Here is a 144179-nt window from a genome sequence, read left to right as displayed (position 1 = left end):
TTGTGTTGATGGAAATACAATTTGTTACAACTCGATTATGGTTACATGTGAGTTAGGTTAAAACAAAGTCTACGTATTGCTAAGGGGAATAAAACAATGGAGCAGAATGATGGAACAATGGAAGAGCAACAGACATTGATAGGATTACATAATAATAGCGTTCGGGTATAACCTTATTAGCTGTAGATTAAGGTGTAAGTGTGTTAAGATTACGGGGGATGAGAGTACAGATGGGAAAGTATAGATGCATTACTGACATCGTGAGTGGACTTCATGTGTTTTGATCCTTTCGATAGATTTTTTCGAAAAGATAAGTCTTCAATAATTTGCGGAAGTCGGTCAGCTCGTAGGTCGCCTTCAGGTTACGTGGCAGTTTATTCCAGAATTGAGTGCTCATATAGGAAAAGGTGGATGCGTGCAGCACTTTGTATTTTATGCCTTTGCAATTGGGGAAGTGGAGGTTGAGGAAAGTTCGGGATGATCTTTTAGCGTTTCTGGGTGGTAGGTCTATCAAGTCAGACATGTAGGCTGGGGCTTCACCATGAATGATTTTGTGGACTAGTGTGCATACTTTGAAAGTGATGCATTCCTTGAGTGGGAGCCAGTGTAGCTACATCAACAAACAAGCTGGCTCAGGTTCCATCAACCTCTGTGAAGAAACTCCCAAGATATGGGGCCTGGCATTTGCCATGAAAACTACACTGCAGCCTGCAGGCCTCCTATCTGCCTGGTGATTCCTATCTTACTGCAGACTTCCTGAGCTATGAACTGTCTTTTGACTCAGTCACACATGGCCTTTTCCGGAAATGGGGCTTCCTTGGAGTAGATCTGTTCATCACCTGGGAAAAAAAGGAGCATCACATGTTTTGTTCTCCACACCCCACTCACCATAGGCTGTTGCATGATGCTTTCTCATCAAGTGGACCCATGGACTTTTTTATGTGATCCCTCCTTTTCCACTTAACTTAAAGTTTCAAAATTTGAGAGGGCTATGCCTTTGTTGTTGTAATTGCTCTGGCTGCCGGCACAACCACGCATTATATTCAAGCTATGTTCAATAGTTTTCTTGATTATGCACAGTTGTTCCCCTAGCTATATGGCTTCACTTATCAGTTAGAAACTCAAGTCATGGGGTCACGTGATGGTAGCGACCTGAGAGGACGTCTTTGGCTCGGCTCCCCTCTCCCCTGCTGATTTAATCTGCTATTATAACATTTTCAAGCCTAATTTCATTTGGGAATGAGAGAAACATTACTACTGCATGCTGGGAAAACCGAACGGACCCTTTTGGTGAGAGAAAGCAACTGGTTTCCTGGAGTATGCAGGCTAAAGCTGCGCGAACGAGGTGTGAAAAAGATGCACTTACTCCCAAAAAAGATGGCGGCGACTGCTTCTCCAGCAGAATTACAGCTGGCCCTCTCTGACGACACTGTCCAGGTGTCCATGAGGAACTTATCCCAATTACTCAACGACAAAATTGGCAAAATTACACTCTAGCATGAAGGAGCTAAAAGATTCTGTGGCTGGCCATGCGGTGAGAATTCAGCATGTGGAAGTCTCCGCCCAGGAGGATTGGGCAGAATCGATGCTGGGAAGACTAAGCACATTGGAAGTACAAATGCACATCCTGACTGACAGAGTAGAAGATCAAGAAAATAGGGGCAGAAGGAAAAACTTGTGAATCATCTGCGTTCCGGAAGATGTATCTGATTCAGCTCTTATGGACCTTGCTGAAAGATGGCTGCCGCAGGCTTTGGGATTTCACTCTGAGACAGGCCCAGTGCAAGTGGAGTGTATACATCGGATTGGAGCTAAGTGTCACAACTGTCAGGAATAGTGAGCCCTTGGACCAAAGCCGGAGCTTTGGCAGACAAATCACCTAGGCTGGCAAAGGCAGAAACCAGAACAGACTGGACTAAGATAAACTAACAGACTCAACAAGGCAGGACAGAGGTAACTAAACACAATGGACAACACAAGAACCAGATCCAGATGAGGCAAGGAAAAGAAGGCAAAAGGCCAGAACTGGAACTCAGACATGACAAGGCAAGACTTGGAACTGGATTAAAACTGGGACTGGGATCCAGAAATGCAAGACAAGGCAAAACATGGAAGTAGATTAAAACTGGGTCCAGAAAAGGACAAGGCAAGGACTGGATCTGGACAGGACTAGACTGAAAGAGACAAGACAAAGCACAACTAGACAGGCAAGACAGGGTAGGAGCTAGGCAACAAGAATAACAGAAGCAAGACAATAAACAAGGCAGGAACAGGATTCAGGATTCTCAAACAGGCTTAGCTGGAACAGGACTCAGGATTCTCAAACAGGGTTCAGGATTCTCAAACAGGCTTAGCTAGAACAGGGTTCAGGATTCTCAAACAGGATTTAGGATTGTCAAACAGGCTTGACTGGAACAGGATTCAGGATTGTCAAACCAGGGGCGTAGCCATGGGTAGGCCTGGGCCCACCCACTTTGGGCTCAGGCCCACCCAGCAACGGTGCACACTGCAGGACTTCTTTCCCTCGGGCCCGCCCTCCCCTTTGGGCAGCACCGCAGTCTACATCAAAGCTGCACGGTACTGGGTCCGTCCTGCCACTACGCTGCTGCTCCGCTCCGTTGTCATCATCTTTGGCAGAGTTGTTAGTTCTTCTGCTGCTTATCTGCAGCGGATCCACACATTGCCAGGGCTGTCTGCTGCTGCGACTGCTTCCTCTGCACTGGCCCCGCCTCTTAGAGGCGGGGCCAGCGCAGAGGAAGCAGTCGCAGCAGCAGACAACACGCGGATTCGCTACAGATAAGCAGGCAGAAGAACTAACAACTCTGCTGTGCAGCGGAGCGGAGTGGAGGAAGAACATCTGCTACGTGGCGTCCCATTGATCTCGCTGCTCCCGCCGCTCCGCACCTCGCGACTCGCACCGCCCGCCTCTCACCTCTCCGTTGCTCCAGCCAGCGGCGCGAACCAGGAAGCACAGGAGTCAGATGCTGCAGGCCCCGCAGTCACACGACCACGCGGTGCCCAGATCAGCCTCAGTCGAGACCGAAGGAGGAGTCAAGGTCCGACAGCGATCCGAGGCCCAGACCCTCCCAGACCTCCGGGGTGGAGAAAGCCGACGGCAGGAGTAGGACCAAGGGAAAGAAATGCTGCAGCCAGCGTGTCAGTGAGAGGTGGCTGGGGAAAGGGAGGGAAACAAAACTGCAGCATGCTGGTGGGCGGGTGGTTTTGTGTGTGTGTCTGGGGGTGGGGGTGGGAAAAGACAGGAGCACTGTTGGGATGAGGATGAGGGAGTGAAACAGGGTACAGCTAGGTGGGGGAGGGACTGAGAGATGCTGCAAGGGGAAAGAGAGGGAGAATTGTTGGATATGGGTGGGATGGGGAGAGGGAGGGAAAGGGCATGAGAGAAAAAAACGTGTTGGACATGGCAGTGGAAGGGAGGGAGAGATGAGAGGGGAAATGTTGAACATGGCATTGAGGTGAGGGAAAGAAGGATGGAGAGATGGTGGTGGGTGTGGGAGTGGGGTAGAGAGATGTTAAAGCAGGGGCTCAAGGCAGGGAGAGGGAGAAAAGTTGGACATGAAGGTGGAGAAGAGGAGAGGAAAGGAGAGATGCACAAGTGGGGGAGGGGAGAAAGAGGGAAGATGGATCCAGGGAGAGAAGATAGACAATGGATGGTAGGGAAGAGAAAGGGGAAAATGCTGTACAATGGGGGAGGGGAGAGAGATGGGACAGGAAGATGCTGGTGGTGGGAGGTAAAAGGGATAGGGAAATATCAGGCTACAAGGGTGAGGAGGGTAGAAAGAGGGAACAGATGCTGGACTGGAAGGGTGGAGGGAGGGAGACACTGGGAATGGGGAAGAGGCCCAGGGAGTGGAGATGGCAAGGAAAAAATGAGAGAATAGTGATCACAGGGGGTAGAAATATGGTAATGGCGCGTAGATGGAAGGGAATGGGAGAGCTAGTGGGTGAAAGGAGATGGAAATGTGATAGATATCTGAAAAGTAAAAAGACGGAAAAGATTTAGAAAGAGGATGAAATTTGTGTGTAAAGAGGCAGGAAAGAGCAAAAATGGAAGGATCAATATTTCAGAGGTAGGTGTAGTGAGGAAATGAAACAACAGGAGAAAAAAGACAAATGGTCAACCGCTTGAAGAATTAGCAGAAGACAGACAGGAAAGCGGGAAAGAGAAATTGGAACCAACACAATGGAAAATAAAATGTCTAGACAATAAAGGTAGGAAAATCATTTTACTTTGAATGTTTCAAATGGAATATGTTAACTTTGGGAAATGTGCATAGCGGATGTCTTTTTATTGTGTTAAGTAGAAAAGGAAATGTGCTTTTGTTTTGTTTTGGGGTTTTTTTTTCTCCAGTGTTGCAGTACATGCTGAGGTTCCCAGTTCAATTTTGTCTATATATTTTTATTTCTAATTTGTGAGGGTCTGTCAGTGTGACATTAACTGCAGATGAGGAGATTGGAGAGGAGAGGGAATTGGGGGAGGGGCTTTATTTTCTGCCCTGGTCACCAGCATGGCTAACGGCAGCCCTGACCCTTGCTGTAGCTAGTGGGGATTCCCAAGCCCTACTAGCTGGGGTCTCTTCTGAAGCTGGCCAGAGATGCCTTCCTCTACTGAGCTTGGCAGATGGGGGCAGCATCCTGGAGCCACTGACAACTAAGCATGTATGGGGGTACTGGCATCAGTGGCTCGAGGAGTTGCTGCTGCCTACTGGCTTGGTGGAGAGGAGTTCTGGCCATCTTTACTGGAGGCCTTCAGCTGACAGAGATTGGGGATCCTCATCTGCTAAAGTATTTATATTTTGAATTGGGAAGTGCTGGGGGAGAGAGAAAATTTTGTGCCCACCCACTCTGTGCTCAGGCCCACCCAAAATTGGCTGTCTGGCTACGCCACTGTGTCAAACAGGATTCAGGATTGTCGAACAGGCTTGGCTGGTACAGGATTCAGGATTGTCAAACAGGATTGGCTGGAACCGGATTCTGGAACGGACTTGGCTGGACTGGAACAGGATTCTGAAACTGGCTTGGCTTGGCTTGACTGGAACAGGATTCTGGAACGGACTTGGCTTGGCTGGAACCGGATTCTGGAACGGACTTGGCTTGACTGGAACAGGATTCTGAAACTGGCTTGGCTTGACAGGGAACAGGAACAGAACTAGCTCTAACACAGAGCAGGGACAGAACCTGGCTCAAACACACAACAGGAACAGAACTTGGCAGAAACAGAGCTCAAGAGCCAGGAAGCAAACATAGCAGGTAAAAGATTAAGCAGACTAAGGGAAGACAAACAAAGAAGCAATGTGCTTACCAGCATCCACAGCTGGAAAGGGAGAGGCCAGGCAGATTGAGAGGCAGCAGACCCAGCTCCATAGCAGTGAGGTAATTAGGGGCAATGCTGGCTCTACAGACTCTCAGAATTAACAGACAAGAACTACACACACAGGAAACAGAACAGGGGAAACAGGAACATAGCTTGGCTAAACACAGAGCTTGGCTTAAACACAGAGCTTTTTTTTTTTTTTTTTCAATCATTTATTTAAAATTTTTCATTTTACAAGGGTCACTTGCAAACAGTAATACAGAGATGACTGCACATTAATACAAGATAAGAAGCAGGGCCGTGCCAATGCGGTAAGCAGGGTAAGCAAGGCAGGGGGGCGCTTGCAAAATCTTTTACTTGAAGTTGCAATCGCCACCGGAAGTGAAAGCAACACAGCAGTATTCACTGAGGCAGGCTCTTCAAGTTATTTGAGAGAATGCAACCAAATTGCTATATATGCTGTGGTTTGGGGCTAACTCCTCACTCAGGGTGAGCTTCAGAGCTTGAACAGCATTCAAATTAAAGAGAACCTTAAATTTTAAAAGTGCTAAAAATAAGTTTTAAAAGTATTTGTATTAAATCTAATTGCAGAATTCAGGTGCTGGTAGTCTGTACTTGGTTGTCATATGCTCACATTTGTTTAAATCATATGCAAATTAGTCCGTTTTTGGGAGGTTCTCATTTGCATATTTATGAATAAAAAATGATGGAAGTGTTTACAGCCTTAATGTTAGGGCATGGCTCTGATCAAAAGTGTGAAGTTTGGTCCAAAAACGAAGGGTTTATCTAGTGTTTTTCACTAAAAACTCCCATTACAGTGTCTGTATGTTAATCTGCATTCAAATAGAGCTCTCTGATTGGATGATCAGCTTCTGTTAGAAATCTGCCAGGAAGGGAACAGAGTGAGATGGCAACTGACCGTCGGTTTGGCCAAGAGAGACATGCAGCTGTGAGTTCCTGTGTGTGTTGACTGAAATTATAAAAGACTGCCAGATTATGTGGTAAATGAGAAAATATGAATGAAAAGAGGTGGGTGGAGATTGAAGTTTGAGGTTTCTCTAGTGAAAAAGGATCTGAATATTTCAGTATTACTTGAAGTTTATGAAGAATAGAAAAGGGTGAATTTCAGTTTAAGAGTGTTTAAATCCTATAAGCTATATAAAGGCTAGGTAGATTTAAGTGACTAAGCAAGGAAACCTTAATATTTGATCTGAAATAAATATTTGATCTGAGATAGTTGATCAGAGACAAATGTTTGATCTGAATTATATCCTTTGGTGCAAAGGAGATTAGAAAAAGAATCTTTGGAAACTAAGAGGACTTTGCTCACATTTTGAATTAGCATTCCTGTTTTGAGTTGGAAATCTTTGAAGTGTTATGAAAATACATTTTGCTTTAATGAAATTGCTAAACTTTAGAGTCAGAGACTTATCAATGAGGGATACATACAGTGCTATTTTTTCCTGAGGTCCGGCTTACTTGCCTGCTTCCTTCTGTTCCTGCTCTGCTAGATGGAGGGGGGGCGCCAACTGATAGTCTGCAGGGGGGCACCAGAGACCCTAGGCACGGCCCTGATAAGAAGAAAACAATCTCAACTAGATATATGGATTATTTACAATCTTTCTCTTTCTTAGACCACAAAGTATGGAGTGAGTGATCTGGGCCCGATTTACTCGCTAGGAGGCGGCTGGGAGGCATCTGTCTGTCCCTGCTTTACGCTGCTTACCCCGGTCCTGCTAGCCTGTTACCTGTGGATTCCCCTGTGGATTTATTTTCAACCTTCTCATATATCAGCTGTCCCTCTCATCTTCACTAGCTGGATTACAATCTTCTTCCATCTCATCTCCTGCTACCCCCTGGCATAATCATGTTCTCGTCCTCCACAATTCAAATTCTCTACCTGTCAGCCCTGTTGCACTCTGCCCTTACTGCTACTGAACCCTCCTACGCTCACATTCCTATAATCTCTGGACACAGGAGGCTCTCATCCCGCATGCCACCTCGCAACTCGTCTCAAGTTGATCTACTATCTGCCTCAGTCGCCTCTGAGTCCCATCCTCGCATGCAATATCATCACACTCTGGTTCCCCTTGTGCATGCGAATCAAGTGCAATTCCAATCTTTTCATGTGGGCTATATAAATGCGAGATTCGTAGTGAGTAATCCCGAACTGATATCTGACTGGATCTCCTCTGATGCTCTCGACATGTTGTTCATCACAGAAACCTGGATTAGAACACCTAAAGACCCCATCGTGCTAGATCTCTGCCCGGCAGGCTACAAGATCATCCACTAGGACAGAGTAGACAAGCGAGGGGGCGGGTTGGCGCTCATTTACCGCTCCTACCTCATAGTAGATGCAAGTTCGGTTTTGATCTCCTCGTCGCTGAAAGTTGCTGCTGTCAAGGTTCACCACTCCTCCCTTCATGGCCAGCTGGCCTGTGTGCTGTATTACAGGCCTCCGGTTACCTGGTCAAGCAGTCAATCTGCGCTTCTGGATTTCATCTCCAATACCTGCATGAACAACTCAAACATACTTTTTTTGGGTGATCTCAACCTCCATTTGGATAATCCCACCTCTCCGGAAGTATCCCAGTTCCTGGATTTTCTCCACCTTTGTGACCTTGAATGCCCTATCTCTGGTCCAACTCACCGTAAGGGTCATTCACTTGACCTCCTCTCATTTAAATTTTTAGATGATCAGAACTTTTCTCTTCATGATATTGGCTGGCTGGAAACGGCTTGGTCGGATCACTTTAAGCTGCAGTTCACCCTGCGTTGGCAAACCTCTGGTCTCCTCCGGCCTCGTCAGACTCACCAATATTACACCAGAGGTGTCATCGACCCCAGCTTGTTCTGGAGGTCTCTCTATAGTCACGGCTTGGATCTGCAACCATCCTCGCCCACCTACCTCTCTGACTGGGACCACACTTGCAATGCTGTGCTGGATACAATTGCACCCCTGCATCTCAAATCCTCGTACATTCGTAGATTATCACCCTGGTTCTCAACAGATATGAGAGCTTTGAAATGTGAGGTACGACGTATGGAAAGAACTTGGCGTAAATGCAAATCTGATCTGGCTCGGGAGGCCTGGAAAAGTAGTCACCGCAAGTATAAATACGCCATCCGATTCGCAAAGCGCACCTACTTTTCATCTAAGATGCAGGCGGTTGGCCGGGACATCCGACAGATATATCAGCTGCTAAACACCTTTCTAGATACTCGCAAGCTAGAACGCTCCAGTGTTGATCCTCCTTCAGCTACACAACTTGGATCTTACTTCAAGGAGAAAATTCTTACCCTGCGGTCTTCAACCGTCAGCTGCCTCTCTGATGTGGACGACTTCCTGGTATCCTTGGCCGTGCCTTCGGGTGCTTGCCCTGCTGACCGCATTTGGATCAAATTCAATCGCCTATTGCCCGACAAGGTGGCTGCTGCTTTACGTAAATTCACAAATAAAAGCTGTAGATTAGATGTTTGTCCGACCCATCTCCTAAAAGTCACACCAAAATGTTACATCGAAGATCTGACTTGTTACCTCAACTATATGTTAAGCGCAGGATTTTTCCCGCCAGGTCATGGTAACATCCTTCTCACTCCCATCCCAAAGAATTTAAAGATCAAGCCAGATGTCATCTCTAACTATCGCCCAGTGGCTTCGATACCTCTAGTTATCAAGCTGATGGAGAGTCTGGTCAATGTTCAGCTCAACGAATTTCTGACTAATTTTGATATCCTCCACCATTCGCAATCAGGTTTTCGAGTTCATTACAGCACGGAGACTGTCCTGGTCACCCTCTTATCTAACTTTCGACGAGAACTATCTGTTGGACGGAAGATTCTTCTGCTGCAATTTGACATGTCTAGCGCTTTCGACATGGTGGATCATGAACTCCTGCTCCACCTACTGGACTCTTTTGGTATAGGAGGGCCAGTTTTGCACTGGTTCAAGGGTTTCTTGACTTCAAGGTCCTACCAGGTCATGGTGAACTCCTACACTTCTGAACCGTGGAATGCTTCCTGTGGGGTCCCTCAGGGCTCTCCCCTTTCACCTACCCTATTTAATATTATGATGATGCCTTTAGCCACAGCACTTGCAAACCTGGACCTCAACTCTTTCATCTATGCGGACGATATTACAGTCTACATCCCTTTTCACTCCACAGTATCAGAAGTTGCCAACCTCATAGATGCCTGTTTCTCCACTTTAGAACATTGGGCCAGGGTGTTCCGCTTCAGGCTAAACAGGGAAAAAACTCATTGTCTCATCCTCTCGTCCATGCACGCTCATGTATCTGACACAATGCTTCCAGTTCTGGGCTCTGCCCTCCCGATTGCCAACAGCCTGCGGCTTTTAGGAGTGCAGCTGGACTCACATCTCCAGCTGGTTGATCATGTACACTTGGCCTCCAAAAAAATGTTCCAGGCCATGTGGAGGCTTCGGCGCATCAGATACCTCCTTCCCAGAGACTTGTTTCGTACCCTTGTCCACTGGCTTGTCCTATCCCATCTGGATTACTGTAGTGGAATTTATGTGGGTTGCCAGGCCTCCTTATTGAAAACGTTCCAAACGGCTCAGAACACTGCGGTGAGGCTCATCCTTAGAGAAAGGCGTTTTGCACACGCCGAACCCCTGCGCTTTAAACTTCATTGGCTGCCTGTACAGGAGCACATTGCTTTTAAGATCTGCTCCCTAACACATAAAATCATCTATGGGGCTGCCCCGGATTACATGCTCCCCTTGATCGACCTTCCGCCTAGAAATGCCAACCCTGCTGCTCGGTCCTATCTCCACCTCCATTTTCCGAATTGTAAGGGTGTCAAGTACAAGAAAATCTTTGCCTCGTCCTTCCGTTATTGGAGTCCCAAACACTGGAACACGTTACCTCGTCACCTTAAAGCTCAAGTGGACCATGACCTTTTTAAGAAGTTGTTACAGACATTCCTCTTTGCTAAGACTTACCCCCCAACTTACCATGTTGATTGATGCATCCCTTGTCCCTTACCCTGCCTAGTTCACGCTGTTAGTTTCTCCCCTGCTATTTGCTTCTTTTATGCTTGCCTAAGCTTTTAACTTTGTACTCTTCTTTAATTCTCTGTAAGCCACATTGCGCCTGCATGAGTGGGAAAATGTGGGATATAAGTACAAATAAATAAAATAAATAAATAAATAAAGTGAAGAAAAATAGGGAGAGTGAGATAAGACAAGGAGATCAATTAAACAGAAAACAGAAAAAAATAAAACATGGTATTAACCTGATTATCCCCAGATATTACTCATCTAATTCATTATTACACATTGATCATCTGGTTGGCTTCTTCAAGACCAAATACGGTGTATAGTCAATTCATTTCATTGAGAACATACTTATTGTCCAGATTTTAGTTAGAAATAATACATCTGATTACATTCTCTCTCTTTTAAAAACCAGAAATTATTTAACAATACATATGCTTAAGTCTCTAATTCAAATCCCACTGATTAAAGCAATCCCAGTTTTCACAGGCTTCACTCCTTTCGAAGTAATAATTAAGGAAATATTTCTGAGGAAAACTTAGGAGTCATACCTGGAACTCTGGGAAAAACAATAGTCTCGACATTAATCATCCACAATAACATCCACCTTATCATTCAAAGTTTCTGGTCCATTATCATTTTCAAGATCATAACCACTTCTAGTTTGTGTAGAACTTCATTTATTATATAAATTTTTCACTCTCAAAGGGTTCAGTCAAATTGTCCATGTAACTCTTCAATAAGATTATGTCTGAAACAAAGTTATTTACTACTGTCGTCAGGTCCCGAAGCGCCTTCCAGATGGCATTCAATGTAACCTCCACGGAAGCCAAAAACTCCAAGGTGGTTTCTCTTGAGGTGTTTAGGAGTGGTTTCTGCTGTAAACATCCTCCGTTCAGCATATGCCTCTAACTCACTTCTCCACTCCTTTGGACATGGTGGTTGAATAATTCGGGAGCGATGGCAGTGGCATACCAAGGGGGGTGGTGGGGCGGTCCGCCACAGGTGCACGCTGCTGGGGGGGTGCCGTGGCATGCGCCTTTCGGCTCCGAGTTCGCTAACTTTGCTCTTTCACTGCAGCTCCCTCTTCCCCGGAACAGGTTACTTCCTGTTCCGGGGCAGAGGGAGCTGCAACCGAACGAACGAAGTTAGCAAACTGTGAGCCAACAGGCGCGCACCGCAGCACCCCCCCCCCCAGCGGCATGCATCCGGGGGGGGTGTCATTTCGCCGGGGGGGGGGGGAGGTGTCATTTCGGAGGGGGGGCGCATCGGCGATCCGCCCCAAGTGTCATCCAGGCTAGGAACGCCACTGAGCGATGGAGTTGTTTTTCCAGGTCCAAGAGCATCAACACTCCTTCACCGGCGCTAATCAAAGGACTCACCAACCCTTTCATCTGTGGGCAGTTCAACTCGCAGCGGTCCCACACTTGCTCAGGGGACAAAACGCTGGCCATCAGTGTCTGACCACCGGTTGTTCCCTTCCTCTCAGTTAAGGAAAGTGCAATTGCAGAGAGGGAATTTAAATAAAGAAGACAAAACTTCAGAGGGCAGCTGGGCCGCTGGGCATACAAACTTCAGGTCACCATCTTACCACTCTCCCAGTTTGAGACACCAAGGGCAGGGTGTGGCTCTAGAGCCAGGCTTTCAGGATCAAGGTACAAAAGCAAACACACTGAAAAATAATAAAGCATTGAAACACAAGACTCAGGGAAACACAGAACAGACCTTCAGGAACAAAGCCAAGCAGGGATATGGCCTATACAGGTAACACAGAGGCAAATTAAGAGACCCCTTGCAAAGGCAACGTAGGAAAGCTCCCTGGGTCCTTATAAAGGGGTAGGCTGATGGTGTCACAAGTAGGAAATGAAGCAGAAGCAGGGAGACCAAAGTGAGGATTGGCTTCAGGGACACCAAAGCGAGGCTTGGCTAACAGGAAGAAAAACAGGAAATGAAGCAGAAGCAGGGAGACCAAAGCAAGGCTTGGCTTACAGGAAGAACAACAATAGGAAAAAAGGCAGACTGGAGAGGTCACAGAGAAACAGTAGGTCTGAACATAAGGGCACGGCCACAACCGTGACACTAAGAGAGATAACGCTGCCAAGCTGAGGCTGATAATTGTGCGTTTCCTCAACTACGCGATTAAAGCTAAACTGCTAGAACTTTTCAGGAAACAGCGTTCTTTGGAATACAAATGAGCACGGCTGTTGTTGTTTCAAGATTTTTCAGACCGTATGGCAGAGCAGTGTAAGTTATTGGCGCCTTATTGCTCCCAACTGTTTTCGAGAGGAGTAAAATTTGCCTTCCAGTACCCAGCTCAGGGTCGCATCACTCATGATAATCGTACAGTAACCCTGACCAAGGTGGAAGAATTACGAGCATTTGTGGACAAATTACCTCACTCTACCTGACTTTGGTAGCTGTTAAAGCTGGAGAGATTCGATATAAAGTGTTACTTGTTTCATTTACATTCAGGACAAATCCAAGGAGTTCTTGCATTGTCAGCTTGAGATGCGGGCTGGCTAAGTTTGAGTTCTTCTGGTTTTATTTTTGGCAAAGACTAGGGACGTGTACCTGTGTGCAACTTTGATTACCTGAAACGCACAGATTCCTTTTTCTTTTTAGTTGTTGTTACTGTTTGTCCTTGCTTTCACTGCTGAAGTGTAGTATGTATTATTTGTGGGTATTTTCAGAGGCAGGTGGGGAGGGGAGGGAGCTATGGAAATAGGGGTGCATAGAGCCACTTTGGCCTTGGGGGACCTGGAGTTAGGATTGGAAGGGGGAGGGGGAGAGAGAAGGGGAGCGGGTGTGTGCAGATTTTAGCATATTTTGTTTGATAGTAGGAAGTATCAAGTATGGTATGTGTGTGGGCTTGTTGGGGTGTGCTTGCGGAATGGAGGGATGTCGGTGGGGACTGGTGGGGTTTCAGGGGAAGGGGGGATAGTATGGTGGGGGGAGTAGGGTGGGAGAGGGGTTAGGCGTTCTGTGTCCAGGATACTCTGACCGCTTACAATGATATAAAAGGAACCTCTCTGTGTATCTTCCGGGGGGGGGGGGGGGTGTTGGCTGGGACGCCACCCCTGGTAGAGTGTCACATACATTTATTTTTCTTTGGCACTTTTGTGATTGGGTGGAATGTCTGTGTAGCTTATGGGTGGCCACCTTAAGCGTTGAGGATACATTCGCCGGTCAAACGTACGAAAATAATTAGCTGGAAAATGAACAGAGCAGATCGTTAACAAGCAAAACGTAATTTATCAATAGAAAACAAATTGCAATATATGTATACACACAAACAGCCTGACACAGGCCGTGTTTCGCCCAACAGGGCTGCTTCAGGGGCTATAAGAAAATAATAAAAAAACATATATATTGTCTGTTATATTATCAAGCCACATATATACATGACATATATATATATATATATACATAAATCTAAAATTATATATAAAAAAAATTATATGTCTAAAACAAATATTAATAAAAAAGCTTATTATTAATAAGAAAGCACAAAAGTAAGGTATACACCAAAATCCCATCTACAAATCGTTGGCAAAACATACAGAACAGCTATGCCTTATAATGAAATCTGTAAAAAACATAACTGATAAATGTAAATGATATAATCCAGCTTATAATCGAAAGTGATCGCCGGCCATCTTCCGACATAAATCGGGAGATGGCCGGCGATTTCTTAAAAGCTGCGAAATCAGTATAATCGAAAGCGGCATTTTTTACAGCATAGCTGCTTTCCCGTCGCTTCGCCGGCGAAAGTTCAAGGGGGCGTGTCGGTAGATTAGCGAAGGCGGGGCATGGGCGTGGCTACCAGATGGCCAGCTTTCGCCGATAATGGGAAAAAAAAGCGGCGTTAAGCAGTATTTCGCCGGCTTTACTTGGTCCTTTTATTTTCACGACCAAGCCTCAAAAAGGTGGCCCAAACTGACCAGATGACCACTGGAGGGAATGGGGGATGACCTCCCCATACTCCCCCAGTGGTCACCAATCCCCTTCCCAAACTAAAAAAATAAAACTAAAAACCTTTTTTCCAGCCTGTATGCCAGCCTCAAATGCCGTACCCACCTCCATGACAGCAGAATGTGTTGTCTCCTCGACAGCCTTTCCCTGGTTGCGATGTGGCTCTGGGGTGAGTGTGACACCTTTTCTGTAGGTGCCCTGCAGAGAGTCACATTAGCAATTCATTGTGGTGGGTGTAGGGTACTGGGCTCTACTCCCATGGTGCTTTTCCCCTCTGCTAACTGGATCAGAGTGTGCCTGTTTGTTTCCTGTTGTAGTCCATGCGTGTAGTGGCCATTTTTTGTAAGCCAGTTTTAGTTCCCTTTCCTGTGTTACCCACGTTAAAGAACGTAGTTCTTACCTTGAATGGTGCTGAAGAGGGCATTGTACACCATTGTGCCAGCTCTGACCTACTGCTAATATCTAGTACCAGGGGACTCTTTGCCAGTGGGGCACAACCTCTGATCTGCAGTTAACTGTGAGTAAACGTGGTTATTTCAAGAAGGACTTTTTCAGAGAGATTAGTCTTCAGGTGTGAACTGGTGTGCCAAAGTTATACAGCAGCAATAAGTCCTAGAGGCTGTATGCAGGTCCTGGAGCAATTTTTAGTGGGTGCAGTACATTTGTGGGTAGTGGGTTTTGGGGGGGCTCAGCTCCCAAATAAGGAAGCTATGCACGTGGTGGGAGCTTTTCTGAAGTCCACCGCAGTGACCCATAGGGCGGCTGGTTGGTGTCCTGGCATGTCAGGGGGGCCAGTGCACTAAAAATGCTGGCTCCTCCCATGGCCAAATGCTTTTGAATTTGGCCGGTGTTTGAGATGGCCGACATAACTTTCCATTATCGCTGGAAAAACAAAACCCGGCCATCTCAAACCCGGCAAACTGCACGGCATTTGGCCGGGCTAAACCGTATTATCTAAAAAAAGATGGCCGGCCATCTTTTTGATAATACGGTTCTGCCAGCTGTAGCGCTGCCGCCAACATAGATTGCCGGCGACGTTCGATTATGCCCCTCAATGACTCATATATAAAAAATATCTAAATCATAATGACTCATATATTAAAAAATATACATATTTAAATTATAATGACTCATATATAAAAATGATTCATATATAAAAAAATGATTCATATATTAAAAAAAACATGTATAAACCACCATAGACAAAGGCACCCACCTATACGATAGTCCTTCGCTATAAAATGTGAAGGACAAATGTGAAATGTCCTGCCAATAACTGAAAAAATAAAAAAATAAAGGACGTAAACATATGTACAAATAAAAAATCATAAAAATATATAGTAAATTATGAAAAAAATTTTTACTCACATATAAAGAAGATCACTTTAATCTGAAAAAAACAGCTGGATCAGAGATGTCAAAACATAAAACGCTGACCTAATGAAACAAAAGTCAATTTATTAAAAAAATAATAAAAAAATATATAGACTCATGTTGGAATAACTGGTAACATCATTTTGTGTTACTCTTATTAGAGTAACTGGTAACATCATTTTGTGTTCCTCTTAAAATGTCTTGTGCTTGTAGTCCATAGAGGCATTAAACCAGAAACCTACAAGTACTTAAACAGATACCAAACTTCTTAAAACAACTACCATAATGCTACAACGTAAAAACTACTTACTTGGAGTCAGTACTACAGTCTCATATCTCCGAAATTGCTGAAAAAAACATGACGACGAACACAGGAAGCTTTAAAGGGGAAACGGGGGGTCAAAGGTCAAGGATCGTAGCTCAGACCAAAAAATCCCAAAAGTACAAAAACACCATGTGTTATTCAATAAATACGGTTCGCCAGCCTGAAGAGATGAATGAATAACAAACGATGAAAAAATAATACTCAAATATGATAATAAAAAAACTGATGACGTCATAATTATCGTATATCAAATGATTCAGAAGAAATGCCAGCAAATCCGCTAGTCTAATAGAAAATTATATTTAGGACTAAATATATTCTTTATTCTCATCCTTTCAACTCGTTAAATCTTACCAGAAAAAGAGGGGTTAAGATCCGGCGAAACGGAACTGCAAAGGTCATAGAGCAAAAATGCCACTAATAAAAGCGAGCATCTAAAGCAAATAAACAAATAATCGAAAACATCCTAATTATATGACTCATCCTCACTCTGGGAGCCCGTAGGATGAGATATGTAATTAAAAAACTTCAATCAATTAAAACTAGAGGAAAATGAAAAAATAACAGGTCAAAGGTCAAAAACGCCACTAGTAAAATATCGCGAAAAATTGCAACAATTTAAAAAACAGATAGCTCTGAAACAGAACCTAATCTATGGGTGAACATGTAATAAAAACAGAAAAGATTAAATTAGAGAATAAATGTATAGAATATCCGATGAAAATGAATTGGGTGACGTAACATGACTACTGTCAAACTAACATGAGTTGAAAAATATACAAAAATATTTAAAAAACAAATACTTAGCTACAGCAGACGCATGAAGGTAGATGCTTTGCTTCTTCAGGAGACACATCTTTCCCACTCTGAACATGTAAAACTGAAAAAGAATTGGGTAGGCGAGTTGGCTTTTGCCTCCTATAATAATAGGCAAAGGGGAGTGGCTATTCTCATTCATAAGTCCCTTGATTGCACTAAACATAGAGTCACACAAGATTCTGAGGGGCGGTTTGTAATTTGGTTGGGGGCAATCCAGGGAATAAGGGTGGCTCTGTGCTCAATCTATGCCCCAAATGTGTACTCCCACAAATTGTTTTCCGATGTTTTGGCATCTCTGGCCCCGTTGAATGAATATAAGCTGGTAGTGGGGGGAGATTTTAACATCACAGCAGACTCGCTCATTGATTGCAGTCCTCCCAAACCTAGGATCAAAGGAGCTGAAGGAAAGGGTGTGAATTTTCTAATGCATGAATTGGGCCTGCTGGACGCCTGGCGCGTTCTTAACCCTGATGTTCCTGACTACTCCTTTTATTCGCATGTTCACAAGGTATATGCCCGATTGGATTATGTATTGCTCTCTCCCTCAATGCTATCCTCAGTGTGGGTGGCAGGCATAGATGCTGGTGTAGTATCAGATCATAATCTGGTATGGGTGGATGTGGGACTGTTCAAGGGGCCGGGTGCTGCTAGCTGGTGAATGAATCCTGCATTATATCAAGATCCTGGCTTTCGCGAATACTTAGTGGAAGAGTGGGGGAATTTCTTAATGGATAACAAAGTTGGAGAGATGGACCCCATAATGTTTTGTGAGGCCAGTAAGGCGGTGTTGAGGGGGAAAATCATTACATTCACCAGTCGCACACGCAGTGTCACAACTGTCAGGAATAGTGAGCCCTTGGACCAAAGCCAGAACTTTGGCAGACAAATCACCTGGGCTGGCACAGGCAGGAATCAGAACAGACTGGACTAGGATTAACTAACAGACTCAACAAGCCAGGACAGAGGAAACTAAACACAATGGACAACACAAGAACCGGATCCAGACGAGGCAAGGAAAAGAAGGCAAGGGCCAGAACTGGAAACCAGACAGGACAAGGCAAGACTCGGAACTGGATTAAAACTGGGACTGGGCCCCTCCGAAGGGACACCACCTTGTAGAGGTGGAGGGGCTTGTGTGTTTCAATTACTTAAAGGGCTATGCTGAAGGGTTACCCATATCAGACAGGCCTCTGAGGAGAAACCAGAAAAAGAGTGTCCCAAACTGGGAGAGTGGTAAGATGGTGACCTGAAGCTCGTATGCCCAACTGCCCATCTGCCCTCTGAAGTTTCGTCTTCTTTACGTTATCAATAGAAATCAAACAAAATAAAACATGGAAAAGAAAATAAGATGATACCTTTTTTATTGGACATAACTTAATACATTTCTTGATTAGCTTTCGAAGGTTGCCCTTCTTCGTCAGATCGGAAATAAGCAAATGTGCTAGCTGACAGTGTATATAAGTGAAAACATTCAAGCATTACTATGACAGTCTGACAGGGTGGGAGGATGGGGGTGGGTAGGAGGTATGCATGGGGACATCAAAGCATATCATTGATATTCTAACAGGATGGGTGTGGATAGGTGAGGGGTGGGGTGATCAACAGAGAAATGCAGCTTTTATGGTTTATAATGGGCTAGGAACCTCAGATCCTTGTTAAAAGCCTGACACCTTAAAAGCCTGACTGCATCCATCAAACAGAAAGGCTACAACCCCAAAATAATCTCCAAGAATATTGCCTCCTCCCTCAAAACACCCAGGGAGAATCTGCTACAGTACAAGGAGAAAAAATCCACAGACAGAATCCCCCTTGTAGTGACATACAATCCAGAGCTGGAAAAACTGAGGAAAATCATAAGAGATCTACAACCTATACTGCAGGAGGATGAATTACTGAAAGAGATATTCCCATCCCCACCAGTACTGGCCTTCCGACAGCCACCCAACTTAAAACACAAGCTAATCAGAAGTAAACTTCCATCACAGACTAAAAAGGAACAGAAGGGCACACTTCCCTGTAATTTATCCAGTTGCAAACTATGCCAAAATATTTCACAGGACCCCAGAGTCATCCACAAAGGAAAGACATTCAACATAAATGAATCTTTCACTTGCTCATCTTCCAATGTGGTATATATCATTAAGTGTAAAAAATGTAACGAAGGATGCTATATTGGAGAAACAGGCCAGATGCTTAAGACAAGATTCAATTTACATAGACATCACATGAACAATACTGGTGCCAGTAGGGTTCCCACCCCTGTTGGTCAACATTTTACAGGACCACGACACTGTACCAGTGACTTCACAGTGAGAATCCTGAAAGGTAACTTTAAAACCATACAAGAACGTAAGACCTTTGAAGTCAGAATGATTGAATATTTTAACACCCAACAGAAAGGACTTAACAATGATCTGGGGTTCCTAGCCCATTATAAACCATAAAAGCTGTATTTCTCTGTTGATCACCCCACCCCTCACATATCCACACCCATCCTGTTGGAATATCAATGATATGCTTTGATGTCCCCATGCATACCTCCTACCCCACCCCCATCCTCCCACCCTGTCAGACTGTCATAGTAATGCTTGAATGTTTTCACTTATATACACTGTCAGCTAGCACATTTGCTTATTTCCGATCTGACGAAGAAGGGCAACCTTCAAAAGCTAATCAAGAAATGTATTAAGTTATGTCCAATAAAAAAGGTATCATCTTATTTTCTTTTCCATGTTTTATTTTGTTTGATTTGTATTGATAACCTTAAGAGTGGACTAACACGGCTACCACACTCGTCTTCTTTACGTAAATTTCCTCTCTGCAATTGCAGTTACCTTAACTGAGAGGAAGGGGACAACCGGCGGTCAGCCGCCGATGGCCGGCATTTTATCCCCTGAGCAGCAAGTGCAGGACCGCTGCGCAACGAACTGCCCACAGATGAAAGGGTTGGCAAGTCCTTTGATTAGCGCCAGCGAAGGAGCGTCGACGCTCTTGGACCTGGAAAAAACAACTCCATCGCTCCTGAATTATTCAACCACCATGTCCAAAGGAGTAGAGGAGTGAGTTAGAGGTATATGCTGAAACAGAGGACGTTTACAGCAGAACCCGAATTGGCGGAACCACTCCTAAACACCTATGAGAAATTAACTTGGAGTTTTTGGCTCCCATGGAGGTTACATTGAATACCATCTGGAAGGCACTTTGGGACCTAACAGGGGCAGTAAATAATTTTGTTTCAGATATAATTTTATTAGAGAGTTACATGGACAATTCAACTGAACCCTTTGAGAGTAAAAAATTGATATAACAAATGATTCTACATGAGCAAGAAGTGGTTATGATAATAGACCAGAAATGTTGAATAATAAAATGAACATTATTATAGATGATTAATATCGAGATTATTGTTTTTTTCACAGAGTTCCGGGTATGACTCCTAAAGTTTTCCTCAGAAATATTTCCTCAAATTATTACTTTAAAATGAGTGAAGCCTGTGAAAACTGGGATTACTTTAATCAGTGGAATTTGAATTAGAGACTTAAGTATATGTATTGTTAAATAACTTCTGTTTTTTTAAAGAGAAAGAATGTAATCAGATGTATTATTTCTAACTAATATTGGACAATAAGTATGTTTTTCAATGAAATGATTTGACTATACACCATATTGGCCTTGAAGAAGCCAACCAGATGATCAATGTGGAATAATGAATTAGACGAGTAATATCTGGGGATAATCAGGTTAATACCACGGTTTTTTTTGTCTGTTTACTGTTTAATTGATCTCCTTATCTTGTTTCACTTTCCCTATTTAGTGGTCTAAGGAAGAGAATAGAATTACCTGACTGAAATAATTCATACATATTACCTTCTCTGTATGTCCAGCAAGTTGTTTTATCGCTTGTAAAAATTTAAATGGTTATAAATTAAAAAAAACAAAAAAAACTGGGACTGGGACCCAGAAATGCAAGATAAGGCAAAACACGGAAGTAGATTAAAACTGGGTCCAGAAAAGGGCAAGACAAGGACAAGGCAATAACTGGATCCGGACAGGACTAGACTGAAAGAGACAAAACAAAGTACAACTAGACAGGCAAGACAGGGCAGGAGCTAGGCAACAGAATAACAGAAGCAAGACAATACACAAGGCAGGAACAGGATTCAGGATACTCGAACAGGCTTGGCTGGAACAGGATTCAGGATTCTCAAACAGGATTCAGGATTGTCGAACAGGCTTGGCTGGAACAGGATTCTCAAACAGGATTCAGGATTCTCTAACAAGATTGGCTGGAACAGAATTCTGGAACGGGCTTGGCTTGACTGGAACCAGATTCTGGAACAGGCTTGGCTTGGCTTGACTGGAACCGGATTTTGGAATGGGCTTGGCTTGGCTTGACTGGAACCGGATTCTGGAACGGACTTGACTTAGCTTGACTGGAACTGGATTCTGGAAGGGACTTGGCTTGGCTTCACTGGAACTGGATACTGAAAGGGACTTGGCTTAGCAGGGAACTGGGACAGAACTAGCTCAAACATAGAGCAGGAGCAGAACCTGGCTTTAACACACAACAGGAACAGAACTTGACAGAAACAAAGCTCAAGAGCCAGGAAGCAAACACAGCAGGCAAAGGATTAAGCAGACAAAGGGAAGATAAACAAACAAAGAAGCAATATGCTTACCAGCATCCACGGCTGGAAGGGAAAGGCCAGGCATATTGAGAGGCAGCAGACCCAGCTGCATAGTAGTGAGATAATTAGGGACAATGCTGGCTTCTACAGACTCTCATAATTAACAGACAAGAACTACACACATAGGAAACAGAACAGGGAAAACAGAAAACAGGAACATATCTTGGCTAAACAGAGAGATTGGCTTAAACACGGAGCTTAACTATAGCAAGAGTCAAAAGCAGGGCTAGACTAAAAGCAGAAGCCAAGGGAAGTCAAACAGATACAGACACCAAGGATCAAGGTACAAAAGCAAACGCACAGAAACAAAGCAAAGCATCGAAACACAAGACTCAAAGAAACACAGAACAGACCTTCAGGAACAAAGCCAAGTAGGGAAATAATCTAAACAGGTAACACAAGATTAAGATATCTCTTGCAAAGGCCATGTAGGAAAGCTCCCTGGGACCTTATAAAGGATTAGGCTGATGATGTCACAAGTAGGAAATGAAGCAGAAGCAGGGAGACCAAAGCGAGGCTTGGCTTACAGGAAGACCAACAATAGAGAAAAAGGCAGACTGGAGAGGTCACAGAGCTAGGATACAGAGAAACAGTAGGTCTGAACATAAGGGCATGGCGACAACCGTGATTCGCAGGGAGAGAGATGAAGAACTTATTAGGTTACTAGGACAGCTTCAGGAGGCTCGAGCTGCGGTGCTGAGAGGAGGCCCCCCAAGGCGCTAGGGATACATATTGGAAGGTCAAGAGACAAATTAATGAGGTGTTAAATCAGAGGGCCCTACTGGATGTTCAGCTTTATAAATACAACTTGCATCGGTGGGGAAACAAGGCGAGTAAGCTGCTGGTCACGATGGTTAGGAACAGAACTGCTAAAAAATTAATAACACGTGTTAGCTTTCCAAGAGAGAGGATATTCAGAAAGCTTTTGTTGATTTTTACAAGTCATTATATGATTCTGGCCATTGTGATGTGCAAGAGCGAGAGGCCTTCTTTGAGGGCCTCCGCATGCCGGCTTTGTCATTGAAACAATTGGAATGCCAGGGAGCTGAGATCCAACAAGCCATAAAGAAACTAAAATTAGCAAAAGCGCCTGGGCCGGATGGATTGGGGGCTGAATTTTATAAGATTCTGGGGACTCAGTTACTTGGCCTCTTCACAGATCTGTGTCAGGCCCTGAGTAGTCCCAACCAGCAGACTGGGTCTTTGTCGTACACCACTATAGTGGTGTTGCTGAAACTCGGGCGGGATGAGAAGCAGTTGGGTTCATATCGACCTATATCTCTGTTGAACCAAGACATTAAAATCTTTGCTAGTATATTGGCCGCTAGATTGGGCAAAGTATTGCCCTGCTTGGTCCATGGATATCAAACAGGCTTTGTACCTGGCAGATATGCTTCCACTAACATTCTGCATGCGCTGAGGGCCTTGTATGTGAAAAAAGGATGACCTGGTGATGCAATTATTACTAGCCTCGATGCTGAAAAGGTGTTTGACAAAATTCTGTGGGATCATTTGTTTTGGGTTCTACCCAGATTTGGCATCTTTGGAGAGTTTTTTTTACAGGTGTTAGGGTTCTGTATAGAAAGCCCACAGCACAGATTTTGATTAATGGGAGCCTCACTGAGAAGTTCGGCTTGGAGTGGGGAACGCAACAGGGGTGTCCCCTTTCCCCTATGTTATTTGTTCTTGCACTGGAACTGTTGGCCTGCAAGATTAGCCAAGCAATAGAGTTGGAAGGCATTCGGGTGGGGTCACAAGAATATAACATCAATCTTTTTGCAGATGATATGCTGAATTTTTTGGAACAGGCGTCCCAAGGGATTCTCATCGTGATGAATTTGATACAGAGGCTCAGAATTAATTTTGACAAGTCAGAAGCCATGGCGCTCTCAATAAACTGTAGTTGCAAACACTGGTCTGATTTCCCCTTTGCTTGGTCAATGGGGCCCTTGAAATATTTAGGGATTTACCTCCACCCAGAAGTGGGTATTATGTATAAGAAGAACATACAGGATAAACTAGAGACTATTAGGGCCTTATGTCACCACTGGCGGGACCTCTCTCTCTCTTTCTTAGGTCGAGTAGCTTTGGTTAAGATGGTACTCCTCCCAAAGATATTGTACCCTTTGCAGATGATGCCCTTGTGGGTCCTTCATAGAGATGAACTAGTTTATCGGGGGACAATATCTTCCTTTGTGTGGGGGGCACGCAGAGCAAGAATAGGCTACAATAAACTTATTTGGGATCACAATAGAGGGGGGGGTGGGTCTGCTTGACCTTCGTCTTTACAATGTGGCAGCCAGGGGCGTAGCTACGGGTGGGCCTGGGTGGGCCCAGGCCCACCCAATCTCCACTCGGGCCCACCCAATTTAGGCACCAAAGTCCACAGTCTTTCTTCTGCAGCTCAGCCACATCCCATCTGCTTTTAGGCAGCCAGCAGCTCTCCCAGGCGGTCCTCTTCCTCCTAAAATGTTCTTATTTTTAGTGTGGGTCGGGTCCTGAATGCGGATGTCTCGGTATGCCATTAAGGGCTGCATGTTAGTGCTGCTACTCCCTCGCCTCCATGGATGTAGACTGGGGGGGGGGGCGAGGGGCATTGCCCCCCCAAACAATGACAACGAACCGCAGCGGCGAACTGGCGGGGGGGGGGCGCCACTCCAGTAGTAAAAGCAGTAAGCAGCCAGGTTCAACTCAGTCCTTCACTTCCCTGCCCTCTCAGCGTCCCGCCCGCCCGAAAGGAAATGACATCACAGGAAGGCGGGACGCAGAGAGGGCAGGGAAGTGAAGGACTGAGTTGAACCTGGCTGCTTACTTCTTTTACTACCGTCGGCCGCCCGCTCTCTGCTGCAACTTCGGTACCAAGGGCTGTTGTGTCGGTGCTGCAGCGATTACAACAGTCTGCCTCGGAGCCTTGGCCTTCCCTGCCACACGTCCCGCCTATACGGAACAGGAAGTTGTACCAGAGGAGGCAGGACGTGTAGCAGGGAAGGCCGAGGCTCCGAGGCAGACTGCTGTTATTGCTGGCTGCAGTGCCACTACCGGCAGCGATCAACGCAAGTGCAAGGGAAAATCAGATTGTGAGGCAGAAGGAAAAGGGAGAGATGCTGGAACTGGGATTGGGGGGAGGGGTGAGAAAAGGAAAAAGATGGAGGCACTGTTCTGCTGGACCTTTGGGAGGAGAGAGGTGATGGAACCATGTGGGTAGGGGTGAGTGGAGGGCAGGAGGAGGATCTACAGGATCGAGGGAGAGAGGTGCAGGTCCTGCTGTGCTGTATATTTGGGGGGGGGGGGTGATGGACAGAGAGGAAGAGGTGCTAGATTTGGGGGTGGGGGGAAGGGATTGTTAGATGTGGATTAGCTGGTAGGAGGGAAGAAGGGAGACTGGATTAGGGGAAAGAGGGAGAGACACTGGACCATGAATGGATGATAGGAGGAAGGGAAGAGAAAAGAGGAGTGAAAATAGGAAGAGAGGGTGCTGTATAGAAGGGAGGAAATAGAAAGAGAGGGTGCTGGAAGAGGGGAGAGTTAGCAACAAAAAGAAACAGGAATAACAGGATGAAGAATGGGATGATTGGAGTGAGGGACATGAAAAGCTGTAGGTAGATGTGGTTGAATAAAGGAGATTGAATACTACAAATGAAGTCTGAGCAGACTGAGAGAGAGAAAAATAAATGAAGGAAAGCTGAAGGGAAAAGATCAAAGTTAGAGATGGATATAGGAGAAGTGAAGAAGACAGAAAGGGAGAGAAAAAAATAGGAGATGGACTGGAGATCTTGTAAAGAATGAAACAGTCAAACTACGTCCATGCTCGCCTCGCTAACTTCCATTTTGTAAGCTGCTCAACCTTGTTGCTCCTTGCAGTGCTGCATGGGAAAGGCTGCCGGCTGTGTCGCAGCTCCTCCACTGTGGCAGATCACGGGTGCCCTCGCTGTATCAAGTTACAATCAACCTTTTGATATTGATCGATTCCCCCCCCCCCCCCGCACCATCTGCAAGCAGCTGCCCAGGTAAAGTAAATGGTTTTTAATTTTAACATGTACGACGTGTAATCAAAATGAATGCTGGCTGCTGGTGGGCTTCTGGGTGGAGGGTGAACTTTTCATTGCCTAGGGCAAAGAATGGTATATTTAATCATTAAATATACTTTTGTCCTAGGCAGTGAAGAGCCCACCCCCACCTAGAAACCCACCAACAATAAATTTTAATAGTGTTCAGGTTAAATTTTAAACAGATGGTGTTTTTTTTGGGTGGGGATGGTCTGCAGTGCCCAGGTTAAAATTTAAAAAGTTTTAAATTTTATGTAGGTGGGTTTCTGGATTCAGGTGGACTCTGCAGTGCAGCTGTTGGGTACACTACTTAGAAATCCATCATCAAGTGCATTCTAAAGCATAATTTTGTAGTATCCCAAGAAACACTACTCATACCTATATACACAGTGCCCACCCATATTAACTCTGGGCCCACCCAAAATGTCAGGTCTGGCTACGCCACTGGTGGCAGCGATTCTCAGGTGGGTACATGAACTCCACACAGGACAATTTAAATTCGCACCAGAGGGTGTGTGGGAGAGCACGGATATATCTATTTCTGTGTTTAATGCAGAAAAAAAAGCTTATGTTTCTCCCCTTGTGCGCCCACTGAAGAAGGCATGGGATTGGTGGAGAACTAGAATAGGGCGAGCAAAAGGAGCCTCTCCATTTCTGGAGATCTTGCGGAACCCCGACTTTGCTGCGAGCCAGCCTGGGTCCCCATTTAGGTGTTGGTTAAAAGGGGGCTGTAGGCATATGGGGCAAGTGGTGGGACAGGGAAAGTGCCCTACCTTTTTGCAATGCCAGTCTGCCTGGATTATACCACAAAGATACTTTTATTCTTTTTTACAACTCAGACTTAGCCTCTCTGAGGGGGCGAGATGGTGGTCTTACCTCATTCACGGCTTTAGACAACATGTTTTGGCAGGTGCCTGAAGCCCAAAACTCACTTTCCCTCTGGTATAGAATGGGAAGGGAGCACAGACCTTCCCCTTTTTTCCAGCAATTGGTGGCGGAGTGGAGTACACATTTGGGGGTGGATGTCTCTGATCAGGAGTTATCCCGGTGCTTTGGCCTGGCTTTTTGGGTCACAGACCTAATGTGGGCCTTCATGAGATCCAGTTTAAAATATTACATAATGCTTACATCACTAAAAGTAGGGGTAAATCCATGGACCTGTGGAAGACGGATGTATGTGATAGGTGTGGCTTGGGGCGAGGGTCCTTAGTTCATCAATTTCTAGAATGTGTCATGCTCAGGGATTACTGGCACAAAGTTCTTGCTGTGTTGGAGGATGTTTTGGCAGGCTCCTACGAATGGTCTTATAGGACTCTACTGATGGGCTCTAATGCTGAGCTGCAGGGACAGGGCCTTAATAGCAACCTGTGTAAATATATTTTGCTAGCGTTGCTCTTGGCCAAATAGGTAATCTTGCAGAATTGGATGAGCCAACTCACCCCACCCATAGAGCAATGGTATGGTCACATGCGTCAGATGGCGGACTGGGAGGCCTGGAGGAGCACCACTTTGGCCCGAAGGTCCTCCCGAGAATACAGTGGCTTATGGAGGCGGTATTTGGAGCAGATGCCTGCTGCGCCTTCGGACGTCACTTCTGCTTCCACTGTACAGTTACCGGACACAGGGAGGGAGGGGGTAAATGAGTAGGAGGGGGATCCTTGGTTTTCTTTATTTTCTTATCAGTTAAAAGGCAGGTGGAGCATTGAACTAGGCTATGTGATAATGTTTGATGATGCTAAGGTTTATAATGATGTTATGTTAATGTTCCATATTTCATAGCCTGCTCAGAATGTGAATTGGCTTTGTTATTGCTCTATTTGTTAACAATAAAAAAGATTTTCAAAAAAAAAAAAAAAAGAAAGAAACTCAAGTCCTGAATCTAGGGAGTTTTTCATTCTGCATTATCCTAATACTAGGAAGATTGTTTATAAGAAGCTTTCTTCAGCATTTTTATATCAGGCTGCAAGTCAATGGAATGAGCTTCCACGCATGATTAAACATCAGAAAAATTATGGTACATTTCAAAAACTGCTAAAGACTTATTTGTCTAAGAAGTATTTGGTCCTCAGATGATCTTATTTGATTTTTATAGCAAAACTTTTGTAATGTTCCTGGGAATGCCCAGCTTCATATCCTGTAAGCCACACTGAACTCAAGAGGCATATGTGGGATACAAAGGTTGTTCTGCCCCCATTTGCATGGAGACAGGTTTCCTATTGTTTATTTGTATATGTTGGACATTATTTATATCAAATTGTCCCTGTGTATGCTGGGCTGTAGCCCGCCCCTTCTCTCTCTATTAGAATTGAGAGTGTGTCTGCAGCAGCCTGCTTTTCTAAGATTTGTAAGCTGACTTGTTGCATTCTCACCCTTCAAGCTACTGTAAAATAAACAAGTTTTTACCAGTTTAAAGAGAGAGACAGAGAGAGAGATGGTAGAGACACTCAAACCTGCAGGGCACAGACTCTTGTTTAACACTCCAGAACTGTAAGTTATTTCCTTTTGTTTGAATTTGAATTAAATAAGATGTTGGTTCAAGAGTTCTGGGTCTTCACAGTGATGTTCTGTACTCTGGTTAACTGCATGCTAATCTCCTGAGTAGAGAGAGCCTATCGGGAGACAGAGCAGAGCAAACGCCATAATGTAATGTAATGTAACTCCAGAGTTCTACAGAAGATCACATAAGATAAGGCCATGGTGATACTGATAGTGCCCTACTAGCCTAGACAAATCTGGCTCCTTCACCTTCTTACTATAGCAGAGGATCAACCATTCCTACTGGGAACATAGCCAACCCTTCTATCCCAGCAGAGAAACCATCTTCTGCATCCCATCAAGTCACTAACCTTGACTGCTTGGTTCCTGATCACAAAGTAACTGCAGATCTAGCACTCTATCAGGATGTTCTAGGCATCCTACTAGCTTCTAGAAGACATTCAACCATAAAATATTGTTGAGGCAAATTAGTTTGTTTCCCCCACTGGTGTGAAGACAAGGATCAAACCAATGTCTCCTGCCCTATTTCTGAAGTCCTTTCTTACCTTCTGTTTCTTTCAAATTCAGTCCTCAAGAAAACCTCAGTAAGGCTCCATCTCTCAGTAACTGCTGTGTATCACTACTACACTGAGGGCAAGCCCTTGTCTCTCCATACCATTGTGTACAAATATATGAAAGGATTGATGAATTTGAAGTCATCCCTCAAGAAACGCTCCCTCAGCATGGGACCTCAACATCAATGGTACAATGGATTAATGATGTCACTTTTATTTTGAACCAAGAACTGACTGTGACATATATTACTGACTGCTTATTGTGATATTATATTTATGATGTATTGTGTATATTGTTTATGCATGTGCTTAGAATTTAATGATAATGCAGGCTATAAATAAATAAATAAAATGTATTATTGTTATTTACTATTATCCTCAACTAATTGAATTCTTTGAATTGTTGAGCCAAGCACCACTCAAGTATATCTCACAGAAGACGTCATTCCTTGTTGCCATTTTCTGCATGACATTGTACTGATAACATCAGCACCCAGGGCAGTAAACTACAAGCCCTGGTACACTATCCCCATACACTCAGTTCTCCCAAACATAGGGGGTACTCTGTACCTAATGCAAGTTCCTGCCCCAAAATATTTTCAGAATTCCATATCAATCTATTGTTCTTCCACAGGTCACACTAGTTGGGCAAAGGAGACACCACATAACCTGGATTGTAGATGTGCCTTACTGTACTACCTTATTACCATAAAAGGCATCCACAAATGCTCTAAGCTTTTTGTAGCCTTCAATCCCAACAATCTGAAGTGCTGGAATCTCCAGCAGATCCTCTACAACTAGGATAGCAGATTGTATTCTCCTATGAAAAAAGCCAATGTGCCCCTTATTGGGAGAGTGGGGATCCATCAGCTACAAGCCCAGGCCACCTCTCAAGCCATCCTTCACACCTCCTCCATAGTGGACATCAGCAAGAATACTACCTGATTCTCCATATATGCTGTCATTAAGCAATACTGCATTAACTCTGATTCTGGTTAGGAGTGTACTTTTGGACAAGCTATTCTCTGCAGCTTGTTTGCCTCATCCTTTTGTCAACATTATCCAACCACCCTGTGGATTCTTGCCCAGGTTGCCTCACGTGAAAGGTAAAAACAATGTGACCCTCAACTGGGAGCCACCACATGGTATGCCTGCATCGTCCCATTTGTTGACAAAGCAGCGTTGCTTACTTGTAATAGGGGTTCTTCACAGACAGCAGGTGTATGCAGCTATACTGTCCTGCCCACCATTCCTAATAATGAAACTGACAACTGTTGTAAAGACTGAAGAGCAAGAGGGCAGGTACCTATCAGAATGGGAACTTCTGGACGAACTCACAAGGAACATTTCAAAAGAATTCCTAAGGTGCTATGAGAGTGACAAGGACATCATCACATGGTGTACTGCATTCCTTTGCTGTCCACAACAAACCTCAATTACAAGTAAGCAACACCACTTTTTAAAATCTGTATGCCCCTTTGGGCTATGATATCATGGGCCTTTATTTGTCCCATTCGTTGTGATAGCTTTGTCTCCCACTTCATTTACGGCTAGATTTTCTAAAGTGCTCTACCACATTAATATGCTAATGCTGTTAATGGGACCTATTACCTATTCACGGCAGCCAGACTTATATTCGGCAAACCAAAATACGAAAGCGCAACACCCCTCCGTGAAAAACTACACTGGCTCCCACTCAAAGAATGCATCACGTTCAAACTCTGTACCTTGGTCCATAAAATCATCCATGGTGACGCCCCAGCCTACATGTCGGATCTAATAGAACTACCACCCAGAAATGCAAAAAAATCCTCCCGCACATTCCTCAGTCTTCATCCTCCCAAATGCAAAGGCTTGAAATACAAATCAATGCATGCATCAACCTTTTCCTATACAAGCACACAGCTCTGGAACTCACTGCCACGTAACCTGAAATTGGTCTACGAAGTGACCACTTTCCGCAAACTCCTGAAAACTTATCTCTACGACAAAATATATCATAAAGAACAACATGCGTAACTCTACTTTCTTCAAGATATCCAGGAATGTTCTTTAATGTCTTTTGCTTTCACACCTTCTTGTACCTAATGCCTTTGTCTCTAACACTGTCATGTATTTCACTATCATGTAACCAAAACTTCTGCTAAAACAAATGTATACTCTTTTCTATTCCCAATATTATGTATTTCACCATCATGTACCCAAAACTTGCTGTAAGACCAAATGTACATTCTTTTCTATTTCCAGTATCCACGATGAATTGTAAGCCACATTGAGCCTGCAAAAAGGTGGGATAATGTGGGATACAAATGTAATAATAATAATAATAATAACATATGGAACCTGTGGTAAATAGACAGTAACAGAGCTGTGTCTTTTGTCAATCTAGCCTGTTGCCAGGTCATCTTAATTGAAATGTAGAAACATGGAAAATGATGGCAGATAAAGACCTTCTCAAATCAAAAAATGAAAATGAAATTTCCACAAAGCATGAACAGAAGTGCTACAGGAGGAAGACAAAAAAAAAAAAAGAGCCCCCAAATGACCAGAAGTTCCAAAGAATTCTCAGACTCCAATAGCTTCTCAAGAAGAAGTATTTAATTCAACAGTGATGATAGTAACATAGTAAATGACGGCAGATAAAGACCTGTACGGTCCATCCAGTCTGCCCAACAAGATAAACTCATTTTACATAGTATGTGATATTTTATATGTATACCCAAGTTTGGTTTGTCCTTGCCTTTCTCAGGGAACAGACCGCAGAAGTCTGCCCAGTACTGTTCTTGTACTAAGTTCTGAAGCTAACATTAAAGCCCCTTAAAATTTACACTCCAGCCCATCCCTATCTATTCAGTCATGATCAGGACGTAGACCGTAGAAGTCTGCCCAGCTCCCATTTTGTTTCCCAATTACCGACGTCGCCACCCAATCTCCGCTAAGATTCCACGGAGCCATTCCTTCTAAACAGGATTCCTTTGTGTTTATCCCAAGCATGTTTGAATTCCATTACCGTTTTCATCTCCACCACCTCCCGCGGGAGGGCATTCCACATATCCACCACCTTCTCAAACAATGCATTGATTTTTCAAATTATTTTTTATTTTTTATTTTTTGGCCTTTGAAGCCTCTGAGCCCTTCTTTTTGCCAGGAAGCATCAACCATTTTGGGGTGTGGAACTACTTGAGCTCCCCGGGCCATTGAGTCTTTTGACCTTGCGTTGGTCATTTTCCCCTCCATGTTAACAAGGGTTCCGAGTGGCTTTAAAAAGTGTACTCGATGCAATAGAACCATATTAGGCACAGACCCCCATAATTGGTGTGTTCAATGCTTGAGTCTGGAGCACCAGGACATACAGTGTGACCTCTGTCTGTGCATGCAAAAGAGGACACTCAAAGCCTGCAGATTCCAGCAAGAAAATCTTTTTGGTTTTGCATCAGCATTGAGCATGGCAGGGGATTTGGCAATGGATGCAGAACCTGCATCTGCATCTACACTGGGTGCATCGATAGAACACCGAGGATGTCTGACATCGGACTCAGTACAGAGACATTACAGTATTTTCGGTCTTATTCACCATCCTTTTCCTAATAATTCCTAGCATCCTGTTTGCTTTTTTGGCCGCTACCACACATTGAGCACAAAATGTCAGCGTTTATTGGTTGCTGACCCCCAAGGTGGACCCTAGCATCAGGTAACTATGATTCGTATTCTTCTTCCCAATGTGCATCACCTTGCATTTGTCCAAATTAAATTTCACCTGCCATTTGGATGCTCAAGTCTTCCATTTTCCTAAGGTCTTCCTGCAATATTTCACAGTCCTCATGTGTTTTAACAGCCTTGAATAGTTATGTGTCATCTGCCACAGGTCCCAGTACTGATCCCTGTAGCACTCCACTGTGCACCCTCCTCCACTGAGAAAAATGACCATTTAACTGTACGCTCTGTTTTCTGTCCAACAACCAACTCCTACACCAGAACATTGCCTCCTATCTCATGACTAATTCTCTCAGGAAGAACTTTATCAAAAGCTTGTTTCCATGGACAGATAATGTGTATTGTTTAGTACTCTCAATCATTTTGGAAATGTTGGTCCCTATGGTTTTATAAGAGAACAGTCTTGGAGGTCCTAAGTGCTGGGCATCGTATTTTAAACCTATAGGCAATGTGGCACTTTGCGCACGCTAAGCTTTAGAAAAATGGCCTCTTGATGTTTTTGTGGAATGGCATCACTATAACATCAGGTTATCATCCATAAAACAGTGGCAACTGCATTTCCACGTAACAACAAAAATCCACGTTCTCATTTCGTGGGGATCCTGGTCCGCATCTTCTTTTGCCAGTCTAATTTTTCTGATTGGTTCCTAGCACCGCCCCCTTCTCCCACCAACCAGGGATGGCCACTTACGCTTGACCTGTTCTATAGATTCGGCGTTGGGGGGGGGGGGGCAGGAGATAGCCAATAAGAAGGCATATACTGCTGCTTATTTGTTTATAATATAAAATCTGATTAAGCTTAAAGTAAAAACTAATTAAACATGTGCAGGTAGTACATCTCTAAGGTAACATCGTTTTGCCTCTCCCAGGTGACTTCTTGTTTAATATTTATTAACCGTACCCCCTCCCGCAACTTGGTGCTTGGTTCGGCTCCAGTCGGTGATTTGGACCGTACCACTAGGTGAATAAAAGGGGAATATGAAAACGCACGAAAAAGAACAAGCAGGCAAATAACTTGCGTCCAGTCATTGTGGATATTTTTTATAAAGGGGTTGTGAAAGGAGTAAACTCGACAGGATGAGTGAATTGTCTTATGTGTGTGTCTGTTTTGAGAGACTGGTTGGTAGGGTCCATGGAGAATAGGAAGTGAGGTGGCCTATTTAGTTCCGCTGTATGGGGGCGGGACTGACTGGGGTACTTAGGGAAGAGAGAGCTAAAGCAGCGCTGGAGGAGTAGGTGCCGCTGGTACCGGTAAGAGCAGGATGCAGTGGGGGAACGCTGATGAACGGTTAGGGTGTGGGGTTGTAGTGTACACTTTTGCCTTTGAAGTACGGCTGGTTTTCTATGAGAGTTTTATCTGTACTTCTCACTATAGCTAGGGTCTTGGAGTCCTGCTTGTGCATTTTTCTTCCTCATTACAACCTGGGTGGGGGTCTTGGTTGCACTGGCGCCTGTGGTTTGGTGACTTCTGGTTGTCGTTGCCATATGTTGTCCGAGTCTTCTGTCTCACTTGCCGTCAGTGATGTGTCTCGGATGTTGGTCTTGTTACAGTTTTGTTTTTGATTATCCACATGAGTGCAGTTTTCCTTTGAATTTATAATCTGAACGTAGAGAGGTTAAGTGATAGTGTCACGCAGTGAAACGTGGAAGAACGGGACGCTGTCTGGGTTCCAAACCCCTGTACTATACTGTCAACCTCGTGGTTGATTACTAGTGAATTATGGTTCTTGACTGGTATTCATATACTACTGTTATTAATTTTTCTTGTATCTGTTTACCCAGTTGTCTTGCTAGCAATGACAAGATTTTCTTCTTCAGCTTTAAGGTGTTTTAAGCACCCCCTTTGCTAGACTTTGCACAACTATAGTGATTTCATATGTGCCTAAAGCAGTGGTTCCCAAACCTGGTCCTGGAGGCACCCCAGCCAGTCAGGTTTTTAGTATATCCACAATTAATATTTGAGCTAGATTTGCATGCAGTGGAGAGAGTGCATGCAAATATATCTCTCATGAATACTCATTGTGGGTATCCTGAAAAACCTGACTGGCTGGGGTGCCTCCAGGACCAGGTTTGGGAACCACTGCTAAAATATTAGGTGTTTAAGGCCCTGCAGAGCTTATTGGACTATGAGGTACTGCACTGGGATAATTTGTGCCCAGGGCCTTAAAAGCCTATTTGACTGAGAGGTGCTGTACTGAGAACTTGTGCACATATGCATCAATTGTTTAATCATGGAACTATGTTTGGTGATCTTATGAGTAGGTGACAGTAAATACTTGTTTTCATTTGATATAACACTTTTTACAAAAGCAAGGTCAAAGTGGTTAATAAGAAAATCTGCAACAGAGAGACAAGAACTACATTACATTGATAGGAGGAATCGACCATAAATAGAAATCAGTTGTATAGGCACATACGTACAAGAGAAAACTAAAATCCAATCACTGAGCTCTGGATTGCTGCATGGTCACTAGGGCCAGTTGTAAGTGGACAAAGTGAATGCTAGACTAAAAAAGTGACTCTTAAGCTTCAAATTTGAGAAAAGAAAGTTCAGATCTGAGAGAAGGGAGTAGGTTAAGAGTCTAGGGGCTAGAAAGTAGAAAGCCAGAGGTTCTTGTGGCTTTGTAGTGAGCAATTCTTGGGAAAGGGAGCACTAGTTGATGGGTGTCAAGAGAGCGAAGAGACCAAGCTCTTATAACAGATAAGAGGGGGAACCAGAATGAAGTATTTCATGGATAAGAACCAAAACTTTGAACTAGCACTGAAAAAGGAAGGGTAACACTGCTGCTACTACTACTACTTATCATTTCTATAGCGCTACTAGATGTATGCAGCGCTGTACACGTGAACATGAAGAGACAGTCCCTGCTTGATAGAGCTTACAATCTAATTAGGACGGGCAAACAGGACAAACGAGATACGGGAATATTAATGAGGATGATAAAATAAGGGTTAAGAGTTAAAAGCAGCATTAAAAAGTGGGCTTTTAGCTTAGATTTGAAGACTGCCAGAGATGGAGCTTGTCGTACCGGCTCAGGAAGTCTATTCCAGACATATGGTGCAGCAAGATAAAAGGAACAGAGTCTAGAGTTAGCAGTGGAGGAGAAGGGTGCAGGTAAGAGAGATTTACCCAGTGAACGGAGTTCCCGGGGAGGAATGTAGGGAGAGATGAGTGGAGAGGTAATGAGGCGCTTCAGAGTGAATGCACTTATAAGTCAATAAGAGGAGTTTGAACTGTATGCGGAAACTGATGGGAAGCTAGTGAAGTGACTTGAGAGGGCTAATATGAGCATAACGACACTGGCGGAATATTAGTCATGCAGCAGAATTTTGAACAGATTGAAGAGAGATGGCTAAGTGGGAGACCTGTGAGAAGCAAGTTGCAATAGCCTAAGCGAGAGGTGATAAGAGTATGGATGAGGGTTCTGGTAGTGTGCTCGGAAAGGAAAGGGCGAATTTTGCTGATATTATAGAGAAAGAAATAGCAGGTTTTAGCAGTCTGCTGAATATCTGCTGAATATGTGCAGAGAAGGAGAGGGAAGTCAAAGATGACACCAAGGTTACGATGAGACAGGAAGGATGAGTGTTATCCACAGAAATAGAGAATGGGGGAAGAGGAGAGGTTGGTTTAGGTGGAAAGATAAGAAGCTCAGTTTTGGTCATGTTTAGTTTCAGATGGCGCTGAGACATCAGGCAGCAATGTCAGACAGGCAGGCTGATACTTTTGGCCTGGATTCCTGCTGAGATTTTGGTGTGGAGAGGTAGATCGGAGTCATCAGGGTAAAGATGATACAGAAAACCATGGGATGAGATCAGAGTACCAAGGGAAGAAGTATAGATGGAGAAAAGAGGTCCCAGGACAGATCCCTGAGGTACACCAACTGACAGTGGGATAGAAGTAGAGGAGGATCCACTATTCACTAAAGGTACGCTGGGAGAGATGAGAAAACCAGGAAAGAACAGAGCCCTGAAATCCAAGTGAGGACAGCATATCAAGGAATAGGCGGTGATCAACAGTGTGAAAAGTAGCAGATCGAGAAGGATGAGGATAGAATAGGGACCTTTGGATCTGGCCAGGAACAGATCATTAGCGACTTTAGCAAGCGCTGTTTCAGTTGAATGAAGGGGGCGAAAGCCAGATTGAAGTGGATCAATAATAGTTTGAGATGAAAGAAAGTTAAGGCAACGGCGGTGAACAGCATATTCAAGTATCTTGGATAGGAAAGGGAGTAGGGAGATGGGGCGATAGTTGAAAGGACAGGTAGGGTCCAATGAAGGTTTTTTAAGGAGTGTGATTATGGCATGTTTCAGGAACAGTCGCAGTGGAAAGTGAAAGATGAGGGGATGACAGTAGGAGAGAGAGTGTTTAAGTAGATGGGTGGGAATAGGATCAGAGGAACAGATAGTTTCAGGGAGGAAAGAAGACGTGTAGTTTCCTCTTCAGTGATTTCAGAAAAGGAGGCAGGGGTTAGAGGGTTGAGAGAATGGACTAAGGGAAGGAGAGGTGGAGGTGACCTGGTTGAGAATTCAAGTTTAATCTTAACCTTATGAAAGTACTCAGCCAGAGTCTGGGGAGAAAGTGAAGGGGGAGTTGGGAGGTGAAGGCACTTTGAGGAGAGAGAGTTCAGTGTGGCAGAGACGTTGAGGGTTTGAGCCAAGAGAATTTGTCAACTGGATGTAATAGTCCTGTTTGGTAAGTAAAAGAGCAGACTGGAAGGAGGTCAGCAAGAATTTGAAATGTATGAAGTCAGCATGAGCATGGGATTTCAGCCAAAGGCATTCAGCAGAGCGGGCACAGGAACGTAGCTAGCGGATTCTAGAGGTCAGCCAAGGCTGGGGTTTGGTACGTTTTACAAAACAGGGAATGGGATGAGCGAGAGTATCCAGAGCAGAGGAGAGAATAGTATTATAGGAAGAGACAGCTTCATTGACAGACTTGGATAACATTGTGGTAGAGAAGAGATTTGAAACACTGGAGGACAGAGTAAAAGGGTCAATAGCCTGAAGATTCCTAAATGTGTTAAGATTGGATGGGACTGGGGAGGAGGGTGTTTAAGTGTGAAAGTTATCAGATGATGGTCAGAGAGGGGAAGAGTTGAGGCATAGAAACTGGAGAGTGAACAGTTTGAGAAGAGGATAAGATCAAGACAGTGGCCATTCTGGTGAGTGGAGGCAGTGGAGCTGAAGAAAAGAATGACATGGAGGAGGAGTGGTCTAATGGTTAGTGCAGCAGGCTTTGATTCCAGCTTCCTGGGTTTGATCCCCACTGCAGCTCCTTGTGACCCTGGGCAAGTCACTTAACCCTCCATTACCTCAGGTACAATAACTAAGATTGTGAGCCCTCTATGGACAGAAATAGTACCTGCTTATAATTGGATTGAACCTGAACTCTGGGATCATGTGGGATACAAATATCATAAATTAAATAAACTTCTTACTTTCAATAGTAAATGGGCTGCTGAATTCTGAAGGCAACGTAATTGTGTGACCAAATTACAATTTACTTGTGAAATGAGTATGTGAATGAGAATATGCATAGCAGAAAAATCCAGGTTTGTTAAGACTGGAGATGGCATAGCAAAAAAAAAAACAAAAAACCTAACCGAGTAACTTTAGAGATCTGATGTTTGAAAGGTAGATGGAAGTCAATGGTACCTCCAAGATAGTGGAATGAACTGACCAGAGTTAATGGTGTGTTGAAATGAGCAGAAGCGAAGGAGCAGGGTGGAATCCAGTCACCCAGCAAGTTGTGGTCTTAGATGGGTGTGAGCAGAGAGCCAGTTAAGACATGGCCTGGGTAGTTATGTGCAGGGGACAAAGATCAGGAGTAGGGAATATAAGAATGTCTGCGTAGAAAAAAAACTTGTTGAAATCTTGGAGGAGGGTCACTGGGAGGCTGAGGAATGTTAGACAGTAATGGAGAAAGGACCGATCATAGCTTCAGTAGAGCTGGTGAGTATAATATGTTTTCAGCAGGCAATGTCATATGGTGGCTTAGAAACTTTGTTAAAATGTAGTATTCAAAAGTAGCATTAAATGGTGGTTTTCTGAATGGAGATAACATAGTAGATGACAGCAGGAAAAGACCTGTACGGTCCATCCAGTCTGCCCAACAAGACAACTCGTATGTGCTACTTTTTGTGTATACCTTACTTTGATTTGTACCTGTGCTCTTCAGGGCACAGAGCGTATAAGTCTGCCCAGCACTATCCCCGCCTCCCAACCACCGGCTCTGGCACAGACTGTATAAGTCTGCCCAGCACTAGCCCCGCCTCCCACCACCGACTCTGGCACAGACCGTATAAGTCTAAGTATAAGATAAGTAGTGGAATACCCCAACCAGTGATCTGCTCTGATTCTGTTTAACATTTGACTACTGATCTGGAAAATGGAACAAAAAGTGTGCTCAGTGTGCTGCTGCGGCTAGGAAAGCAAATAGAATGTTGGGTGTTATTAGGAAGGGTATGGAGTCCAGGTGTGCGGATGTTATAATGCCGTTGTATCGCTCCATGGTGCGACCGCACCTGGAGTATTGTGTTCAGTACTGGTCTCCGTATCTCAAAAAAGATATAGTAGAATTGGAAAAGGTACAGCGAAGGGCGACGAAAATGATAGTGGGGATGGGACGACTTTCCTATGAAGAGAGGCTGAGAAGGCTAGGGCTTTTCAGCTTGGAGAAGAGACGGCTGAGGGGAGATATGATAGAAGTGTATAAAATAATGAGTGGAATGGATCGGGTGGATGTGAAGCGACTGTTCACGCTATCCAAAAATACTAGGACTAGAGGGCATGAGTTGAAGCTACAGTGTGGTAAATTTAAAACGAATCGGAGAAAATTTTTCTTCACCCAACGTGTAATTAGACTCTGGAATTCATTGCCGGAGAACGTGGTACGGGCGGTTAGCTTGACGGAGTTTAAAAAGGGGTTAGATAGATTCCTAAAGGACAAGTCCATAGACCGCTATTAAATGGACTTGGAAAAATTCCGCATTTTTAGGTATAACTTGTCTGGAATGTTTTTACGTTTGGGGAGCGTGCCAGGTGCCCTTGACCTGGATTGGCCACTGTCGGTGACAGGATGCTGGGCTAGATGGACCTTTGGTCTTTCCCAGTATGGCACTACTTATGTACTTATGTAAGTGAGTTGAGCAGATTTGCAGATGACAAAATATTTAAAGCTGTTAAAACACACACTGCACACACTGAAGAATTGCAGGGGGATCTTATGAGACTGGTGAACTGAGCATCTGGAAATGACAAATTTGAATGTAGAAAAATGCAATCTTATATACATAGTTTAAAAAAAAATATCCAGACTGTAGGTGCACATAATAGGAGTTGCCACTCAGTAAGCAGATCTTGGCACTGAAGGTGGTACGTTGAAAGTCTCAGTTCAACACATGGCAGTGGCTAGAAGAAGCAAATTAGAATGTTAGGAATTATTTGTAAAGCAATCAAGAATATAATACTGCCCTTGTGTTGAACATGATATAATCATACCTGGGGTATTTGTTTATTAATGGCTTGATATACCGCTTGTGGAACAGATCATCGGAGCGGTTTACATCTTAAATCTATAAAACAGAGCAGAAAAGAACTCCAATATAGGGCAGCAATAGAAATATGGTGAAAAGGAAAAGAAAACCAACAGGCACTAATGAGAGAAACTAAACAGCAGAGAATAGTATCATCTGATGTTCACAATGGATTCAGCGGTTAGCGAAGAGTGGCTGGAGCTGAAGCCAGTAACAAACAGGTGGGCCTTCCTTAAAAATAGGCAGGGAGGTCTCTAATTGCAAGGCTAAAAGAGCGGCATTCCAGAGCTGTGGACCCATGACACTAAATATACGTTTACGTATAGAGGAGAGGTGCACCGGTGTGAAACTGGCAGCCAATGCTATTCACAAAGGAGAGGGGTAATGTGATCATAACACCAAGCCTCAGTGAGAAGGCATAAACAGAGTTCTGCACTACCTGCATAGTTCTAGCCATCATATCTCCTAGCAGAACTAGAAAAGTGCAGAGAAGTGTCAAATAGAGGGATGGAGCAGCTCCAAAATGAAGACTAAACAGAACTCTTTGGTTCTTGGAGGTTTTTTTTGCCTGATTGTTTGAAAAGGTCTATTAAGCCGCTTCTGAAGAAGGAAAATTTAGACACTACTGTGTTGAACTATAGGCAAAGCTGTGTTGCCTATATTGGCTAAAATTGTAGAAAAGATAATTTTGAATCATTTTTTGGGATTTTGTTGAAGCAAATCAATTATTGGATGTGGAACAATGTGTTTTTCGCAGAGGACATAGTTGTGAAACTTTATTGCTTTTGATGTGTTGAAGGGTGTGGGTTCGGGTTTGACATATTGCTTAGTGTCATATTTAAACTGCTTTCGACGCTGTAAATCAGTTTTATTGGATAGGGCGGTGGGGTGAGGGGGATAGTTTGGTTTAGGCTTTTCTTCCAGGATGGACTATACAGGTAAGTTGGGAAGACAATGGGGCTCATTTTCAAAGCACTTAGACTTACAAAGTTCCATAGGTTGCTTTGTAACTTTATAAATCCTAAGTGCTTTGAAAATATACCTCTCTATCACAAGTCTTGGATGTGGCTGTAGGCGTTCTGCAGGGAGCTGCTTTATCTGCATTCTTACTTAATTTGTATTTAACTCCACTGTGTGTTATTGCGTGATTTGCAGGTTGAGTACAAATTATATGCAGATATACAATATCTTTCCCTGTGGATGAAGATTTTCTTGCAGGACTGGAGAAGTTGGTTAAATTCTTACGCACGGTTAATGTAGATGCAAGCCAATTGTTTGTCTCTGAATTTATTAAAGACAGAGGTAATTCTTGTGACAGGATCACATAAGGAAGTGGTTTGTTGCAATCCTGTTGTTTGAGGGGATGTTGATCCCAGTTAAAAATAAGATTACTAGTTTGGGTGTTATCATTGACTCAGTTGTCTATTCAAGCACAAGTTTCAAAGGTGGTGCAGACATGTTTTTTTTCAGTTGAAAGTTCTGAGTAAGCTGAAACTGTTTCTACCAAAGTAAGATTTTCAGATTGTGGTTCAGAGTTTAGTACTTAAAAAAAAAAAAAAAACAACTAAATTATAACAGTCTTTTTGGGCATTTCAGGGGCTCGACCATGCAGTGCAGGTAGTTCTGCATGCTGTGGTACATAATGGTGTTTGGTTTGGGACATGAGTGGGTTATGGGTGCGATGAAAGCTCTTCATTGGTTGCCTATTTCTATAGAATTTGTTTTAAACTATCACTGGTTTTTAAGACTTTGCATGATTCAGCTCCTGAAATAAATAAATATTGTAGGAAGGTATTGCATTATTATAGACGTACACAAGTATTGCGTTCTGAAAACACAGTGCTTGATCCATCATTTAAATGTATGTGTTCTTCTGCTGTAGCAAAGATAGCATTAGATAACATTGGGAGAGCAGTTTCCAGCACTCAGAACAGGCTGAAAGCGGCCTTTGTGGGGCAGATACTGGTGGGTGACATCACTAACTATTTGAATGTGTGCTGTCTTCTGAGCTCTTCACCTGCTTCAAGTCCTCTGCTCCTTTGTACATTGGGAGAGCAGTTTCCAGCACTCAAACAGGGAGAAAGCAGCCTCCGCTCTAGGTGCTGCGCGCCAGGGCACTTTTTTATTTTTATTTACATTTATTTTTCTCCCAGTTACTACTTATGGCTCCAGTACACTTTCTCTTCTTAGTACTGTCCCTTCCTAATCTTTCTCAACTGTACACCCTCTGTATTCATCATCTCACTATCTTTTTTTTTTTTTTTTTTTTTTTTTTCTCCTCTTCCTCTTAGCTCTCAACCTTCAACATTTCCTTCCTTCCTTCCACTCAACCCTCTCTCCTTTCTATCTGAGTACATCTTGCCTTCGTCACTGTCATACCTCTCCTACTCTTCTCCGTACTCTCTTGCTCCTTCTCCTGCTCTCCACTGGGGACATCAATCCCAATCCTGGTCCTCCACATTAGCTCTCATCCTATTTGTGCAGGTCACACTGCGATATCTCCAATCTTAATTTCTGTTCCTCTCCTCCCCCTCCCCCATCTCTGCCTTTCTTTTGTGCTCTGTGGAATGCCCGCTCTGTAACACTTTCCTACATCCATGACCTCTTTCTCTCGTACTCTCCATCTGCTTGCCCTAACTGAAACTTGGCTTTACCCTAAAGACTCTGCTTCAGTCGCGGCCCTATGCCATGGAGGTTCTTTTCTCCCATACTCCTCACCTGGTTGGCCGCGGAGGTGGTGCCGGGCTACTACTTTCACACTCTTGTAGATTTCAACCTCTTCTTCCACCTCAGTCTCACTGCTTTTTTTCCTTCGAAGTCCACTCCATCCGTCTATTCGCTCATCTGCCTCTCCGAGTAGCAGTCATTTATCAATCCCCTGATAAGTCCCTTTCTTCCTTTCTCACTGACTTTGATGCCTGGCTTTCTTTCTTGAACCTTCATTCTTGGGGATTTTAACATTCATGGTAATCATCCCTCTGACTCTTATACTTCTCAGTTTCTTGCTTTAACATCCTCTTTCAATCTTCAACTGTGCTCCACTGCCCCTATTCACCAGAATGGCCACTGTCTTGATCGTATTCTCTTAAACTGCTCACTCTCCAGTTTCTGTGCCTCAACTCTTCCCCTCTCTGACCATCATCTGATAACTTTCACACTTAAACACCCTCCTCCCCAGTCCCGTCCACTCAGTCCCATCCAATTTTAACACATTTAGGAATCTTCAGGCTATTGACCCTTCTACTCTGTCCTCCAGTGTTTCAATTCTCTTCTCTACCACTGTTATCCAAGTCTGTCAATGAGGTTGTCTTTTTCTATAATACTATTCTCTCCTCTGCTCTGGATACTCTCGCTCCTCCATTCCCCGTTCTGTAAAACATTCCAAACCTTGGCTGACTTCTAGAATCTGCTACCTACATTCCTGTGCCCGCTCTGAACGCCTTTGGCTGAAATCCCGTGCCCATGCTGACTTCATACATTGCAAATTCTTGCTGACCTCCTTCCAGTCTGCTCTGTTACTTACCAAACAGGACTATTACATCCAGTTGACAAATTCTCTTGGCTCAAACCCTCGACGTCTCTTTGCCACACTGAACTCTCTCCTCAAAGTGCCTTCACCTCCAACTCCCCCTTCACTTTCTCCCCAGGCTCTGGCTGAGTACTTTCATAAGTACATAACTAATGCCACACTGGGAAAAGACCAAAGGTCCGTTGAGCCCAGCATCCTGTCTGACAGCGGCCAATCCAGGCCAAGGGCACCTGGCGAGCTTACTGAACGTACAAACATTCTATACCTGTTCCTGGAATTGTGGGTTTTCCCCAAGTCCATTTAGTAGTGGGTTATGGACTTGTCCGTTAGGAACCCGTCTAACCCCTTTTAAAACTCTGCTAAGCTAACCGCCTTCACCACGTTCTCCGGCAATGAGTTCCAGAGTTTAATTACGCTTTGGGTGAAGAAATATTTTCTCTGATTTGTTTTAAATCATAAGGTTCACAAGATTAAACTTGAATTCTCAATCAGGTCACCTCCACCTCTCCTTTCCTTAGTCCATTCTCTCAACCCTCCAACCCCTGCCTCCTTTTCTGAAATCACTGAAGAGGAAACTACACATTTTTCCCCCTCCTCGAAACTACCTGTTCCTCTGATCCTATTCCCACCCATCTACTTACCACTATCTCTCCTGCTGTCATCCCTTTTATCTGTCATATCCTCATCTTTCACTTTCCGCTGCAACTGTTCCTGATGCCTTCAAACATGCTGTAGTCACACCACTCCTTAAAAAAAAAAAAAAAAACCTTCATTGGACCCGCCTGCCCTTCTATCGTCCCATCTCCCTCCTCCCTTTCCTAGCCAAGATACTTGAATATGCTGCTCACTGTCGTTGCCTTGCCTTTCTTTCATCTCAAGCTATTCTTGATCCACTTCAATCTGGCTTTCGCCCCCTTCATTCAACCGAAACAGCGCTTGCTAAAGTCTCCGATGACCTGTTCCTGGCCAGATCCAAAGGGCTCTATTTTGTCCTCATCCTTCTCGATCTATCTGCTGCTTTTGACACTGTTGATCACCACCTAACCCTTGATATGTTGTCCTCACTTGGATTTCAGGGCTCTGTTCTTTCCTGGTTTTCTTCTCTCCCAGCTGACTTTTAGTATATACTCTGGATCCTCCTCTACTTCTATCCCACTGTCAGTTGGTGTATCTCAGGGATCTATCCTGGGACACCTTCTTTTCTCCATCTATACTTCTTCCCTTGGTACTCTGATCTCATCCCATGGTTTTCAGTATCATCTTTACACTGACGATTCCGATCTACCTCTCCTCAGCAGGAATCCAGGCCAAAGTATCAGCCTGCCTGTCTGATATTGCTGCCTGGATGTCTGTGCCATCTGAAACTAAACATGACCAAGATTGAGCTTCTTATCTTTCCACCTAAACCAACCTCTCCTCTTCCCCCATTCTCTTTCTGTGGATAACACTCATCCTTCCTGTCTCATCGTAACCTTGGTGTCATCTTTGACTCCTCCCTCTCCTTCTCAGCACATATTCAGCAGACTGCTAAAACCTGTCGTTTCTTTCTCTATAATATCAGCAAAATACACCCTTTCCTTTCTGAGCACACTACCTCATCCACACTCTTATCACCTCTAGCTTAGACTATTGCAACTTGCTTCTTCCAGGTCTCCCACTTAGCCATCTCTGTCCTCTTCAATCTGTTCAAAATTCTGCTGCACGACTATTCCGCTAATGTCGCTATGCTCGTATTAGCCCTCTCAATCACTTCACTGGTTCCACAAACAGTTCAAACGCCTCTTATTGACTTAAGTGCAGCTCCTCAGTACCTCTCCACTCTCCTCCCCGGGAACTCCGTTCACTGGGTAAATCTCTTATCTGCACCCTTCTCCTCCACTGCTAACTCTAGACTCCGTTCCTTTTATCTTGCTGCACCATATGCCTGGAATAGACTTCCTGAGCCGGTACGTCAAGCTCCATCTCTGGCCGTCTTCAAATCTAAGCTAAAAGCCCACCTTTTTGGGATCTGCACAGTGGTCTGGGAGCAGAGGTAGTGTTTGACCCTGGCCTATGTCTGCTAAATACTTCACTAGGAGTGAGCAGAGCTCCTTGCTCGGGACTGTTAGCCTACATTGTTACTGCTGCCAGGACTTTGATTGCTAAACACTGGAAACAGCAGACGATACCTACTGTGGATCAAGTGCTAGCAAAAGTGGACTACTGTTGCATAATGGACAAACTTACTGCTTTGAGGCGTGGGGGTATGGCGAGATATCGTAAAACATGGTCTGCCTATGTAGAGTGGCGGGGTCTGTCAAGATGATGATGGTATATTAGATTTACAGTGCTGATACTGCAGATGGGGATGTCTTCATATATGAGATGCCCTAAGGGGGGAGGGGGGGCGGGGTTCAAGTTGTTGTCTATTTGCAAATAACTAGATTGAAATGTTAGTCTGCATGGTTGATGTATATTGTAAAGCTTTATTAAATAGATGTTTAAAAAAAAAAGCCCACCTTTTTGATGCTTTTAACTCTTAACCCTTATTTTATCATCCTCACTTTTAATATTTCCTTCTCTTATTTGTCCTGTTTCTGTCCTAATTAGGTTGTAGACTCTGTCGAGCAAAAACTCTCTTCATGGTCGCGTGTACAGTGCTGCGTATGTCTAGTAGCGCTATAGAAATAAGTAGTAGTATTATCTTATTTTGGTCCCAGTGGGTGGAATGAATTGTCATAAATGTGTGCTACAAAGATTTGACATGTTTAAGAAACAGCTCATGGCATTGTTACTTGCACAAGTATACTTGGTTTTAATTTCATGTTCCTATGTTATGATGTGACAGTTGTGATTATTATGCTGTTTGTATATGAGTTTATTAGGTTTGTTTTTTGTAACCCGCCTAGTTAATAGGTGGGCTATAAATATTTTAAATAAAATAAGAACGGGGAGACATGAGGACGGTTTGTAAAATAGTGGTACAAAATGGGCTTTCCTGTTTGGGATCTGCTGAATACTTCACCTGATCCAGTTTTGCTACTGTTGGTGATGGGATGCTGGGCTTGGGTGAACTGTTGGTCTGATTTATCTTGGCACCTCTTAAGTTCTTATTTCATTTTAGCAGGTTATGATTGCTTTTTATGATGATCATGAGTTGAGATTTAGGTTCATTTTCAGAAAACTTATAAAGTTCTGTAGTTTACTATAGGGCTCATTTTCAAAACACTTTTTCTAAGTCTGAAGTGCTTTGAAAATGAGCCCCATAGTAACCTGTGGAATTTTGGAAGTCTGTGGTTTGAAAATACATCTCTATGTAATGCACTACCTGTGAAGACCAGGTACCACAATACATTGACGACCAGGTACCACAATACATTGACCACCCTGACTGCTAGAACTTTTTTTTTCTCTCTCCCTGAAAATCTTAACAACCCCACTATAAGCCTTTGGTGGCTTTGAGAAGGATTATTTTGTGCCTTTTTTTCTCCCCTGACAAGATACCTTCAATTGCCTGCATTAACAAAATGGAAATGAGAATTTCTAAAAAAAGTGTGAAATATCCTTACTTTGTGCTAGAAATCCAGATCTATGGAGACCAAAAGTTGGGTTCAGCAGTGAGAAGCAAAGTTGCACAGATTCTAGCCTCAAGGAAATGGCAAAGGAGGTGGCATTTTGAATAACTTGTGTAAGTTCCAAAGTACATGGGTTCTTTTATGCCTGTGTACTTTGTTGCTAATTTTCAGAGGGAAGCTATGTAACTGTCAGACTTTCTGTTGAACTTGGGACCTGCTATTTTGACAGATTGACTGCACTGGAGAATACGAATGTAGACTTGAAAATCAAATTTATGCATGTATCTTTTCTCTCTCTTCCCCCCCCCCCCCCCCCCCCCCCCCCCAAGACTGTGGAAGCTTATTTAGGTCATTTGGATTAAGAACCAGAAATCAACATGGGCTGTGGTGATTATCTTTACTGAACTTGAAGGCAAGCCTCACCAAGCCATACTGGGTTAGACTAATGGTTCATCTAGCCCTGTTTCCAGCAGTGGCCAAGCCAGGTCACAAGTACCTGGTGGAAACACAAATTGTGGTAGCATTCCATGCTACCAATCCCGAAGCAAGTAGTTGCTTCCCCATGTCTGTTTCAATAGCAGACTATGGACCTTTCCTCCAGGAATGTCAATCTTCTCTTTTTTTTTTTTTTTTTTCTTTTTTTTTAACCCAGATATACCAACTGCTGTTATCACATCCTCCAGCAAAAGGTTCGAGCTTAACTATTTGTTGAATGAAAATTTTTTTTTTCCTATTTCTTTTTGTTTCCACGTAACTTGAGTGTTCCCTAGTCTTTGTACTTTTGGAACAAGTAAAAAATCGTACTTGTTCTACACCACTCAGGATTTTGTAGACCTCAACCATATCTCCCTGTATCGGTCTCTTTTCCAACTGAAGAGCCCTAACCTCTTTAGCCTTTCCTCATATGAGAGGAGTTCCACCCCCTATATCATTTGTCGCTCTTCTTTGAACCTTTTCTAATTCTGCTATATCTTTTGACATATGGCAGCCAGAACTGAATGCAATACTCAAGGTGTGGTTGCACCATGGAGAGATACAGAAGCAGTATAGTATTTTCGGTCTTATTCACCATCCCTTTACTAATCCTAGCATCCTGTTTGCATTGTTTGTCAGCTGCCACACACTGTAGATAATATGCTGAAATCTTGTGCTCAACCTCTAGATCTTGAGCACTGACCCCGAAGGTGGACCCTAGCATCAGGTAACTATGATTCGGATTATTCTTTCCAATGTGCATCACCTTGCATTTGTCACACTAAATTTAATCTGTCATTTGGACGCCCAGTATTCCAATTTCCTAAGGTCTTCTGCAATATTTCATAGTCCGCACATGTTTTAACCACCTTGAATAGATGTCATCTGCAAATTTAATCACCTCTTATCATTCTGATTTCCATATCACTTATAAACGTTAATTAGAACCAGTCCCAGTAATGATCCCTTGGACACTCCACTATTCACCCTCCTCCATTGAGAAAAATGACAATTTAACCCTACCCTCTTTTCTGTCCAATAACCAGTTCCTAATCCACACCAGAACCTTGCCTCCTGTCCCATGACTCTTAAAATTCCTCATGAGAGGCTCCTGAGAAAATTAATCAAAAGCTTTCTGAAAATCTAGATACTGTGAGTTTTTGCCTCTGCGGCAAGTTTCTCTTCATATTCTTTTAGCCGCCTTTATTAATGCTTTGCATCTGACTTGCCAGTGCTTATGTTGCTTCTTATTTTCTTCATTTGGCTGTAATAGCTTCTTTTTTACTTTCTTTTAACTTGCTGGCTGTTTTTCTCTTTTCAGCTTTTGCAAATACATGGAATGCATCTCGTTTGGGCTTCCAAGATGGTGTTTTTGAATAGTGTCCTAACCTTAGCAGCCGATCCTTTTTAGTTTCTTAACCATTTTCCTCTTATTATAGTCTCTCTTTGAAAAATTAAATTCAGTTAGAGTAGATTTCCTTTGTAGTTCATTCCAGATAGCAGTTCAAACTTGATCAGGTTGTGATCACTGTTTCCCAGAGGACCCAACACTGCCACTTCTTGCAGTATGCCCTGCATGCCACCAAAGACCAAATTCAAAATGGCTCGCCCTCTTGTTGGTTCCTGAACCAGTTACTCCAAGAAGCACTCGTCAATTACATCTAGAAATTTTATCTCCCTAGCACTCCCTGATGTAACATTTATCTAGTTAATATCGGGGTAACTGAAATAACCCATTAGTGTTGCCCAGTTTGTCAGCTTTCCTAATCTCTGTAAACATTTCATCTGTTTATTCTGTCCCGGCAGATGGTAGTACAGCCCTACAAGAATATTCTTTCCCTTCACACGTGGCATTTCTATCCATAATGATTCCATACTGCTATCTGTTTCATGTGGAATGTTTATTTTATTTGACTTAATTCTCTCTTTAGCATATAACGCAATCCTCCCTAACAGTGTCCCATTCAGGATACATTTCAGTGGGCTTTGATAGCAATGCAGTAGTTGGATAGTTGGGAATTTTAAAAAGGCTAGTGCTAGGTTGACTTCGGTCTGTCAGAGAAATGGTAGAGAGGTCAGGATAAAGTGTGCATATTTTATCACGTATCATATTCTGTGGGTGCTGTGTATCTCTATGGAGGGAGACATCTTAAGGTTGAAATTAGAGTAAAATGTTAGCAATATGGTTGGATTGTTGGTTTTAATCATGTGTTGATTTGGACTATACCAAGAACATAATAGTAAAATCACTCTTCCAAACTATTGACATGGTGTTCATGGTATTGTGGCAACAAAAACTGCCAAATTGCCATTCCTGAAAGAAACAAGAGTGGCAAGTGTTGCTCTGGCTACCTTTTTGAGCAGACTGGGTTGAGCATGCAGGCTTTTATCTACCATTTACTTTGATACCCCCCTCCCACCCCACCTCTCGAATGTTTATGTAAAGGCTTTCTTTAAATTCCTTTCAAACCACAAACTACATCTGTCAAGTACCACTGGGTTATGCTGATAAAGCACCTGCAGTTTTCACAAGGGAAGGAAATGTTCAGGCTTCTGCAGCATTAACACATGTACTCGGTTATTTTTAAATATAGTGCATCTCAAAAAAGATCTAGTGTAGAGAAGCACACGTACTTAGTTTGGGGCAAGATTAATGTTTGGGGTTTTAGAGCTAACTGTGGCCAGTCAGGGTCTTTGTTTCTGGCAACAAAAAGCTTGACTCTTACTTTTCTTCTATTTGGACTTGGTGGTTGGAAGCTAAAATAGCCGCCTTCGTCAAGCTCTGGATGGATGTAGTTCTTCCTTAGTATCCATACCAGATCAGCACAGAATCTGTGTGTTGAGCCTGTTGACCAGTGGGCAGAGACAGAAAAGGAAAGCAGTTCTGTGTGATTTGCCCTTAAGAGCACCTTGTAGTTAATACTCAGTATTGTCTGTCTCCAGTGAATGGTGATGGTACATCATACAGGTACTTGGCTACATAGCCCTAAAGCTCCTGAACCAGTTTATTCCAGTTATGTTGGTTTAAAACTTCCTTTAAGCTTAAAGGAGGAAGGTTGAAAAGATGACTTCCTATAGAAAATAATTGGAAGTTGTCTTTTTTATTGTATTCCCCTTTTCTGATGGGGGGGGGCTCTATTAGATTGTAAGCTCTTTGAGCAGGGACTGTCTTTCTTCTATGTTTGTGCAGCGCTGCGTATGCCTTGTAGCGCTATAGAAATGCTAAATAGTAGTAGTGGTTCAGACTGGACAAATGAGGCTGGCTTCTAAGCCAGTTTTCCTGATTGGGACCCAGTTGAGCATGGGGAGCTCTTTACTGAAGCTTATCAGTCAGCGCAATACTCAGAGGCCTAGTCACTTCTCTCCACCACCACCCTACCCTGCTCACTTGCAGCTGGAAGTTTGTTTTGTCAAACAGCAACTGTACTTAATTTATTTTGAATGTCAGCTACCCATCTTTCTAGCATTTGTTCCCCCTCTTCTAGTAGCTCTCCAGTGTCCTTGCTTGGGCAGCTCTAGTTTTATGGACACTGGACAGATCCATGCGATTAATCACGGTTTCTCTGCATTTCTGCAGGCTTGTGTGCTTTAGCATTTGGTGTCTTGGAGCTCTATTGGCTGTAGCTTTGCGATGGTTCCTTGTAACTGGAGGAGAGACTGGGTCACTGTTTTGATACTGCTTGCAGAATGACTATGAAACAATATGCTCCTTTCAAATCTAGTGTTTTAAGCAAGTTTTTTGGGAATCGGCATATATAGGCAGCTTTTCCCTGTCAATCTGACAGCGCAAACAGTAGCACCATTCTGTTTGTTGCCACCTTCTTGCCAGTATTTTCTTGGTCCCACATTGTCTGCCATTTTTCTTTTCTGGTACTTGTAATGCAGGCAAAGTTGATACCTGGCAGCTACTGTTCTAGTTCATACAATGGCTTTTATTTCTCTAATGGTGCTGAATTTGGTACTGCAAGGAAGCTGTATGCTCCTGTATTCAAGCTTTGTAGTTCTGTCACACTCAACTTGCTAGGTGCATATAATCCTAGGCTGCATCTGTTTATGCAGTTCTTTTTTTTTATGCAGTTATTTGTAGAGAAATTGTATGTATCGGGGTAGTTTTTAGGGTTGGTGAGTAAATACCAGCTCCTTTTTCAGTGTGAAAATATCAGTTATGTTGTGTGCAATGTAAGCATAAAACCAACACAGTCCAGAAGATTGAAAAAAATCAAGAAAACAAAGCAGTATGGTAAGTCTAATGTTCGTTTGCTGGTACAATTCACCCGCCCGAAATGGCCACATTTCAACTTGCATCTGCTTCAGGGGCCTATGATACCTGAATAGGGAATCTCGGTTTTGATTAAGATTTCAAACATCCAACAATGAGAGAGTCTAATCTGTAAAGCAAATGGGCATTCCCACATAGTTCATACAGCATTTGTTTTAATAGATTCTTTGAACTGCCAAAAGGAATTGACTAGATCATCCTATTCTTCAGGTACTCCGGGGCCATTTCCTTTGAGGGCCTTGAAGATCAGACAGTTTTAAATTTAGCCATGTATTGTGATGGTAGCCAATGAAATTTTTGCGAAAACAGTGTGATATGGTCACGTCGCTTGCAGGGTTATGAATCAACTGGAGTTGGTGCAGGCCCTTCGTAGTCAGACCATTGTATAGTGCATTGCAGTAATCCAGCCTTGTTATGGCATGCACAACTAGGATAAGATTTACCTTCTCGATGTAAGGAGAGAGGCAGCATAACTGTTGCAAGTAGTAGAAGCAGCTCTTGAAGTTTGCTTGGATTTGGGGACTCAGAGTAAGTGTTGAATCTAACTGTATTCCATGGTTCCTGACTTGTGATTTGAGGGAGAGTTTGTACTTCTCAAAAGGGATTTTGATGTTGGGTATGTAGCTACTTGTAGGGACCCAGATAAGCTTGGTTTAACTTGGGTTTAGGCAAAGTTTGTCGTCTTTAGCCCATTCTTGAATTGATATTAGGTAATCAGTTTATTCAAGGCTGTAGGTAAGTCAGGTTCAATGGGTATGAGTAGCTGCACATCACATCCACATAGATGTAGAACTGTGTCCATTGATCTGATCAGATGTTAGTGGCTTGAGGTAGATATTGAACAGAATAGGTGACAGTATCGATCCTTGTGGTACCCCGCAGGTCAGTGTCCATGGTGGTAAGTTGTTGCCAAACATTATGGATTGTTGCCTGTCTAAGATCTGAACCAAGCAAGTACGGTTCCATTGATACCAGTTTGTCATGCTAGCATGATATCATGATCCACAGTGTCAAAAGCTTCTGAGAAACCTAGCAGTACTAACATCAAGGCAAATCCCTTGTCTCGTTTTCTGTGAAGATCTAGTAGGGATACTGTAGACTATCAGCTGTTTTATAGGTACTACCTAGATTGTGGCCAGATTGGCCATATTACAACATAAAGCTTTCGTCTGTGTTTATAGCCTGAAGGTTTCAGTAGTATTGCAGTCTGAAGGTATTTATTTGTAGCATTTTGTACCCCACATTTTCCCACTTATCTGCAGGCTCAATGTGGCTTACATTTTCCATAATGGTGATCACCAATTCCGGAAGACAAATACATATTTAAGGTGAAGACAGAGGATTAGGAATACAGTTACAAAAAGTGCATTTTCATAATCAGAAGTAGATGTTGGATTAACTTCAATCGTGATTAACTTGGACAAGAAATATTAAACTTCAATCTTGTTGATATGGACAATCAGGAAGTACAGAATTATGTTTAGTGAAGATTTGGTGTAAAATTTTGATTAACTGGTATTTAGGATGCATTATTGTAGTATGCTTTGAATAGGTTAGTTTTCAATAATTTAAGGTATCAGTTTAGGAGCCTGCTTCTGTACCCTGTAGGCGTTTCTTGCACACTTTTACTTTGAGCTCAGCTAGATGTGTATTCAGCTGCTCAGTCACTGTTACTCAAGTAAATATCTTAGATGGCTGCTTCCAACCAGCATCTGTGGAACAGAGGTAGCAGGTTGTTCTTCTAGGATAACTCTTCCTTGTTAACCTATATTCCGTCCTGCCATAACTTCTTTCCATCATTCATGGCTACACATGTAGGCTTGTATGCTCTTTTGTACAGTTTTATCACTGGGCATTCTTGCTCCTCAGCCTGTGGATTCCTCCACCTACTGGTTATATCTTTAAAAAAAAAACATGCTTTTCTTTTGGGGGGGGGGGGGGTGGAATGTTACAATAAGTCTCAAGATATTCCTTTGACTTGATCCTATATCTTTCTTTCCTAGGTCTTCCCTTAGTACTCTGACCTGTCAATCATAAGAATGTAAAAATAACCATACTGGGTCAGACCAATGGTCCATCTAGCCCAGTATCCTGTTTCCAACAGAGGCCAATCCAGGTCACAAGTACCTGGCTGAAACTCAAATAGCAACATTCCATGCTACCAATCCCGGGGCAAGTAGTGGCTTCCCTATGTCTCAATAGCAGTATCTATAACTACTTTTGTAGTTAGATTGCAGCTTCAGGCTTTGGGCCTTTTGGAAGAATGTTGTTAGTGGTCATCTATAAGACAGCACTGCAGAAAGGTAACTCTTTGGTTAAGAAGATATATGAGAACTAATTTCTTCTTTCTGTAGCATGTAATGTCAGAACGCAAGTTATTATCCAGAATTGTGATTTTTGGTACTTCTACTCCTTTCCTTTGTTTGAGCATCTTTTCTTCTGTCTAGAAGCTTCTATCTTTTTGTTCTGGTACCAATTTATTGGTTTTGGCTCTTGCCATTTTTTCTGTGGGTTAAGCACAGAGTTCTCTTTATCTCAGCAGGCGAATGGATGGTTTCTCATAAGCTCCTGGCTTCATCTGGTTACAGCTCCTAGTCTGGGTTTCCCAGTTTGGTAGAGCTGAGGGGTATGTGGCTGAGCAGTCCCACCTTTTAGGGGATGCACCTGGTCACTTCCAGGTCCCATTCCCACCACTCCAGCCTTTTTACCTTAAGGGGAGGGGGGATAGGCTCTTCACTGGCCTGTTTGGCTGTAGTAATCTATGGTAGATCTGGATATTTTCTCAGTGGCACTGGCTCCTTGATTTCAGCTCAGTGGTGAGTGTTCCCCTTTTCAGTGCTGTTCTCTAAGCTTGGGGTTTTCCCATTAGTGGCACGGGCTGTGTAGCTTCGTTTTCCATGGCCAGACAGCAGAGTGACATCAGGATGGTGCTTAACAGATGTTCTTAGCACTGGGGTTTGTCTTTTGTCTTTTATGTCTGCTGTTTGAGAGACCCACACCATTTTGGTGGGAAGCCGTGGCACCATCTTTGGGGCTATAGGTTTCCAACTTGGCCGCTGCCACCATCTTTCAGCGGCGCATTCTTTTGTTTTCCTGTGCTTTATCGGCTTGCTGTTTGGGGTCCAGAGGGCTCTTCAGTTCGGTAGCATAGCTGGAAGCAGGGTCCAACTCTGCTTTGGGCCTGGGCAGACTACATAGATGTCAACAAGCTTTACAGCTTCTGCTGGGGATTCCGTGCCCTGTGAACTGGAAACTACTTTTCTCTTTGGGAGGTTTGGTTTCTTCCCACCCAACCTTGCTTTCAGCGCTAGGCAGTATTTAAAATTAAAAAACTTACTCCAGGGTTGGAAATGGGATAGTGCCATTCTGCTAAGGAGCCGGAGGGCTTGCATTCACAAGGGCATTGTTTCTCTGGAGACTATTTTTTTTCCCCTGTCTTGGTCCTGGGTCTAGGGTCTGCTTCTACCCTTTTATGGAGCGTCATATGCCGATCAAGGGGCTTCAGAGTGGCAAGTCATGGCCCGCACCTGGTGCGCTGGTATCTTTTGGGCTGGCTCCCGTGGTATATGGCAATTTTTTGGGGGGCTTTTCCTGGGGTCTGCCAGGGTGCTTTTTTTCACCGCCAGCCCCTTGGTCTCGGCTCTGGGCAGTCCTCGTGCACGGCAGCAGGCCTGTGTTGAGAGGGACGGCACACAGTGTTCTCACCGTGGCTCTCTACTCATTAGGTTGCCAGTTCTCTGGTTACTGGCTGAGTTCCCTGGGTTACTTTGCCTAAGGTTTCAAAGCTCCTTGAGCCCCTTCCTGTCCCGAGGCCATGGGTATAGGCTTATGCCTATTTGTCTGGCAGTGACTAAACATCAGAGCTAATCAGGCACCAAGTGGTTTATTCTGCAGAATCTTTTCTCTTCCACTCTGCCCACAGACCGAGGTAGTAATGCCCTGCCATCCTCTCCTACCTCTGGTGCGTTGCAGGCCTCCCTATTACTTTACTAGCCATTCCATGCTGGTTTGTGCAGAGTTCCACTATTTCTATGGGCTGTATGTTGTCTTGTGTTGTGGGATTGAGCCGGCTTCCCCATTCTATAGTGTGGTGGTTTCTGCAGTGCCTTAGCCCTCTGTTATTGCAGGCTGGCACTGTCCCCAATTTGCCAGGTGGGCTATGGGCACCACTGATGTTGGGCAAGGTGTCTTAAGACCCCTGACACCCTGCTTTGGTGCTTTGGCAATCTTTCAGGGGCATGGCTGGTGGATATGGCAGGGTTACTTCTCTGTAGCAGCATAGCATCCTAGTTAGGTCAGCACCTGAAAATCAGCTCAGAGTTTTTTTAGTGGGTATAGGTTCAGGTCCGCTACCCCTAGCTCTCTTTGGGGTGCTGAGCGGCATTGGCCAGGACGCTTACCCATAGGGGTGGGTGTTCAGCCCAACCCCGCCATGCTATCTGGTCAGTCTGGTTATCCTTTACTCTCAGCAAGAGGGAGGCTTCTCTGTTGCTGGGAACTATCCTTTGGCACTCAGCAAGAGGTCAGCTTGCGCTGCCACTTTCTACGGAAGTGTGGCCTTCTCTAGCTTCGACAAGTTACCTTTTCGAGAGATACTTCGGAACAGAGTTCTGCCATTTCTTGGTTGTCGGCTGTTGACAGTGAAGTTTTTTCAAGTTCCTCTGCTTAAGAGATTCTCCTCTTCCACCTGGCGTTTAGTGCTTGGCTGTGGCTACCGGGGCTACCATTGTCCTCAGGGGGACCCCCCCCCCCCCCCCAAAAGTAGTCAGTTCTGTGAGGACAGGAAATCTCTCCAGGTCCCATGTATAGAGGACAGAAGGTGCAATAGACATGGACCTGTTTAGCCGTACTGTTCTTTCCTGTCACTGCATTGCCCTGCTTGGCATTTGTAGACCAGCTTCTGCCAATATGTCCCACTGTTCCACCCACCTGCAGCACTTGTCTTTATTTGAGTGCCTTGGAGGCTGTGGGGAGGTGTTGGGGGAAGCGGTTTGTTCTATGTCCTTCCAGTTGCACAGCAGGGAGATTCCTTCTGCCTCGATTTGGACTTTGTCTATTGCTGTCCTTGGGCACAATGCATTCTGCAGTTTCGTTTCTGCAGGGTGAGTTCTTCAATGATCTCCAGGAGGTGGGTTACATATTCCACCATTGGAGCTGCTATTTGCTATCCTGGAGCAGAAGAGGTAGCCTAGTGGCTAGAATGGCTGACTTGGCATGCAGGGATGACCAGTTCAATCTCACAAGCAGTACCTATCAACCTTGGTGGTTCACTTCACCTTCTATTACCACAGGTACATAATTAGCATGGAAACAGCACCTTGTTTCCTGCCATGTTGGATGATAGGTTCATCCAGGTTTTCCGCTTGGATGCTTGGTGCCTCTCGTTGGAGAGTCTGTTGGTTACATCCTCCCTGTTGTGCTTCAGTCCTTGGATTGGCTTTCCTTTTCTCTACTGGCAGGTCATTTACACCCGAGGGCTTGGTATGCCTATGAATTCTGGCGGCTTAGGCTTAGCACACACCCTTTCCTTTGGTTCCTTATGAGCCGGTTGTTCCATGTCTGATTCTTTTCCCTAACAGGTGCTGCCAGGGCCGGCATTACGGGGTGGTGAACAGGGCAGTGGTCCTAGGCCCCATACCATATGGGGCCCCCAATCTGCCTCAAGCTACAGAGGTATAGGCTGAAGGCCAGCTGTGGTGCCTCCTGCCCAGTGTCTGCCCTGGGTGCTGGGTTTGGTAACCCTGAGCCATTTAGGGATGGAAGGGCTTTGATTAGGACATTATTCCATGAGTAGGCAGGTATGTTGGACCTCTTGGGTGGTCCCATCAAGTCTGTTGCACTCCTTTTTCGATCTCTGTTGGATTCAGGCTCTGAGGATGGCTTCTGTGTGGCTGTCATTGATCGCTGCAGCAGCTTCTGCAGTCTCTCTTCTACGCCTGCCACTTGGTTTTTCTGGGTCTGGCTATTGGCCACCGCCTACTGAATTTTCAGAGGTTACTGACCGGGCTGTCCTTGGGGCAGTTTCTTTGTGTGGTGGGTGTTACCTTTGAAGATGTTTTTGGGCAAGCTCGGCTGTCATTGACAGAGTTTGCCCTGCTGGGTGATACCGCTTTAGATAGTGGTTGTTGGATGGGAGCTTCGTATGTTGTGTGAATTTGAGTGGCTCGTGACCACTTCATCCTCATGTACCTGGCTCTACATATCTGTCAGTTGAGACAAGCTCATTCTCTTCCCCCCCCCCCCTTCCCCCCTTATCCAGGTGCTGTCATCTGGCATGCCCTAGAATTGGTCCAGGGCCTTTCCAGGCAGGGTCTCTGGCCTCCAGTCTTTATGCTGTTGAGTTTCTATAGATTTCCCTTTTGTGGGTGCCTGGGCGCTCAGTTTCACCTTTTCTTCCTAGGTGATTTTTCCCACTTCTAGATAGCCTTTTCCTTATCAGCAGCAGATGAGTCCATTAACTGATGGGTTGTATCCACCTACCAGCAGGTGGAGATAGAGAAATACTGAAGGCAGTTGGGGCTAGCCGTCCAAGAGGCACTATGGTTTTTCAGTGTTCTCTATCTCCCAGCAGGTGTGGACATAGCTTGATCAGCTCTTGGATTTCAGACTGCCTGGGGTGGCTCCTGTGTTTTGCTAGTTGAGCAGGGGTGTTGTGGCTGGTGGTGCCCACTTTAAAGTCATATAGGTTTGCCCGTTCCCTGCCTTACCCATTCCCCCCTGCGTCCCGTAGTCCCTCTGTTGCTGCCTGCCTCCAACTTTCCTCACAGCATTAAACAAACAAAAACAAAACGTGCTTTTACTGCATGACTGTTCTGAGACTTTTTCCAGAGACTCTGGCTCTGTGCAGCTTGACCGGAGCTCATTGACTCGGACTTCTGAGGTGAGAGTGGTGCCCAGCTCCTTCAGGGAGGTCCCGCGGATGCCGTTCCGAACGGGGAAGTTTTGGTGCGAAGCCGCCATTTTATTGCCATATTTCCGTCCAGTCGGGTGATGGCTGCTGAGGGAGTTAAGCGCTGCTCCCATTGTGGTAAACGCAGATCGCAGTGGGGCTGTGTAAAATGTTCTCCTTAGACGCTCGCGCTAGTATGAGCATGATGAGCGATGTTTCTTCCCGCTAGATGGAGCTGGCAGCAGGTGCCCTTTTGGAAGTGCCACATGTCTTGACCCTCGCGGTTGCAGAGGAGTCTGAGTGCAGTGGGATGCCTCGTTTAGAGGCTGCCAGAGGAGCTCCTACATCCGTTTCGCCTAATTCGGAGGCGGAGGGCCAGGGTGAGTTTTTCTCCCCTGAGTTTGTGCTTTTAATGCATAAGGCGTGCATGCTGAAAAGAGCTCTGCCACAGATGTCTTGACACTGCGTTGCCTCCTGGTTTTCCTCCGGGTGCTGAGGCCCCGGGGATGGCTTCAGATGTTTCCTCCCCTGAGCGTTGGAAACACGCTAAGCATAGTCTGATAGTGGTGCATATCCTCCCCCCCCCCCCCCCCGTAGTCGGGCTGTGGGGAGTCTGAGGGAGGTTCGGATTTTCCACCATGACGAGCTGCCAGCTCTCATTACTGATGCCTTGCAGGCCCTCTCAATTGATGATCCTGCTGAAGGCGAGGCCTCCTCTGTTAATCTTAGGATAGCAAGTACTAAAGCCTATTCAGGCCCTTCCGGTGCATGACTCCATCCAAGAGATTTCTTCTCAATGGTCTGACCCTGATGGGCAAAGTGGCCAAGGCTTGGTGACACTCGAAGCTGACTGCATAATGTGATATGAGGTTGAATGTTTGTTGTAATTTGATATGTTAAACTAAAACATACTTAAAAAAAATAAAAAGGTGGCCAAGGCTATGGGTCAGCTTTACCCTCTGCATGAGGAGCACTTGGCCCCTTTGGGAATGCCTAAAGTGGATGCATTGGTCACGGCAGTGACAAAAAAGACCACCCTCCCAGTAGAGGGAGGGGTCGCTTTCAAAGACATGCAGGACTGGCGGCTGGAGTCCATGCTAAAGCGGTCTTTTGAAATTGCGGGCCTTGCCTTGAGGGTATCTATTTGTAGTTCCTATGCAGCCCGGGCATGTCTTTCCTGGCTACAGCAAGCGGTGTAACAGCCCGCCGATGGTGCGGGTACCCTTTCTGAGGTTGCCCCGCGAATGGTCGGCCCTGTCATTTTTGGCTGACTGCCTTTTATGATCTGGTCAGAGCTTCGGCTAAACAGATGTCTGTGGCGGTTTCTGCCTGCCGCCTTCTTTGGCTGTGGCATTGGGCAGCTGACATGGCCTCTAAGCAATGGCTGGTGAGGCTACCCTTTCAGGGCCTCCTGTTTGGAGAGGAATTGGAGAAGATTGTGAAAGAGCTGGGGGACTGAACTCCAGCGGTTTCCCAAGGATAGGCCGAGGCCTTCCAAAGGTTCTGTTTCCCTCCTCTTCCAGACCTCGCATCCGTGAAGCGCACAGGTATCGCCCGCTGTGCTCCACTGGGTTTTCTCAACATACCCACCCATTTTCAGCAGAGGAACTCCTTTCGCTCGGTCAAACGTTCTGCAGGGGCCAGGTCAAGGCCAGGAGTTCTGGGGCATGCTCCACAATGATGGGACGCTAGTCCACTCCTCCATTCCTGCAATAGGAGGACATCTTTCCCTCTTCCTAGAGGAGTGGACCAAGATTACCGCGGATCAGTGGGTCCTGGACCTGATCAGAGAAGGTTACCGACTGGAATTTGGTGCCCCGGTGAGAGATGTTTGGAGTCCCAATGCGGCACTGCCGTAAAATGGGCAGCGGTAGAGAAGTCTTGCTGCACCTCGGAGTGGTGATCCCGGTGCCTCCTGCCAAACGCGGCTGTGACTGCTATTCCATTAATTTGTCGTGCCTCAAAGGCGGGTCTTTCAGACCAATCCTCAACTTACAAAGAGTCAACGAGGCCCTCGGAGTACGACATTTTCGCATGGAAACCCTGCGCTCCGTCATTGTGGCGGTTCAGCCAGGAGATTTTCTCGCGTCTCTGGACCTAAAAGAAGCATATTTGCACATTCCTATCTGGCCCCCACACCAGCAGTTCCTCCGCTTTGCAGTGTTGGGAAAACCCAGTTTCGGGCCTTGCCTTTCGGCCTAGCCACAGCTCCCCGTACCTTCTCCAAGGTAATGGTGGTCGTAGCTGCCCGCCTCAGGCGAGAGGGTATCAGAGTTCACCCTTATCTCGACTGGCTCATCAGAGTGGATTTGGCAACCAAGAGTAGTCTTGCCACAGCCAGAGTGGTGGCAGTCCTGCAGGCACTAGGCTGGGTGGTCAATATACCCAAAAGTCACCTGACCCCCTCAGTCTCTCAAGTATTTGGGGGTCCGGTTCGACACGGCATCAGGGTTTTTCTTTCTCCCCATCCAAAGGCGGTGCAAGCTTCAGACTCAGGTCTGTCTGCTCCTGCGGATGCCTCACCCGCTTGGGACTTTGTCCAGCTGCTGGGGTTGATGATGGCCACCTTGGAGGTGGTGCCTTGGGGGCGCGAGCGCATATGAGGCCTCTACAGTTTGCCCTGCTTCAACAATGGTCTCTGATGTCCCAGGAATATCAACGCAGACTAACGTTGCTCCCTGCGGCACGGCTCAGTTTGGCGTGGTGGCTCTCCAATAGGATGCTGCGCCAAGGAATGCCTCTTGCGCTTCCTTCTTGGTGCCTGGCTGGGGAGCGCATTGCTAGGGAAGCAATGCTCAGTCTGTGGACACCCGTGGAAGTGGGGTGGTCCATCAATCGCTTGGAACAGAGTGATATTCCAGGCTCTTATGGCCTTTCAAAAGACTCTGAAGGGGCTTGCTGTCCAGGTTCTGTCAGACAATACGACAGCGGTGGCATACATAAATCGTCAGGGCAGCACTCAGTGCAGGGCCCTGGCTGCAGAGGCTGCTCAGATTTGCCACTGGGCCAAGCTACACCTGCAGCTTCTGTCGGCAGCTCACATAGCAGGTCAGAGCAACGTGCAAGCCGATTTTCTCAGCAGGCATCAAATCGACCCGGCGGAATGGGAACTGGCAGAAGTTTTTCTTCAGATGTGCCAAATGGGGGACTCCCAGAATGGATCTAATGGCATCAAGTGCAAACGCCAAAGTACCTCGCTTTTTCAGTAGGAGAGATCCTCACTCGGCGGGGTTGGATGCTCTGGCTCAACCCTGGCCCTTGGAGCTCCTGTATGTGTTCCCTCCTTGGCCCTTGATAGGGTTAGTCCTACTGCGGATTTGACAGCACTGAGGTCTGGTGATTCTCATCACTCCAGATTGACCAAGGCCTCAGTGGTATGCAGGTCTCCACCAGATGTTGGTGGACGCTCCAGTGCATTTGCCCCCTGGTGCCGAACCTGTCGATGGAGGATCCCTGCCGATTTGTTCTTACGGCCTGGCTATTGAGAGGGCGCAATTGAGACAAGGGCTACTTTAACAAGGTCATCTCCACTCTCACAGGCCCGCAAGCAGTCAATCTCTGCAGCTTATGCTCTGATCTGGCGCAAGTTGGAGGCGTGGGGTGTTTCAAAGGCGATCACACCCACGCGGGCTACAGTCTCAACAATGCTGGACTTTTTGCAGGAAGGCTTACAAAAATGCTTGGCTTATAATTCCCTGCGGGTGCAAGTGGCAGCATTATCATGCTATTGAGGGAAAGTCGCTGACTTTGTCCCTTGCTGCCCATCCTGCTGTTGCCCGATTTCTCAGAGGGGTGTTTAGGCTCCGTCCTCCCATCCGGTTGCCCTGTCCGGCCTGGAACCTGGGGATGGTGTTGAAGTCTCTTCAGTGTTCGCCCTTCGAGCCACTTATGTGAGCTTCGGAGAAGGATGTGACTCAAGACAGTCTATTTGGTGGCCATTACATCGGCTAGACGCATGTCTGAGCTGCAGGCACTGTCCTGTCGGGACCCTTTTCTGCAGTTCTCAGAGTCCGGAGTAACAGTACGTTCAGTACCTTCCTTCCTGCCTAAGGTGGTTTCAGCATTTCACCTGCACCAGCCCATTTTTCTTCCTCCCTTTTTCTAGGGAAGAGTTCCCGGACTCCTTTGGGCAGTTACATCTTCTGGATGTCCGCAGGGCGCTGTTGCAGTATCTACAGATGTCAAATGACTTCAGGACTTCTGATCACCTTTTTTTCTTGGTGTCAGGTCCTCGGCATGGAGGCTCGTCTAAGGCCACTATAGCCCGTTGGCTCAAGGAAGTCATTTTTGCTGCACATCTACTTTCAGGTCAGTCTCTGCCTGAAGCGTTTTAAGGCACATTCCACAAGAGCGATTTCCTCCTCGTGGGCTGAAACGGGTTCACTCTTTGAGATCTGTAGTGCGGCTACTTGGGCTTCTCAGCTCTCATTTGTCCGGCATTATAGGCTGGATGTTGCAGCGAAGCAGGACTCTATTTTTGGAGCACAAGTGCTTGCTTGTGGTGTGGCCTGTTCCCACCCTACGTATGGAGTGCTTTTGTACATCCCATCAGTTAATGGATTCATCTGCTGCTGATGACAAGGAAGGGAAAATTAGGTTCGTACCTTGGTAATTTTCTTTCCTTTAGTCACAGCAGATGAATCCATGATCCCTCCCTGTCTGACTTGTTTTTTGGTCAGATCTTTCATGCAGATATAGATCTCATTGGGAGAAGTTGGATACCAGTTCTCAGTTTCTACATGTTCTACTACAGGAGGTTGAATTCATCTCTCCTTTGTATGGTTATTGCTCCTGTTATTGGGGCATTTGTTCGCTGTGAGGAAAGTTTGTTATACCTTTATGGTGCACTCTGCTTTGGAAATCTCAAATACTGAAGGCAGTTGGGGCTAGCCATCTAAGAGGCACTATGGTTTTTCAGTGTTCTCTATCTGCACCTGCTGGTAGGCGGATGCAACCCATCAGTTAATGGATTCATCTGCTGTGACTAAAGGAAAGAATTACCAAGGTAAGTATCTAATTTCCCCTTGTTCTTGCAGGCTTGCAGCTCTGGAGGTCATATGTACTCTAGGGCAAGGGGTGCTCCTCAGCTTACTGGGCAGTAGTTGCTGCGCATTGCCCTTTGTTCCCTCTTGCTTGCTGGATTCTCTTCTGGTTGGTCGTGGGCAACGTTTTCCCGTCAGCCCAATCATGGTTGGGCTTTGCTCCAGTCTGCAGGGATTCTGACTCCCCAGGCAACATTCTCTGGCTGGGTCAAGGAGGCTATGGCATTTGCAGTTTTCTAGTGGGTATTCTACTTTGGGTGCCATCAATCTGCTTGGTAGTGGTTTGTTTCTTCTGAACGGATGCCCTCCCACTTGTTCCCTTTTGCAGGTCTCTGGGCATCGGCAGAGACTTCCTTGCATATGTTCTCTGCGGGTCGACTGCATCTTTTGATGTTAGTGCTATCCGCAGGGCGTACATGTTCCCACCCAACTTCAGGACTGCTTTGTGTATTAGGCTGCACATTTAGGTTTGCTATTTGCTAAAACTTATGAAATTTTATAAAATATTATAGAAAAAATTGTACAGGCATTAGAGAGAATTGTCTTTTTAATTACCCACCAGCACACCATCAGACATCAGTTTCAAGTTATAACAAACTTATGAAATCTAACATCAGTAACTGGTAATTATAAGTAATTAGACTATGTAAAGAAGGAAAGTGTTCCTCATACAAAGGTCACAGAACACAGAGCAGGGAGAGAGAATAAATGAGAGATTCTTAGATATAGAGAATTAGATTCTACGAAGGAGAGGAAAGCAAACCCCTTCGGGGAAAAACATAGGCCATTGGACAGATCTGAAACTCCAAGTATGCCTAGTTTTTCAGAGTTCCTTTGCCTGCAGCGTGGTTTTATAGGCTATGGTGAGCATCCACCTCTCCTCTACCCTGGACCAATCAAAGGTGCTGCATATGTGCTGGAGACTTGTAATTGGGACTGTCATATGTGCTGGAAGCTTACAATTGGTCTTTACCACACCTCTCTCCAGTAAATCACTTTTGTAACAGGATATACCAGGTATCTGAGTTGCCTTAGCAACATTTTCACCATCAGAGCATGAGACCATCCAGAAATTCCTTCATGTGGTTGATAGGAAAAGGGATGGGGAATGGGAAGTAATGCAGTATACCTGAAGTAAAACTTTATAACTTGTAGCTAAAAATAGACATTTGTTCAATCCCACAAGTCTGGATTCATCCGCTGCTGACGCTCAGGTACGAGAAATTCTCTATTTTTTTTTTCTTTCCTTTAGTCGCAGCAGATGAATCCATGGTCCCACCCTTTGGACACTTTCTTTTGGTTACTTTTCTCAGTTGGACCATATTCCTGCATTTTTCGTTTTTACGTTTTAGGTGTTCAATTTGACTTCAGCTTCAGTGTTTGTCACTCATGGTTTTTCACCACTGTCTCTGTGAGGGCGAAGGTATGTTGTACTTTTGTATTCTTCTGCTTTGATATGAGAAATACTGAATAGCCAGGGTGTATACTGTCCTATAAAACAGTGTGCATTGCTCTCTATTGCCATCTGCTGGTAGATGAATACAACCCACAAGTCTCATCTGCTGTGACTAAACGAAAGAAAATTATCGGGTAAGACAACTCTCATTTTCAGGGGTGACTTCCTGGTTTAGGCCACAGCCCCAACCTTGATTTGAATGCTTCCCTTTGTGAGTTCATGTGACAGAAGACCCCCCCAGTAGCTTCAAGAGGTACCGGCATAATTGGTGCATCTGGCGCCTTGGGCCAAATCGTGTCCCCTCTGTGGTCTGTTTAAAAAAAAAAAAAATACAGGTGCAAACTCTGCAAGCATGACTGGCTCAGAGAGCCACTTTTTGGCTCCTTGAAGGTTGGGGCATTGACCACTATGGCTGTTCAGACTTCACCACTGGAAATGCACCAGCATTGAGGGGGTCTCCATCTGTGGACGCCGGGCGCTGATAGCCCCTGGGACCGGTCAGCATCGAACCCAACACCAAGGGGACACACGGGTTCAGCAGCGTTCTTGTCAGCACAGGGGAATTGAAGCTCTATGCATTGGGGGAAGCCCAAGAAGCATAAGACCAGTCTTCCTTGATACACAATGCTGGGAGCACCAAGACATTGGATTCTTCAATGCCTGAGATGTGCTGGTGCCAGGAGGAGCACTCCCCTCCTTAGATAATGTGCCATTTGCCTCCTTAAATAATGTGCCATTTGCAAGTCTTGGAGCAGCCCGTTCCCCGCCACCAGTTCAGCACTGCTTCTTTCTCTGCTCCCATGCCTTTGCTGATGCTCACCTTTGAGCAGTTAGAGCATGCTCTGAGAGGAACTGGTGCAGTTACTGCAAGGGCCTCCTTCTCAGGCATCGAGTGCTTTCACCACCAGCAGAACTGAGGCTCCATTGGTGCTGGTACCCAGATCTTCTATGCCAGTGCCTCATAGGGTGTCGACATCTGGAGAGGCATTACCACTCAACATCAGGGGAGGAAGCTTCCATGGAGTCTGAGAGTAGGGCTGTACCTTGGGGCTCTTCGGCGCATGGACCTCTCTCCACCAGGCCAAGGTTGTTGCAGATTCATTCAACTGCCTCTGAAGTCATGAGGATTCACATTACTTCTCGAAGGAGGAGTCATTCATATGGTATACTATCTGATCCCTCTCCCTCTCAAGAGACAAATCTCCACCAGAGGTGCTCCCACTAGGTTTGTGAAGGAGATGACTGTGGCCATCCCATTTAAGTTGGAGATGGAGGAGGAGACAAAAATGTCTGTCCTGTCCTGGGCTATGTCTTCTCCTAAGGAAAGGGGTCACTTTTCCATTGTACCCTAAGGATGCACTGTTGAGGAACTTGGAATCTCCCCTCACAGTGCAGATCGCACCCAAGAAGGTGGATACACAATATGGTATTCAGAAAGCTCCCTGATACAAGAGGGCACAGCTGCCTTACCACTCCATGGTGGTTGAATTCACTCTCAAGTGGGCCGAGAGTTCTTGGTCTCAAGATGAGGCCAGAACCTTGGATTTGTTTGGGGGAGAGACTTTTCAGGCCTCAATGCTAGTTGACATGCATCCATTTCTACCACCTCTACATGAGTCTTTAGTGAGCAGTACACAGTCTGGCAGACTCTCCTTTTAGAGCAGGCCACAGAGCTGTGCTAGCTGGCTAACAAACAGATGGAATGTTGGTGTTTTCTGGCCAGAGGGGCCTATAATAACTTTTGATGTGGCATCCAGACTCTGGCATGGGTTTGAGGATACACACTCTTCTAGCTGCATGTCTCTGACCTTGAACCAGCGGTTCAAGAGAAATTAGACAAATTTGTTTTGAAAGTGGAAGTAGTCGCTGACCTCAAGAAGCATACAGACACTACCTGCACTCTTGGCATCCTCCATCTGTGTCTTCAACAAGATAACTTTCCTGCGGGCCTATGCAGACTGGGAGAGTGTTTCCCTGCCTAGACTATTGTCTGGTCAAGAGCACATCTCAGGAAGGAGCCATGGAGTCCATGCACCTAACTATTGGGTGATGGAGCTACTGGGGTTTGTTGTTTACTACCCCAAGTTCCACCTACATCCAGTTTGCCAATTGGAATACATAGGAGCCCTGCCTGATACAGTGCAGGATCAGACCTTCCTTCCTCAAGTGAGAGCAGATACCTTGGTAACGCTTGTTTCACAGGTCTGCAGCAGCTAGCAGGTTTCAGCTCGGCAAATGTTGAGAATGGTCCACGTGGCCTCAACAGTGCATGTCACTCCCATGGCACATCTTCGTGAGAGCAGCCCAGTGGACCTTGGTTTCCGAGTGGTCTCAGGCTATGGAGAACCTAATGCATGTCATTTTACATTTTCTTCCCTCTCTTCCCCCCCCCCCCCCCTCCCAGAGTTGGCTTACACCCTTCTCTGGTTGACAGGTCCAATTTGACCCTGGGACTTCCATTCCAAATTTCAGTGCCTCTGAAGATGTTGATGACCGAAGCATCAAACATAGGTTGGGGATCTCGTGTAGATAGGCTTCGTACTCGGGGGGGGGGGGGGGGCAGTGGTCAGCTCAGAGGTTCCATTCCGTACCAATCTCAAGCTCTGGGCCATTTGGAATGAGACTCCAGAACCACATTGTTCTCATTCAAGCAGACAGCCAGGTTTTGGTGATCTGTGTCAACAAGCAGCGGGGTATGGGTTCCTATCCTTTGTCAGGTGGCAGTGGGTTCTGCTTCATGGGTGTAGCCCAGAAGATCTTCCAAGAGTGGGGCTCTCCCTCGTTGGCTCTTTTGCCACTCACCTGAACAAGGTCCCTCGGCTCTGCTCCAGGCTCAGGTCACACGGTAGCAGGGTACGGGTTCCTACTGCTTGTGGCAGTACGTTTGCTTCATGGGTGTAGCCCAGAAGATCTTCCAAGAGTGGGGCACTCCCTTGGTGGATCTTTTTGCCACTCATCTGAACAAGGTCCCTCAGCTCTGCTCCAGGCTCAGGTCACAAGGCAGACTAGCATCAGATTCATTGGGGACACGGACTCCTGTGTGCATATCTTCCCACACCTCTTAGAGAAGACTTTACTGAAACTCAGGCAAGACCAGGGAACCATGATCACACCCTACTGGCTGTGGCAGATCTGGTTCCCTCTTTGGAGTTGTGGTGTTCTCGGAGGACAGCAGGCTGGTTATTCTCATATCATCCCACCTACCCTAGTAGTTGAATTTAGTTATAGGCTATCTGCTTTTTGCTTTTCACTTGACTGGAGGACCTGAGCTCACGCATCAGGCAGGAAGGCACCAGAGCATGTGTGGTGGGACGCTGCTAGAATATTCTACTTTACTCACTAGTTGGCGTCCACACCGGGCTCCATTGAATGACGTCACATAGATGTGAGAATAATTAACCTGCTGTCTTCAGAGCACCAGCTATGGGTAAGTTATTTTTTTATTTTTATTTTTTTTGCTTTTTGACAGTTTTGCGAATAGTGTTTATAGGAATTTCAGCAAAAATACCAGAATGAAAGTTTAAGCTTCAAAATCCTAAACAAACTAGTGGCCTGTTTCATAGCTTTAAGCCCTCTGTGTGGCTATAGGTAACCAAGGAGATTTAATTGGCAGGAGATGGCGGGAGCGTGCTTGGTCTATTATCTGGCCTGAAGCCAGTAGACAGAGCTTACTGCCCTATTCAGTCACTCAAAACAATAGCAAACGCTGATTAGAAATTACTGCTTGTATGTGGCTTGGCATGGACCAGTATTTTGCTTTGAGTGTATCAAGATGGCGGCTACAGCTTCTGCTTTGTCATGACAGTCTCCTGTCAAACATCCTTGGGTTTAAAAGCAGTTACAAATTGTGAATGTTCGCTTAATCTTCCTGTACTTAAGCCCTTTATGGGCAGGGACTTTGGACTTGTGTGAATGATTTGTTCTAGCACTGTGAATTCCTATGGTGCTTGTGATAAATATTAGTGCATTTTGTGCTGTCTTCAACATCTTATGCACATATTTTATATTGCAGGGTGCTGAGGTCGGGCTAGCCAAGATGTTTCGGACTGCGGCATTGATGGCTGGCAGCCTGGCACTGACTGCTGCCGTGGTAGCCCATGCCTATTACTTGAAGCACCAATTTTACCCAACTGTGGTGTACCTGACCAAGTCCAGTCCTAGCATGGCAGTAAGTACTGAATGCCCCTTAACTGCTTTTATATGCATCCACCAGGAACCTTAGTCTTAACACCAGATTGGGCAATGCAGTCTCATTCCTACAGCCAAGAGTTGAGGGCTGTGAAACATAGCCTTCCTCAGAACCAAGTGTAAACCTTCAAAGAATACTCCTGCATTCCTTAGGACTGTTTTGTGCTTGAGATCAGCTTGTTCATGCTGATTTAATTGTGAACTGCTTACTCAGTATGACTTGGATGCTTAGTTCTCGTGCAGTTGTGGTGATCTGACTTAAAAGCATTATTTTCTCTCTCCATCCTATCACATCTAGGTCCTGTACATCCAGGCCTTTGTTCTGGTTTTTATGCTGGGTAAATTCATGGGCAAGGTGTTCTTTGGTCAGCTACGAGCAGCAGAAATGGAGGTGAGGCTTTTTATTCAAAAGCTTAGGAAAGGAAGTGGAGTTTTGTCATTTTGGTGCTGGATAGTAAATATTTTTTTTTCTCTGCATGTCTTTCAGCATCTGTTAGAGCGCTCCTGGTATGCAGTGACAGAGACCTGCCTCGCGTTTACAGTCTTCAGAGATGACTTCAGCCCTCGCTTTGTAGCTCTCTTCACCCTACTCCTCTTCCTCAAGTGTTTTCACTGGTTGGCTGAGGATCGTGTTGACTTTGTAAGTATTCCTTTAGGAACTTTCTGTTACATTAGGGGCTGGCCCTTCCCCTTCCACTCTTGAAGGGGTTTGTCCCAAAGATCATGACAGCAGGGACATCTGTGTTCTTACTTTGCCTTTGTTTTGAGTGACCAAGAAAAAAGCTCTGCGGCAGTTATTGAAAAATGGTGCCAGGCTTAAATAAGGGCCACAAAAGAGGAGACTAGTATTGTTCAAATAATGGAACATGGGTGAGATTTATATTAAGCTTTTTTTTTTTTTTTTTTTTTTTTTTTTTTTTTTTTAGATGGAAAGAAGCCCTAACATTTCTGTCCTCTTTCACTTTCGTATTACTTGTAAGTATTGAATAGCGTGTGGGATCGTAGTATGGCTCATGATGGTTGATTGGGGGGGGGGGGGGGGTGAAGTGGGAGATACGTTTTAAGACGTACATTAGCGTCTATGGAATGGACTGAAAACTTTTATTTTCCACTTGTTATGAAAATATAATTGCTGTTCAGTTCCCCTGTATTGGTGGTAGGAAGGACACACAGGGTGCAGCAGTGTCCTGGGCTGTTACAGTACAGCACCCCATATTGAGTTGCTCTGTTGGGTCCCCTCTCTTCCTAGGATTCTCCCCTTTGATACCTGTAAATCTGTTTGTAAGAAATGTAGCCCTCACTGGATCATTCTTGATTGCATCTGTCCTCTTTCATCTAGCCTTCCCCCATATGTCTCATCTACCCTGCCTTCCCCAGCTGCACCTGTCCAGGAAAGCTAAACATTTGGCCCTGCTATGCAAATCAGCTAACTGTTCTGCTTGATTAGCTACTTATGACGGGCAAGTTTTTTTTCTTAGTCTGAGAAAATGGAGTTTGAATGAAGGGAAGAATCAGAGTAGAGTGACTAGAGGAGAAAGGGCTGCTTAGCAGCCCTTTCATTGCAGTCCCTGGGTGCCCTTCAGTTTAGACTTTTTTTTTTTTTTTTTTTCAGCATTGGGCTCTGATTTCGTTAAGCTACAAGTGCCTACTTTAATAGAAGACTGTTTTAATTGTTTTTTTTTTCACATACTATCAAAATAAAATCAGAAGTTCGATCTAGTATGTTTATTGCTGACTAGTAGCTCTGGAATCCATCTGGAAAGCCAAAAGGGAATAGGAGGGATGGGGGTGGTAAGAAGCTCCTGTCATTCCCTGATCTCAGATGTTCTTTCGGTCCTCTAGCACTGATGCTGTTGTTGGAGATCCTGGACTTTCTCTTTGTTAGTCATGCCTACCACAGCATTCTCATTCGGGGAGCATCTGTGCAGCTGGTCTTTGGCTTTGAGGTAAGAGCATGCAGTTGGTCTTTCGCTTTGAGGTAAGAGCTTGTTGACACTGCCTGTGTGTTTTTGTTTTTTTTCTTTCAAGGGTGCCTTAATTTTTTTTTTTTTTTTGTACTAGTATGAATATCCACACAACACTTCAGGTCTTACCCCGCAATAACTCTTAAGGAGACCTGTATTCCCCAACTTATGCGCGCACACACATTCACAACTATGCCAGTGCCCACCTTTTCACTATGCAGCACCTTGTCTGCTGTTACAGAACAGAGAGCCAGATGCACTAAACGTAAAGAGCCAGCAATGTGGTTTTTAAACTAGTTCTAGCCAGTTTAGTGGGCAAGTAGTAAACCGGGACATGCACAGAAGGGTTCTCCGAGCCATTTTCCTGTCAGGTAGCAGGTAACAGAATGCAAAGCTATTATAATGAGCTAATTACTACTACAGTGTGCATGCAAGGCGATGCACTGCTGTTTCCGACCCCATGCACAAAAGCAGTCCCTACCTTTTTACCATGGAAATTTTAACAGGAGGTCTGGACCTGCTGGTTCTTCATTGCAAGTAGGAGAAGGGGAGAAATGGGCAGGGAAGATGGAGCACAAAAAAAAGTACAGCGGCTTACACACAGCTTCTTTGCGTGTATGAAAGCTTTTCTTAAATGACATTTTACTGGCAAGAAATGGGGGGGGGGGGGGGGGGGGCGCAATAAATGTAAAGCATAAAAGTAATGATGTACCAAAAATGCAAGGAAGACCAGGGTCAAACAGCCTCTTTTGGGAAACAGCATCCCCCATGCTAGAAGCGCAACAGAGGGGCTAAACCAATTGGACAGTGTCAGTCTAAGATGTCCCACCCACTCACTACTAGACTACTAGAGGGGGATACCAGAAGATTTGGATCCAATCAGCTCACAGCTCTAGTGATGTCATCAAGGAAGCCCTGCAGGGAGGAGTTGGGACAGCAGCCAGCCAATAGTCTGTCTTCAGGGAGATGGGCATTCCAGGATGTCAGCCGGCCAATAGAAGGAAGCAGCAGGAGCAACTGAGGGTGGAACCAAGCCCTGATGCTGAGTCCTTAGAGCCGAGAGTAGCAGCCAGCATATTCTAAGCTTTTTCCACTTTTTCCCAGCAGTGGGGAGGCAGGGAGCCCCAACACAGGTCTGTCCATCCAAAAAAAAGGCTATATCTACTGCTTTCATACACGCAGCTTGTCTGCTTGTATGAGAGCTGTCTGTAGCATGTGCAGAGCAGCCACACATAGCGATTGACCTGCGCATGTTCAGCTCACCAACTGGCTTCCCACATATCACATGCAAATGAGCTGGGTCATAGAAGTAACGAGCAGCTCATTTGTATATGGTTCTCTTTGTGAATCCCTCTGTTTACCCATTTGGAAATGCAGACGGCCCTGAGACACACTTCCCCTCCTACATAGAGTTCTGTCAGTTCCCCTCATTCCTACCCTGTAGCTTTTCTGCCATTCAGTAGTGTTCCTTATTGCATTGCTTGGCATGGATCATTAGCACGATGACACTTAAGGGTAAATTTGAGGCCCACCCTTAAGGAAGGAAAGATTGTAGCCCTAACGTTCTGTTGCTTCTCCCACAGTATGCTATCCTCATGACCATGGTCCTCACTGTCTTCATCAAATACATCCTGCACTCTGTGGACCTGTTACGGGAGAATCCCTGGGACAACAAAGCAGTGTACATGTTATACACTGAGCTCTTCACAGGTAAGACCCTCCTGCAGAAGGTGTCCAGCCAGTTGACTATAAGGATTAATTGAACATTCCATGTTTTTATCCTGCTCATTGCCCCAGAGCAGGGATGTAAATGGAAAATGGGAGAAGTCCCTCTCCCCCTGCCCCCTTAAGTTGATTTGAACATTCCTCTTGAACTTTTTTGTCAAATTGGACTGAGGCAAGCCGTGTTGCAGCTCCTTGTAATGTGTAAGAGGTGGTCCTGAGGTTTAGGGGTTCTCATGGTGTCTGCTGAAGGTATTACTCTAAGAAATGGGCACATCTCATCTGTCTGGTTTTCTTTCTCTTCCTCAGGCTTTATTAAAGTTCTACTCTACATGGCATTTATGACCATCATGATTAAAGTGCACACCTTTCCATTGTTTGCCATTCGACCCATGTACTTGACCATGAGGTAAGACAGTATCTGATTCATCAGGGGCTGTACCCCTATGCCTTTCCATCCAGCTCTCATCAGGGAAGTCACTGTCCTTTTTTTCTTCCCATCTGACTCTCATTGGGGATCCTTCCCCACCCATGGTCTCTCTCCTAGCTGTCTTATCGGGCAGCCTCCTTCCCTTTGAGACCTTTCTCTCTTTTCCTGCCATACTGTCATAAGAGATCCTCCTCTCTGCCAGGCTGCTCCCCTTCCTGTCTTTGTCTCATCAGGGACTCTTTATATGTCAAGGCCTATCTCCTGACTCTTCCCATACAGTCTTGCTATGTCTGTGGAATGCAAACCTTTTCCTTTTTTGGTGGTGACTGTTAAATTTCTTTGCAGGCAATTTAAAAAAGCAGTGACGGATGCCATTATGTCACGACGGGCCATTCGCAACATGAACACACTGTGAGTGCCAGTCTGGGTGTAGCGTGAGAGGGCATAACAGCAAACCTTAGGTCTCCTGGCAGCCCCAGCAAAGACTTAAGGTTGAAAGAATGTGGAAACCTGGCTTTCATTTCACCAATCATAGTGGGATTAATGTGCACATGGGATAGTGGGGGGACTGCTGGCATAGCTGTGCTAGAATTTATTGTGACATCTTAACCTCAGTGGATTGTAAACAGAGGTCACACACATTGACATGGTCCCTTTATGACTGGCCTTGCGTAGTCCTACAATCTGGATATTCTCCTGTTGCTCCTGATTCAGCACATTTTCCTTGCCATGCTGAGAGCATACTGCTGTGAAGGGAGGGCCAGAGGCCTTGTTCACAAGGCCCTTCTGGCTGGGTATTTAACATCTTGATTTTATTTTAAGTCTTGAGCAGCTTGTGGAGATTTTGCAAGTGGTATCTCTAGGTGCTAACATGTTGAATAAGGTCCATAAAGATGACACAGGTCAGTTGGACCAAGAGCTGATGTGTGGGAAGCAATTTGACAGCTCTGCTGTCCTCCAGGTCACTGGCATTGTGTGTGTTGGGCATGTCAGTGCATTAAGATTTGCATTTCACCCTATTTCAAGGAACAAAAATCAGCATCTGTGCAAGCCCAGCCTTATGGATGAGGAAGAGGTTAATTTCACTAGCATTGGCTAATCCAGCCCCACTTCTAACACCCCTCCCCATGCTGTTCTTAATGGGAAGTCAGAATTAAAGTGCAAGTATACAACTGGAGTAAAACCAGAACTGGATCATCCTATCCTGTAGATATGGAGCTAACTGGTGAATCTGCTGCTCTGCTCTTTATGCCCTTCCATGTTTTTGAGCTATTGAGAAAAGTGAAGTGTAAAACATGCAGTATAGGGATTTCCTAAATCTATTTCTGTGCACAGGTACCCAGATGCTACTCCAGAGGAGCTGCAAGCCATGGACAATGTTTGTATCATCTGTCGTGAAGAGATGGTTACTGGAGCAAAGCGCCTGCCATGCAATCACATCTTTCACACCAGGTGAGGGAGGGTGGGACAGGGTGCTCATGGTGTGTGTTTCTCTGTTATCTCGTGCTGGTGCATCCATTCTCCCTTCTTTACTGAATCAGTTTGCACCCCTTCTGCCTCCAACTATTTTGAAAGGTTCCTTTTTAAAGCAGGACCAATAGGGCAAACGTTTTCATTTGTCTACTAAAACAGGGATGTTGACCTGCAGAGAATCCAGCAATATGCAAAATTTTCCTGCTTTTTTTTACCCTATTCTATTTCATTGTTTCAGTAGTATTCAGTGTCTGAAAGCCCTCTTCTCATTTTACGAATCCCACCAGTACTAGCCTTCTATAGATAGGGGGGAAAGCAGCTGTACAAACCTTATCAGAACCCCAGTCTGGTTCTGCATGGATGCTTGCAAAGCATGAACACAGTACAGAGTTGAAAGACTTATAAAAGACAAACTTACTAATAAGGATGTACATCTATTTTATTTTTTTCAAATTTCAAAGAGCATAGACAAAAATTCACTTCCATCTAGGCAAAAGAGAACTAGCAATAAAACCCAAAGAAGCATCTGCAGGGGCAGACAGGTTGTGATTTTTGCTTCCTCTTGGTTCCCTTTCTTTGTGAAAAGTTATGGCATAGTCGTTTTTAATTATCATTTTGGTTTTTTTTTTTTTACTTGCAATCTGATGTAATCAAGATAAATGCCTTAATTTTGACTGTGTATTTATTTATGCTGCTGCTTTAGAAAAATAGGAAAAATTTTGGCAACAGGATGGAGAAATTGGATCTTGTTTGCTAATTTTTATTTCCTTTAGTTGCACCAGATGATTCCCTTGTGGGTTTTGTCAATCTACCAGCAGGTGGCATTAAGAGTACAGATTTGTGCTGTGCCTTAATAGAATCCTGTGCAGCTGAGAAGTCAGTCTTAGGGCTTTTTTTTTTTTGAGGGGATACTTGGGGGTACTGAGTACCGGCACCTTTTCCATTGTCTGCTAAAACTGACCCATGGTCCCCAAGTTTTAATGAAAGAGCTCAGGCTCTACACACCAATTGTCTTGTCATAGATTCTGTGACTGGTTGCAGGGGGCCTGGCTGTTCTGGGGTGGGTCCCGCAGTGATCACCCCACCCCTGAAGGGTGGCCTGGCATTTGAGTACCGGCATCTTTTTCAGTAGAAAAAAACACACTGGTATTAAATAACAAAGCAGTAGAAAACAGTTACTGAACTAATGCTGACACAATTTGAAAACATTTGTTCAAATGAAACTTGAAATTAGCAAAAATAAAAAACACTGCTTTAATGATAGAGAGAAACAAAGGTGGCTAGCTGGCTGAAGTCATGTGGTGACTAAAGGAAAGAAAATTAACAGGTAAGATCCAATTTCTCCTTGTGTACTAGATGCGTGCAAATTTGTGGGATGTAAAAAAAGCAGCCCTCGAGAGGAAAATCTGTCACTCCTGTTTTGAGAACTGAAGCTCCAAAGGTAGCTGCCTCTCTAGCCACCACATCCAAGTGATAATGCTTCACCAAAGTATGTAGAAAGTACCATGTTGGTGCTTTATAGATGGAAGCAAATTGTCTTCCTGACAAAATATATGCTAAAGAAATCATATCTTTAACGAGCAACAGTAGCTTTAGACGATGCCTTGCCTTTTTACAATCTCTGACCTACAAAAATCATTAGTGACTACTCTTCAAAAGGAGGGAAGATTGGAATTTGTAACCACCTCTGATTTCCAGCACCCCCACTGGTCTTATGATATCCAGGTCCACTCCTGGAAGAAAACCAGTAAGGTGCCCTATCACCAACCTCAAGGAGTGAACCTAGATCCTATCATTAACTAGTTCTAGATGCATTGTTTGCACAAGATCCCTGAGCTTGTCCTACTGTCAAGCCAAAAGGAGGATTGCCTTATTTGGAGATATGACTGCTGGGCATAATTAGATTGACTGGGCCTATAGTGCTCAAGGTCTTTAAACTTTTGTCTACCATCAGAGACCCTAGAAGATTTAGGCTTGTCCTCAGGAAGTCTAAGGCTTAGTTTCTCTTAAGTTCTTAACAATCTTATCAAACTCATCACCAAGGAGCAAGGTTCCTGTAATAGAAGTTTTCTTGAGATGAAGCTTAAATGCCACATCAACCAGTTTTTCTGCCAGAGGAACTAGCAAAAGAGGGCCATACTTCTAGCAAGGACTCTTAAAGTCATAAAGGCAATGAGTCAATATGCAAGGTCACCCTCCAAACAGGGCACCTGTCTGAGACAAATCTGGATCCTGATCTTGGATATAAATTGAGTTCTCTGAATCCAACAAAGATTGGTTCTTGCCATCTAACAGCAAGAAATGTTTGAAGCCTTAAGGCATCCACTTCAAAGGAATGTTTTAAGTGCTACCTCAACTTTACGGTCCTGCAGAGCCTTCAAAAAACGATACCAGCTTCCACAAGTATTGTAGTCATCTTAGTGACTCCAGTGACTGAAGATTCCACCTTTTGGCTGCAGAAACTGTACTTTCTCAGCCAGTAGCAGAGAATACAATTTAGACATAGTCCTGCCTACCTTAAAACCTGTATCAAAGAAATGAGATCTAAAATAGCCTCATTAGTTGGAATGGCTTTTGATGGAAACCTTTATGATCAGAGGGGGAGTGAAATATCTCCCATATGTTTGCAGAGTGGATTTTTGTATTGGAACCCAGGTTGCTTGATATTGCATCATTGTGTGCTGGAGTGCATATTAACTTCTCTTGTTTTTTACAACAAGGTCGTAAAAACAGTTTCAAATTTTAGCCATTGTTTAATAGATTTGGATGTTTGGTTGTCCCGGGTGAGAGGTCCTTTCTCCGATCTCTATCATCCCATTTTGAGATGGAGAGATGGAGGGAATATTGCTTGGCGGGTTGGGAATAGGGAGGGGTGTAGTTTGGAATCTTCGGGAGGTAGCAGTTTCATCTTTACATTGGTGTATATCTAAAGTACTGGCTATTCTCAGGCTGACCTTATATCCTTTTCCTTTTTGTACTAAGAATGGGGGATATTAAGGTAATGACACTCAATGTGAAAGGGTTTAATCCTCCATATAAAAGGAAGTGCCTTTTTAGAGGCACAGAGGCTTTCAGCGTCTATGTGCCTAATTCAGGAGACTCTCCTTTAAAAAAATTTAAAAAATTGGTGTATTAAAAACTACCTGCAGGGGCTGGTATCAGGGGCATAGCCAGACAACAGATTTTGGGTGGGCCTAGGGAAGAAGTGGGTGGGCATCAATTGTTCCCCCCCCCCCCCCCCCCCCAAACCACCACCCAAAAAATAGCTGGTGGGAAAATGATTCTTTCCACCTTGGCAGTCTGCAGCAGGCATGCGCTGAAAACTGAACATATGCAGGTGCCAGTATCATGGAGAGTATCGTTTTTGTTACCATCTGGAGGAAGTCTTCAGCTGGCCAAGGTTGGGATCCCACAGCTACCACTAAACGTGTGCTACTGTTGGGTGGGCCTGAGCCCTAAGTGGGTGGGCCCAGGCCCACCTGTGGCTACGCCACTGGCTGATATGAATCTCAAATCAGTAGAAAAACATATGAAGTAGCTATTTTGTTATCTAAAGATCCAAGTGCTACAAACATTCACAGACCTAAATGGCAGTTACTTAGCCCTTTGGGTAGAAATTAAAGGGAAGATATATAATTTGCTTTCTATTTATGCTCCTAAAGAGGGACAATGAGGAAGATTTTAGATTGGTGAAAAATTATCTTCTGATGATGGGAGCTGGGATATAGGGAGTGACTTAAACTGTCTCCAGTTGGATAATGCTTCTACTATACAGTGTGGGGAATTGAAGTATTTGATCCAGCATCTTGGGGTCTTTTTTTTTGCTCACACTTTTTCAGTAGTAACTCAAGGTGAGTTAATTCAGGTACACTGGGTATTTCCCTGACCTGGAGGGCTCACAATCTAAGTTTGAACCTAAGACAGTGGAGGGTTAAGTGACTTGCCCATGATCACAAGGAGCAGCAGTGGGATTTGACGTGGCCACCTCTGGATATCGACCTGTGCTCAAACCACTAGGCCACTTTTCCACAGGGAGGAAACGGCATCTGGGATTTAAGCAATTTACTCAAATACTCGCTCATCTTACTCAAGAATTGATTACATTTTTGTAGACAGGATTTTACTTAATGGTGTCTGTCTGAAATAGAAACTATAATATGGTTTGACCATGCCCCAGTTTGGATTGCATGTAATCTTGGGTCCCAGGATATCAAATTGTAATTTTGGAGATTAAATGAGAGCATTTTAGGCAAATCTGAGGTATTTGAAATAAGACAACAAATTTAGAGAATACTTTACACCTAACTCAACCCAGGAGGTTTCTATGGGACTCCTATGGGATGGGTGTAAAACTCGTATTCTGGGACATTTGATGAAATGGGTGAGCAGATTAAAGCGTACAACAGGATAATGCATCAAGGACTGAAATTCAGGTTTGTGAAAGAGTACTCTTTAACGCCTAGTTTGCATAAACAGAAAAGGCTGGTAACATTGAGAGAGTGAAAATTGTTAGCACATCAGTTAATAGGTAAAAGGCTTCAATCTCAAATATCATCCTTAACTCTAAAGGGGGATGGTGCCTTAACCCAGGACCCTTCCTGCATGAGTGCCTGCCTTTTAAAGTTTTATCAGAACCTGTATATGTTTGAGGTACAGCCCACTAGTGAAGAGAAATTTTTGAGGCTACTTTGCCACAGGTTACTTAGTCTCAGAAGCACCTGAGTGCACCCGATCCTGTCTGGTCTCCGAAGCCAACCTGGGTTGGATCTGGTTAGTACTTGGATGGGAAAATGTGGGTAGAAGAACTCCAAAAAGCTATATTCTCTTAAGCCAGGTAAATCACTAGGGTTAGATGTCCTGACCTCAAAATTCTACAAAAGGATGAAACTCTTACCAACAGATGTCTTCAGAGACAAACCGATCTCTTCCTTTTAATCACTGCTCTTCTGTCAGCAAGTGTTATCTTTAATAGAGAAAGCAGAAGAATCGGAGCGCCCTGGGAAGGGGGAAGGCATCCAGCAGCAGCACCACCACCAGGTATACCCCCAAAGGACCAATTATACTGCAATATCAGCAGTGCTTCTCCACAGAAATTTTCTGTTGCTACCCCTTAACTTCTGATAAACTAGTCACCAATCAGTTCAGAAAGTAAAAGTAAAGTCATACTCAGAAGCTTCACAGCAACCATCTACCACCTGCTGGAGATAGAATACTGAATTGCCTGAGCTGCACATAATTCTGTTGAGGCACAGCACAATTCTGTACTCTGTCTCCACTTGCTGGTAGATGGATGCAAAACTCATAAATTCCTGAACTCATTTGTTGTGTGCTATAGGCAGGATGTTCCTCAGGATTTAATTTAATTTTTTATTTTAATTCCAGCTGTCTGCGGTCTTGGTTCCAGCGCCAACAAACATGCCCCACCTGCAGGATGGATGTCCTACGTGCCTCCCTGCCCACCCCATCCCAACCACCTCAGGAACAGCGGCAGCAGGATCAAGCACAACAGCAGCCACCCCATACCCCTCTGCTTCCCCAACCTCCTAATTGTAAGTACCACCAGGTGATGGATCCCAGACTGTTGCAATACAGCATTGCACTAATGGTCTATCACATCCACCTGGATTTTATACAATTCATCTCCAGGATGGCAGCATGACAGCTCATTTCTTACCTGGGGACTATATGAAAGTTCTGGGTGGAGGGGGGGAGTAATAGGAATGGACATGGGAAGGTTAAATGATTTGGCTCTGTGATCAGAAGATAATAGCATGTCAAGGAGTAGTCCATTATATGGCAGTCTTGTGTTAACATTACATTCTTATAGACACAAATGGATTGTTTTTTTTGCTTGTCTTTGTACAAAGTGCTGCATTCTGTATTCATATGTAGTTGTCTTGTGCTTTTCTTGTTTTTATTGTTCCCCTCTTCCACAGTTCCACCAGGACTCCTCCCTCCATTCCCTCCTGGGATGTTTCCTTTTTGGCCTCCCATGGGTCCTTTTCCTCCTGTCCCTGGTGTCGCAGCACCTGGTAATTCTGAGAATCCACCTGGAGCAGATAACATACCATCTACATCAGGCACCCAAGCCACTTCTGGTGAGATGCTGAGCAACTTAAAAACTTTTGTATATTAACGTGAGTCCTTTCTGCTTCCTCTTCTTGAAGTTTTCTGTCTACTGCAGTTTTATGCAATAATGTATTGCTGGACTTCCGGTGGAGCCGCGATCCAAGATGGCCGCCGAGGAGTGAGCTCCGTGAGACCCCTGGCGAGGCCCCCGGGATTGCGGCCGCTGAACCCCTCCAAAATAAGTGGCAAGATCAGGAGGTAGTAGGGGAACGAAGGAGGAGCGGCGAAACAGAGGCAAGCGGCACTGGGCGACCCAGGGAGACCTCCTGCAGACGAGCCGGCCCTGGGCAAGATGGCGGCCGGCACGGGTGAGCGACGGAGACGGAGGTGATAGGGTGATAACAGGCACGAACAGCGATCTCCCTCCCCACCTGAGCGGGCGACTTGCGGCAGAAACACTAGTTGGAGAAAGTGCAGAGGCGTAAAGAGGGCCGGGACCAGAGTGGATTGAAACCTTTGTGTCGGCCCTTCTTCCCCTCCCCCCCCCCCGGCTTGTGGCGTTTATGCAGGATGAAAAACGAACAATTGGAGGGGGAGAGGTGAAGCTAGAAGAGAAGAGGAGGGGAGCGCCCTAGTGAGGGGAAAAGCACCCTGAGACCAATTGAAACAGAGGCAGTAGCTTCAGCTGTGACTTGCCAGATAGCAGTTTGAGGAGCCCAGCAGCCATAACAGCGGAGGGGCCCTAAGGCAGGAAGTGGCTTAGCCTGGAGGCCACAGCGTTGGGCCTGGTTTGGGCACGGGGCAAAATACACTGCTGGCAGGGCATCTGCAGGACATTAGTGCAAGAAAAGCAGCTATATCAGAGAAAGTTTTGAAACACGACCCAAGATGCCACCGAGAAAAAGCCTTGAAAAATTTAGATATACGGCGGACCCTGCTGGTAAGGGGAAATCAGAGACGGTATGTAATAGCCAAGGAGTGGAAAAGCTGAGTGATATCCCGTCGGACTCCGAAGAAGAGCCTCACAGAGTAGAGGGGGAAAATCCTGAAGATCGAAAGCAGATGTGGTGGGCTGGTTTAAAGAACTGAAGTCGGAGTTGGCGGGCTACCGAACAGATGTCCAAAATACGCTCAGGGAGATGCGGGCGGAGATCCGAGACTTGGGAACACGAGTGGAGGAGGTGGAGGAACAACTTGAACGAGTGTAGGCAGAAGTAAAAAAAGAGAAACATTTAGATACTGCGGAGATCCAACAATTGAAAGATCAGGTGGAAGACCTGGAAATTAGATCCCGCCGCAACAACCTGAGGTTTAAAGGAATCCCAGAGCTGGACATTTTTACTGACTCAGAGGCAGTGATAAAGGAACTGTGCCAGTTTATCCTGAATACAGAGGAGGAGGGAATGCAGCAGGAGATCCGCCTACAAAGAACCCACCAAAGTATGGGGCCACAGCGAGATCTGGCACAGAGATATCATCGCCTGCTTTTTAGACTTTCCCACCAAAGAACGGATTTTGGCTAAAGCCAGACAGCGGAAGGTGATAACATGGAAAACTTACAAGATAGGAGTATATCAAGACCTGGCTGGTATAACACTGCAAAAAAGGACAATGCGAGAAGTGACAGGATTCATGTGAAATAAAGGGATCCGGTACAGATGGCTGTTCCCTTTTGCAGTGTGGCTTACAGTGAAGGGAAAGTCGAAGAAGGTGAAAACGCCGGAGGAAGCTTGGGCAGCGCTCAGAGCTTTGGGATGCGAGGGAGTTCCAGCCCAAGAGCAGCAGTCACAAAGGGCAGAGGATCCAAGATCGGATTCGGCGTGGCAGTGAGCCGAGGAAAGAAGGGCGACAGAACTGCTTCTTGAAGCCTGAGAGTGACAGTTTTGGGATGAGTATGAAAGACATGTTCAGGAAATTGACTGCTTTCATGCTGAAGGGAAAGCTGATCTGGAGAGGGGGTGGTGGGCGGCTGGGGGACATGGGAAGTAGAGGGATAAGAGGTCTAAGACAGGGGGGAGAGAGCCCTGTGCCAAAGTTGTGTAATGATGCCAATAAAGAATATGGGGGAGGAAGGGGTTGGAAGGATAATAAAGTGAGGTAAGGTGGAGGGGCGGAACCCACATGCCATCAACGTGGGCAAAGGAGGAGGGGAGAGGGAGGGGTCTGGGGAACTGGGGGCCTGGGGGGGGTTGCGGAGCTTCCTTTTTGCCTGACAGCAGTAGGCATGTTGGGTAAGGGAGAGGGAGGGAAGGGGGGACCTGGGGGAGGAGGGGAGGGGTGGAATTTGAAGGTGGGATCCTGGAATGTGAATGGTCTCAATAACCCCGGAAAGAGAGCGAGGGTACTGAAAGAGATCAATAGTGTGGTGTGATGTGGTGGTCTTGTAAGAGACACATTTGAGATCCAGATATGGGCACCTGTTATGCTCTAAAGCGTATAATGAGGTGATTGTACACCAGGGGACAGGGAGGAAGAAGGTAGGGGGCGTAGCTATACTGCTTAGACCTGTGGTATGACTAACATGAAGGAATTCAAAGACACAACGGGGAGATGTGTGGCCATCTGGGGGCTGATGCAGGGGAAGGAGGTGACACGTTAATCTATATGCCCCAAACACAGGGCAGGGTGACTTATTTTTTTCGCACACTATGGGAAGAGATTCAAGGGTTTAAAGGAGGGCAAGTAATTGTGGGAGGAGACTTTAATATTGCTCCGGACACGCGATTGGACCACTCGGGAGGAGGCGTGTACCAGTCAGGACCGGGGAGAAAGGCACTATGAAAATTCTTGGCCAATATGGCAGTGGTGGACAGCTGGAGGATAATAAGGGGCACTCAGAGGGGCTACATGTTCTACTGTTATGCAGCTAACTCCTATACCAGGATAGATGGGTTGTGGGTACATCGCAACTGGGCGCCAACGATAGTGGAGACATAAATAGAACCAATTCACATATCTGATCATGCTATATGGTTTAGACTACAGGGATGGGGCTCCAGGAGGAGGAACACCAGGTGGAAACTAAATGAGTCTCGGGGGAGGACCAAGTGAGGGAGGTGAAAGCTAGTATACAGGAATACTGGAGAACAAATGGTACAGGAGAAGTGGGGGATGGGATACTGTGGGATGCAATGAAGGCTGTAGTGAGGGGTATACTGATTAAATGGGGAGCAAGGAAAAAGAGGGAGCGGGGACAGAAGATGATGGAGTTAAGACAAAGATTGAGCAAACTTGAAAGAACCCATCGGAGAAACCCTTCCCCCCCCGGGTGTGGGAGGAGCTCGGGAAGATTAGGGGGGAGCTAAAGCAAGGGCAGATGGTGGAGGTGGAATACATGCGGACGAGAGTCCGACAGCAGTTCTTCGAATATGCCAATAAATCTAGTGCTATGTTGGCCAGATGCCTGAGAGCGAAACGGGTAAAATCCAAGATACAAAAAATAAAAGATGGTAAAGGCGGGTGGTGGTATACGGACACTGACATAGAGAAGGGATTCCTAAGCTACTATACAAACCTGTATAGAGCTCCAGATGGAAAGTCACCTGAGACAGTTGCGAGGCATTTAGACTCGCTTCATCTGAAGAGCTTGAGTGAAGAGGGGCGCCAAAGGATGGAGGAGCCACTGAGACAGGGGGAGATTACGGGGGTCATTCTAAAACTCCCCAATGGTAAGGCCCCTGGGCTAGATGGCTTTACAGCAAGATTTTATAAACAGTTTGAGAGCCTGGTAAGCCCGCTATTGATGAGGGTGGGTAATGGGGTATTGGAGGGAAGAGAGCTCCTAAGATCAATGATGGAGGCAGGAGTGACTGTTATACCTAAACCGGGGAAAGACCCGATGGAGTGCGGGTCCTATAGACCCATTTCATTGCTAAACGTGGATGCCAAAATCATAGCTAAGGTGCTGGCCAATAGACTGGGCAGTTTGAGACAAAGGAGGCACCTAGCAGAGGTGTCTTCAATGGCTCACCTTAGGTGGGAGCCTAAATTCATAGCGGGCAAGGAGAATGCCACGTTTGCTAGATGGGAGCGGAGGGGCATGGAGAGATTTAAAGATGGGTTGCACGGTAGGGGAATGTGGACCTTTGAGGAGCTGAGTAATAGGTATGGGATTCCGGAGGGAGACAGGTTTGCACATACACAATTAATACGTTTCATGGGGAAACAGGGATGGAGGGGAGGAATACCAAGGGACGGAGAATGGTTGAAATGTGTTGAGAGAGGTCCCAAAGTCTATTTCTGTGGTGTACCGCTACCTCCAGGGAGAGGAAGAGCGGGCATACCCATTTCAGGGAGCATGGGCTAGAGATCTGCACTATCACTTTACAGAGCGGGAATGGGAGCACATATGTGGGGAAGTCCAGAAGGCTTCAGTGTGTGTATTGATATAAGAGAATGCCTATAAAGTACTCACGCGGTGGTACTACACACCTGAAAGGTTGAAAAAAATGTATCCAGGGACTACGGATGTGTTGGAGATGCAAGACACAGGTACATTTCTTCATGTGTGGTGGACCTGCCTGGTGGTGGTGCCATTCTGGCAAGCAGTGATGAAAGTGCTGGTCCGGATTATGGGGGTATCCCTGGTGTGTAATCCGCAGGCCTGCTTACTGGGGATGCACAATGAACGGGAGGTGTGGGAGGAGAGTAAAATGATGCGCTGGGGAATGGCAGCAGCAAAGTGTCTCATAGCACGATGTTGGAAGTCTGTGGACCCCCCCAGACATAGAGGAATGGAAAGTCCAAGTACGGCAATTGTGGTACATGGAGAGATTAACGGTCTATAGAAGGGAGGGTGAACTCAAACGCAAGAAGGGTTGGGCTAGGATACAACACATGATAGAACATCTCTAAAGGGGCTGGATAGACATTATAGGGAGGGGGAATAGGGGGTACACTTAGAGGGATGGGGGGGGGAATCATATATATTTGCATAAGTAACGGAGGGAACACAAGGGGAGGGGGATAGGTGTAAGGGACTGAGGGGGGAATACAGAGTTGAACAAGTGGTGATATGCAGAAACTAAAAGATTGTCTGATGTATCAACGTTCAGATAACAAGATATACAGAGGGGAGTATGTTCCGGGTGCTTAAATGTAACTGAATGGAAAAGAAGCAAGTTAAGTCGTATAGCAAATATATTGAGACACATTTGCGAGATATAACAATTGATGTTTATTTAAGGTCACATGGTTGAGCCTGTCAATATGTCAAAATGTAAAACTGAATGGAAAAGAAATTAGACCCAACAGTTGATGCGTATTTAGAAGCACAAAGGTGGGATAGTTATAACACTTGATGTTTACGCTATGTTACATATTTAATGTAAATATATGACAAAATGCAATAAAAATGTTAAAGTTAAAAAAAATAATAATGTATTTCCACATCTGGGCTATTGATTGAGAAGTATAGGATACTCTTGCCTGGTGTCCTATAAGCCAATGTTTCCCAACTTGGTCCTGGAGTACCCCCTTGATGTGCTAGCAATCTGTAACCTATCGTTAAAATACTCCATAGTACCTGAAGACTGTAGGGTGGCCAATGTGACCCTGATATTTAAAAAGGGTTCCAGGGGTGATCTGGGAAATTACAGACTAGTAAGCCTGACTTCAGTGCTGGCCAAAATAGTGGAAACTATGATAAAGAATAAAATTACAGAACATGTAGACAAACATGGTTTAATGGGACAGAGCATAGATTCAGCCAAGGGAGTTCTTGCTTCACCAATTTGCTTCATTTCTTTGAAGGCGTGAATAAACATGTCGATAAAGGTAAGCCAGTTGATGTGGTGTACCTAGATTTTCAGAAAGCTTTTGACAAAGTGCCTCCTATCCCATGACTCAGTTTTCTCAAGTCTCTCTCATGAGGTAATGTCCTTCTGAGGATTAAAAATTTGTTGTTGGACAGAAAACTGAGGGTAGGGTTAAATGGCCATTTTTCTCAACGAGGAAAGGCTGAAGTGGTTAGGGCTTTTCAGCTTGGAAAAGACAGATGAGGGGCGATATGATTGAGGTCTACAAAATCCTGAGTGGTGTAGAATGAGCAGAAGTAAATCAATTTTTTACTCATTTTAAAAGTACAAAGACTAGGGGACACTCAAGGAAATTATGTGGAAATATTTTTCACTCAACAAATAGTTAAGCTCTGGAACTCTTTGCCAGAGGATGTGGTAACAGCGGTTAGTGAATCTGGGTTTAAGGTTTGAACAAATTCCTGGAGGAAAAGTCCATAGTCTGCTGTTGAGACAGACATGGGAAGCAACTGCTTGCCCTGGGATTTGTAGTATGGAGTGTTGCCATGATTTGAGTTTCTGCCAGGTACTTGTGATCTGGCTTGGCCACTGTTTGGAAAACAGGATACTAGGCTAGATGGACCACTGGTCTGACCCAGTATGGCTACTCTTACGTTCTTAATATGCATGAACTTAATTTGCATACACTGCTTCCATTGTATGCAAATCTTTCATGTGTATTGTGGATATCCTAAAAACATAACTGGCATATGGGTACTCCAGGATTGACTTGAGGAAACACTGGTGTAAGCTACCATGTGAGATGCAGGGAAGAGGCCGTTCTCTCTCTAAGGATGGACAGCAAAGAGGCTGCATCATACTTTCTATCTAAAGTGTCTCCCTTCCATATCAGCCACAGGTTGTCATCTTTAACAAGATGATTGACCAGTTTCATTCCAACAGCAAGCATATGTGAGCTCTAAAGCAGTATCCTCCATCAATTTAGGTCCTGAAATGGACTTTTGTCCTTGAAAGTTCATGCCTCAAATTGGTGAGTCTATAAGATGATACAGCCTTTGTCATTTTTGCATTAGAACCTTCAGTGCTACTCTTATTTAGCAATACAAACTTTAAGATTGTAAGTGCTCTGAAAATAAATTCAGGTACAGTAGGTTCAAAACATATTTAACTCACCACAAGCTAAATCCAAGTAACAAACAATTCCCATTTCCTCTTGCCATCCAAATCCACAAGTAGCAAAACTTTAATTCCACCATAAACAAAAGTTAATATGCATTTTGTTTCCTTCCATGACTCATGCAGCCAGCTCTTCAAGAGCCAGTGATGTCGCAGGAGGATCCGAGGCTGCAAATGGGACATCTTCTATTCCTGGGTTTCCCTTCCCTCCCCCATGGCTGGCGATGTCCTTTCCCCCTCCATTTGGTAAGTATGACTCTCCCTATGTTCACTATTATCACCCACTAGAGTTGAGAAATGCTATCAAGCTGCATCCCACAAAGTCTGACTTAGTGTATGAGGGACATGAGGTTTTGCATCACACTGAAATTGTATGACAACTGATCTGTCTCTTAAACTAGTTTATTGGGATTTATTAACCACCATTATGAAGAGATTGGTGAATGTTTTGCAGTAATCCCTTAGTTGGTAGGAGCAGTGCACAGAGCATGCAGTGCACAGAGCATTCTGAGGACAAGCAGGATAAATCTTGTTAATGGGTGACGTCATCTGATGGAGCCTGGCACAGGAAACTGTCCTCGGCATCTATTCCAGAAGTCTTTGGAAGTGGATCACCGCACATGTGCACGTCTTCCCACCTGCCATCATAGGAGAGGACCAGCTCGGTCTTTTGTGCAGAGCAGCGAGAATGTTCTCTTCATTGTCCCACACAGCTCGCATTTCAGTTCTTCATCACGGTTTATGGTGGTGTCTAATTCTTTCTACTGTTTTTTGTAAGTTCTTTGCATGGAGCCTCTGTCCTCGCTTCCCCTCTTGTTGTTTTTAGTCAAGTAGTATGTTTTGTGGCCCACTAAGCCCCCCCCCCCCCCCCTTTTATGTCTCAGGCACCTGGTTGGGGATTTTTTTTCCTTCACCTTGAGCCATTTGATTTTTGCCTCAGTTACTTTTCCTGACATGTCCCTCAAAACTTCCAGTAGGTTCAATAAGTGTTCCAGGTGCAACCGGTGTATGTCCCTCATGGACGCTCCTAACTGGTGCCTGGGACCCAATCATGATCCCTCTTGTAAAATCTGTTTACAGATGTCAAGAAGAGGTGGTTAAAGGTCAAGAGAAGCAGTGCGTGAGGAATTTTGGCACTGAAGTCTGATTCATTGACTTTGGCATCAAAAGCATTGGTATCTATGGTTCCTGAGTGACACTAGAGACATATTGACAGAGTATTTATTAATGAGCAGCTGTTGGGATTGAGCATCCTTTTGATCTCCCAAGAGCAAGGAAGAATTGTCATCCTCATTGATTGTTGAGGGACTCCGAGGAATGGTGTCAAGTGCACCAAGTCATTACATTCACCAATGTCCTCAAAGCACCTCCAGTGTGAGGGCTGCTCACCCTCCTTGGAGCTGAATGGGATGTAACAGGCAATAGAACCAAGAGTAGGTCACACATACTCCCCAGGTAGTCTTAAAGGATATTACAAATCCAGCTGAACCCTAGCCTTCCTCATAGCCAGCCCTCTAGGAGTGGCTCAGGGCTGTGCTCCAGAAATAGGTGGAGTACATATATGCCTAGCAATAGGCTATAAAACAGAAACAAACACCAAAGTACAAAGTAGGGGGTGGACCATGGAACTCCACAAAAGGGGGAGCTAGAGGTAAAAAATCTTTAATAAAACATAATCGTAAAAAAAGTCGAAAGAGGGGTATACACTAACAATGACTGTGTAGATGTCCGCCAGAGGATATTGCAATTGTATCCAAATACCAGACAGAGCTGTGTTTCAGTGTGAACACATGTTTCAGGGGTAACAAATCTAAGACATTAAAAAAAAAAAAAAATCTTTTCTGCAAAACTGCCAGGTTAAATAAAAAACTTTGTAGTGTTGAAATTCATTAGTAAATGCCAATAAATACATCAAAATATACAAAATGAATATTCCATCACTGACAAATTCATAAATGCAAATGGTGACTTACATGCATCTAATACAAAAAACTGACTTACGTGCACCAAAGATAAAACATACCAAATAAAAATAGCATGAATATCATAATTCAACAAAATGAATTGGTGATAAAAAAATTATTGTAAAGTCCGTGTGAGTTAATGAACCATCCAGAAGGAGACATACCTTATCAATGCGAGTGATGGAATACAGATTGAAACTTCAGTGGTGGCAACTATAAAGTGAATGGAGCCTAAACAAAAAAAACTTTGGCATTCATCAAAATAGGCTATGGCATTGAAGGCATAGGTGCCAGCACCTCATGCAGTCCAACCTATTCTGGAGTAGAGTTGCATGGGGATAGAAGTTTCACCCATCCCCAATGGAATTTAACTGATACTCACCCATACCCGTTAAGATCCATTCCATCCCCACAATTAATCTGCTCATCCCCACCTGTACCTGCAGGAGTTGTTTGCTCGCATCCTTCTGTGGTGGTTTGGACAGTATTCACTATTCAACCAAGCCTGTCTAGTGTTCCAGCTGCCTCTCTGCGTTCCAAGCCTCATGTTGGAATCTCCAGAAATTGTAACTACATTTCTGCAGTAATCCCATGGCAACTTCCATATCCACAGGAATCCCGCAATCCCCATTCCTGTGCTGCTCTGTATTCTGGAGGCCTGTGCACTGCCTATGGGGAGCACACTGACACCAATGCTTCAAAGGGCATTGGAACCAGTGTGCGCTTGAACCAATATCTAGCTCCAATTTCTAGGCAGGGGGAGCCTCCTCAGAGCACCAGCAGTCCCCAGTATCTTGATGAACCCATCCCAGGTATAACCATAGTGAGTGGTGGTCAAGGTAAGCAGAGTTTTGGATGTCTGCTGGGGAGTACAGTCTGATTCTGACTTCTGGGTGTCTGAGGAGGCACCAGAGGTCCTCGAGGAGGAGGGACACCTTGGTCTTCCTTCAGACCCCTACTCCTATCTCTCCCACACACAAGAGAAAGTTGCCTTCAGTGGAGCTCTTTTGTTTCAATTTTGTACGAGAGATGGCCAAGTCTGTCCCATTTGATTTAGAGACTTGAGGATGAGCCCAGGGCTGAGATATTGGACATCTTCAGTTTGACGACACCTTTTTAAAGACATTCTTACAGTACCTGTGCACAGAAAGCTGAAAAACCTTCAGCTAACACAGATGAAGCAGTGGAAGACTCTCCTGCACAACAGGTTAATAAGGTCAACTCTATGTACAGAGCCCAGAAGGCTACAGGATTAGAGAAGCTTCAGCTTCCTCACTATTCCATGATGGTTGCATCCTCTTTCAAAAGAGCTAAAAGCTTCAAGACTCTCCTCGGTGCCTCCTGGGGAGGGAGACTTGGGACTTTGGACTCTTTGTGGAAGAAATTCTTCAGAACGTTATGCTCATTTCCTGCACTTGAGGAGCATTGTGCGCAGTGTAGCAGAGTTCACAGAAACTCTCCCTTGGGGGGAAGGCTGAGGAACTCCATCAGCTAGTAGCAAAGAATAGGAGTGCGGAAGCTACTTTAGCCCCAGCAACCTCCACCTTGGAGATTGGGTTGCACAGACTTGCTTGGCTGCATGCCTCATACCTCAAACTAGTGGTTCAGTAGATGCTGGTGGACATCTATGCCAGGGATTCAACCTAGTTTTGGATGAGTTAGGAGGGAACAAAGAGCTAAGGCAGATCTGGTCTTTATTTCATTCCTTTGGGAAGCACTATCAAATGGATGTTCAAATGCATTGTCCTTTGGGGCAAGCATGTTGACATTGGGATTCACATGAGTAATACTGCTTTGTTACTTCCTAAGTGTCTGGACTAGTTTGGAGGGATGCTAAGGAAGCAGAAATTAGGGCTTACCTGCTAATTTTTTCTTTAGATCCTCCAGACTGATCCAGAATCTGCCCCATATGAGTATATATTTGTTTTTGTTTTTTTAAGTGTGTAACAGTAGGAAGTAAAAACTGAGTTGAAGAGGACTGACAAGCATCTGGAAAAACAGCATGTCTATTTGTAAATGGAGGATAATCAGAAATGAATAACTTAGTTGTCTGAGGGGATTCTTTCATAGTTGAAGATTTAGCTTATTAGTTTCATCTGCTTTGATAACAAATGCTGTTTGGAGACTACACAGGATAGTTATAGACCTTATTCTGAAGTCAGTAGCTCTTTCTCCATCTGTTGGTACGTGTGTAAACACATCTAGACCAATCTGGATGAACTAAAGGAAAGAAAATACTAAAGGAAAGAAAATTAGCGGGTAAAAAACCCCTAATTTCCTTATCACGCCATACTGACTGAGGAAGACTTGATTCCCTGTACTTCTGGCTAGCCTCTGAAGATCTGTAGAGGCTAGACTGGTCTCCAGTTCTCATCACTCGGAACAAGGGGTTCCCTCTTATGTCCTGACCTCCAGGCCCTGGCCCTCATGGCTTGAATGTTAAGTTGAATCCTTGGGCTTACTAGAGGGTGTTTCTCAGCATAGGCGCCCGGTATAAGAGGCTTGGGGAGGCTAAGCCTCCCCAGCCAGAAGTGCAGCAAGGGTGGGGCGGGTGCAGCTCGTGAACATCTCCCTCCGCGTAGGAGGGACGCTGTCCAGAGAAGGCTTCCGGGGCAGGCTGAAAGCAGCAGCGCTTACATCATTGCTGATGCTACAGGAAGGAAGCCTCGTTGAAAGACGACGTGACAGGAGCGGAGGGGGAGAGCGATACGGTACCACACTAGTCCGGGGGGGGGGGGGGGGATGGAGGGGAAGCGATGAGACAGACCGGCCAAAGGGAAAGGGGGTGGAGAGAGGAGGCTGTGAGATGCCACATCTAAAGGGAAGAGGGAGGAAGGAAAGCAATGACAGGGAATGGGAAAAGGGGGGGGGTGGAGAAAGGAGTAAAAGTGATGGAAGCAAGAAGGGGAGGGAAGAGAGGTGAGATGCATGAGGGAGAGGAGAGATGCATGAGGACGCTGGAGGAGAGAGAGAGAAAGTGGAAAAGTGCAGGGGAGAGCCAGAGAGCAGGGAGAGAAAGGGGACATGGAAGAGAGCCAGAGAGAAAAAGGGGACATGGAAAAGAGCAGGGGAAAGCCAGAGAGAAGATGCTGGATGGAAGAGGGGTACAGAGAGAGATTAGTGGAAAGATGGTGGGAGAAAGAGGGGACATGGGCAGGAGAGAGAAGCTGCTGGGGAGAAACTGGGGGAGACCCTAGCTGTCAGACGGAGAAATGCTGAATGAAAGGAGGGAGAAAGAGGGAAAAGCTGGAAGGAGGGGGCAGAAAGAGGGAAGACACTGGACGTAAGGGTAGGGAGGGAAAGAGGAAAGACACTGGAAGGATGGGGATAGAGAGGACATGCTGAATGGAAAAGGGTCAAGAGAGAACTGTTTAGAAGGAAGGAGATATAGAGGGATCCAATGGATGGAAGGAGAGGGAGACAATAGACGGAAGGATTGGGAGAGGGTAATGGGTAGAAGGATGGAGAGAGAAAGAGGGATGACACTGGATGGAAGGGTAGGAGAGAGAGAGGGAAGGTGCTGGACATGGATGGAGGGGAGGGAAGAGCAGAAATCTGGACATGGATGGAGTGGAGGGCAGGGAACAGAGGAGAAATGTTGGACAAGGATGGAGGGAAGGAAAGAAAGGAAGTACATGCACATGGATGGAGGGGATGGGAGAAATGCTGGATATGGATGGAGGGGAAATTGCTGAATTTAAGGGCTGGATCGGAACACTTTGAGGGCAGATGCTGAAACTGGAGAAAGGATAGGGACAGGGCTACAGATGGTAGGACGCATAAGGACACAGGAGGATGGTGGACATGGTGAGAGAAAAAATATCAAATGGAAAGACACTGGGACCAAAGCGAATAGAAAAACTAAATGATACAACAAAGGTAAAAAAAAAAGTGTTTTTATTCACAATTGGAATATGTCAGCTTTTGGAAATGTGCATCTGTGATATTTGGCATGTAAGTTTCAATTTTTCTAGTATTGCTGCATGCTGAGTCTGACTTCTTGAGGTAACTTTCCAGTTTTGCCTTCATATCTGTTGTCATGTGTTTTTTCATGTGTAATCAAGGTGCAGTATTCTACTAGTGTGTAGTATTTACAGCCCTTTTTGGGTTTTTTGTTTTTGTTTCACTAGGTTTTAGAGCCCGGTGTAATTACAGTGCTGCCTTTCCACGCATAAGGTTGTAGCTCGTCCTGTCCTTGGAATTAGTGCTGTTATGGTTTGCTAAGGTTGAGTGTTTTTGCACAAGTTTGTGTATAGTGTTTTGCAGTGGAGAGATTGTGTATTGGCCTTACTGAGGTGGCACTAAAACACCAGAAAGGGTTTGAGCCTAAATCATGACACACTACCTCTTGAAGGATCTACATATAGTCGTTAATAAAAGGAGCTCATTGTGAACACTATCCACCCTAAAAGGGTATTTTGTGGCTGTACATGAGAATTGTGATATTATGATCCCTTGTTTCATATTGTTAATGGTCTGCATTTTCCATATGGGTGGTATATTGGTGTATTAGGGTCTGCCTAGTGTTATGGTACAGTAAGGTTCTGAGTGTTTTTGCACAAATTTGTGCATAGTGTTTTACAGTTGAGCGATTGTGGTTAGTATATGCTTTGAGCAACCATGTTATTCTTTGACATATGATACATATGTAATATCTAAATGTAATAAAAGGTATTGACTTTTTAATTTATTTTTTCTGTTATCAATTATGGATTTAAGCTCCACCCCTAACCCGCCCCCCTTAGCCTTTTCAAACAGTTGGGCCACCGACCGCCTATGTTTCTCAGGTTCTGCTTTCTTCCAGGAGAGGTTTCGCTAAAAGGTTATATGGTTTCAAATGGATGAGGTTTGCCTTCTGGAGTGAGGGCAAGGCCTTAGATCCTTTTGTCTCTCCGACACAAAAACTGCTTGTATATCTTGTAAATCTCCCATCAGCAATCTCCGTGCAATTGGAGCTTATTGTGTAGAGGGTAAGCCCATTTCTGCTCATCTTTGTTTTTAAGTTTAATAATTTTTTATTGATGAATGCAGATATAAAACAATTCCAAGCCCATCAGTAGCACTCTGGCCATAAACATTTCAAACCTGTACTAATACAGCTGAACTGCTATCAACTTTCTTGTATTTCTCCCCTCCCCCCTCCGCATTACTATATTGATTAACATTGGCATATATATGCAAAAGTGTTGTACATAACTATTATCAATCTGCATATTAACTTTAAAGTCTCAAATAGCAACCTGAACACTATGCAACAAGATTTAAAAATAAATATAAACACAAACTACTGGTGCCATTCTGTGGTCTTGGTTTTTGTTTCATTGCTCTATTATACTGTAGTTCTGCCAGTCTGCAAAGTATCACCCACTTAGCAGGAGAATCACATCACATCTATATGGTGCCCCTTTCTCTGTCCCACTCCCATAACCTACCCCCCCCCCCCACCCCCTAAGGTATCTTCTAGAATTAACCCACCTATACCCCTTGCCCTCTTACGACAAAGTCAAAGGGAATTTACTACCAAACTTCTACCTCTTGTATGCAGCGATTGAATGTATGGGCCCCAAATGTCAAACTCTTCCTCCTCCTAGAGGAGCCTTTTACTCCCCGGCATTCATACTGCATCAGCTCATGAAATCTATTTCTCCAGTGCCAGAAGTCCGGGAGAGTACTGCCCACCCATTGACAGAGTAGCAACCTCTTGCCAACCAAACAGGCCTTACGGACCAAGTGTTTCCCAGATGTACTCAAGACAAAAACCTCATGCCTGTCCAGCAGTACACCCATCAGAGAACATACAACCCTAGAACCCAGCAAAGATGATAGATACTTCAAAACAACAATCCAAAAGCTCTTTACCTGAAAGCATTCCCACAAACAGTGGAACAAAGAGCCTGGCATTCTCCCACACTGTTCACATAGCGGGTCTTCCACCCCTCCCATCTGAAAAAGCTGAGTTTTTGTGAGATACGCTTTATGAAGAATTCGATATTGACATTCACGGAGGCCCGCATTACCCGTCATCTCCGGGATCAGAGAAGTCAATGTATCAAAATCTAAGGATAACCCCGGCCTGGTTAAGTCTTTAGCCCACCTCATCCTAATTAACTCTGTCCTTAAGCGGCAATTTCCCTAATATCTTATACAACTTTGAGACTGAAAGTCGATCCGTACCCTCTCCGTCCAAGAATTGCCTCATCTGATGACAATGCCTGTCTCTCAAAGCCTCCAAATCTAGGGGACCGCACATAGTGTGTTGGTGATAGGCAAAAATGTTGTTCATATCGTAACCAATACCTAGGGCTCCCAGATTTAACAGCCTCCCTTGCTCATTTAACAAATGTTCCAGACTGATACCCAAGTGCCCCAGACCCGAAATGTCCCATTATCCATCCCTGGCTTCAAAGACAAATTACGACAGATGGGCAGCATATCCGATGTGTGGATCGATAAGATCCCAAATACCCATCAGCTCTTTCCAGAGAGACCGCAAAGATGTCAACAGCAGGCTATTCCGCAGGTGTTCCGGAACACTAGCCCTGGGCGCCTGTATTAAAAAATAGTGACAAGGGGCAAAAAACTGGCCATCAATTGTACGGGGTGTATAATCTTCCCGGTCAAAAAACCAGTCACCAAAGTACCTCAAACAAGCCCTATTATACCTTTTCAGGTCTGGCAATCCCAGTCCTCCCTCCTGCCAGGGGCCCATCAGAGGCAGTGACAGTTTGGCCTCCCCCCCCCCCCCCCCCCCCCCCCCCCCCAGCAATACCATCTAAGCAATCGATAGGACTTTAATATCTCGGTGGTAGATAAGAATAGGCAATAACCGTATACAATAAAGCCACCTGGGAAATTCCACCATCCGAAATAACTGAATGCACCCATAGAGTGTAAGAGGCAAAGTCCCCCAACTCTTCAGCCGGGTCTCCGTAGCATCCAGCAGTCGAGTCACATTCAATCTATATATCTCAGCCAGGTTCATAGACAACCAAACCCCCAGGTAACAAAACGAGCCGTGCGCCCACCGGAGCGGAAAAGTCTGCCCCCACTCCCTCTTCCGCTCCTCTGAGGAGGCCAGTGCCAAGGATTTCATATAGTTAAGCTTGAACCCTGCATAATCGCCAAACTCCTGAAAAAGTTCTAACAAAGCTGGGAGTGACTGGGAGGGTTGTGTCAAATGCACCAGTAAGTCATCCGCAAAGGCCGACAATAAGAACCGCAAGATGCCTATCGGCACTTCCTTGATCTCTGGATGGGTTTGTATCGCTCTAACCAAGGGGTCTAAGGACAACGCAAATAATAGAGGAGAAAGCGGACACCCCTGCCTAGTGCCTCGAAAGATGTTAAGTGAGTGGGAACAGACCCCATTTACCCAGACATGTGCCTTAGGCTCCAGATACAACACTTGAATCGCATCTAGGAAGAACACCTGGATACCATATTTCAGTCTCAAACCGTGCCAGTTCACCCTGTCAAAAGCTTTCTCTGCGTCAAAGCTGATTAACAGAGAAGCCAGACGCCTATGTTGTACAGTCTCTAAAGAGGCCAATATAGCACGGAGATTTCGAACCGCTGTCCTCCCCTTTACAAAACCCACTTGAGCGTCTTCTACCAACTCCGGGAGTACCTGAGCCAGCCGATTTGCCAAGTTCTTAGCATACAATTTGGCATCCACATTAAGAAGGGAGATTGGTCTGTATGATCCAGGATCTTACATGTCCTTACCTGCCTTCGGGATAACCACAATCTGAGCCCTCTTCATCGCTTCCGGCACGGTCTGTTCCTCGACCATGGAATTAAAGCCAAAAGCGGTCTCTTAATATTTTCATAAAACTGCTTGTAAAACTCCATATGGTAACCATCCGTGCCCGGCGTTTTATGAGAAGCACTTTGCTGCAATGCTAACATAAGAGCTCCCTCCACAATTGGGCTATTTAACCTCTTAACTGCCGAGGGGACAATTTAGGGAGCGCTACCGACTCTAAAAACATTTCAGCATTCAGCCCCTCATCTGCAGACCTGGCATATAGGGTCTCATAGAACTGGCCAAAACGGTCTGCTATGCTCTGATCTGTTCTCAATAACTGCCCATTTAAAGCTTTCAGTTGTAGAACCTTGGAGGCCCCCCTTTTACTCCGTACCATATTCGCTAACAATTTCCCTGCCTTGTTACTATACTGAAATAGTTTATATTTATAATAAAACTGGGACTTAACTGATCTCTGATGCAATAGTTCATTAAGCTCTTTCTGTACACTCAAAAGCAATAACTTATTCTCTTCAGTAGCTTTCTGACCATATATCTTCCTATATTTGCGAACCTGCAATTCTAAACGCAATATCTCCTTATCTTGGAGCCTCCGAGTTCTAGCACAATAAGAAATATCCCCTCTTAAGACAGTTTTCTGTTTCCCAAAAGAGGATTGGCTGCTGTCTATGAATACCATTGTGAAACTTAGTCTGCCGTCCTTTCCGTTAGAAACAGTTGAATTTCTGATCTCCAACTAAATCTAAGGGATATCTCCAAAGGCGCAGTCCACCCCCCTGCATGGGTCTCCGCCAACTCAGCCATATCAGAGCATGATCTGAAACCCCATATGAACCAATCTCTGCCCGCTCCATCTGCGAGAACAGCGATCGAGAGACAAACAGATAATCTATGCGAGATTGGGACGCATGAGCTCTAGAGAGGTGAGTAAAGTCCCTATCCAATGGGTGTAAAACACGCCACACATCCACAAGATCCAATGCCTCACAAAGCAGGGATAAGGCCTGAGCACCCCCTCCCGAACTCCCAGCACCAGAGCTTGATCTATCCAGCTGGGGATCAACCACAAGGTTAAAATCTCCTCCCATGATAATATTCCCTCCTTTGAACTTGGTTAAGTTAGATATCAACCCCTGAAAGAATTTATCAAACACATTTGGGGCATACACATTACATAATACAACTTGCTGGCCCTCAATTTCCATCTGTGCTACAATATAACGGCCTTCCACATTTCTAAATGTGGAGGTGATCTTTATTTGTAAACTTTTCCTAAAGAATTAGTATTCCTGCCTTCCGCCCCACTGCCGGTGCCTCTAGCAACGAACCCACCCATCGCCTGTGTTGCATTTTAAATGTTCCCCTAATGACAGATGTGTCTCCTGCAATAGAGCTATATCCACTTGCTGCCTTTTCAGCGCCTGAAGCACCTTTGTCCTCTTGATGGGGGATGAAACTCCCCCAAGATTCCAAGAAACAATTTTAAGTGACACCAGTGCACCAGAAATCTAATATTAACATGAAAAAGGTTATACATCTGCACAACATAAGAGAACCCCCCCCCCCCCCCCCCCCCATGGGGCTCTCTTCTTCATTCCCTTAAAACAGAACTCTTTCAGATACCTCCCTACCCTTGAACTTCCCCACAATGCCATTGTGGCTTAGGTTCACGTGAGCTAGGCCCCCCCCTCCCCATCAGCGCAGTATGGACTTTTATATTGACCCACTGCCCATGTTACCCCCCCCCCCCCCCCCAATTATACTAGAAGAAAAGGGAAGGAGAAAAGAAAAAACCCTCCAGCCTTAGTTAACTCGACAGACCCCTGTATCCTTGACCTCGGGATCCCACCATCAGTCGGGTAGCACTAATTGTAACACAATGCTGCTATCCCTTCAAATATAAGTTCTATGTCCCAACCAAATAATTAACAGGAAAAACATTAACAGTGAATACATGTGAGCCCTTTCTGCCACTCCACGGTCTGTGGCCTATTACCACTTTCCTGGTCACAACGGTATCCAACTTCATCTCGATCGCACAGTATGTATGCTCTAGTGTGACTCTTAGGGATCAGCATCCATAATGTTCCATCGAATGTTCCTGATCAGTCTGTTACTCGTGGGCCTACCGCAACCAGGGCTCACTTTTCAAACTTCATAGCTTCCACAAGTCTTCAGTCCAAAAAGAAAAAGACAAAAAACAAAACCACACTGCAGCTTCTCCAGCCAGAAATTATATAAATCTCTGTCCAAAAAAAAAACCATCCATGTTGTTCATCTCCACTGCCGTCTCCATGCACCACCATATGCAGCGCTCCTCCAACAACTCATTATACTCCGACTCATGCTGGTCTTTCAGCCTCCAGATCTCACTTCACGAAGTTCAGAGCCTCTGTCGCCGAGGAAAACATGGTCTGCTTCCCATCATGCCAGATCTTTAAGCGTGCCAGGTATAACAAAGCAAACTGTATCTTCCTGGCAAATAATTAACATACCTCCCGGAAAGCTCGTCGTTGCAACGACACCCCAGTTGAGAAATCTTGGAAGCAATGTACCGTAGCGTCCTCATACTGTACAGTCCCAGCTTTTCTGAAGGCTCTGAAAATTTCTTGCTTATGAGCAAAATTAAGTACTTTAAAAGATGACCACTCGGGGGCACGGGTCTTTCGAATTTCCGGGCCCCAACCGGTGAGCTCACTCCACTCTTAAGGGCCCAGCCAATGATTGTAATTGCAAAGTTTTAGGGAGCCAGCTTTCTAAAAAAAATCTCTGTTCAGAATCTTTAATCTTTTCAGTCAGGCCTACCAGTCTGTTACTCCTGTGGGCCCGGTTCTCCAGATCTTCTAATTTACTTTCTAGTTTGTCCATTTTGCTTTGTAAGTTCAACTGTGTGGCCTCATGCTGCTGGACTCGATCTTCTACATCTGAGAGCCTCTGTAGAGGGAGAACTCTGGATATTCTCCAGTTTGGCATCGATACCTCCCATCTGCTCTGTGATCTTCTGTAGTTTGGTGTCCACCGAGGTGCCCAACATGGCTGAGACCTCCGCCGCCACCTCTGCTGCCCACGTGGAGCTGATCGATCTTGGGCCCCCTCCGTCCGCCATCTTTGATTCAGCCGCGCGACTCCGTGTGGCGTCTCTTCGCCGATTTAGCAGCATCACCTGCTTAGTTTGTCTCGCGCTGTCCTCCAGCAATGCTCCACACGATCCGCTCTCCCTGGGTGTTTTCCGCGTTTTAAAGCGGCGATTATAAAGTTTTAAAGTTAGTACAGGCGCGAGGGTGGCGGGAGCTCAGCACGACAACACCCGCTCTCTAGCCGTGCATCACGTGACCTCTCTGCTCATCTTTGTTATATGCTTCATGAGGCTTGCTTTTACTAAAACCTCCCATCAAGTCTCCCACAGTGGCAAGGGATCTCATCATTCTCACCCAGCTGATGAAAGCTCCCTTTGAGCCACTTGATACCTGTTCTCTGAAGTACCCTATTTGATGCAGAATTAAGTACATAAGTAATGCCATACTGGGAAAAGACCAAAGGCCCATCGAGCCCAGCATTCTGTCCCCAACAACGGCCAATCCAGGTCAAGGGCACCTGGCAAGCTACACAAACGTACAAACATTTTATACAAGTTATTCTCGGAATTGTGGATTTTTCCTAAGTCCATTTAGTAGCGGTCTATGGAATAACACCAGATTATATGCAGTTCTTAACTATTCCCCTACACAATATAACATCGGTTCTAGGGACTCCCTTAGACTTCATCTTCCAGATTGCAAGAGTGTGTTAAGCTGGTTCACTCTGCTGACTTAAGTGGTGGAATTCACTGCCAATGGCAATCAAGGGTCAGCCTGATTACTTGGTGTTTCGTAAAAGACTGAAAACTCTCCTCTTTGAGAGGTTTCTGTCCATTGGTGGTGTATCTTAGATTGCAACTGGCCATCAATGGTCTATATTTGATATTTTGATTATGGCTTTGTAAAACTTGTCTGTTTACTGTTAACCACATTGAAAATGAGTATGTTTGGGATTATGTGGGGTATAAATGTCTAAATTTTTATTTTATTGGCATTTGTTAACCGCCTTTATGAAGATTCACCCAAGGTGTGTACAGCAGGTACAGTTTAACATAAAACTTACAATTTTGTGTTAACAGCATAACTTGTAAAATAACCAGGAATAAACATAAAATAAATGAGGTAAACTTGAAAAAAGTAATAGAATTAACATGAAACAGTATCAAATATATACATTTAACAGCACTGGAATTCAAATACCAGAAATATAATACAATGTTAGCATAATACTAATGATGCACCCTGAGAATCTGGGGATTTGGGTTCAATTCCCACTACAGCTCCTTGTGACTCTGGGCAAGTCACATAATCCTCCATTGCCCCAGGTACAAAAAAAGTACCTGTATGTAAATTGCTTTCATTGTAACCACAGAAAGGCAGTATATCAAATCCCAGCCCCCTTTCCCTTTCCTTACTGTAGCATAGTCAGATTAATATCTCCATGTACATATGGAGCAACAAACTAGATTAGCTGAAACACTCTGAGATTGTTTAAAAAAAAACAAATTACTGCTAAAGTATAACCAAGTCTGGAAAGAAGGAAATTGGTGTTTAAGGTTTTTTCTTTTTCCCCTTCTCTTATTCAGGCTTTCCTCCCATGCCAGTGCCACCTGCTGGTTTTGCAGGACTGACGGACGAGGAGCTACGGGCTATGGAGGGCCATGAGCGTCAGAATCTGGAGGCTCGGCTGCAGTGCTTGCAGAACATTCACACACTGCTAGATGCTGCCATGCTGCAGATCAACCAGTACCTGACAGTGCTGGCCACCATTGGGTTAGTACATGGGATATCATCTGGCCACTCATGCACTCTCTCTCTCTCTCTCTCTCTCTGTGACTGACCTAAGTACAAGCCCATTTCGTTATAAAAGGCCTTACTATTATCAGATTTAAAAACATTCCTGATGTAGATTTCTGCAGGAAAAAAAAAATCCAAATATCCCCACAGTTGGTCCATGTAATATTTTATGTGAAAAATGTTGTGGACAGAATATGTTCCCTGTCCCACTATTTGGCTTGTTGTGCAACTCTGGAATGTTGCAGAATGGAGATCAAAATGTTGGTTTCTGAATGTGGTGGGAGGCCATGTCGCTTTTTGGCTTATGATTTCACTAAGGGCATGTGGTCAGTGAGATAGGGCTGTGCTGTCTCAAATGCTAGATATCCATTTCACTATAAGAATTCATCTGCAAGGCTCTCTCACGTAAATGTTCCTGATGTGCAAATTCATTTTTGATTAGCCTTTTTTTAAAATAAAAATTGCAATTTTTTTCTTATTTACTATGCAAAAACTACCTTTTGTACTTTCTCCAGGCCCCCCCATAGTGCCTCTACCCTGCAACCCTCCTCTACGCCAAGTCCACCAGAGTCCATTTCAGGTGCTGTGGCCACCTCAAGCGCAGCTGAAGCCGTGCCTCTCACCACATCTCCTCCACCGCTAACTGACTCGTCCACATCAGAACAAACAGGTAGCTTAGCCCCTTTTCCTGATAAGCTCAATGGGAAAACATACATACTAGTAGAAGTATTCAGCTATTTGTAGTGTTAGCAGTTGAAGCAGAGCATACCTCTATTTGTAGGTGGGGATCATAGCATTACCATTTCTTTCTCTTACATGGATGTCTGGCAGTGCACCTTTTATTATCTTGAGCTCACAGGAGAGAAGAAAAAAATTGATAGCTCATGCCTGTTTTTATTTTTCTCTGTCCTACTGTAGCTCCAGTACTTCCGTTTGGGGTTGAAATCTGCCTTTGAAATTCCCCCCACTTGTACTATCAAGTGTGCACTGTTTTTTTTTTGGTTTGGTTTGGTTTTTTTTAATTACTATAGTAGCCCTTCTTCAGTCTTGCAGCTGTTGCCTGGAATGGAGTGAAGTAGAGATGTGAATGTGGCAGGGACAAGAAGAAATCCACAGGGATGGTGAGGGGTCGGTAGCAATCTGATGAGAATGGGGTGGGACTGGGGGTGGAGACCAGATTGTCCCTGTCCATACCTCTACTTGGAACTTCTGCTGCTAGCACATAACGTTCTTTGTTCTACTGAAAATCAAGGAACATAGAACAGAACTAAATTCTGGCTCTGTAGATGGTTTATTTTTACATAGTTTGAAATAATGGACTGTGAGAACTTTGGTATTGTAAGAAAACAGTGTTAATAATAAGAATATGGTTTTATTAAATAATGCCTATTGTGTTAATTTAAGAAGTTATAGGACACATTTTGTCTTTACCAGAATCCTTTAAATGCAGGTTAGGAATGGGGATGGGAAAACAAAAACGGGGGGGGGGGGGGGGGGGGATGGAAAAGAATTGACTGGGGATGGGGACCAGATTGTACACTCATGCACACCTGTAGTGAGAAGGCAGGGACCAAGCCTTCCAGTTTGTATAACATTTTTTTTCCTTCTCTGCTTTAGCAGTGACCGAATCAGTTGGTGCAGAAGATGTACCCATTCCAGCAGCAGATGAGGAGGATGCCCTTCATGAAGAACCTGATGCTGTAGAGCTGCGCAGGCGCCGGCTTCAAAAACTGGAAACACATACTGCTGAGCTCCATTGAGCTTTCCCAATTACTACCTTTCTGAACTTGGGTAGCGGCAGCTTGACTCTTACCTTGCCTTGTTTAAAAGTGGAACGCGATACCAAAATTGGATTGAGTTGTAGAAAAATATCTTTAACCTTCCATACTTGCCCTCAGATCATTAAGTACTTGGCAGCTGCAGTACACTAGGTTTCTTAGGCCTTGATTTTGTTTTTTTTAAACTAAGATCTTTCCCCACGCCCTCCCAATCCAAACATAATCTGCTTGGATGATGAGTGTATAGCCCTTAAAACCACCACAGCTCCTGCCTCGGTGCTTTTCATATAGGAATTTCCTGGCCAGCAGGGTTATGTTCAGTGCAGTACCATATATGGCAGCCTCCAAGAAATTGTTGGTCACGATCCATGTGTAAACAAACTAAAAAGCTATATTTTGTAAACTGACAGTGGTCAAAACGACCAACTGTGCTGATATTCTTGTCCTGTTGACAGGTAGTGGCTTAAGAGGAGAGGGAGCAGTGGCTAATGGACTTCTAATTAGAATATGAAATGGCTGAAGAGATCTTAAAAAAATTAAAAAAAAAAACACTTTAAGAGAAGGTTTTATACTCCTGAGGCAAGGGCTCCAATCCATCTGATTTCATTGCTTTGAATTAAACCAAAGTGTGTTTAAGGGGTGGGATTTTTTTTTTTTTGTCTGTCGCTGCTGTATTTCTTCCAGATTTTTTGTTTGGTTTTTGCACAGTCCAATTATATCTAGAAATGCTCTCTTTAACGAGCACATGGTGTAGTGTTCTATTGTACTAGAATTGCAGTCAGCCTTGCTGAGGCTCTTGTCAGGCAGCATAAATTGAACCATGATTAGACTGTGTAGATTTTTCATCTGAATGCTCCATCCATGTCCAACATGAAGACTGTGAACATTTATCTGAAAACACAGGAAAAGGTGATAATTGAAATCTAGCAAGAGAGTCTTGCATCAATAAACTGATGTCATTTATGCCCTATTTCAAAAGCCCCCTTTTAACAGAGTAAATAACCCGAGTTTGGCTGCTTTGGGGTGTTAGGTGTCTCTGTTAATTTCAAAATTGATGGAAAGATTATATATAAAAATCCTTTGAGGGAACAAAGTAGAAAGTGCTCTTTTTGATGCCTCTCCCCCACCCTACCCAAGAAAGTTGGCCTTCCTAAATGCTAAGGACTAGAAAGCAGTGTTAGCACATTGCCACATGTTGATAGAAGCTTTTGATACTCTTCCCTCTATACATAAATATATTATTCAACTCTTAAACTAAATTTGCCAAAGAAATTCTAACATTTCAACTTGCTGAGCCTCTGAGATTTCTGTCTTGAATGTCTGATCCAAGAGAGCAGTGCCATTGAATTTGCTGTAGGATAGGTAACAAAGGTTGATGGCCTTTCTGTGAGTAGGAGTTGAGTGATTTGAGCGTAACACAGCAGACTCTGGGTTTTTTTTCTCTCTATGGGTCCCTAAATTTGCTGTAGTTCTGTTTCTTTGTACCAGTAATGAAGCTGTAGGCTCCCAGTGGCCTGTAGTGTTTGCTCTGGTATCAGATTTCTCCCCTCTGGTTATCAATTTTTAGGACCCCCATCCTTTTCTCTGTGTGGAGAAAGCATTGACATAGGTCCATTAATACATAAAAGGTGGATGGTAGCTCTTGAGATAAAGCAAAGTATGAGTTTAGATTTTATGTAATCTTTCTCATGTAAATAAAACATTCTACATACAGTTTCACCCTAACAAGTTCACAAAGTACACTATGTATGTAAATACAAAATGTCATTTCTGAGGTTAGCACAGCCATGGTAAGGTCCTTTACCTCTGCTTGACAGCAGACATTGGAATATTACACTGGAAGCTGAAATTTAGTTTCTCTTGGAATAAACCAATCTTGTAGGATGACTCTGGTTTAGGAGTATCTTATCTAGATTCCAAGTTCTTGACTAGAGAGAGGTCTCAGATTGGAAATCTCATATCACTGAGAACTACTGTAATACACATTTTTGTAAGATGTGTCCTTATCAGGTAGAGCTTGGCTTCATGCCCTCTCCTCCCTTCCCTTAAACCATCTCCAGATATTTTATAGTACAAGAAACCTCACTCGTATCATAAGTTTGGATAAATGTTTCTTGCAGCAAACTCTTTCTTAAAAAAAAAAAAAAAAACCCCAATACGAGGGTGAGTAGAATGTGTTCAGTTGGACAGCTTCTTTAGTTGTCCCACAGATTCTTGGGGATTTTCCTTTGCTTTTAGGTTCATTAGATTTAAGGGCTCAGAGGCTTTGAATAATTATTTAAGATGTACATACTGTATAAAAATTTTAATAGCTGGAAATTGTACATATGGCAAAATAAAACTTGCATAAAAAAGTGCATTGTGTATGATGGTAATCAGCAGGACTGTCTCAAGGGGTGGGCATGTTCCTCTGAGTGCAAAAAAGGAAATACCCTATCAAGGGCTGGCTCAGGAGTTTTTGCTTTTATGCTGTCATCTCAGAGATAATCTTGCAATGTGAACTGCAGTCCCAGCCCCCTCCAACCAGAGCCTCTGTCTCATTAATCAGTGAACAAAACACAAAAAGTGGGAGTGACCAAGGATACCAGAAACTGGAGGATGTTTGTTAATCAAAATTTTATTAGAAGTTTGAAGACTCGACACAATGTCGTGTTTCGGCCGTCAGGCCTGCATCAGGAGTCTATAAAAACAGGAATTGCTGGTTCTTGTATTTAAAATCAGCATCTTCCTTATCGTCCCTCTGGACTGGCCCAGAATGCAGTTGATGGGTTGTGTACACCTTCCAGCAGATGGAGACAGGAACTCTGACTCTAGAGAGATCCAATAAGAGCCCTGGCTAACTAACTAGACCCGGTATTATCGGTATCCAGCAGGTGGAAGGTAGTGAGCCCTATTCAGTCTTCTGTATTTAAAATCTTTTCTTTTGATAGCATTGAGAGTGACTTAGTTATTCTGTGCCCCGGTGTCTCTTGTGTCTGGAGGCTATCTGCGGGGGTCTCCCTTAACCTCAGGGGTGTTATACTTAGGAGACCGGGTCCCGCCCCTTATTTCCTCCCTTGGTCTTCCTGCTTTTGTAGTTTATTTTATTTGTACCCCACATTTTCTCACCTATTTGCAGGCTCAATGTGGCTTACATAGTACCGTAAAGGCGTTTGCCAGTTCGGTTGATAAATATAAGGTTGTATTGTGGTCAGATGAGGTAGATGTGAATCAGGCGTCATAGGGTTGAAGGGAGTGTGGATAGTGGATTGTCCAGTACGATCATTGGTTATGCTGTGTTGCTGGATTTGGGGACTTATGTTGGATCAGTAGGATAGGCCTTTTTGAAGAGGTGAGTTTTCAGTGATTTCCTGAAGTTTAGGTGGTCATGGATTGCTTTCACAGCATATGGGAGTCCATTCCATAGTTGTGCGCTTATGTAGGAGAAGCTAGATGCGTAAGTTATGTATTTTAGTCCTTTGCAGTGTGGGTAATGTAGGTTTAGGTGCAATCGTGGTGATTTGGTTCTGTTTCTGGTTGGTAAATCTGAGGTCTGTCATGTATCCTGGGACTACGCCAAAGATAATTTTGTGGACCAAAGTGCACATTTTGAAGATGATCTGTTCTTTGGGAGCCAGTGCAGCTTTTCTCATAGGGGTTTAGCACTTTCGAATCGTGTTTTACCATATATTAGTCTGGCTGCTGTGTTTTGGGTGGTCTGGAGGTTTTTTGTTTTGTTTTTTTTGAGTTGCTCTTTACATCCTGCATAGATTCCGTTGCAGTAATCTGCATGGCTTAGGACCATTGATTGTATTAGGTTTTGAATGGTTTCCCTCAGAAAGAAAGGTTTTATTCGTTGGTTTCCACATTGAATAGAACACTTTCTTTATTACGATATTTACTTGGCTCTCGAGAGTAAGGTTTCGGTCGATTGTGACTCCCAAGTATTTTTAGGCCATCTGAAGTGGGGAGTGTGTGTCCTGGGGTGTTTACGGTTGCAGGTTTGTAGTTATGTTGAGACGAGAGGATGAGGCAGTGTTTTTTTTTTGTTTTTTTTTTTCAGTTTCAGTTGGAATGAGTTTGTCCATGATGTTCAGGCCATCATTGATTTCATTGGTTACTTCAGTCAAGGCATGTCTGAAGGGAATGTAGATTAACATCTGCATAGCTGAATGGGTTGAGGCCTCGATTGAATAAGGACTTTGCCAGTGGGATCATCATCATGTTGAAGAGTATTGGTGATAATGGTGATCCTTGAGGTACTCCGCAGTCTGCTTTCCACAGTGGTGATATGTTTGAATTTGATTTTACTTGGTATGTTCTGGAGGTTAGAAAGCTCTTGATACAATTCCAACGATCCCGAAGTGGCCAAGGAGTCTTAGTAGTATATTGTGGTTTACCATGTCAAAAGCGCTTGACATGTCGAATGGGAGAAGTATGCTTTTACCTATGGCTTTCCTGCTTGAATTTGGTCAGGAGAGTGACTAGGACAGTTTCAGTACTATGGTGGGAGCAGAATCCTAGTCGTGTAGTATTGAGAACTTGTCCAAGTATTCCGTCAGCTGTTTGATCACCAAGCTGTCCATCAATTTTACTACTAGAGGGATGGATGCGACTGGACGGTAGTTGGCGAGATCATTTATTTTTTTTTCTTAGTGTCTTGGTATTGGGGTAAGATGTTACCGAATTCCTTGGGGAAGAAACCTTGTTGTAGCATGAAGTTTAGGTGGGATGTGAGGTCTTCTATGAATCGGCTGGGGGTGGATTTAAGTAGATGAGTGGGACATAGGTCCAGTTTGCAGTGGGTGTTGGCGAACCTGTGAGTCGCTTGTGTAACTGATTTGGTGGTGAGTAGATTGAATGTAGACCAGATGTGGTCGGCTGGGTATCCGCCCGGGATTAGGTCCGGGTCGTCAAAGTTTTTGATGTCTGTTGTGATTTTATTATTTTGTCTTTGAAGTAGGTAGCCAGTTTGTCTGCGGGTGGGATGTCTGTGTTGGATGTGGTGATTGGGGTGGTATCCAGTAGCTTATTTACGAGTTGAAATAGTTTTTTGAGATCTTTGTTATCCGGTCCTAGTTTGGTCTTGTAGTAGGACCTTTTGGTTTGTCTGCTTGCATATTTGTATTTTCTGTGTATTTGTTTCTATGCATTGAGTGTATGTTCGTCTTATTTTTTTCCATGCTCATTCAAGTTTTCTGGATTGTGTTTTTAGTTTTTTTTAGTTCATCATTGAACCATGGTATAGAGTTTTGTCGTCTTGATATTCTTGTCTTTAAAGAAGTTAGATGTAGAAGCATACTAAATGAAATAGCACCATAAGTTTAGCCAGCCTTCAAGGGAAGAGTGGGTTAAGGCTTTGGGAGAGGCAGCCACCATTAAAAAAAAAAAAAAAAAAAGTCAGCAGATTAAGGCTTGCTATTTCCAAGCGTGAACCAGCAGGGCAGCTCTGTCTGCCTCAGTTGGCGGTGGCTTTCTGAAGTGCTTTGTTTAAAAAAAAAAAAAAAAAAAAGCGCCTGCACTTTCCCTCAGTGCTATGGCTGAGAAACTTAAGCTCTGCTCAATTTGACTTCAGCGCAGTTTGGCGGCCTCTGGGATGTGCAGATTTTGTACGGCGGTTGATGCAGCTGTGGAACTCAGCCCCTGCAGTGTTGTTTTGGCAGCAGCCACACAGTACCAAGGGATTTGGGCAGTTTGGATGTCCCAGTGCCTAGAACAGTGGGGAAATGCCACCATCTTGCCTCAGGCTATTTCGGCAGACAGACCTGCTGCTCTGCAGCCCACTATGTTGGAACAGACTGCCAATTTGCAGTTATCTGTGCCCTCGGGGTGGGGGGGGGGGGGGGGTCTCAGGGCAGGGATTCCCACCAGAATTTGTGGTAAAAATGTATAATGCATTTTTATTGCAAAAGTCCAATCCTCTTACAGTGCCTTTGAGTTGGTACTTAGACAGTCAGCCCTTGCCTGCTAAGTGTCCTAGAGGGGCCTGGAACCCTGAGGATGATCTGATTTGAGCAAGATCAGGACATGCCTGCTTTGGAGGGGCCAGATTTTTTTTAGAAGAAATTATTCCTTTGGAGCCTGGAGCAGACTCTTTGCTCCTTCTGTAGTTCATATTTTCCACAAGGAAGATGTGCAGGGTCTTATTTCATTGATGGCTTCTACCTTGCATTTTGAAGAGGACCATCCACTGTTGTGGAAACCTGCAAAGTGGATTTACTTGTGAAGGGTATTAGAAGGCCAGGTAAAACTTTTCCCTATGTATCAGGATGTCTGTGCTATTGTACAGGCTCAATGGGATACTCCAAATTCTCCTTTTTAGGCTCACAAGGGCAGTGGTTTGTCACTATCCTGTACCAGATGCTGAGAAGGCTCTTCTCAAATCCGCTGCAGTGGATGTAGTTGTCTCAGCAGTTACAAAGCAGAATAGGGATGTGGATGAGGGTACCGCTCTTAAAGATGTTCAAGATTGGCGTATGGAAGCGCTTTTGAAGAGCAGTTTTGATTTCTCTGCCTTGGCGCGCTTCAGGCAGCCATCTGTGGTTCCTTGGTTGCTAGGGTGTGTTCTGTTGGTCAGAGTGCATCTTGGATAGAGCTTCAGATGATTCTGCCTTAATAGATGCTGAAGTGGCAAAGATAGAAATGGGGTCTACCTTTCTGGCAGATTGGGTATGATTGCTACAGGCTTCGTGTAAGTCTGTGGCTCTAAGTGTAGCTGCTAAATGCTTGCTGTGGCTACGGGGTTGGGCCACAGATGTGGCTTCCAAGTCAAAGTTGAGTAGGTTTTCCTTTCGGGGTTCTCTTCTTTTTGGGGAAGAGTTGGATAAGTTGGTTTGAAGTCTAGGAGAGACTAAAGTTCCTTGGCTCCCTGAGGACAGGCCCAGAGTGTTGGGTCACTCTTCTCTTCCTGCTACGAGGCGTGGGCATGATTTTTGAAGGTATAGGCCAGGGCGAGAGTCCCTGCCACAGAGATTTCATTTTTCAGTGGAATGAGTCCTTGCGTGGGGCTCGAAGAGCGGGCAGGGACTTGGGAACATCCTAATCCCCCTCCTGTCCTGCCCAATGAAGGTTTCCAGGTCCAGCCTCTAATTCCTGTCTGAGCATGGTTAACACAGTTTTATTGGAGGTGGGCCCAGATTACCTCTGATCAATGGGTACTAGAGGTTATTCAAGATGGGTACTTTAGAATTCATGTGGCCTCCAAGATGCCTTTTTAGAGTCTCCTTGTCATTCCTGGCTCAAGGCAGGCATGGTTTGGGATACACTGAAAAGACTTCTTGCTTTACAAGCTGTCAGTTCCCTCCACAGAGATCGGATAGGGTGGTGGTTCCATTTATTTTGTCATCCCAAAGGAGGAGGGATTTTTCTGTCCAATTCAGGATCTCAAGGTGGTCAATCGATCCCTCCCTAGGGCTGTTTTTAGTTTGTATGGAGACTTCAGTTGGTTATAGTGGCAGTCAGGTCTGGAGAACTTTTGACTGCACTGGATTTGACAGAAGCTTATTTGCATATACCTATTCAACCTCTACATCAGTGTTTTCTTCAGTTTGCGGTGCTGGGCAGGCATTACCAATTTTGGGCTCTTCCTTTGTCTCACTACAGCTCCCTCACGCATTTTGGCCACAAGTGGTGGTGGTGGCGGCGGCAGCTACAGCTATTCAGAAGGAAGGCATTTTAGTTCATACCTACCTGCACGATTAACTGATCAGAGCGAAGCCTTATCAAGAGATCCTACAGGTCACGGATTGAGTGATTCAGTTTCTGCAATCCCTAGGTTGGGTGGTCAACTTTCTCAAGAGCCGCCTAGTGCCAGTTCAGTCAATCGAATACCTAGGAGTTTCATTCAGTACAGTTCAGGCCCAAGTGTTTCTCCTCCAGAGCAGGATCTGCAAGTTCCAAGCCCAGATTCAGGCATTTCTCCACAGGTTGGTTCCCTATGCAAAGGCTTATCTTCAAGTGTTGGGCTCTATGGCAGCATCGATAGAGGTAGGCCAAGGCACACATGAGGTCTCTGCAAAATCATCTATGGCAGCATCGATAGAGGTAGGCCAAGGCACACATGAGGTCTCTGCAAAATCATCTATTGAGATGGTTTCCTTAGTGAAATTGCCTTTGAGATCTCAGGAATGTGGCTGCCTGCATTGGTGGGTACAGATACCCAATCTGGCCAGGGCAATGGCTCTGCACCCACTGCAGTGGACAGTCACAACAGCTGCCAGTCTCGAAGGTTGGGGAGCCCACTGTCAGTATGCTCAGGGTCTGTTGTCGCATCAGGAGGCCTCCTGCTTGATCGACCTCTTGGAAACCAGGGAGCTTCGGTTGGCATTGGAAGTGTTTTGCCCTGTGCTTGAAGGCAAATTGATGTGCATCTTGTCAGATAATGCCATGGCAGTGGTGTATGTCAGTCGTCAAGGGTGAATGATGAATCATCTCCTGGAACAGGAACCAGCACAGCTCATGAGTTGGGGCAGAGCGTCATCTAATCACCATTTCAGCAGCAACGGTGAATGTTAAGGCAGACTTTCTCAGTTGTCACACTTGAGACATGGGAGAATGGGCTCTCAGGACGTAGGCATTTCAAAACAGATTGTTGGGGACCTCCAGTCATGGATCTCTTAACCTCAAATCTAAATGCAAAGGTGCCTCAATATTTAGTTTAAGAAGAGATCTTAAGATGTGTGGCGTGGATGCTCTTCAGTCCTGGCTGGCAGGGCTTCTGTAGGCCTTTCCTTCATGGCCTTTTCTAGGCCATCCAATTTAAAGAATTGAAGCACAAAGAGGGCTTGTAATAGTGATAGCTCCAGATTGGCTTCGCAGGCTGTAGTAAGCCGAACTCATGCGCCTTCTCAGCAATCCTCTGCTCTCGTTGCCGAAGGCTCATGGGCTCTTGGTTCAGGGTTCAGTAGTTCACCCAGATGCAGCTTTTGTCTTATGGCTTGGCCCTTGAGCGGGCTATGTTGATGAAACGAGGTTACTCTGCCAAAGTGATTGAAGCATTGTGGTAATTGTGTCGTCAAGACTTCTATTAATTATAGTGGAACTTGGCAGCTATTTGAGGTATGGTTTTCCAATTGCAACATTTCTCTTTCCTATTTCTGTGCCTGAGGTCTTGTATTTCTTACAGCAGGGTTTTGATAAAGGCCTGGCAGTAGCATCTCTTAAAGTCCAAATAACTGTGCACTTGTTTTCAGGGACACATTCAGGGTAAGGCTTTGTCTAGCAATCCAGATATTTCTCAGTTCCTTCAGGCACCAATATTTATATCCTTTTTCTAGGGCTATCTTTCTACTTTGGGATTTGAACTTGGTCCTGTCAGGTCTTAATGGGGTACCCTCTGAGCCCTTGGCCTCCTGTTCTCTTAAGGCTTTAACATTTAAAACAGTATTTTTAGTAGTTGTTGTCTTAGAGGCTGCAGCTCCACTCCCCGCTCCGCTTTCTTGATCTCCATTTTTGGAATTCTCATAGGAGTGGGTTGTTTTATGTCTGGTGCCTTCCTTTCTAGCTAAGGTTTTGGCCTGGTTTCATTTATCTTAGTGTGTGGTATTGTGCCTTTAGGTGGTTCTTCTGGTTTAGAGGATCAGTGCCGCTTATGGTATTTGGATGTCAAGAGTGCTGAAACACTATGTGAAAATGACAGCAAGCACTAGGGGGTACAAATTGTCCCCGTTGCCTGGAGGGTCCCAGAAAGGTTTGGCAGTGTCCAAGTCTACCCATTTTCAGGTGCCTTTAAAGAGATGATTGCTTCTGCTTACCTTCTATCTGGGATGCTTATCACAGAAGGTGTTGATATATTCTACCAGCGCTCAAGCTGCCGCATGGGTGGAGCAGTTCCTGGTGCCTACTTTGGAAATATGTAAGGTAGTGGTGTGGTCCTTGCATTTTTTTTTTCTTTTTTTTAAGCATTACCTGGTAGATGTTCAGTAGTGTCAGGAGGCTGTTTCATGTGTGTATTACTAGGATCTCTTTCAAACTACTGCTTTACTTCCCATCAGTTGTGTTCTGGGCCAGGCCAGTGGGCTGCTAAGGAAGGAGAAATTAGATCTTGCCTGCTAATTTAATTTCCTTTAGTCCCTCTGGAGTGGCCCAGATCCCTCCTTCTCTGTACTTGACATGGAGTTTTTTTTTTTTTTAAGGAGGTTACTTCCTGGTTTATTGTTTAAAAAAAAAAAAAAAAATGTTGCTTCATGTGTGTTATGTAGGAGACATATGTTTTATTGGTAGTATGGTGGGGGGTGGCTGCTCAAGTTTCCCAGTGGCACAGAATAGGCTTTCTTGCCTCTTCTGCTTTAAGATAATACCGAGTCTAGTTAGTTAGCTGGGGATATTTTTGGTTTGTTCTTGAGTCAGTCTTTCAGTCTCTGTGCTGGAAGGCATGCACAACCATGAGTTGCTTTCTGGCCGGTCCACAGCGAGTAAAGGAAAGCAAATTAGCAGGTCCAATATAATTTCTCCTTTGCCAGCAACACCTCTGGCATCATGCAGAAATGTACAGTGGTGGGATTGAAGGGCTAGCTAATGAGAGGCTTTCTCCAAGGACAACCAAGAGTGGCTTTGTCTTGCTGACTGATATCATCCAGCAAGGGTCATAGTCTTAGTAAAACTGCCTTGCTGTCATACACCCAAAACAGTTTACGTATTGTATGCAGGTATTTCCTCTGTCCCGCTATGGTAAACACTTACCAGCGTTCTTTCTAGAAGTGCTTGATACGGTGTGTGTGTGGCTTGCTTCCTGCCTGCTGTCATGCAGGACTAGCTCTGTCCTGTTGTTATCTATTGAGCAGTGCTATTTGTTTAGAAGTTCTTTCCCATAGCTTCTGTCCCAAAAAAACAAAACTAATGTAAATAAAACCATATGCAGGAAAGCCGTATGAACATAAAACTACCAAATACCAAAAGCTAAGGTAGAATACTACAGCACCTATGTGTACCCTGAACCACTCAGCCTAAAATATTCAAACTCATGAACAATCTCCTAACAGCCCAAGCTATGCTAGCATCAAATGAAACACCACCAACTGCACATGACCTTGCCCATTTATTTTGAACAAAAAAAAAATAGTGAAGACAAGAACAAATCTTGTGAAAACACAAACATCCCTCACAGAAGTCTTAGAGGAAGGTGAAACTAACCATGCTGCATCTGGCCTACCTTTAAACCACCCACACAGGCTATTCCTGACTAAATACGCACATGCAAACTGCCTGCTAGACAACTGCCCCAACTATATGATGAAAAAGCCATCAGCCTGGTTCATCAAATGTCCTGTTGAACACATCACATACCTGTTCTTGAATAGACAGTTCATATCGGACAAGGGAGGCATTGTATGTCCCCCCTTGCTAAAGACACAGCCAACAACAGTGAGATCACAAACTACAGACAAGTAGCTTCAATACCACTACTGATGCAATTTTCATTCCTGCACCACTCTCAATCAGACTTCAGACCACAACAACCGAGATGGTCATAATTACCCTGATGATAAAATTCAGAGGCTTAATATGCCAAGGCTAGAAAATCTTACCACTACAATTCAATATGTCAAGTGTGTTTGACCTTGTAGACCACACAATACTTAATGACCTTGCTGGACAACATGAGAATTAGCGGCACAGTGGCCACCTGGTTCAGTGGTTTCCTAAGGACCAGAGCCTACATTGTAAAGCTGTCTAACCATCTATCAATCTCTTGGACCGCTGAGTGCTGTGTACCACAGGGCTCCCTAATATCACCCATACTGTTCACTCTAATGATGGCACCCACTTGGCAAAAAACTGGAATTAATGAGCTTCAACCCATTCATATATGCAGATGATGTCACCATCTACATACCTTCTAACCATAGCATCACAGAAATAATAGACCAGGTCAAACAAGGCCTGGACCTTGTGGCCAACTGGGCCACAATCTTCATTGTCAAACAGAACAGAGGCAAAACCAAATTCCGGGTGCTATCCAGCACACAGAACCCCACATCACAACAAAAATTTATAATCAACCACCAAACATGCCAAATTCAAAAACAGCTAAAAATATTGGGACTCATTCTTGATAAATATCTATCTCTAGACCGTCAAGTATCAGCAGTTGTATCAAAATGCTTCAACATACTATGGAAACTAAGAAGGATTAGAGACTGCTTTCCTAGGTGGTCATTCTGGCTAATAGTACAATTGATGATCCTGTCTAAACTAGACTACTGTAATGCAGCATATGTAGGATGCAAAGAAAGCACAATATAATCACTCCAAACCATCCAAAACACAGCAGCAAGACTGATATTTTAAAAGTTGAAATATGAAGGAACCCCCACTTCTCGAACTGCTACAGTGGCTGCACATCAAGGCAAGACTATTCTTCAAAATTAGCACCCTCATCTACAACATACTAGTTGGAATGTCTCCTGACTATATGCTAGATCTGATTGTATTATCCTCAGGAAATGCAAGGCCAGATTCAGCTATCTGGGTTCCAAGTGGTGGAACTCAAAATACCCCAGGCCACAAGAAGTATATCAAATTATCTACAGTTCTGAAAAGAACTGAAGACCTACCTCTTCAAAAAAAATTCTATAACTAAGGACATAAGCCAAAGATGGTCTGCACCATTTTCAAACTGAAAACTTCACCTACCTTTCTAACTGAAAAACGCAACTGTAACTTCACCTAAATGTAAATTGTAAGCCACTGTGAACTGCAACTCGACACTGAGTCTGGTGGATTTTTCATCATATAGTTCATCATAAAATAAACATGTTCTTCATCGCAGTTTTCTGGTGTTTTTCTTTCAAGTGTGTATAAGTGTTGCACAGGGCTAGTGTTTTCTCTCTCTTGCCTTTTTGGTAGAAGTGCTAAAAAAAACCTGACTAAACTATGTTTTGGTTGATTTTTAGTGGCCTACTTGCCTCCTTAGGCTTTGGGAACCTGGTTGGGGTCTTTTTCACCACTGAGCTGTTTGATTTTGCTGGTGGTTATAAAATGTAGACCTGGTACAGCAGGTCCATGTCCCTCATGGACACCCATAATTGGTGGCTGGGGCCTGATGATCATCCCTCTTCTTGTAAACTCTGTTCACAGATGTCAAGAAGAGGTATTAAAGGTCAAGAAGAAGTGTGAAAACATTTTGGCACCAACAAGTCAGTCCATCGGCATTGGAGGCATCAGTCTCTATGGCTCTGGGAGTTGCATCGGACACGGGATGCATCAACCTAGAGAGGACCTACACATTCCTCAACACTGTGAGTATCAGTAGCAACTGCCAGGATTGGACCTACTCTGATCCCTCCCAAGAGATTTATTGTCATCCTTGTTGAAGGTGAGGGACACCAAATGCCAAGTATTGGGCGGAGACAAAGAAGCATTGGCATCAATCCCCCCATTGAAGCATAGTGTTGAGAACATTGAGGCATCGAGATCACCAATACCCTCAAAGTGCCTCCAATGTGAGGGCCACTCACCTTCCTGGGAACCAGATGGGGCATGACAGTCTTGACAAAGACTAGGTTGCCAGTACTACCCCAACAACTTCAAAGGATGACCGGCTCAGCCCCAGCCCTCATTGATGACAGCCCTTGAGGAGTGGTTCAGGGCCATGTTTAAGAACAAAGGAGCATTTATTTACCCATAAGAGACTATGGCATCAAGGGCATCTGTGCCAGCTCCTCAGGCACTCCCATCATAGAGGCCCATTCAGTGCTCGCAGGGACCACATTGACATCGAGACTTTGAGGGGCATCAAAGGCTGGTCTGCCCTGAACTGATATCAAGCTCCAGCCCCTTGGGGGTTCCCCAGTACCTTGGTCCTCCCCTGACCAGGGTGTCAGTTGTGTGAGACCGTAAAACTTGGATGGCTACAGGGGAATACTATTATGAGTCTGACTGCTCCTGGGAGTCTGAGGAGGTACCAAAAGGCTTCTCAGAGAAGGGAGTCCCTCGGTCTTCCCTCAAAACTTTCCCCTCCAGAAATGCTTTCCATTTTTTTTTTTATTTTGTGCTGTTTGTCCCATTTGGTTTAGATGCTGACGCAGCCTTTTGTCAGGGCAAAACGTGATTCATGTCTGGCCATTGTATGACTGCTGTGTCTGAATTAGTTTTTTCAATACCAAGCTATGTATTCTGCTGGTTTGGACTGTCCCTGACTTGGCCTTCACTATTCTCAACACCCCCTGAGTAACCAAAGCTCTTGCTCCTATCTGTGCCAGCAGAGGGCCCAGCAGTCCCAGACAGCACCCCCCCCCCCCCCCCCCCCCCCAGTCAAAGCAAGGGATGAACGTTTGACTGACTAGGAGAACATAACTGCAATTCTCATAGCAGTTCCAGACAACCTTCCAGTAGCGATGAGGCTGAATTTTTTTTTCCTGGGAAGGTAGCACCTTGTAACATCAGATCGGTGGGTTCTCAAAATAGTCTGGATAGGCTGCACACTTCAGTTGGAAAGATTCCCTCCAAATTGCCCACTGCGAGTGTCCAAATTAAGCTTTCGGCACCAGTTATTGCTTACAACTGAACTCTCCCTTTTGTGGGCCAATGCAGTTGAACTCATTCCACCAGGAGAAAAGGGAAAATTATTTTATTCCAAGTATTTTAGTCACCAAGAAGATGGAGGAATTTCATCCTATCCTAGACTTAAGGGCCCTGAACAAATATCTGGCAAAACAAATGTTCGGGATGGTTTGCTTTGGACATCCTATTTCCAATGATTCAGGAAAAAGATTGGTGATGCGCTGTGGACTTTAAAGGATGCCTATACCCACATGCAGATATATCTCGGTCACTGGAAGTATCAGATTCTGAGTAGGGAAACACTACTACCAGTATGTGTTCAGTCTTTCAGCCTTGTGTCAGCTTCCAGTGTCTTTATGTCTAGCAGTAGTTGCAGCATTGTGACACAGATGGGAGGTGCATGTTTTTCCATAGTTAGAAGACTGGCTGCTCAAGAGTACATCAAAGGAAAGCGCAAAATAATTAATGCGCAGGACCATTCAAGTGCTGGAGCTCTTAGAGTGTCATAAACTACCCCAAGTCCTACCTCAGCCCATCCCAGCAAATGGAATTCACTGGAGCCCTGCTGCATACGACTCAAGCCAGTGCTTTCCTCTCAAACCAGCGAATAGAGACTCTCACCTTCAGGAGGTGTTACAACTTTGCCTTATCCTTCACTATCAATTATAATGTTCTGTTATGTATTGTGTTGACATTGTAAGTAGTATACCATGCCATGCTTTGTATTGTTATTTGTATATTTTACTGCTGTAATTGCCTATTGCTCATGTTTGGATCTGTTCTTAGTGTACACTGCCTTGAGTGAATTCTTTCAAAAAGGCGGTAAATAAATCCAAATAACTAAATACTTTGGGCCTCATTTTAAAGCACTTAGACTTACAAAATTACATGGCATCTTATGGAACTTTGTAAGTCTACGTGCTTTGAAAATATGCCTCCATGTCAGTAAGTAAGGAGGCATGGGCTCTTACCGCCGTGTGTTTATTTATAGTATTTATATTTAAGTACATAAGTAATGCCATACTGGGAAAAGACCAAGGGTCCATCGAGCCCAGCATCCTGTCCATGACAGCGGCCAATCAAGGCCAAGGGCACCTGGCAAGCTTCCCAAATGCACAAACATTCTATACATGTTATTCCTGGAATTGTGGATTTTTCCCAAGTCCATTTAGTAGCGATTTATGGACTTGTCCTTTAGGAAACCGTCCAACCCCTTTTTAAACTCTGCTAAGCTAACCGCCTTCACCACTTTCTCCGGCAACGAATTCCAGAGTTTAATTATACGTTGGGTGAAGAAAAGTTTTCTCCGATTTGTTTTAAATTTACTACACTGTAGTTTCATCGCATGCCCCCTAGTCCTAGTATTTATGGAAAGCGTGAACAGACGCTTCACATCCACCTGTTCCACTCCACTCCACTCATTATTTTATAGACCTCTATCATGTCTCCCCTCAGCCATCTCTTCTCCAAGCTGAATAGTCCTAGCCTCCTTAATCTTTCTTCATAGGGAAGTCGTCCCATCCCCGCTATCATTTTAGTCGCCCTTCACTGCACCTTTTCCAATTCTACTATCTTTCTTGAGATGCGGCGACCAGAATTGAACACAATACTCAAGGTGCGGTCGCACCATGGAGCGATACAATGGCATTATAACATCCTCACACCTGTTTTCCATACCTTTCCTAATAATACCCAACATTCTATTCGCTTTCCTAGCCGCAGCAGCACACTGAGCAGAAGGTACGACACCCAGATCCCTTTCTTGGTCCGTAACTCCTAACGTGGAACCTTGCATGACGTAGCTATAATTCGGGTTCTTTTTTCCCACATGCATCACCTTGCACTTGCTCACATTAAACGTCATCTGCCATTTAGCCGCCCAGTCTCCCAGTCTCGTAAGGTCCTCTTGTAATTTTTCACAATCCTGTCGCGATTTAACAACTTTGAATAACTTTGTGTCATCAGCAAATTTAATTACCTCGCTAGTTACTCCCATCTCTAAATCATTTATAAATATATTAAAAAGCTCCTAGCACAGACCCCTGAGGAACCCCACTAACTACCCTTCTCCATTGTGAATACTGCCCATTTAACCCCACTCTCTGTTTCCTATCCTTCAACCAGTTTTTAATCCACAATAGGACATTTCCTCCTATCCCATGACCCTCCAATTTCCTCTGTAGCCTTTCATGAGGTACCTTGTCAAACGCCTTTTGAAAATCCAGATACACAATATCAACCGGTTCCCCTTTGTCCACATGTTTGTTTACTCCTTCAAAGAATTGAAGTAAATTGGTCAGGCAAGATTTCCCCACAGAAAAGCCGTGCTGACTTGGTCTCAGTAATCCATGTCATCGGATGTGCTCTGTAATTTTGTTTTTAATAATAGCCTCTACCATTTTCCCTGGCACTGACGTCAGACTCACCGGTCTATAATTTCCCGGATCTCCCCTGGAGCCTTTTTTAAAAATCGGTGTTACATTGGCCACCCTCCAATCTTCCAGTACCACTTTCGATTTTAAGGATAAGTTGCATATCACTAGCAGTAGCTCCGCAAGCTCATTTTTCAGTTCTATCAGTACTCTGGGATGAATACCATCCGGTCCAGGAGATTTGCTACTCTTCAGTTTGCTGAACTGCCCCATTACGTCCTCCAGGTTTACCGTGAAGTCAGTAAGTTTCTCCGACTCGTCCGCTTGAAATACCATTTCCGACACCGGTATCCCACCCAAATCTTCCTTGGTGAAGACCGAAGCAAAGAATTCATTCAGTCTCTCCACTACGTCTTTGTCTTCCTTGATCGCCCCTTTTACCCCTCGGTCATCCAGCGGCCCAACCGATTCTTTCGCCGGCTTCCTGCTTTTAATATACTGAAAAAAATTTTTACTATGTTTTTTTGCCTTTAATGCTATCTTTTTTTCGTAATCCCTCTTGGCCTTCTTTATCTGCGCCTTGCATTTGCTTTGACACTCCTTATGCTGCTTCTTGTTTTTTTCAGACGGTTCCTTCTTCCATTTTCTGAAGGCGTTTCTTTTAGCCCTAATAGCTTCCTTCACCTCACTTTTCAACCAGGCCGGCTGTCTTTTGGACTTCCGTCTTTCTTTTTTAATTCGCGGAATATGTATGGCCTGGGCCTCCAGGATGGTATTTTTGAACAGCGTCCACGCCTGTTGTACAGTTTTTACTCTCTCAGTTGCCCCCCTACGTTTTTTTTTTTCCGTTCTTCTCATTTTATCATATTCTCCTTTTTTAAAGTTAAACGCTAACGTATTTGACTTTCTGTGTACAGTTACTTCAAGGTCGATATTAAAACTGATCATATTATGATCACTGTTATCAAGCGGCCCCAGTACCATAACGTCCCTCACCAGATCATACGCTCCACTAAGGACCAAGTCTAGAATTTTTCCTTCTCTCGTCAGCTCCTGCACCAGCTGCTCCATAAAGCTGTCCTTGATTTCATCAAGGAATTGTACCTCTGTAGCGTGTCCCGATGTTACATTTACCCAGTCTATATTTGGATAATTGAAGTCACCCATTATTATCACATTGCTTATTTTGTTCGCGTCTCTGCTCTCTTTTAGCTCAATCTTTAACTTCTCTGCCACTAGCAAAATAAAATACAACACTAAGGCATCCTTTTACTAATTTGCACTAATGAATTAATGTGTGTTAAGTACCATGCAGCCCATAGTAAAAGGAATTATTTTATTGAACCTTTGCCTTTTAGGGATCATTTATGGGCCTTTTTTATTTTATTTTTTTATTTTATCAATTTTTATCATTACATTTGTCAAATACATAAATTTTGAATTACAGAAATCTACAATATTTATAGAAATAAATCAAATAGGTACAATAAAGATTTTTGTTAGTCCACATTAATCGATCCAAGATCTAGGTACTTAAATTTACAAATCATAAAGATACTATAAAGAAATTGAATCTCAAAACAAGGAAGGGCAAGAATTCAAGTCGGCGCAGCCGATTTAGCATTATTGACCAAAGCTAACATCACGTTACTCTTTACTACCAATAAATTCTGTAAGCTTTCCTGGATCAAAAAAGATATAATTAGTTGATTCTAAAGAAATATAGCATTTACAAGGAAATTTAAGTATAAAGGTTCCTCCTAATTGTAAGACCCTTGCTTTCAGTAATAGGAAATCTTTTCTTCTTTTTTGTGTCTCGAGAGAGAGATCAGGAAAAACTTGGATTTTTGAACCCAGGAAAGGTGTGGTAATATGACGAAAAAAGAGTCTAAATATATTATTATGGTCCAGTTCTAGGGCAAATGCCACCAGCAATGTTGTCCTTTCTGTAATAACTTCCATTGAACTTTCCAAAAACTGTGTTAGATTTAAATCAGACTGAGGAGCTTGCAAATTTCCAGTACCAGCCCTAGGAATGTAAAGCACTCTGGTCAATGGGGGAAAAGCGTCCGGGGGAATACCCAGAACTTCAATAAAGTATTTTTTCAACATTTCTTTGGCTGGGATAAGCGGGGACTTAGGAAAGTTCAAAAACCGAAGATTATTCCTCCTCAACTGATTCTCCATATAGTCAATTTTCTTCCTTTGGGAGTTATCTTTAATAACTGCTAACATAGCAGATTTAATGGATTTTACCTCAGTTTCTAAGGAGTCCATCCTGGTTGTCTGCTCAGTAACCTTACCTGATAGATCAGTTTGAGCTTGAAACAAGTTTCCCCACGTCTCCTCGCAGGGATTCAGCTACTTGTAGCAACGTGTTTAAGCCTTGGATCGCCTCCCAAATGGAGTCCATTGTGACAACCGTCGGTCTCACAATTTCCCCGATACGGGGGGGTTCGCCCCGACATCGCTCAGTCAAAGAAGCTTGCAGCGTCAGGCCTGTTTGCGGAGTTGTTTCGAACGGGGACGAAGTAGCTATGGGGTCTCCACTATTAGCCGCAGGGGCTCCACTTCCGGGAGTTCCCGTCTGTTGTCTCACCATAGCCAACAACTCTCCTCCGGGTCTCGAGGGTGTTGCCATCAGAGGGGGACTGAGGCGCCAGCCTGAATCCTTTGTGGCAGCAAGCCTGACTCCTCCAGCATCGTCTGTCGAGTGGAAGAGGGGTTTACCTGACCTGTGGAGAGAGGTACACTGGGTTTGCCCTTTCTCTTCCCCATAGCAAGATAGGGAAGGTTCTCACTCGAGGTTCTCCGATAGCGAGTCAGAGGCTGCTGCTCACACATCCTTCCCAAACGCCATCTTGGATCGACCATCTGTGGGCCATTTTCCACAGGATGTTGCGCATAGCCACTTACCTAGCAAGGACAATCAGCTGTTCAGTGGACAAGCTGAATTGGGTCATGTAACTGAACTAACACTCCTTAAACGTGAGCGTTGCCCGGAAGAACTTTCAAGAGTAGTGCATTCCCCACGAGATCTTTTTTCCCTATTCACCTGAACAACACAGTCCTTTAGTTCTGTTCCAGACTAGGATCACACTGCAAATTAACTTCAGATGCATTTCCCTCAAATTAGAGTAATGTTTTTTTTTTTGTATGTGTAGCCTTTGATGCCTCTCTTAGTGCAAACTCTCCTGAAACTTGAGCAGGAGCAAAAAAAACCATGACCTTCATCATGCCATAAGGGCTGTGACAGATTTGGTTCCCTCAACTGCTAGAGCTAGCCTTAGAAGAGCTGTGGAGACTGGACTGCTTTCTGACCCTCATCAGTCAGAATGAGGGGTCTCGCATCCTGACTGCCATTCCCTGGACCTCATGGCTTGGATGTTGAGAAGTGAGAGGTGGACTTTGAACTTACCAGAGGTATTGGGTTCTGCTTGCTTCCAGGAAAGATTCCACTGAGAAGTTATATGGTTTCAAGAGGCTTGCCATCTGCTGTGAGGGCAAGACTCTGGATCACTTTTCCTGCCCTACATAAAAACTGAATAACTTCTATATCTTTCATTATGTTTCAAGACCAACTCCATAAGCGTTCACCTCAGTTCGATTGAAGCTTATCACTGTAGAGGGTAAGCCCATCTCTGCTCATCCTTTAGTTGTTTGCTTCATGAGGGGCTTGCTTTTACAAAAACATTCCCTCAAGCCCCCGTCCCCCATAGTGCAATGAGATCTCACCGTTGTCCTTACCTGCTGAAAAAGCTCCCTTTGAGCCACTAGATACCTATCACATGAAAAGGTGGTGTTTGGGAGGTGGTCACTTAAGCCTGCAGGGTCAGTGAGCTCCAGACCTTAGTAGCTGATCTACTTTTACACAACGGTTTACAGCAGAGTGGTGATGTACACACGTACTAAGTTCTTACTAAAATAATATTGGAGTTCCATCTTAACCAGTCAGTTGTTCTGCCAGTGTTTTTCCCTGGGCCACATGCCAAGGTAAAAGTGCACTGCACAGTCTGGACAGCATAAGAGCTTTGATGTTCTAGGTGGAGAAGACTAAAGCCCATAGAAAGTCTTCCCAGCTTTTTGTTTCTTTTGACCCAAACAGTATTCGGATAGTGGACTACATCTCCTGTCCAGGCTGGGTTGACTCTAGGAAAGTCATGTCACAACTTATGAGGTCAGTCTCAATCGAGGAGCTGCAACATTCAGTCCATACATTCGTATCCCCTTACTGTCTAGATCAAGATTCCTGACACGACATCTGATTAATCCAATCCCCCCCCCCCCCCCCCCCCCGTTTCAGGCTGTTGAAAAAATATTAAAATTAAAAAAATAATAATAATAATTAAAAAAAAAGCTTGGTTTCATCAAGGTCTTGCCTGTTGCACACTTTAATTGTATTTCCCCTTTTTCATTTAAGACAGTGGTCCCATCTTGGACCACTAAAAAAGTTAACTGGTTAGTGCTGATTGGCATAACTAGTTAACTTCTTAGCAGATTAAAAAAAAAACCTGGCTGGAGAGTTGTGTGATGCTGTGAGGGATGACTGACATTCGTCTGACACATTCTGAGGCTGTCCCTGCAGAATTTTGACAATATTATTGATATTGGGCCCCTGCTTCCCATCTTCAGGTCACTTGCACTGGGGGAGTGCATGGACGAATACCTAAAGCGATCGGGAGGACAATGTCTAAGAAAAGAGGTCATTTCTCTGGATAAGAGAACTTTTTTTTTTTTAATTCTGTAGTTTGTTGATTTATGTTTCAACGGTTTTTATTGATTACAATAAACATTGTGAACATAATCAATAAATTCAAACACTTCGTAAACATAAGAACAGGTCACAGTTGCATACATACATCGTAACTGCATCATCAATATTTTCTATCATTTTCTCCCCCCCTCCCCCCCCCCCCCCCCCCCCCCCGTTTAACATCATCACAGTGATCTTCTTACTTCATGGCGTCTAGTCTTTCCCAGTGTCTATTACAGGACTGTACCCATCTACAACATGGAGTGCTTATCTCCTACACGTCCCATTTGCTAGGGCATTCCAAGTTTATTTAGCACAGCACTTCGTGCTTTGTGGGAGATATTTTGCAAATACTTAATCCATATATTGATGAACTCCTTTCTTTTCTTTGGATTACCGTAAACCGTCCTAGCCTCCCAAAGCATTAATTCATGCAACCTATTTCTCCAGTACCAAAAGGAGGGTGGATCTTCTTGCATCCAGTGTCTAAGTATGCATTTTTCCCCACTGCATATGCCTTGCATAGAAATAGCTCCATATTTCTGTCTGATATCCCATACGCATCCCTTTTGTTCAACAAGAGGGGAGTAATCTTTGCCCTAAGAGATGTTCAAGATAGTTCTGTATCGCTCTCCAAAATAGTTTTATTCTAGCACATCTCCAAAATGCATGCAAAAAGGTATTACTTTCTCTATTACACTTTGAGCATTGAGCTTCGCCTATCCATCCTGCACTTGCTGCTTGTTTTTGTGTTATGTATCCCCTGTGTATTACCCTATATTGACTCTCCTGTAACTCTGCCCCATCTACTTGTTTTGGTATATCTTTTATCAGTTTTGCAAAATTTATTCCTTTCAACTCATATCCCAGATCTTTGCTCCATGCCTCTTTGAGTATCTCGTAGGTACGGGGGGGGGGGGGGGGGGGACTAAGTGACACCAAAGCTCTATGTAAACTCGATATTGATACCTGCCCATGTGCATCTCCCCTTAAAAATTCACGAAGCCTACAACCAAGCTTCGTGCCTAGTGCTTCTTGATCCATACTGAACCAATAATAATGATGTTGTCTATATGAGTAATAATCCTTGTTGGCTAGAGACAATCTCTGCTGCAGGTCCCGAAAGCCATACAGACCTCCCTCCTCATTTACTAGGTGTTCAAGCAAGGTAATCCCCACCTTTGACCATCTATCAAATATACCTTTCTCCATTCCCGGTGGAAAGTCCCCATTCCCTCGTAATGGAAGCTGATCACTAACATTGGGGTTTTGCTTCCACATCAGCATAAGAGATCGCCAAATGCTTCTCAGTGGTTGTAGTAATATGCTTTTCCGAAAATTTAATGGTAAATTTTTTGTTTTAGCCTGCAAAATTAAATTCAAGTGCCAGGACCCAAATAGTGTACCCTCCCAACTAGTCGGTGTATATTGGTTTGTATTGAGCAGCCAATCCCTAAGATGTCGCAACAGGCATGCCTGATTATATTGTTTTATACAGGGTAACCCCACTCTGCCCTGCACCCAGCCATCATATAGATATTCGAAACGAATTTTTGATTTCTTCCCCCCCCCCCCCCCCCCACAGGAACTTCCGAGATATCCTATTTAACTTTCTTATGTCTTTACCCAGCATATGTAGTGGCAATACCTGCAATATGTAGAGCCATCTTGGGAATATAATCATTTTAAATAAATTGATTCTGCCTATTAAGGACAGAGGCAAATGGCTCCATCTCTCGAGAGACCGGCTGGTGTCCTGTAACAACTTTTCTATATTGATTTTATAAAGATTAGTAGTATCCATAGTCAAGCGCACTCCCAGGTATCTGAACGAGTCCTCCGCCCATTTTAACGGAAGTTGTCCTTGCCATTCTCTAACGTGGTCTCCCTCCCTCTGCATAGCTTCAGACTTCTCTAGATTTAGCTTAAAACCTGAAAACTCGCCATACTCTGCCATACACTCTGAGAGCTGGCAATGATGTCTCTGGATGAGTCACATGTGCTAATAAGTCATCAGCAAACGCTGCTATTTTAAAAGTTTCTGGGCCCATCCTAACTCCCTGTACATCGGGTGTTTGTTGAATATTTCTAATCAATGGATCTAATGTTAATACAAATAATAAAGGCGATAGTGGGCATCCCTGCCTAGTTCCCCGATGTATGAGTAAGGGAGGGGACAATATTCCATTCGCCCACACCTGGGCTTGTGGAAGATAGTATAATGCTCGAATTGCCTCCTGAAAAAACCCTGTTATACCATACGCGTCTAATGTTCCAAACAGAAAGTCCCATACCACCCTGTCGAATGCCTTTTCGGCATCGAAGCTGACCAGCACCGACGGTGTAGCTCGCTCCGACACCGCTTCCAACGTTACCAATATCTTTCTCACATTTTTGTAATATTTCGACCCTGTGCAAATCCCACCTGTGAGTCCTCAATAATGTCTGGCAGAATTCGCGATAAGCGATTTGCTAAAACTTTGGCAAATAGTTTAGCCTCATAATTGAGTAACAAAATTGGCCTATAAGATTCTGGTTTCTGTGTGTCCCGTCCAGGTTTTGGGAGCACAATGATCTGGGCTGTCCTCAGGGAGATGGGCATTTGTTTTTCTTGCACTATGGCATTAAACATTAATGTGATGGGTGCCACTACTTCGTCCCTCAACATTTTATAGAATTCTCCTCTATACCCATCTGGGCCCGGGGCCTTCCCCAAAGGTCCCTGCTGTATAGCCCATGATACTTCGTCTTCCGTTATGGGAGCATTTAACATATCTTGGCTCTTTGTATCTATTCTCGGAAGATTTTGTCCCTCCAGATACATTTCGCTATCCATCGGAGGTGGATCCGGGACAGCATACAGCTGCCTATAGTATTCTTGCAAAATTCTATTTATTTGGGCATCTTTATTTTCTAAAGTTCCACTAGATGAATATAGTGTGTTTATTTTATGGGGGCCGTGCCTAGGTTTTGCCAGCCTAGCCAACATCTTTCCACCTCTGTTAGCATATTTATATGGAGTCCAGGTGTGCGGATGTTATAATGCCGTTGTATCGCTCCATGGTGCGACCGCACCTGGAGTATTGTGTTCAGTACTGGTCTCCGTATCTCAAAAAAGATATAGTAGAATTGGAAAAGGTACAGCGAAGGGCGACGAAAATGATAGTGGGGATGGGACGACTTTCCTATGAAGAGAGGCTGAGAAGGCTAGGGCTTTTCAGCTTGGAGAAGAGACGGCTGAGGGGAGATATGATAGAAGTGTATAAAATAATGAGTGGAATGGATCGGGTGGATGTGAAGCGACTGTTCACGCTATCCAAAAATAATAGGACTAGAGGGCATGAGTTGAAGCTACAGTGTGGTAAATTTAAAACGAATCGGAGAAAATGTTTCTTCACCCAACGTGTAATTAGACTCTGGAATTCGTTGCCGGAGAACAGTGGTACGGGCGGTTAGCTTGACGGAGTTTAAAAAGGGGTTAGATAGATTCCTAAAGGACAAGTCCATAGACCGCTATTAAATGGACTTGGAAAAATTCCGCATTTTTAGGTATAACTTGTCTGGAATGTTTTTACGTTTGGGGAGCGTGCCAGGTGCCCTTGACCTGGATTGGCCACTGTCGGTGACAGGATGCTGGGCTAGATGGACCTTTGGTCTTTCCCAGTATGGCACTACTTATGTACTTATGTACTTATTATGAAGCCTCTCAGTAAGGGTTTGCTGCAGTTCTAAAAGTTGGGCTTTTAGTGTGACAGTATGTTGGCGTCCATATTCCCGCCGTACCCGTGTTATTTCCTTCTCTAGCCTTTTTTTTTATGGCTGGTATATGCGATAATCTCTCCCCTAAGTACAGCCTTTGCTGTGTCCCATTAAAGTATAGGAGTCGTTGTGTGCGCCTGATTGGTGTCTTGGAACTGCTTGTACTTTTAAAGTATAAAATCTCGGAATCCCTGATCTTTGTATAGCCGAATAGGGAACCTCCACTGGAACTGTCTGGGCTCCCCCTCCGAAGGCTCCCAGATGGTCATCACCATTGCATGGGACCAAATGGGGCCTATTTCTGCAAAACATATTTTAGTAAATACAGAACGAGAAATAAATATGTAATCAATCCTCGACATGGTGGCATGTGCGCGAGACAAATGAGTATAATCACGCTCTACTGGGTGCAATGTTCGCCACACATCCACCAGGTCCAGGACCTCACTTAACACATCCAGTCCTCTGGACTCCGTCCCCACTCCTCTTCTTCTCCCCTTTGATCTATTCAGTGTGGGATCTACCACTGCATTGAAATCTCCCCTGACTAGTAAGGGTGTTCCTTCAAAACTTGTTAAATGGTGTAAAAGTTGTTTGTAGAAAGCTTTGTTATACGTGTTAGGGGCATACACATTACATATAACTACTGGTTGACGTTCTACGGTTAAATGTACCATTATAAATCTTCCTGCATCATCAGCTATTACTTTGTGTGTAGTAATTTGCACCCCTTTCTTGATTAATATTATGACCCCCGCTTTTTTAGCCTGCGCTGGGGATTCATAATATGAGCCCACCCACCAACGGCATAATTTCTCATGTTTGTAGTTTGTTGATTTAAAGGTTGGGGTTTAAAAGAGGTATTGTAGGTTTATTGATATAGACAGTTCAAATTTTAAAAAGCAGACAGTTAAGTGTTCATACCCTTTTTGCCGTAGTTTTGAAACTTTCTGCTACAGCTTACAGTATTAAAAGATAGCCTCTGAAAAAGCACAGCAGAGCCTAGGTTAGTTTTCATTTCTGCCTAACATATCGCTTCATTTATCATCAATTATTCTAATTAGGATAACAAAAGGGGTGTTATCAGCATTTTAATTACATTTAATTACAGTCTGAGAAGCAAACAATAAATAAATTACACAATATACCATATAATCTTAAGTCTCTTTTTATATTAATCTAATATCCCTAGTACTTTAAGTTTTATAAACAGTAGCAAGTAGGGGTGCTGTGTCGTATGTATGATTATCTCCCAGTTGGCAAGACGTTACATGTGTGTGCTTGATGCAAAGAGATCCTAGCTCTCAAAGAATGAGTCTTTTCTCTTGCAGATAGAGTAGCAGGCTTGGAGGAGCTGAGGGAGACAGAAAGGTACATTGAGAAGGCCTACAGGGATGCTGTAGAGAAGTTCCACCTCCAGTCTGGGAGCCCCTATACTACCTTTGAGGAGGAAGGTCTCTAAAAAGAGGTCATCAACCTGGTGAAGTAGGAAGTAATCATGTAGCCTGGACCTGCCCACCAGGACTCAAGAGGCAGGCAGAGTTCTGCAGTCTCAATGCATGGTTGAGAAGATGGGGTAGGAATGAGGGATTTAGATTTGTTAGGCACTGGCCAATGTTCTGGGAAAGGGGGAGCCTGTTATGAAGGGATGGACTCCACCTTAACCGAGATGGAACCAGGCTATTGGTGCTAACATTTTAAAAAGGACATGGAGGGACTTCCGGTGACGTCATGACCGTGAGAGGTTGAGCACTTCGATCTCTCCGGCTCCTTGCCTCCCTTTGAAGCCGTTAAACGGTGCAAATAAGACCCCAGCTCGCACAACTAGCGAATCGACGTCTCCTCGATCAGCTGTTCAATTTTTCTAACTCTCCGGTGGCGAAATGACGGCGAAAAATGCCCCGAAAGACAGACTCCGCGCCCGGGTAGGGGAAGAGAAAATGGCGCCGCCCGCGAGCCCGCCCGGCCCGACGGTTTCGTCCGCATGGATCGCGGAAATCACAGCGGAGATGACAGCGGTGATGGACGCTCTCTTGGACCGCCGGCTAGCCCCGATTGATAATAAACTTGAACGGGTGCAAACCCAACTCACAGATCTGTCTAAGGACTGTGCTGCTTTCCAGTCGCGGGTCAGCGAGGTGGAAGACCGCGTCACGGTAGTCGAAGGCGCGCAGAATCAGATGCAGGAAAAGCTGCGGGTACTTGAAGACAAAGTTGAGGACCTCGAAAACAGGTCCAGAAGAAATAATATCAGGATGGTGGGACTCCCGGAGAGCATACAAGAACGGGGCCTGGAGACCTTTTTGGCTCGGTGGCTGGCTGAGGAACTACAACTCCCAGAAGCCCTGGGACCAATTCATATAGAGAGGGCCCATCGGCTGGGGCAGAAGGGCACAGGAACCGGTAAGCCCAGAGTAATCATTATGCGATTCTTGGACTATGCACAAAAGCAAGACATTTTTCGGCGGCTCAGAGCGGGGAAATCGTTGGAATACGAGGGGCTGCCGGTTCGGTGTTTTCAAGACTATTCTGCAGGTGTGGCAGCAAAAAGGCGCCAATTTTCGGCAATATGCTCCAAGTTGTTCCAGAAAGAGATACGTTTTGCACTGCAATACCCGGCAAAGCTGCGAATTACTCACAATGGAGCATCTAAAATTTATGAAACACCAAGCGCAGCCCAGGAGTTCTTACAGCAGTTGGACGCAGCCGCACCAGAGGATCGCTGAGGAGGAATCGAGATAGCAGCTGCCGGCAGCAGACCGGAGAGAGGAGCGACTGTGAGAAGAGGAGTTGGTATATAGATATGTTTTATGCAGTGCACAGACAGGAACACTGAGGTTTAAGTGCGGTTGGAAGCACTGTATGGAAACTCTTTACATGTTATAGTTCCAGGTTCATGATGAGTGGTTGGGTCTTTGAGTGCCAGGGATAAAATTTGTTGGGAATTTGTATTGGCTTTCGGAGGGAGGGGGGAGGGACGTAGGAAGTGATGGTCCCAGTTAGTGGGTCCGAATACAGGGAACAGGGGAGGAGTTGGGTTGGGGGGAGGGGGAATATGGGGAGAAGGTTAGAGGGACGGAGTGGGTTGGGGGGGTGGGCAGTGGGAGCCATTTCAGGCCTAAGCTACCGGGAAATAATTGTAAAGGGACAGGTCTCCCAGAATATTTTGAAGACAGGATATAGGAGTTGGTGGGGGGCTTCACTGGTGGGCAGAGGACAGAAAGAGGTACAGGAGCAGGCCTACGGCCGTCAAATGGATAGGAGAACACGAACTGAGGGTGGGCAGAGGCTGGGATGCCCCCCCTCAACAACATCACAGTTATATGGTATGGGTATCATCTCACTTCAGCTAGCAGTATGGTACAAATTGTAAGCTGGAATGTAGGAGGGGTAACGTCACCTATAAAACGGTCCAAGATTCTGCAGCAGCTAAATAAACAGCATGTGGATATCGCTCTCTTACAGGAGACGCACCTGTCACGGGTGGAACATGCTAAATTATGCACTTGGTGGGTAGGTGACTGTATAGCGGCGCATGCGCAGGGGAAAAAGGGGGGTGTTGCAATTTTGTTCCGTAAAAATATTGCTACAGCAATCCGTCCACTCTTGGTGGACCCCGCGGGGCGCTATGTCATTCTGGAAGCCATAGTGGGTAAACAAAAATTGTTACTATGCAACATCTATGCCCCTAACAATTATGACAAACGGTTTTTTCAGCCTGTGATAAATTTTCTCCTTAAGCAACCACATGCAGAGCTCATAGTAGGTGGTGATTTCAATGCGGTCTGGGACCCAACAATGGATAAATCAATGCCTAGCGCCTCTGCGACCTACTACAACAACAAAGGCTTGTTGAAGTTGAGCCAGCTGTTAGATTTGACGGATGTCTGGAGGGTGTTTCACCCGGATGTGAAAGATTATACCCACCTTTCGCGGGCTCACTCAACTCAATCCCGCATTGATTATGTTTTAGTCTCCCGGAAGATGTTTGGGGAAATTTTAACAGCGGAGATTGGACCTTACGTAGTGTCAGACCATGCATGGGTTCGAGTGGAGTGGCAGCCCCGAGGCCAGGTCAGACGGGCTAATAGGTGGCAGTTCCCCACAGAACTTTATACAGACCCCATATTAAAGGGACGTTTACAAGCTAGCTGGGAAGGCTATGTCACACACAATCAGGCACATAGGAATGACCCGATTCTGTTCTGGGAGGCAGCTAAGGCCGTGTTACGTGGGGAAATCATTAGTCACGCTCACCACGTTCGGACATCGAGAGATCGAGAAATACTACGACTGAGTAAACAACTCTGCAGTGCGAGAAAACGGTTCGGGGAGACACATGCGGCAAGTCATAAGCAACAAGTGCTCGAATTACAAACAGCATTGAACGAACTCCTACACGGGCGCGCTCGGAAATCGCAGATTTATTACCGCTACATGCTCTATAAACATGGGAACAAAGCGGGCAAATTGATGGCCAAACTCCTTAAACCAAAAGGGGGAAATAGGAATATTCTTACCCTTCGGGGGCAGAGGGGAGGCCTTACAACTTCCGATAAAGATATCAGCAACATTTTCCAGTCCTTCTATAAAGATTTATACACACCCCCGGAAGATGTGGGCCTTGATAATCAGATGTATTTGAATAATCTCAATCTCCCTAAGCTTACACAACAAGAACGAGACGGCCTTAACCAATTAATTACGGAAGAGGAGGTGTCCCTGGTAGTTGCACAGAGTTCATTGTTAAAGGCCCCCGGACCAGATGGTCTACGCGCAGAATTTTATAAATTGATGGGAGCGGGAATCATATCAGATTTAACCAGATTTCTAAACCGCATGATAGACGCAAAGGCAATGCCTTCCGACCTAAATAAGGCGCAAATAATAGTGCTGCTTAAACCGGGGAGAGACCCGGCAGAACCGGCATCGTACCGTCCCATATCGCTGTTGAACTACGACACCAAGTTGGTGGCTAAAATCTTGGCCAATAGGTTGGCGAGGCTGCTGCCCCGCCTTATACATGACAGTCAAGTGGGCTTCGTAGGAGGCCGGACAGTAAGTAAAAATTTGAGGGCAATCCTGACATCCTTAGAACATAGCAAGTGCAAGGGCATGGCGTCACTGCTAGTCAGCTTTGATGCCGAAAAAGCCTTTGACAAGGTGCATTGGGCCTTTCTTTTTGATGTATTGGAAGCCTATGGTTTCTCGGGCAGATTTGTAGAGGCGATCCAAACATTATATGATAACCCGAGCGCCACGATCTGGGTTAATGGGGTGGAGTCAATGAGTTTTCCTATTAAGAGAGGGACCAGACAGGGCTGCCCCCTATCCCCACTCCTTTTTGTTCTGGTGTTAGATCCCCTTATTAGAGACATAGTGGAGAACCCCTTGATCAAGGGCGTAAGATTGGGCGCCCAGACATTTAAAATTGCAGCCTTTGCAGATGACCTTTTGGTACACCTCACATCCCCAAAAGAGTCGCTAGAAACGTTGTTAGAGTCTTTCCAGGAGTATGGAGACTACGCGGGTTTTAAAATTAATTTAGACAAATCCGAAGCCCTGGCATCCTCGGTAGAGTGCAGAGAGGTTTGGGGAGATGATTTCCCTTTACGGTGGGCAAACCACTCCTTTAAATACCTCGGTATTAAACTCACAATGAATACAGCAGAATTGCAGCAACTAAATGTCAAGGCCCTCTTGGATTACACCAGACAAAAACTAGACTCTTGGAGAGGCCTACCATTGTCCTTGATGGGGCGCATACACTTGATTCAGATGGTGATCTTCCCGCGCTGGCTATATGCCTTGCAGACGCTGCCCGTCCGCTTGTCGAAAAAAGATTTGAAAGGTGTAAATCACTTATGGTGTCAGTTTTGTTGGGCCGGTAAGAGGGCAAGAGTACGACAGGCTTTGTTAATAGGCGGCTGGAAGCAAGGAGGCATCGGCTTCCCGGACCTATTTTTATATAACCAAGCATGTCTTTTACGACACATGAGAGATTGGCTTCTCAAGACGCAATATTATACGCCCACATCGTTTGAGAGAGCCTATTTCGCGCCGCATGATATGATTGCTCTACTTCATCTTTCGCGTGATAGAATACCTCCTCACTTCAGACGAAGCATATTGCTCCACCCTCTTCGAGCAACATGGCAGTGGTGGGTTGGGCAATTGGGGGGACATCCAAGTGTCTCTGATCAAATCCCGATTGTAGGGAATGCAGCATTCGAAGCTGGAATGGGTAGCTCGATATTTGGAGGCTGGGGACGGAGAGGCCTTACGAAATTGGAGCATTTGCTGCATGAAAATGGGGACCTAATACCATATGAAGCTTTACAAGTCAAGATAGGATCTGATTGGGGGACTAGATTTGCCTACATGCAACTTAAACATTATATGCAGACATTGAACCAGGCTGCCTTGGGGGGACGTCTGGGAGAAAAGATTCGAGGGTTTTTCGAGGACCTGGCGTCCGAGAGGCACGCGATTTCTGATTTATATGGAGCCCTGGTCCGGGGGGGACCAATAATAAAATATGAAGCTATTAAACTAAAATGGGAGCAGGATCTTGGGACGCCCTTGGCGTCCTGGGACATAGCGGCTTCACTGAAGGGGATCCGACAGTTAGTTCAGGACGAACGACTGAGAGAATGTGGCTATCGGGTGATCTTACGGGGTTACATGACCAAGAAACAGCTGGCTCATATACAGAGGTCGGAGAGTGCTAATTGCTGTAAATGTGATGGCGGCCCAGGCTCATTTTACCATGCTCTCTGGCAATGTCCAAAGGTGCGGGCATTTTGGCACCGTGTCCGTGGTTTTTTGATAAAGCTGGGCAATAAAATCCAGGGAACCGACAGGCAATTTTTGCTGGATCAATCTAGAGCTTTTGCCCCTCTAAAGGCGCCGGCGGCTCTTTTGTGTAGGAAACTGTGCTTGGTGGCTCGCAAATGTATTATGCAATACTGGACTTCCAAGGAAGCTCCTGCTTATTGGCATTGGAGAAACCAGGTACATCTTCTGGCCTCATGGGAAGCTCGTGACGCTAAAACATCACCCAAGCGCAGAAAGCAATTCCTTCAAATATGGGCCCCTTATCTGCAAATACTGAGCCCGAGAGGGAGAAGCTTGCTCGTTAACACCAGTTGAGGGCCCCAGAGGTTTGTTCGAAACTCCTGCTTAGCTAGGGAAGGCGGGGAGGGAGGGTGAGGGGTAGGGAGGGGGGGGGGGAGGGAGGGGGGGGGGGGGAACATCTGGTTTTGCACTTTGTAGTTCACTGGGTGCAGTGTTGGTATATTAGTCTGGGCGGATGGCGAGTTTTGACTGTTTTGTGTTATGGTTACATAGTGAAATGTTTAAAGTTTTTGTACCACAGATTGGCGCATAAAAGAAGCTGGCAGATATTTATTTTTGTATGGGAACAGCTTAAGTAACTGCGGGGGGGAAAGTAGTCGTACGCTACCCGTAAGTAGTTGACGGGTACAGGTGCACAGTACACAAGTAATGAGGGTTCACACAGAGGAAGAGTGTATAGGCAGGGGGCTATCAGACACAAGGTCCTTTTGCCTTTTGTGATGTATTCTCTTGACTGTATTGGTTATGGTGCCACTGGTCTTATTATGTAATAGTCATTTCCTTTTGTGTATAATGTTATATAAACCTCAATAAACAAATTTGAACATAAAAAGGACATGGAGTAGCTTTTAAACTAAAATGGAGGGAGGGATGCCGACAGTCACCCAGGAGCGCATGGTTCGGTGTGGAGTATCTTTGAAGGATACTAATTAAACATCTTTAGGGAATCCCAATAGAGAGGTTTCAATAATGATAAAGCCAGGAGTGTTTAATAGGAAAACAGAGTAAAGGATGAAAATTATCCCTGTCAACTTCCAAGTAGCTTATTAGATGCAAGGATAAAACACAATTTGAAGTGATTATATACAAATCCTAGAAGCCTATAAAATAAGATGAGTATATATAGCATTAAATGGAGAGGTAAATTAATAACCATCTCAGAGACCTGGTGGAAGGAGGACCATTAATGGGACACTGTGTTATCAGGGTACAAATTATATCACAATGAAGCTCACAATCATAGGACTTACTTAAAAAATAAGGTGGAGTTTTTTTTTTTAAGCCAACAAAAACAAAATCCCCAAATCACAGTAGGCAATGTTTTCCAGTAAATATACTTAGCAGCAAACACAGATGATTCACCAGTCAGAGATCAAATTGAAATAATAAAATCCACAGTACTTATCTTGATGTGCTGCAAAGTTCACGCAGTCCCAACAGGAGACCCTATTTCATCCAAAAGATGCCGACTGGGAACACAAAAGTCCATGCTCAGAATGGCTGCAGGGGAGATTGCATGCCCCGCTAAAAATACCCACAAAAGTCACAAATGTCATCACATTCAAAAATACAACAATCAGAGGACAGAAGAAAATAAATCAACTAATCAAAGCAATGCCTTCCATTCTAGTGCAAATTTGAAAGCATTGGTGGAGACTGTAGGAGAAATATCCAATGCTGTTCCTTTTGCTATAAATGATGGCAAATGTCACTGTGGCAGTCCCCCATAGAAACCTGTTTCAGCATTATGCAACAACGAGAAGAAATCATGGCCCTTCTCTGCAATGGGCCACCAAAGGTTCCAACATTTTACCAGCTGATATACAGTGGTGATGTTTGATCAACTATGTTTTCAACTGACTTGAAGTTTGTCCCACATAATAAATATCACATGGACACCGCAATAAATAAATTACATGGCTTGAGATATACGTAATTACAGCCTACAGGTCGTTAATCTTCCCGCTATGAGTATCATGAAACTCTGAATTCACTATCATCATAGTGGAAACAGAATAATGCCCACACACATTATGCATACGAAAAGCCTCCCTTCACAACCCAACATGCTGTCGGAACTCTGCTGGACAAAGCTGATTATTCAAGTTAGAACTGCAAGTATAGGAAAACAAAAATATCCAAACTTCGAAAACAAGGATAAATAGATTTATTTATTTATTTGTTTATTGCATTTGTATCCCACATTATCCCACCTCTTTGCAGGCTCAATGTGGCTTACAATAAATCATGGATAGTGGAAATGAGAGGAGAATTGACATTTGCGGGCTCATTTTCAAAGCACTTAGCCTTCCAAAGTTCCATAGAAACCTATGGAACTTTGGAAGGCTAAGTGCTTTGAAAATATGCCTATTGGTGTTACAGAAGTAGTTTGGGTAGCATGGTAATGGAAAACAAGATAATAACATGACATAAGGCATTCTTTACATTACAAGATATGTGTGGGGATTTCACAAGTTTTGGTTTTTGTGGTATGTCTTGTTGAAGAGATGTGTCTTCAGTTGTTTGCGGAAGTTGGTCAGTTCATAGATCGCTTTTAGGTTCCGTGGTAGTGCATTCCAGATAGTAGAGGCAGATGTCTTTTAGCCATACGCATCGAATATGGCGTATGTACATTATATTTTGAAACAAAGGTTAAGATATCTGTATCCATATGGATCTCTCTCACAATAAGCAAGAGATCTCTAGAATTAAAAAGAGCTTGCTTAGCTGCCTTCCACACTGGGTGACCTGGATAACCACAGGTAAGAAACTTGTTTGTCAATCTAGGAATCTGATGTTTAAATTCTTCAGTCGATGAACAAATCCTACAATAACTTAAAAATTGAGAAAAAGGAATACCCAAATATGAATGCATACTGGTAAAATGAAGAAGTGAGTTTTGATCTGTAGCTTTCACACAGAGGTACAGATTGTACTCTGATCCAAAAATACTTGTACATCCAAAAAAAAAGAAATCATACTGCCATCCCACTGAACCTCACACTTGATGGTGGGGTGACAATTATTTAGTAAAGATTCAAAAATATGTAGCTGTTTTTCTTACTTAAGCGCACAACTATGGAATGCTCTGCCAAAGATAATAAAAACAACGAACAATCACCTAAGTTTCCGTAAAGAACTAAAAACAAACCTGTTCAGAAAGGCATACCCCACCGACCCAACATAAAAACCTAAGTTCCTGCAACACTGCAAAACTAAAGACTGTAATGGACATACCTTAACCCTCACCTCCCCCCCCCTAACTTCCCCAATGTATCTACCAAACACAAACCTTCTTTTACCATAATAACACCTGTATTTGTTCATACCACAACTGGCGAATGCTGTTGCGGTACCATGTAAGCCACATTGAGCCTGCGAATAGGTGGGAAATTGTGGGATACAAACAAACAAACAAAGAACCTGTCCACATAAAAAAGATGTCATCTATAAAACTCCACCAATGCAGGACATATTGAAATAATTGTGAGGTATACAGCCATATATAAATTGGCAAATGGGGGCAAATGATGCTCCCATTGCCACCCCTTTTTTTGTATCTGAACTGGATCTCACCAGTGGTCCATCTAGCCCAGTATCCTGTTTACAACAGTGGCCAAGCCAGGTCACAAGTATCAGGCAGAAACCCAAATAGTGGCAACATTCCATGCTACAAATCCTAGGGCAAGCAGTAGCTTCCCCATGTCTGTCTCAATAGCAGAGTATGGACTTTTCCTCCAGGAACTTGTCCAAACCTTTTTTAAACACAGATACACTAACCGCCATTACCACATCCTGCTGCTGGAACCGGTAGATAAAAACTACCATGGTCTATCTAGTCTGCCCAGTAAGGTGGCTAGAGTCATGCACACTGTTCTTTGTAGAGCATTCAGGTAGCTCCTCTGTGCCTTTGTTTAGGATTATATCTGCCACTCAGTGCAGGTTACACTCCTCTGATTTGGTTTGCTTTTGATTTCATCATCTGGTTAGAGATTGTCTGTGGTTATCCCATGCCCGTTTGAGTTTATCACTATTTTTGTCCCACACCAGGAGGGGTATTCCAGGCATCACCACTCTTTCAGTGAAAAAGTATTTCCTGATATTGTCTTTAAGCTTACTTACTTGCAGTTTCATTTCATATTCTCTAATTCTATAGCTTCCCCATCTTTAAAAAAAAGATTAGTTTGCTCATTAATACATTTCAAGTATTTAAACGTCTGCATCTTCACCCCCCCCCCCCCCCCCCCGTCTCTCCTCTAGGGCAGGGCTTCTCAACCCAGTCCTTAGGACACACCTAGCCAGTCAGGTTTTCGGGATACCCATAATGAATATGCATGGGATAATAAATTTGCATCGGGGTAGACTATCCACCTAAATGGATGAACACAAAATCCCAAGAAGTTAAAACACAGGTAAAAGAAGTGGGAGGTAGACCAATGACTCCAGGAAGCTAAGATGGTAAATAAAGGAACAAACTGTGTTTCGGCCACAGGCCTGCCTCAGGAGTCTGAAAAAAATTTATATTATAAATAAACTTAAATTAGAATATAAAACATAACAGTCATTGACAATCTTAAAATTTGTGTGGACCTATATACATGTAATTACAAAACACATGAATCGTATGTAGTTGCATGTAAAAAACATACATCAGGTATAAACGTAAAATAATATATATATATATAATATGTATATATAATATTTAAAAAAAACAAGCCATATGTGAACATTTGTAAAAAAAAAAAAAATATATATATATATATATATATATATATATATATATATATAAATATTATTTAGAAATATACTATATATCTATCTTAAACCAGTACAGATTATTCAACAGAGGAGTAACTTCAGAATATCTTCCTAAATTAGGGGCCCTTGTACAGAGTGGCGGTAAGCCCAACATGGGTTTACCGAATGCTAATCTGAAACTACCGCTAGCTGAACGCAGGCACTGGCAGTAGTTTCAACCCCAGAGCGCACCATTTGCTGCGCTGTTGAAAAGAGCTAACTAATTAATTTCCAGTGCAGCGCTAATCTGGCAGTAATCGGGCAGCACTATGTGCTACTCGGTTACCGCCAGGTTACAGTGGGAGCCCTTAACGCCACCTCAGTGGGAGAAGTTAAGTGTTCCCCATCCCTGCATGGCCAGACAGTTAGTTAAATCTTAACACGTGGCCATGCCATTTTTTGGCCTTTTTACCTGCTGCGGTAAAAATGGCCACAGCCCCTCCGAAGGACACCACCTTGCAGTGGAGGAGGGGCTTCTGTGTTTCAATGACTCAAGAGGGCTATGCTGAAGGGTTACCCATATCAGACAAACCAGACAAAGAGTGTCCCAAACTAGGGAGAGTGAAAAGATGGCGACCTGAAGCTCGTACGCTCAACGGCCCAGCTGTCCTCTGAAGTTCTGTCTTTGTTTACTTGACATTTCCTCTCTGCAACTGCAGTTACCTTAACTGAGAGGAAGGAAACAATCGGGGGTCAGCCACCGATGGCCAGAGTTTTGTCCCCTGTGCAGCAAGTGTGGGACCGCTGCGTGACGAGCTGCCCACAGATGACTGGGTTGGTGAGTCCTTTGATTAGCACCGGCGAAGAAGCGTCAACGCTCTTAGACCTGGAAACAACTTCATCACTCCCAAATCATTTAACCACCATGTCAAAAGGAGTGGAGGAGTGAGTTAGGAGTCCATGCTGAAACGGAAGTCATTTACAATTTAACCCGATTCGGCGGTGCCACTCCTAAACCCATAAGAGCTGGTTACATTGAATATCATCTGGAAGGCGCTCTAGATGGTAGTAAATAACTTTGCTTCAGATATAATCTTATTAGTGAGCTATATGGATAACCTAATCGATCCCTTTGAGAAAGAAAAATTGATACAGCAAATGAAGTTCTACAGGAGTAGGAAATGGTTAAGATTTTGAAAATGATAATAGACCAGAAATTTGAACAAAATGAATATTATTACAGATGATTAATATTGAGATTGTTGTTTTCCCAGAGTTCCGGGTATGACTCCTAAAGATTTCCTCAAAAATATTTCCTGAAAATTTTATTTTCCTTTGTAATGATTCCTCTTAGTAATATAAATTATTATTTACTACTACTACTACTTAACATTTCTAAAGCGCTACTAGGGTTACGCAGCGCTGTACAATTTAACATAGAGGGACGGTCCCTGCTCAAAGAGCTTACAATCTAAGAGACAAGTGAACGGTCAGTCCGATAGGGGCGGTCAAATTGGGGCAGTCTGGATTTACTGAACGGTAAGAGTTAGGTGCCGAATGCAGCATTGAAGAGGTGGGTTTTAAGCAAAGACTTGAAGATGGGCAGGGAGGGGGCTTGGTGTAAGGGCTCAGGAAGGTTGTTCCAAGCATAGGGTGAGGCGAGGCAGAATGAGCAGAGCCTGGAGTTGGCGGTGGTGGAGAAGGGTACAGAGAGGAGGGATTTGTCCTGTGAACGGAGGTTACGGGCGGGAATGTAAGGGGAGATGAGGGTAGAAAGGTAGTGAGGGGCAGCAGACTGAGTGCATTTGTAGGTAAGAAGGAGAAGCTTGAATGCAGTATCTGATTGGAAGCCAGTGAAGTGACCTGAGGAGAGGGGTGATATGAGTATATCGGTTCTGGCGGAATATGAGACGTGCAGCAGAGTTCTGAACAGATTGAAGGGGGGACAGATGGCTAAGTGGGAGACCAGTGAGGAGTAAGTTGCAGTAGTCAAGGCGAGAGTTAATGAGAGCGTGGACGAGATTTCGGGTGGTGTGTTCAGAGAGGAAAGGGCGAATTTTGCTGATGTTATAGAGGAAGAAGCGGCAGGTCTTGGCTATCTGCTGGATATGCGCAGAGAAGGAGAGGGAGGAGTCAAAGATGACTCCGAGGTTGCGGGCAGATGAGATGGGGAGGATGAGGGTGTTATCAACTGAGATAGAAAGTGGAGAAAGAGGAGACGTGGGTTTTGGTGGAAAGACAATGAGCTCGGTCTTGGACATGTTCAGTTTCAGGTGGCGGTTGGACATCCAGGCAGCAATGTCAGATAAGCAGGCTGATACCTTTGCCTGGGTCTCTGCAGTGATGTCTGGTGTGGAGAGATATAGCTGGGTGTCATCAGCATAGAGATGATACTGGAAACCATGAGATGAGATCAGGGAGCCCAGGGAAGAGGTGTAGATTTGAGAAGAGAAGGGGTCCAAGGACAGATCCCTGGGGAACACCAACAGATAGGTAATATTTAGTAATATTAGTTCAAAAGGAGTGAAGCCTGTGAAACTGGGATTACCTTAATCACTGGGAATTCGATTAGAGACTCAAGTGTTCGCATTGTTAAATAATTTCTGGTTTTAAAAGAGAAGAAATTAAATTAGGTGTATTATTTCTACTAATATTGGACAATAAGTATGTTTCCAATGAAATAAATTGAATATACACCATTTTGGGTTTGAAGAAGCCAACCAGACGATCAATGTGGAATAATTCCAGGAATAACATGTATAGAATGTTTGTACGTTTGGGAAGCTTGCCAGGTGCCCTTGGCCTGGATTGGCCGCTGTTGTGGACAGGATGCTGGGCTCGATGGACCCTTGGTCTTTTCCCAGTATGGCATTACTTATGTACTTATGTAATGATTCAGATAAATAATTGGGGATAATCAGGTTAATACCACGTTTTTTTTTCTGTTTACTGTTGTTGA

At 44.6% G+C, this 144179-nt stretch overlaps 1 protein-coding gene across 2 annotated transcripts; it reads left to right on the top strand.

The window, feature by feature from the left end:
- Positions 1–33522: 33522 nt before the first annotated feature.
- On the top strand, positions 33523–106410 carry SYVN1 (synoviolin 1). Of its 2 annotated transcripts, none has more exons than XM_030218464.1 (16): positions 33523–33591; positions 69111–69266; positions 69585–69677; positions 69774–69926; positions 70213–70261; positions 71129–71232; positions 72834–72960; positions 73282–73381; positions 73748–73813; positions 74738–74854; positions 80258–80424; positions 80812–80973; positions 88003–88122; positions 102272–102458; positions 102998–103152; positions 104103–106410. In XM_030218464.1, exons 2-16 carry the CDS (start codon positions 69135–69137, stop codon positions 104240–104242), a joined length of 1872 nt encoding a protein of 623 aa, XP_030074324.1. In that variant the 5' UTR covers positions 33523–33591; positions 69111–69134; the 3' UTR covers positions 104243–106410. The 2 variants fall into 2 exon arrangements, with proteins under 2 accessions (XP_030074324.1, XP_030074323.1); XM_030218463.1 differs by having other exon boundaries at positions 104100–106410.
- The last annotated feature ends 37769 nt before the right edge of the window (positions 106411–144179 follow it).

This window comes from Microcaecilia unicolor, chromosome 11 (genome assembly GCF_901765095.1).
Source record: "Microcaecilia unicolor chromosome 11, aMicUni1.1, whole genome shotgun sequence".
Taxonomy (NCBI): domain Eukaryota; kingdom Metazoa; phylum Chordata; class Amphibia; order Gymnophiona; family Siphonopidae; genus Microcaecilia; species Microcaecilia unicolor.
The sequence above is the reverse complement of the archived record's forward strand: the minus strand, read 5'-3'. Positions and strand labels throughout refer to the sequence as shown.

Excerpts from the sequence above, each read along its gene's own strand:
- SYVN1 (XM_030218463.1), top strand. The coding sequence starts at position 69,135 with ATGTTTCGGACTGCGGCATTGATGGCTGGCAGCCTGGCACTGACTGCT. Across the intron at positions 70,262-71,128 it reads CTTTCACTTTCGTATTACTT|CACTGATGCTGTTGTTGGAG; the intron begins GTAAGTATTGAA and ends TCGGTCCTCTAG. Across the intron at positions 73,382-73,747 it reads CCCATGTACTTGACCATGAG|GCAATTTAAAAAAGCAGTGA; the intron begins GTAAGACAGTAT and ends ATTTCTTTGCAG.